Source organism: Narcine bancroftii, chromosome 12, assembly GCF_036971445.1.
Source record: "Narcine bancroftii isolate sNarBan1 chromosome 12, sNarBan1.hap1, whole genome shotgun sequence".
NCBI lineage: Eukaryota > Metazoa > Chordata > Chondrichthyes > Torpediniformes > Narcinidae > Narcine > Narcine bancroftii.
This window is the reverse complement of record NC_091480.1, coordinates 87,513,009-87,657,187: the sequence shown is the minus strand read 5'-3', so window position 1 is coordinate 87,657,187 and position 144,179 is coordinate 87,513,009. Positions and strand designations below refer to the sequence as shown.

Below are 144,179 nucleotides of genomic sequence, written 5' to 3'. Positions count from 1 at the left end.
TTGAAGGTTGCAGCTATGTTCCCAATGTCTACCTTTACAACAGGATGTGGAGGGTGTGGGGAATCTCTGTTCCCACAGGCACCGAACAACTGAAAAGGTGACATTCAAAACTAAGGGAATATTATAAATGGTCAGCAAGGATTTCAGAAAGGAATGACATGCTGGGCCTAATTTAATTCTTTGAAAAGTGTAGTATAAGAGCAGACAACGGCAACACAATAAATACACATTTGAATTTTCAAAAAGGTTTTTGTGAGGAATTGACTGAAATTGGTTCCTTAATGCTATTTGATTCCAGTTGATCTTCAAGTTTAGGCAGATGTGGACCTGGTCAGTATATGTAGTTTGCCTGCTCTCCATGGAGACTAAATACATTTTGCTTGGATGGTCCAGTTTCCCCCACACCAAAAGGCGAGCTGGTTTGAAGACGAGTTGGCTGCTTTGTGTTGCTGGGGTTGTAAGAGAAATCAGGGTGGAATTAGCATGCAAGAGAGGATATGTTACAGGGATGAGATTGATGGGATTGCTTGAAAGGTGGCTGAATGGTCACTGTGTCAATGTGAGATGATACCTTGTGTGGGAGGCGAACCTGAAGGGAAGGCATGTACCACAAGATCACCACCCAACAATGATTTATCACATGAAGATCATTGCAAAATTCAGCCAACTTTAAATTTCCAATGCCTTGGAATTGACCTTGACATGGGTCCCCACTAGAGCTCATAAGCAAGGACGAGCCGCAGAACAGATTGATATTCTCAGGACCCAGAGGTCGAGGTGCCACAATACTCGCACCACCAGGTTCAGGAACAGCTGCTCCCCCTCCACCATCAGACCCCTCAACAACAAACTCATTTAAGGACTCTTATTTTTCCGCTTCATTGTATATTTTCTCTCTGTATTCCACAGTCAGTTTGCTTACATTTCTTTATTTGTTTATATTTGCATTAGCAAATAAATGGTAATTCTGCACCACCTACAGGAAAAAGAATCTCAGGGTTTTATGTGATGTCATGAATGTACTCTGACATACATGCAACCTGAGTTCAACATTTGCATAAACATTAGGGCCCATATACAACGGTGTTATCTAAAGTTGTTGATAATGGATCAAAATCAAAAGGTGCTCAAATTTAAAATATTAATAATTTTTCAAGATGGATATCCAATTAGCGAACACTTTTCATACAGATACGTGATCATAGAATTAAAGAAAATTTGCAACCCAGTGGCAGTAGGGTTGGTGTAGTCTGGCGGACATATGTCAGTGGCACACAATGGCGCAACGGGTAGAGCTGCTACCTTATACGTCTGGTGACCTGGGTTCAGTCCTGATCACGGTGCTGAATGGGTAGAGTTTGTATGTTCTCCCCGTGGTTCTCTCCCGCATCCCAAAAATGTGTTGGGTCAGTGGGCCTAACAGGCCAGGTATAGTTAAGTGGTTGAATTGGGGGCAGTGGATAAGAATGTGGGGGAAAATAAAATGGATTTGTGTATTGTTGCTGAGGCCTTAACTAGAATTTCAAAGCCAAATCACTGTGGTAGATGCAGTTTTCAGGTGTGGAGTTGAACTAAACCAATGGTATAGGAATAAAACTATTACCTGTCAAGAAAGTTTGATGGGTAAATTAACTCTGTTGACTCTCCAGAGATAAAGCAAATACAGATCCTCAGTTTAACTCTTGCTCATTGATAAAGGATTGTTTACACACTACTGAAGATGGGTGCCTTCTCTTTAATCTTTACCACGCTAGGTCCTTTTCTCTGTCCTGACTATGGATTTTTTTGTTTTTGAATAGGTGAGGTTGGATATAATTTGGTTGAATTATACCGAGAAATGTATGGAATTGGTTTTCAGGAGGATGTGGTTGAAAATTAAATCAAACTTAGAGTTTTTCATGTTTGTGATCAGTTTCAGGTCAAATTCCAGGCAATTATGAAATTGTGATCTGCTTGGGTTGTACTATTTGAAGTATGGCGGACATCTATGGATATTGGAGTCTTGGGATAACTCTGGGAGAACAATGTCTTGGAATTGTCCAAATTCTTGGGCCATTCCCCACACAGCCAGTTACATCCCGATATCTTTTCCATTTGTAGACTAGGGCAGTTGAAGTGTGGCACAGTGGAACAGCTCACACAGTTGCTGCCACAGAGATACAGTGACCCAGGTCAGTCCTGATTCTGTGTGGAACTTGCATGATCCCTCTGTGATGACATCGGTTTCCTCCGGGTTTTTCATCATCAAACCCTCTCCGCCCAAAATTTCCCAAAAACATTCACGTTGTCCGATTAATTGATCACTGTGAATTGCTCCTATCTGTAGATGAGTGGTAGAGTGGATAGAAGATGATGGGAATGTGGAGAGAATAGGTAAAGGAAGGATCAGTGTAAATAGTTGGTTAATGGTTGGCATGGACTTGATGGGCCGAAGGATCAGTTTCCATACTGTATCTCTCTATGACTGTGTCCATGAAATCCCCTTTGTGCTGCCACTGCCTACCTGCACCCCTCCCCACTTCTGGATGCGGCCGGAGCATGTTGAGGTCAAAACAATGTTTCAAATGTTGAATTTTAAAAAATTCTGATGGAAGATCAGTCACCTGAAATGAAAACACAAGTGTAGCCTAATCTGTTGAATCATCCAGCATCTCCTATTTTTTTTTATATTACTAGCAGAAGTGTTTTTAAAAAGTAAGGCAGAGAAAAAGTTGTGTTTGGAGGTGTATTTAATGCCTTTGTATCCAAATTGAATATGTTGGCCTTTATTAAAATAGGATTGGAGTCTATGTGAATAAAGCTTAAGCAAGTATGCAGTATCAGGAGGAATATATACATAGAGCTTATTACCCAAGGAAGGATATGCTTGGTCCTGTTGTAGGGCCTCAACCCGAAATATCAGTTATTTCTTTCCCCGCACTCCGATTCCCTGAGTTTCTCCAACAGGTTTTTTTTTACTTCCGATTCCACCGTCTGCAGACTCTTGTGCCCCCAAAGGTATATGTGGCTTTGAGACAATGCAACAAGAATTCATTAGACTAATTATTATGATGAACACTGATCTTTCAAGAGAAGTTGAGTTCTCAAGGCCAGAGTTTAGATAGCCATAACCTGCAAAATTCAAAATCAACTTGACCGGGTAGATGAGGGAGAATTTTTCTCTGGATGTGGAGTCTGGAACAGTCTCAGAAATGAGTGTTGCCTATTTAGATTAAGATACCAATGGCATCATGAAGAAAGCCTCTACTTCCTCAGGAGTTTGCGGAGGAGCTAGTGGAGTTGTTCAAGTGACTTGAAGGGCCGACATGGCCTGTTTCCGTGCTGTAAATGGTTATATGGTTATATGATCTTCTCCTCACTTCAAGCTTGATATTTACCTCCGTACTTGCCCTACCCTCAGTGGTGCCATCAGTTTCCCTGATCTCGACACATCCACATCCTGTGCTTTGATACCCTCCCAATTTCCCTCTCTCCTCATCGACTCCTATCCCTAACTTCAATGCCAAATTTAGGCATATAGCACAGTAAACAGGCCATTTAAGACCACAAGCCTGTGCCACCCAATTACACACAATTGACCTACAACCTCTGTATTTTTTGAAGGGTGGGAGGAAATTAGAGCACCCAGAGTAAACCCATGGAATATCTGTCCTCGCTATCTTTGTGTGACCAGCAAATTTGCTGATCCAATTCACCAGGTCACTGATACATACAACAATGGTCCCAACACTGATCCCTGAGGCACACCACTAGTCATAGGCCTCCTGTCTGAGAAGCAACCATCCACTCCCACCTTCTGTCTTCTCCCACAGAGCCAATTTCAAATCTAGTTTACAACTTCTCCTTGAATACCCAGGTGTCTGAACCTTCTGAACTAACCTCCCATGTGGGACCTTATCAAAGGCCTTACTAAAGACCACATCCACAGCCGTTCCCTCATCCACCACCCTGGTGACCTCCTCGAAAAACTCTACAATATTCATTAAACACGACCGACCATGCACAAAGTCATGCTGGCTATCCTTAATCAGCCCACAACTGTCCAAATACCAATTTACCCACCACTGACTTCAGGCTCACCTGGTTTAGTTTTGGAGCCTTTTTACAACAATGGGGCATCAATCCTCTGGCATCTCACCTGTGGCCAAGGACATTTTGAATATATTAGCCAGCCCCCCTGAAATTTCTACACTAGTCTCCCTCAAGGCCTGAGGGAATATCATATCCAGCCCAGGTGATTTAACTACCTTTATTCACTGTAAGGCAGCAAGCACCTCCTTCTCCTTCATCTCCATCTGTTCCATGACTCTTCTGTTTGTTTCCCTTTCTTCCTCGTACAGTATGCCAATTTCCTGAATAAATATTGATGCAAAAAAACTCTTTAAGATCTCCCCAATTGCATAAGGCTCCACACATAGTTGACCACTCTGATCTTCTAGGGGAGCAATTTTGTCTCTTACTATCCCTTTACGCTTAATATACTTGTAGAAACCCTTCGGGTTTACCTTCACATTATCTGCCAGAGCAACCTCATGTCTTGGCCTCCTGATTTCTTTCTTAAGTATTTTCTTGCTTTTTCTGTACTCTTCAAATATCTCATTCGCTCCTTGTTGTCTATACTTGCTATATATCTCCCTCTTTTTCTCAACCAGATTGCCAATATCCCTTAAAAACCGCACATATGTTCCTGGTCCCATAATTATTCAGATAATGCAAGCAAGTCGGCAGCAATTTAGAAAATGTGATTGCTAGCTATAGGATATTGTATACTGTATACCCAAACTGATCCGACTGCCCCGTGCTCTTCCCACAGCCCTGTTTCAGTCCCAACTAATCCCACTGCCCCGTGTTGGTCCCCACTCTGATTCCACTGCCCCACTCTCTCCCCACTGCCCCACACTGATCCCTACTTACAAATAAAAAGTTTACAGGTACACTTACAGTATCCTATATAGCTTTGCTAAGTATATAATGTGGTATTCGCTCAACGTCGCATAATGCTCAATTTCTGAACGTATCTTTGGACATTAAGTGGTGCACACCTGTATATTTAAATATTTAATTTAGACATCCAGCAGGGCAACAGGCTACAAGCCCGTGCCACCCAAATACACCCATGTGACCTATTAATCTATTAACCCCATACGCCTTTGTAGGGTGGGAGGAAACCGAAGCATTGTGCTAACCTTCGCGCTAACTTGACTTTTTAACCCTGACCACGGAGAAGAGCAAACAACAGCACAATTCCCTGATGAAGGTTGTTCTGCCACCACATCTACAACATTCCTACATACCCTTTGGGGTTCACTCACAATGTTAGGCAGTAGTCCATCCTAAAAACCTGGCCCTGCCACTCTTGTGATTCAGTAACGATTGGTTTACTGTACCTCTGACCTCTTGGAGAGACTGAAGAGGGTCAAGGTTTATTCTTTTTAATGGAATGCCATTAATGTCATAATGATCATGTCAGTGAACAGAAATCTAGCTATTCTGGAAGTGGAGACACGAGACATAAACCTTTCAATGTACAAAATGCTTTTAAGTTTGATAATAGATTTTGCTTTGGTGTATTTTATTGTTTCTCACCATCAACCCTTTACGACTAATCATTTTACAATGTGATGTTGAAGAGGAAGCCTTTGAAGATGATTCATAAATAATACATCTTTCTCATGACAGTTTCACGTAATTTTATATTCTGCAATTATTGAATGTGCACAAGGTTTTACAAATATGAAGAGACATGATTTGATCACAAGAACTTGTGATTTATTTTGGTAAAGACCTGCTGCCAGCCACCGAATATTTCAAACTGGTGTGAGGCTGAATCAAGAGCCTGTTAACAGGTTGCAGTTTAGAAAACTCTGAAATGTGTTTCATGAATGGAAACACAGGGCAGCGGTTAGTTGATGCAATGCACTGAAAACGGTTAAAGCTGCTGCAAGGATTCAGAATGTGCTGATCCTATGAATCGGACCCACCATCTGGAATCATTCAGCAAGGTCACCACCCACACTTACCTGGGCAGGATGTGGAGAACGGATCTGGCTGACCCTCTGCACCCAACAGCTGGGCAGAGAGGCCTCAGCAGTGAGTAGGTGAGGCCCGCTCCTGAACTATGTTGATGTCCCTCGGCGAGAATCTAAGCAGTGGGCGGAACTTCTTAAAGGAACTTTTTAAAATTTCTCTGATACTGAGGGACATGTAAAATGACATCTAGATAGGGAAGAGGTATTGGAGCCAGCACCACCAGGTTGAGTAACAGCTTCTTTCCATGGCCAGTGAGAATGCTGATCGCCCAAAGGAACTGCTCACACTGACCACCCGAGACTCTCACATTCATGAAACCACATCTATTTATTTATTTGTATTTATGAAATACTTGTCCTGCATATGCATTGTTTGTCTGTTCATGAGTTATGTCCGGTTGTATGTCTGCGTGATTTACACCGAGGACTGGAGAACACTGACTCATCGAGTACTTGAACAATCAGATGAGAATAAATCTGACTTGACTAAATACTTCATAGAAAAGAAATGTTTTAAATAAAATACATACAATTAAATTAAATACCAGTTAAAGTAAAATTATTTAAAGAATCACTAACCCCATTCCCTTTGGCTTGGAACCATCAGTAGGTCTGGCTGGCATGTTGTTTGGGGATCTTTTGTTGTATTCCAGGTGGAGTCTCTCAATGACAGATTCAGTGACATCTGGTGATATGTCTGAGACTTGCTGGAGAACTACGTACATCCAGGACTTGCTTGAATGAGGAAGGACAAGAGGCAGTAGAGTTTGGCTCACCCTGTTACTTCCCTGAAAAATACTCTCACCCCATTGTTACCTGCTGAATAACAGCAGCTCTCATTTTCTGATAGCTTCAGGAGTTCCTCAGAAGTTTGCGGAGGTTCGTCGGTATGACATCAGGAATCTTGGCAAACTTATACAGATGAGCAGTGGAAAGTGTGCCGACAGGCTGCATCACGAACTGGTATGGGGGCGCCAATACCTCTGAGCGGAAAGACCTGCAAAAGGCAGTGAACACAGCTCAGTACATCACAGGCAAAACTCTCCCCACCATCGAGAAAATCTGTATGGAAATGCTGCTGTCAGAGAGCAGCAGCGATCATCAAGGATCCACACCACCCAGGACATGCTCTGTTCTCGCTTCTGCCACAAGACTCGTGCCACTAGGTTCAGGAACAGTTGCTACCCCTTCCAGCAGCAGCGATCATCAAGGATCCACACCACCCAGGACATGCTCTGTTCTCGCTGCTGCCACAAGACTCGTGCCACTAGGTTCAGGAACAGTTGCTACCCCTTCCAGCAGTAGTGATTATCAAGGATCCACACCACCCAGGACATGCTCTGTTCTTGCTGCTGCCACAAGACTTGTACCACTAGGTTCAGGAACAGTTGCTACCCCTTCCAGCAGCAGCGATTATCAAGGATCTACACCACCCAGGACATGCTCTGTTCTCGCTGCTGCCACCACAAGACTCGTGCCACTAGGTTCAGGAACAGTTGCTACCCCTTCCAGCAGCAGCGATCATCAAGGATCCACACCACCCAGGACATGCTCTGTTCTCGCTGCTGCCACAAGACTCGTGCCACTAGGTTCAGGAACAGTTGCTACCCCTTCCAGCAGTAGTGATTATCAAGGATCCACACCACCCAGGACATGCTCTGTTCTTGCTGCTGCCACAAGACTTGTACCACTAGGTTCAGGAACAGTTGCTACCCCTTCCAGCAGCAGTGATCATCAAGGATCCACACCACCCAGCACATGCTCTGTTCTCGCTGCTGTCACCACAAGACTCGTGCCACTAGGTTCAGGAACAGTTGCTACCCCTTCTAGCAGTAGCGATCATCAAGGATCCACACCACCCAAGACATACTCTGTTCTCGCTGCTGCCACAAGACTCGTACCACTAGGTTCAGGAACAGTTGCTACCCCTCCCACCATCAGACTGAAAGAACAGACTCAATCAGAGTCTCATTTCAGACTCTTATTTGCACATTATTTATTATTGGATATTTTTCTGTATTGCATATGCTTTCATGAGTACAGTTTTTTTGCACTAAGTTGACATTCTGTCTGGCCGGCAGAAAAACGTACTCTGATAACAAATGTGAACTTTGAACTAAGAATATCAACACTGCAATATGATTCATTCATTAAGCATCTGCACCAAAGTGACTAGTACCGTTCATAAAGGCTTCTGTTTCTTCGACTTCTACCATCTTCTTCTCACTCTCTGTGGAATCACATTTCAGCAAGAGAACAGGGAAAATAAATGGTGAAAAAAAAACATTTTTCCTTTTAGTATTCTACTTCAACAGAAATGAATAAAATCAAGTGGCATTTCAAAGAAAAGGGAACTTTATTTGCCTGAAGGTGATATTAAAAAGCAATTTGTAATTCTCATCAACACACACTTTCAATGAAACACGACAGGTCTTTATTTTAAAAATCTCTTCTTGTTTGCAGGAACACTTTTATCTCGTAAGCAATGAGCACAACTGAGCTAATTCCTCATTTCTTGATTGTCCATATACCACATAAAAATCAATTCATTTTTCTTTAAAATTTAAAAAAAATTTCCTACAACCAAAGTGAATTATGAGCAAAGAAACAAAAACTCTGAAGCCTAGTAACAGCGCTCAAAATAAATAAAATAGAAGACATTACTGATAAGAAAAACCTATTATAAACATATGGATTTGGATACAGTAGTAGCACAAAAAAAATCATCACACATTTTTTTTCCCTCAAAAGGTTTAGTTCCTGGCAAAAAAAAACCTGGGTATTATAATAGACAACTTCAAACCGAACACAAAGAAAACTTCAGATTTGCTGTATCACGTAGGAAGTTGGAGAAACATGAACTTTTATTGAATCCGCCACGTTTAATTGCACAACGATACTGATACATTGTGTCTGTTCAACGGACCTAAAAAATGTTTTGCTGCTGATTTTTGTTTGTACTCGGCATCTGATGCCTCTCATGTCAGTGTCCAACAATAGCCGGCCAGCGTTGATGGATTCCAGTTGCCCTGGTACCGCTTTTCCATGGTCGCAACATCCTTGGTGAAACCTTTCACCACATTCGTCAATGACGGCACCAAGATCAGCAGGGAAGAAGCCTCAAGGGCGAAGGCAGGAAATGAATTCTCAATGATCTGTTGCATTTCGTGGTTTTGGAGGCTTGAAGCATGTTGCCAATCAGCTGGATATGGTTTGGTGCTCGGTCGTTGCCAAAAAAAAATTCTAAACAACATCTTTAAATGCCTTCCAAGCATGCCCATGCCCAAGACAACTTCTGCATAGCACCTGCACTGATACTTGGCATACCAGGCATACTTGGACTGTGGGCAAAATACTGGGAGACTTAAATCATGACAGGAAATCAATAAATAAGTTATACAGTATGTGATAGGAAAATCTGAAGGTGATTTTCATGCCCAGCAGCCCAAAATCCATACAATACACCCAAAATCATCGTTCAGTGTATTCAGCCTTTCATTGCTACACAACAGAACTACACCAACAAATGTAACTCAAATGAAATACAGAATACAGGAAGCCACAGGCTGGTTATCTTAATACATCATAAGGAAAACATCAGAAAATATTATTGCTGAGCCAACTGAATACAAATGTCGGGAGCAGTGGTACGATCAATCTATAATAAATACATTGAATAACATTGGTTTTCCTTACTTGACGACAGATACTAATGCTTTAAAAGCAGTTCAGAGAAGATTTTGCAGAAAAATTACTGGGATAGGCTGTGCCATGAAAGGTTAGACAATCTAGGCTTGCATTAACTGAAATGTGGGAGAGTGAGAGTGGACATGGTTGCAATTAATAAGATCCTCAGTGGTCTTGACAGGATGGATAAGGAGACCTTTCCTCATGGGAATCTAGAACTTTGATTACTTTTTTGAAAAAACAGACAAAAAATAAAACCATTATTTGCCTTGAATGGGTGAAGTTTGCGGATCAGTATTTTGGTCAGTATGGTTCATAGTGAGAAAAATTTAAAAAAGAGTTTGAGGGTACAGTTAGTTGTTTACTTGCTATGCAAGGGGGGGTAAAGGGTTACAGGAATGCAGAGCAAAGGTTTCAATTGGACCTGCATGGTTTTATTGGATGATGGAGTACGTCTGAGAGGCCAAGTAGCCTATTCCCATTCCGACCTATTTCTCCTTACCCCATATCATTCCATGCCTAACAAAAACAAAGATATGAACTGAACCTAGAAGGCTGTGATGAAGTGACTATGGTATAACAAGTTAGCGATTTTTATATAGCATTAACATTTTTATTTTAAATCTAATCTTATGATTGCCTAATGCTAACTAGTTTGGGGAGACAATGGGAACATTTATAGTGAAGCCTTGATGTAATGTGCCTTGCTATACAGGGTCTTGGAGAAACAACTGGAAATTGAAAACTGAGTTGGTGGTGAGAGCCAGTAGCGGTTAGCGCAACAGTGGGTCAGTGACTGGGGCTAGGGTTGAAATTCTGTCCTACCTGTAAGGAGTTTGCAATTTCTCCCCATGTCTGTGTGGGTTTCCTCCCATCGTTCAAAACATACAGGGGGTGTAGGTCAATTGGGTGGCACGGAGTCTTGGGCCGAAAGAGCCTGTTACCGTACTGCATGTCTAAATTTAAAAACAAATAGAGCAGAAAGGACCACAGAGCAGCCTTTTTGGAGTGACCATTTGAGGGTGGCAGTGCTTGAGGTGACTGAAGGCAAGTGTTGATGCTTGGGAGAAGAAGGCTGAGCAGAGATGCAGGTAAGGACCCTTAATCATTAGATGGGGTGTTTAGGACAGCAGTCAGTGCAGAAGTATGCTCTTCCTTAGATGTGGGATGTCAGGGAGACAGTCAGTGCCCTTGGTGTCCCCTGCAGCTGCTAACTGCGTCAAAGAGCAGGAACTGGATAAACTCACGATCGTCCGAGAGGATCATAGGTAGGAGTTATTGTGATGAGGTTACATCCAAGGTGCAGACTGCAGCTAGTTGGGTGACCACCAGTAAGAGAGAGTAGGCAAAGACTGAAGTAAAAACACAATGCTGGAGAGACTAAGTACACTGTTTGACCTACTGAATTTCTTCAGCATTGAATTCTTACTTTAGGTAAAGAGACTTTTTCTCTTTGGCTTGGCTTCGCGGACGAAGATTTATGGAGGGGGTAAATGTCCACGTCAGCTGCAGGCTCGTTTGTGGCTGACAAGTCCGATGCGGGACAGGCAGACACAGTTGCAGCGGAAAATTGGTTGGTTGGGGTTGGGTGTTGGGTTTTTCCTCCTTTGCCTTTTGTCAGTGAGGTGGGCTCTGCGGTCTTCTTCAAAAGAGGTTGCTGCCCGCCAAACTGTGAGGCACCAAGATGCACAGTTTGAGGCGAGATCAGCCCACTGGCGGTGGTCAATGGGGCAGGCACCAAGAGATTTCTTTAGGCAGTCCTTGTACCTTTTCTTTGGTGCACCTCTGTCACGGTGGCCAGTGGAGAGCTCGCCATAGAACACGATCTTGGGAAGGCGATGGTCCTCCATTCTGGAGACGTGACCCTTGATTAACAGCCATACTGCCTTGAATACTGTTGGGGGTGGGGATGGAATGACTTTTCAGCAGTAAGCAGGAGCAGCCAAGTCAAGACACCATGACCAGCTCTGAGGCTCAGCAGGGAAGGGTGAGCTGTGCTGATAGGCAACTCCATAGTTGGGGTCCCGAGTGGCATTCCTGGGCTGCAGTGTCAAGGATGTCTCTGACCACATACAGGACATGCAAAGAGCATCTGGAAGTCATGGTTCATATTGATGCCAATGATTGCCAGAAAGGGAGATGGGTGGCAATGGTTAGCGCAATGCTGTTACAGCATCAAAGACCCGGGTTTGAACCTGGCGCCATCTGTAAGGAGCTTGTACATTCTCCCTGTATCTGTGTGGGTTCCCTCCCACCCTTCAAAACGTACGGAGGCTGTAGGTTAATTAGGGTATTTGGGCAGCACTGGCTCATGGGCTGTATGTCTAAATTTACATTAAAAATAAAATTATCAATTTTAAAAAGTGGTTTTCGGGAGTGAAACAGCAAGTTAAAGAGCAAGGCTTCCAGGGTTGTAACCTCAGGATGAATACCCATGCTATGTGATAGTGAGGCAAGAAGTAGGAAGATAGAGTAGTTCAATAGGAGGCTAACAAGCTGGTGCTGGAGAAAGGGCTTCAGATATATGGAACATTAGGCTCTCGTCCAAGACAGGTGGAACCTGTACAAGAGGGAGAGTTGCACTTAAATTGAACTGAAATTAAATATTCTTGCAGGGAGGTTTGCTTAGGCTACTCAGAAGGGTTTAAAATAGAGTGATAGGGTGTGGGAACCAGTGCAGCAGACAGAGGAGTTGAGACCCTGATAAGTGTTAAAGCAATTAAGTCTGGAAGGTACAGGTTAATGAACACAGTGAGACTGATGGCTGCTTGATTATTTCAATGCAAGGATGGGCAAGGCAGATAAGAACTTGGATCAATGCATGGAATTATAATGTTGTAGCCATCATAGATAAAGGACTGGAAGTTCAATATCCCTGGTTTTTGATGTTTTAGGTAGGATAGAGGGAGGTGAAAGAGTTGGAGGGATTGCATGTCACAGCTATGCTCAAAGAGGATCTACCGGAGAGCTTATTCAATTGGGCAATAATAGGGAAGGTGCAATAGCTCTGATCGTGTTGTACTGTTGGGCTCCCAAATGTCACTGGGAGAAAGAGGAACAAATACAGACAGATTATAGGAAGACAAAGACAACATTGACTGAGAATTCCTTAGTGCCAGAGGAGTAGATGGAGCAGAATTTGTCTGGAGCATCTCAGAGACTGTTGAAACAGCTCTTGATAGTTCAAACAGGGAAGTTTCGGTGAGAAAGCACTTTGGGAATAGTGATCACAAAATCTGAAGTTTTATGAATCTGGACAAGCTTGGACCTTGTGGGAAAGTACAAATTGAAGGAGGGCAAATTAGACAGGATCTAGGACAAAATAATTGGGAGCAGATGTTATCAGGCAATGTGGGAGCTGTTTTAAGGACTAGCTGATCAGATTCCAGGCCCAACAATCCGATATGTCCTCCTCATCTGTGAATACCAATGCAAATACCTAGTACCTCACACACTTCCTCGGACGCCAAGTACAGATTTCCTCCTTTGTCCATGAGTAGTCCTATTTTCTACCCATTTATCCTCTTGTTTTAATGTAAATATTAATTGCATTAAGAAGAGGTGCTGCTGAGTTTCTCCAGCATTGTCTTTTTACTAACACCAGAGGACATGTGTTTATGACCAGGGAGGGAAGGCTTAAAGGAGCTGAGCTTGCAAGTTTTCTTCAAGCAGTGTGGTCGGGGCATGGAACAGGTTGCTAGGATAGTGGTGGAAGCGAATACAAAAGTAGAGTTTAAGAGGCTTCTACGTAGATACAGGGTACGTGCAAATAATATGTAGATTTAGTTTAATTTGGCATCCTGTTCAGCACAGACATCATGCGCTGAAGGGCCTGTTCCTGAGCTGCACTCTTCTACATTCTAAATATGGGCAGAAAGGTCAGAAGAGCAGGGAAGTAGGAAGTGATTAGCAGATGATAGGAAGGTCAACAATACATTTTTAACAATGGAAGGGCTTCAAGAGTGACCAATATGTGAGTAAACTAAGTTGACACAGAATACATAATGGGAAGTAGTCAGATGGTTGCATCTCCAGCTATTTCCTTTGAATGACCTACTGAAAGGTTAGAGATGCAGAAGGCCAGACATCTGTATTGCATGTTCCTAAACGCGAGATGTCAATGCAAGGATTCCAAGCTCTAAACTGTTTCATTGGCTTTGATTCGGATTAACACTCAATACTAATGGGTTTTGAAAATTACAATTAATAATGCGTCAGGAGAAGGCAAGACTACTTTGCTTTAGTGTCACTGTTGTTTCTGAGGCGGTTGAATTAGAAAAATGGAATGGACCAGCCAGGGGATGATGGCAATCACCAGAATTGGAACAAATGCATTCTTTAGGTAACACAGAACATAAAACAAGACAGTGGAGTATTTTGGCAGTGGGACTTGATCCATAATCTCAATGATGAGCTCACAGAGCACAATGCAGACTGCTTTCATCCTCCATGTCATTTTCCATCCCAGTGATCTGGCATATAATGGTGAGGAGAGTCCAATGCCAAGTCCGAGGATTGCCCCTGCATCCCTGCTCAGTGAGGAAAATGGAGCAGTGTCCAGTCGGATCCATTCAGGCTTGGCACACCACTTGGTAGCAAGCAAAATTGTCCTAGAACATCCAATAATGAATTAGTTCAAAAGAACTTTAAATGCAGTAAATTCATATGTACTTTGACCAAAGTCTTGGCATTTTTTCCCCCCTCTGAGTTATCATGTGCATTCAAATGCTCCAGCCAGTCAATTGCCATTCTTCCCACTTCTAAACAAGCAATTTCAAAAGAAAGTAAACACATTTTAAAAATCCAATTACTGTATTACTACCAGGTTGCTTAGACCAACGTTCAGATTAATTGCTGCAAACTGTGGGAAAAGTCTGAAGGACTGATGTGTTGACTTCAATTACTGGATCTGCAACAATGCAATATTGTGCATTTGTGAAAAAGAACATCAAACTAACCGTTACTTCTCCCTGCCTGAAAGCTCTAATCAGATTGGCAGTCAACCACAAGATAAGAATTTCCAATTACTTTGCAAATATTTCTGCGTGAGATTATTCTGCACACTCCAGAGCACTTTCTTGGCTTCAAAACAGTGACTGTATCAACTGTCTCAAGAAAACATTTTCATCACAGGAAGAACAAAGTTTTTTTTTCCTGTTTGGCAAAGATGATAGATGCTGGTTCTTTAACAGCAAAACAATGTAGGAAGCAAAATCACTGAGAAAACGAGTGCTGGATGTATCAAATGTAGCATCTGCACGAAATAAAGGAATTCAAAGTGCTCTCAAATTCATGAAGGTTATATTCTCCTTTGAAAATCTAAAGAGCAAACTTTTTTTTGAAGTTTCTCTTTCTGTGGAGAAAGAATACAGGTTTACCCCCCATTTACAAATACGCGAATTACAAAAATTTGCTTTTACAAAGAAAGCCATGTTTGCTTTTATGAAAGGATTTGAAAGGGTTTTCGGTTTTATGAAAATAGCCTCCAATCGTAGTGAACATGTCTTCACTTTACACCATTTCAGCTTATGAGAGGTTTTATCGGAACACTCTAGTTTCATAAAACAGGGTATACCCGTACCTGGTATTTATCCTAACCAAAATAAAAAACTTAAATGTTAGAAGTTCATGGGTGATACAGATTGCACTCATTACTGTTGGTTCACATTCCAGGGAGTCACAGTCCAACCTGGATTTATGTGCTGAGATCCATGTTCTTTGCATGACTACGTTGGGTGCTCCAGTTTCTCAACAAAACAAAAATCTGCAGGTTGAATAACTGGCCACTGTATGTTATCCTGTACTGTAGGTTCATGTCAATTGATCGACTTCTGCGAAAGAAGGCATTAGCGGGATACAGGGAAATAATGGGGGGGCGGGGGGGGTGTTTGGATTACTAACGGGATTGCTCATCTTGGAGCCTGCATGGACCTAACAGGCTGAATTGGTCTCGTAGACTGGGAGATCGCTTTGTCAAGTACCTTGGCTCTGTCTGCTCCAATAGCCACCCATTTCAATTCCCCACTCCATTTCCGTGCTGACATGTCTGTCCATGGTCTCATGCACTGCCAGACTGAGACCATCCACAAATTGGAGGAACAGCACCTCTTCTTTTGACTCGGTTGCCTCCAACCAGATGGCATTAATATAGACCTCTCGCTTGTTAAAAACCTGACAATTCTGACAAAGTCCTAGTAAATCTTCCCTGCACTCTTTCAATTTTATTGTTATCTTTCCTGTAGTTAAGTGATCAAAACTGCACCCAATAGTCCCATATTTGGCCTCACCATTGTCTTGTACAACTTGACCATAACATCCCAACTCCTATACTCAAATCATTGATTTATGAAGGCTATAAGTTCTCTTTACAATCCTATCTACCAGTGAGGCCACTTTCAGGGAATTATGTATCTGTACTCCAAGATCCCCCTGTGCTACTGCTCTCCTCAATGCCCTTCCAATTACCTTGCATATCCTACCTTGGTTTGTCCTTCCAAAATGCAACACCTCACACTTGCTGGGATTAAATTCCACCTGCCGTTTTTCATCCCATTTTTCCATCTGGTCCAGATCCGTCTGCAAGCTTTGAAAACCTTCCTCACTGTCCACCACACCTCCAATCTTTGTGTCATCTGCAAAGTTACTGATCCAATTTACCACATTATCATCTGGATCATTAATATTGATGACAAACCATAATGGGTCCAGCACTGATCCTTGAGGCACACTGCTAGTCACAGGTCTTCAATCAGAGAGGAAATCATCCACTACCACTGTCTACTTCTCCTGAATAAGCCAATGTTGAATCAAGAATACTACCTCATCATGAATAATGAGCAACTGAACTTTCCTGACTAAACTCCTATGTGGGACCTTATCAAAGGCCTTTTCAAGTCCACGCAGACAACATCCACAGCCTTTCCTTCATCAACTTTCCTAGTAACCTCCTTGATTTGTTAAACACAACCAATCACAAACAGAATTCTTGACTCTACAAATATTTGTACATCAGATCTCTTAGAACATCTTTCAATAACTTATTGATGTCAGGCTCACCAGCCTAAAATTTCCTGTTCTATTTGGAGCCTTTCTTTAAAACTATCCTCCAATCCTCCCACACCTCACCCATGGCTAAGGTCATTTTAAGTATATCTGCCAGAGCCTCTGCAATTTCTACACTTTCGAGGGAATATCTTATCAGGCAGTGGGAATTTATCCACCCTTATTCGCTTTAAGACAGCAAGAACTTCCTCCTATTTAATCTCTAGAGGTTCCAATGACCTACATGTGTGTTTGCCTCTCTTCCGTAGATTCTGTGCAGTTTTATGAGCAAATATAGATGCAAAAAAAAAAACTATTTAAGATCTCCCTCATCTCTTCATGCTCCATACATACCACTCTGATCTTCACGAGGACCTGCTATCCTTTTGCTCCTAATATACCAGTAGAAGCCCTTAGGATTTTCCTTCACCTTGTCTGCCAAAGCCTTCTCTTAGCCCTCCTGATTTTCCTCTTCAATTTTTTCCTGCACTTCTTTTTTATACTCCTCATGTACCCCATTTGCTCCTTGTTGCATATCTGCTCTCCCCCTCTCTTGTTAACCAAATTCCCAATATTCCTTGAAATCAAGGTTCCTTATGCTTGCTATCCTCTTAGGAACATACAAACTTTGTACTCTCAAAAGTCCACCTTTCAAGTCCTCCCACCTACTGAGCACATCCTTGCCAAAAACAACCTATCCCATGCTCTCCAAATCCTTTTGCATTTCCTCAGAATTAACCTTTCTCCAATTTTGAATCTCAACCCAAAGATCAGACCTATCCTTCTCCATAATTATCTTGAATACCAATGGCATTATGATCACCGGACCCAAAATGTTCCCCTCCACATACTTCTGTCACCTGTCCTGTCTTGTTCCCTAATAGGATCCAGCATTGCAGCCTCTCTAGTTTGTATCTCAATATTTTGATTTGGAAAAACTTTCCTGAACACACCTGGCAAGCTCCAAGCCATTCAGCCCTTTTACAGTATGGGAGTCCCAGTTAATATGTGAAAGGTTAAAAATCACCTATGATCTCATCTTTGCATTTCCTGCAGTTGTCTGCTATCTCTCTGCAGATTTTCTCCTCTAATTCTCACTAATTATTGGGTGCTCTATAATACAACCCCATTAATGTGGTCATACCTTTTCCATTCCTCAATTCCACCTATATAACCTCAGTAGAAGAACCCTTTAGTCTGTCCTGTCTGAGCACAACTGTGATATATATCCTGATAAGCAATCCCACTCCTCCCCCTTTCATCCCCAACCCCCTTTCTATCTCATTTGAAACAACGGAACACTGGTACATTGAGCTGGTAGTCCTGCCCCTCCTGCAACTAAGTTTCACTAATGGCCGCAATGTCATAATTCCATGTGCCAATCCATGCTCTAAGTTCATCTGCCTCTCCTATAATACTCCTTGCATTGAAATAGAGGCACCGGAGAACATTTCCACCATGCACAACCCTTTGATTTCTGTCTTTCTATGCAGTTTTAACATCATTGTTTTCCTCCTCCACTCTGATTCCTATCCCTTTGCAAATCTAGTTTAAACCCACCTTCGGAGCAGCACTGGCAAACCTTTCCACAAGGGTAATGGTCCATCTCCAGTTTAGATGCAAACTGTCCTGCCGGTAATAGGTCCCACCTTCCCTGGAATTTTCATATTTTAAACTTAGGCATATAACTCGTGTACATCCCACCCAATTTACCAACACCCCCAGTGTGTTTTGAATGATGGTAGGAAAACAGAGCCCCCGGGGACACAGGGAGAATGTACCATCTCCTTACAGACAGCATGGGAGTCGAACTCCAGTTCTGATAGCTGGCGCTGTAAAGGCATTGTGCTAACCACCTCGTCAACTTTGGATGGACCCCAATAATTCAGAAATCAGAAACTCTCCCTCCTGTACCATCTCTTTAGCCACATGTTAAGCTGTTTTATCCTCCTGCTTCTAACCTCACTAGAATGTGGCACAGGTAGCAATCCCGAGATCACGGAGAGGTCTTGTCCTTCATCTCTGCAGCCAACTCCCTGGGACTCTCCTTGCAGGACCTCATCACCCCCTTCCTACCCAAGTCATTGGTCCCTACATGGACCATGACATCTGGCTGCTCACCTCCATCTTGAGAATGCTGTGCCCTCGATCTGAGATATCCCCGGACCCTGGCACCTGGGAGGCAACTTACATCTGGAATTCTCTATCTCTTCCATTGAACCTCTTATTTCTTCCCCTCATGATTGAATCCCCTATCACTACAGCTCACATTTTCTCCTCTCTCCCAGACTGTACCAGAAACCTGACATGCCCCTAATGAGCTGGCCCCTTCAACAGTATACAGGTAATTGGGAGGAATGGCCACAGCTCTCTGATAGTATCTCTGCACTAACTGCCTAGTCCCTTTTCCTCTCCTGGTGGCCACCTTTTCCTGCCTCCAAAGTGTGATTGCACCCCTGTTACTCCTGCCTATCACCCGCTCAGTCTCCAGAATAATCCGGAGTTCATTCAACTCCAGTTCCAATTGAATTGGATGCACTTCTCACAGATGAAGTGGTCAGGATTTACTGAAACTCCTCAGGGATCTAGAAAAGTACTTACTGCCGGTGGAAAAATCAAGACTTTTTCTGCATGTTTATGCGCAAAATGGAAAGAATTGCGTGTCAACCAATGTGGACACTATTTCCCAGCATCTGTCTCATTCTTTCTTTTTTTGGATAAAGTGCAATTCCTTGAATCAAAATACCAGTAAAGAATTTCTTGGAACAGAAATTTCTGTGAGGGCTGCTGAATTGTAGCATGTTATAATTTTATCAATTAAGTAGTTTTGCTTCGATTCACCTCTTGGCAGCCTGAAAATAAACAGCTTATTGAGCGATTATTTGACCTGCTGCATAAAAGAAAAATAAACTAGAAGTGTTGTTGGGCATATGCATTGGTTCATTAAATCCTTTTGGCTTTATTCCTTTATCAGTTGAATGCTTTTCAATAGTTTGTGTGCAATGAATTAAAATAAATCTGAAACCCTGCCCAAATGAAGGATGAAAACTAAATAATCACTGTGTCGCAATCACAAATCCATTCGTTAAATCTTCAAAGGTCACTTCACTTGTTGATCAGAAGGACTGCTTCAGATTAATTCCAAAATTACATTGTCTGTCTAAAATCACGCGAGTCTGCCATGAAAATATTTCACTGAAATTATTCTGACTGTACTGGTTGAAAGATTAATGCTGAAGCAGCAATAAGATGATCATGTTCTCAATTCACAGGACAAACCATTTTGTACATACTTTCTGGCCCACACTTTTACTTCTGTGCTGCTTCTCTCTCACCCCCCCCCCCCCCCCGCCCCCTCACACTTTTGTGTCAATTATCTCAATTAGAAACATTTGGCCTAGAAATTTGGACACAGTGGGGTAACAAAGACTCTTAAAATCACTTATTTCCAGAGTGAAATATGATTGCGATCTTATTGAAGGTCACCCAGGAATTTTGACCAGGTAGTTCCATGCATCTTGATGAATGGTTTGCAACAGTTCTGTGTATGAAGGTATTTTCCCGATAATATGTTCCTTTGGGATACTATCAAATGCAGTAGGACATGTTCTCAGGACTGCCTTTCAATTTAAAGGACATCCCCCTCAGCATCCATAGGCTTGCTGCAAGAATCAACTTGGGTAGATCTCCTTTAAATATATATATTTTTTTAATGTGTACTCACCTAATCTATTTGTTAACCAGGGAGTATCTATCAGTCTCCAATATTGACTGATGCACCATGCTTGGAAATTTAGCTACTCCTCCGGTCTCTAAATGCCTTCCCCTTACCCCCCCCCCCAAAGTTCTGATCTCCACCTACTCTTCACCCAAGGTCCTAAACGGCACACAACTACAGCTTGTGACTTGACATGCATCAAGTTAGCAGTGGAGGCCAAACTTTGGGCCACAGTTGCTATTAACTCTTGCAAAAAACAAGACCAAAGTATTTTTGGCATTCTATGCAATATTAACCGAATTAGCACCTGATCTTGGAAGCAAAAAAAAGGCTCAGAACTGGTCAGTACTTGGAGGGGAGACTGCCCAGGAATACCAGGTGCCGTAGGAATACCAGGTGCCGTAGGTTTCTGTGAGGGGCGCTAAACAAAGTGGCGACTCTCTGTCTGCCTTACGGTAGACAAAAGTTAAAGAACTTCATGAATGTTACGTTCTAAATAAAGTAATTATGTGACAATAATGGAATTTTTACCTTGATTCCTTTCCACGTTTTGAATTGCACAGATCAATTTATAAAATCGGTATAACAACACTTAACATAGGCAATCTCCCCAATAAACTGCCCCACCATCACATATTGCACAGAATTACCACTAAACTGAATATTTCCTAGCTGTACAAACTGCTTTTTCACTTGATATTAGAACATAGAATATTACAGCGGTTTATTCAATAGTGTCCAAGTTTTCTACAATCCCAAACTAAATTTCTAATTTTACAATACCATAATTAAAAGATTTTTTTGGAGCTTGTTTATCAATGTCTTTTAAAGAGACAAAAAGGTCTTAATTTCTAGTCAGACCTTTGAATTTGACATTTCTGTCTGAAGCCAACTGACTTGCAGTTTAAGCACCTGCTGTTTGCAGGATATTTAAGGCAGTCAAAAAAAAGGCATACGCTTAAAGACAACTAGACAGCTTGTGTTAAAATCATTCCAAGTAGCTTTTCAGAAAGTTTCTCCATGTTCAATTTATAATTTGTTTCTTTCTAAACCAATAAAACCAACTTAGTTAATGGTTTCCATTTCTTAAGGAACAGTGCAAATTGTTTCTTTCATCTTTTGGTGCAAATTCAGCTCCTCAATTCAATTCTGATCTCCTGTGCTCCATCTTTCTGGAGTTTGTGTGCATGAGCAGGTGGGTTTTCTCTGGGAACTCTGACTTCATCCCATTTTTTTTTCAAGCATGCATGGGTTGGTTGCATAATTGACCTGTTGTGTAAATGGTATACGCTGGAGGGACAGGGTTGGGGAGGGAAGTGGAGAAGAACGTGAGGAGAATGGGTAAGGGGAGAATTAGTGTAAAGAAATGTCTGTTTAATGGACTTTAAAATTTAGATAATGCAGCATAATAACAGGACCTTCCAGCCATGAGCCCATGCCACCCAAATACATTAATTAACCTTGGAAGGTGGGAGGAAACCTACGCAGACATGTGGAGAATGTACAAACTCCTGTCAGACAGTGGTGGATTCAAACGCTGTAATAATGTTGTGTTAGATGCTAGGCTCACTGTGCGTCCCTTGGTGAGCTGAAGGGCATATTCAAACTTTAAGTTTAGACATACAGCACAGTAACCAGACCACCCGGAGGAAACCCATGCATACAGGGGGAGCACATACAAACTCCTTATAGACAGAGCAAGATTCAAAACCTGGTCGCTGGCGCTGTATCAGCATTGCGCTAACTGCTACATTAACCGTGCTGATCTATGCTGGATCTCTCTGTGACTATCTCTCCACCTCTGACTGGAATCATAGGGCAGAAGTTGAAGAGAATAATTTTCCTCTACCTACACTCTGTTTTTCCCTTTCTCAATTGTTTGCAGCAATTACCAGTACTTTCTCAAAAAGAAGTTTACCACTTAAAACACACAGGAATTTTACAAAAACTCTGAACAAGCAATAGCTGGCAGGAAGGAAATGCGTGAAAACTGCTGCACTTACCAGGAAACATTGACACCAATGTAATGCAATCCCCAGTACAAACACACAGCGCTGAGCAGCAGTAAGATTGAGGTTGCAACATATTGAATAAATTTGATATTCTCAGGTACATGTTTGCCCAGCAGAAAGCCAAGTACAGCACCTAAAATGCAAAAGTGAATTGTAAATGACCATTTATTTCAGAATATTTACTAAGCCTTAACATTAAGAATGATTTATAAAGAGTTGGTCAAGCAATGAAACCACAATGGCATGTTGAAAATGCCAACTATATCAATCTGATAGGATACATGTTCTGAATATTTCATGGAGCGGTTACTTGGATGACTGAAGTATAGTACCACACCTGGGAACAAAGGCACACATGGATCACTCTCAAACACATTCCTTTCTGACTGGTATTGAAATGCACGATCACTGTCTCAGCCGCACACAATCATCAGCTGAGAAAATCTGGAAAGGATTGTATATAGAAATGGGGCCTGATGACTTAATGCAGCAGTGGCCAAACTATGGTCCCCAGGCCAACGGCGGTCCGCTGCCCATTTTTAAGTCGCCCAGGGTGAATTTTAAAAATATGGACCGTTTCCAACAATAAGTTGCACTGTATCTACAGTGCATTTGTCGGATTGGATATTTAACTGCAATATTGAAGCAGAATACCTTTTGCAATGATTGGAATACGGTAATACCCCTGGTATTCAGCACCAATGGGTATGCTGGATGAGGGTATTTTCCGGATGCCTGAGATTACACGTGGTATGTTTGCTGAAGTAACAGAGAGACGTGCCAATTTTAAACTTGAACATTTTTTACCTATTTATTTTCCTTTTTTTTTTGCTGGCTGCTTGATTTCCGGATAATAAGGGTTTTACTGTATTTGGTGCATCCACATTGTTACCTTGCATCTTGTTGAATCAACTTTTTGTTTTAATCCTAAAATGGTTTGTTGCCTCTGCAGTGATAGAATTTCTGCTGATAACCGGAAAATGTGTAGTGAAGACGTGCCCATATCTTTGTGCTGAGGACCAGCGCTGTTGCATTAATCACTCTTCCATAGCTGTTTGTGGCTGGCACTAAGCACCTCCCTGAGATTTGCTGGTTTGCATCACAAGAACAGTAAAGGCACACCTCGAGAGCGACAGGGAGGGAATTTCAAATCAAAATTAAACACAACTATCAGTCCAGCTTCTTCATGTAAATGATCTTATATTTGCCCATTGGTCCAATGTATACTTTTGATTATAAAGTTCTAACCTGTAATTATTCCAGCAAGTACTTGATGTGGAAAATGAGCCAAAATAAATATTCTGGAGATGCCAATTGCCAGCAGCAGAACAATGTACAATACGACGGGAATGTTCTTTGCCAGTGAGCTTAAAATAGATATAAAAAGTGTTATTATTAGACATTTTAATTGTTAATTATAGAAAATATAAATTTTGGTTAATTGATGTTAGAAAGGGACATTTCCACTTTTAACTCCCAGTGTCAAAATCAAGTCTAAAAATAGGGTGTCAGGTGAGAAATCACAGATGCTGAAATCTGGAACAAGGAAACAAAGTGCAGATTGACCAGCATCAGTGGGAGAAAAGAAATGATTGTCATTTCAGTTCAAAAAAACCCTTCCAAGATAAAAACAGGGTGGACCGAGTACATCAACAAGGAGCAGAAGGGCAAACTTCAGGATTTCACTAACATCGAAAAGCTAAAAGTGGTTTCTGCAATGGATGCTTGGTGTCCTCGTCGGAGATCCGAGTAGATTCACCAGCAGGCCTCAGTGTTTAATTGCTGAGCCAGATATTAAAACACTGCATCAGGGCAGAGTGAAAGTTCCAGGAAAGAGTCCTCCTGCTTGAATTTATTTCTTTAGAAGTAGCCATTCAAATGAACATTTGACTTATTTGAGGGAGACAAAGGGACCTAGAAGGTAACATTGCAAGAGCCTTACCCTTGCACTCATCCAACAGATATGGGTTCCTGTGTAAATAAGAGCTAAATTGTGGAAGTAATGCAGTGATAATGAGGGAAGTAGATAAAGTTTTCTGTGGCTGTGTGCACAAGTTGCAAATAATACGCAGGGGGTGTCTGGTTTGTAAAATACACATATTATGTGTGTGTTATATATGCTTAAAAATACGGTAATCACTCTAATACTACCCAAAATTAAACAAATAGAATATGTATTGTATCAAGTCATTAATGAATACCATTAAACAATTTGTGCACCAGTTTCCTCCCACTGCTCAAAATGTATCAGGGATGCAGGTCAATTAGGTGTATTTTGGCAGCATGGGCCTATGGGGAGAGGGGCTGTTACCGTGCTTTATATCTAAATTTAAATCACCAGGACACAATGATCTGAATGAAACAATAAACAAACACAATGAGTGCTTCAGAAAATTAGATAACTGTCAGTGATGGAAGCGAGTTATGCCTAAATATAATTACTTAACCATTTTGAATTTAAAAAGTTAAAGCACCACAAACCTTCTGGTGCGATTGTACACGAATGTCGACAGACTGGTCATCATGAGCCACCAAGCTGCGCCTGTGATCATCGCATGACCTGAAGGACTGCCTGAAGCATAAACAAATATTGCAGGAGAACTTACATGTGAGCTCCCATGTTAAGCCACAAAATTTGATGTAACACTCATTCTGAAGGCTGAATTTGATTTGTGAGAATATAGTGTCAATCATAACCTAATTTAGGTTTGAACATGTGTCCTGAGAATAACTCAAGAACACATTTAATTAAAAGCAAAAAGGAATTTAATGAATTAATTCCAGGAGGAATTATAATAAAAGCTGTGTGTCACTTGTTAGTTCAAATCTTCTGTGGAGACATCTAATTAAGAATTCTGAGTACACTTCTATAATTTTTGTCTTAACCAAAATAACTAGTTATACCTATACCACACCACAGTAATCAACTGCAGGTCCTTGCATTAAGTCCTGTGCAATAGCTGATTAAGTCCTTGAGTTAGCATTTTTTTTTCATTGAGGATTTGAACAGAACTTTTTAGTCAAAGTGAGAACCAATTGTCAAGATAAACCATTCATACAGCTCCAACGAGACAGACATTGTTCAATGATTAATAACTTGTAATTTCATAGGGACTTCACTGCAGTGAAACATTCAAATAAAATTTCCCAAAATGTTCACAAGTGCCAGGTAAAGGAGATACACAGGCAGATAACCAAAGGCTTGCATAATAAGTTGGTTTTTAAAAAATGACCTCAAGGAGGAAAAACAGAGTTTAGAGAAGGATTTCCAGGTTTTAAAGTGTGAAATCGGCTTGAGGATAAATGTCTGGATCTAGATATCTTAACATCTCATGAGAGGACAAAAAAAAACAAACAGATCTGTTGTGAAGAATTATAGATAACAAGGCTAAATTTATATTTTAAATTTAGACATACAGCACAGTAACTGGACCGTCTGGCCCACAAGCACACTCTGCCCAATCACCTACAACTCCCGTATATTTTGAAAGGTGGAAGGAAACCGAAGCATCCAGAGGAAACCCACGTAGACCTAGGGAGAACCTACAAACTCCTTACGGTCAGTGCCAGATTCCAGCCCCGGTCGCTGGCACTAACCACTAAGTTCATTGTGCCGCCCTAGACGATTGAAAAGTTGAAACATTGTTATAAGTGGCAAATCCAATTTATTTCCTGGGATGAGAACCCAGAAAGAAGTGAGGTATTGAAGGCAAAAGTGGGTGCAGATGGAGATTGGAGACTATTTCTTTAATTGGCACATAATAGTCAAGCATGTGAACACAGAGAGTAAATACAGATGGGATTTTTAAAATATAATACAAGGGGGGGGATTAATTGTAGGAAGAGTAGGAAGATAGGAAACTCAAGGGAGCACGGAGATAATGGTTTAAATCATTAAGAATAAAGTGAAATTGTACAGAAACGGAGAGAAAAACAGTGTCGATACTTTGTGAGAAACACAGCATGATTATAGACAACAGACTCGCCAAGGCAAATAGCGCCTTTGGAAGACTACACAAAAGAGTATGGAAAAACAACCAACTGAAAAACCTCACATAGATTAGCATATACAGAGCCGTTGTCATACCCACACTTCTGTTCGGCTCTGAATCATGGGTCCTCTACCGGCATCACCTACGGCTCCTAGAACGCTTCCACCAGCGTTGTCTCCGCTCCATCCTCAACATTCATTGGAGCGACTTCATCCCTAACATCAAAGTACTCGAGATGGCAGAGGCCGACAGCATCGAATCCATGCTGCTGAAGATCCAACTGCGCTGGGTAGGTCACGTCTCCAGAATGGAGGACCATCGCCTTCCCAAGATCGTGTTATATGGCGAGCTCTCCACTGGCCACCGTGACAGAGGTGCACCAAAGAAGAGGTACAAGGACTGCCTAAAGAAATCTCTTGGTGCCTGCCACATTGACCGCCAGTGGGCTGATATTGCCTCAAACCGTGCATCTTGGCGCCTCACAGTTCGGCGGGTAGCAACCTCCTTTGAAGAAGACCGCAGAACCCACCTCACTGACAAAAGAGGAAAAACCCAACACCCAACCCCAACCAACCAATTTTCCCCTGCAACCGTGTCTGCCTGTCCCGCATCGGACTTGTCAGCCACAAACGAGCTTGCAGCTGACGTGGACATTTACCCCTCCATAAATCTTCGTCCGCGAAGCCAAGCCAAAGAGAGAGAGAAGAAGAGAGAGTATAGGAATAATAAATAAAAGTTGAGAGGGAAGAACAAGATTAGATAATCAAAAACATGCCAGAAGAGTCAGGGAAAGTATTATTTGATGAATAGCCGCATTGTCACTGCAGCAGTATGAATAAGAGAAGCCATGGAAACCAAGTTAGGGAAGGAAGTCTCAGTGGAAAACCCGTCATCGACCCCCTGCCTGATTTCCACCAATTCAATCATCTACAGTTAATGCTGCAATGACAAGAATTGTTCACAAGGAAGGTCACATTCATAATGAAGAACAAAAGAGTAGCGATAATTGATTTTTTTTTGACAGAGTCCATATCAGTAATGGGAAGTACTGGGTTTACTGGATAGGATATTTGGGAAGAGCGGCAGCTTCTATTGCTGTTTGGATAAAAGGAAAGACGTGACAAAACTGTGACAAAAAATGTTAATCAGAGGTATGGAGGGAAGGTGCAAGCCACTCCGAGAGGGGAAAACTGAGGTTAGTGAAAGGAGATCAAAGTCAAGGAGAGCAAAAGGGTTGAAACACAGCAGAGTAGCTAAAAGAGAAGGACACATATAGCAAGAGCTGCTATGAGATAAAGAAAAAAAAAATAGAATGGACAATGGAATTCTGAGAACAGACCAGACAAGATACAAATTGAAAGGACAAGCACAGCAGATAAAATACATTTACTCCACAGATGATGGAGATAAAGAATTTAAGGATGGACAAGTCTGAAGGTAATTGAAGGACAAAGCACTCAAGGAGCTGCTTCCATTACCTACCAGATGGGGTCTAGAATTGATCAATATGAAAAAATAAATTCAGTTCTTGCAACCAAACTGGGTAAATCCTGGACTAGATGTGTGGAATCGGATCTCAACTCCATTATGTGAAAATGTTAATTTAAAAAAAAGCAATGAGGTGATCGCTATAAAGATAACCTTGCAATGGGTTGACACAAACCTCTATAATCTAGCTCTCCTGAGTATGCCATTATTCAATATTCTTCTGCAAGTCACAGCACATTTCAGTTTGATAAAGTGCAAATTATGTAGGTAATCATTTTGAATATTCTAACTGAGGGACAGAAATTACGAGGAATATCATGCAATTGGATAATGACCACTGGCGAATTTTCAATTCTATTGATATATTTTCACCTCTTATGGACGCTGCGAGATCTGCCGAGTTCCTCCAGCATTTCTGTGCTTTTAAGACTCAACAAATTGTGTTCTTCTACTGATGAATTTTCTTATGGAGATAAGGTTCTGGTCAATGTGTCTTTTACAATTCCCACTAGGATGGAAAATGATACTTAAACATAAAAAAAATTATTAAATAAATTTGAAACACAATTCCCATGAAATAGATTCACAATGTTAATTTGAGTCTGAATTGAGAGAAAATTAACAACTGACCAGTGTGGTCACAAGAGACCTTCATGTGCTGAAATTTGCAGCAAAACATTAACTGCTGGTAGAACTCAGCAGGCCAGGCAGCATCAATGGTGGGAAATCTACAGTTGCCTTCTGAACTAAAGGAGGAGAGGTGAGCAAGCCAGTATAAGAGTCAAGGAAGAGGTTTGAGCCTAAACAGTATATTCTTATTACACCCCTTTGAAACAAACCTGGACCAGTTTCACAGGAGCAGAAATATTGCTTTAACTTCGGCATCTGGTGCTCACTGTACACTCCGGATTCATGAATCCACCAAAATGGGCGCTCACCAAACAGCAACCTATTAGACAAATAAGAAACATTCAGTTTTCATCTGTGGAATTGATTTCTGATGGACCCAAAGCTCTAACTTCACTTTAGAGGACAAGTTATTTTGACTAATTTCAGGGTCCAGATAAAAATATTCCTTCCCGAGGCCACTGAATTTTTTTTTTTGTAATTTACCACCTCAGAGAGTTGTGAATTCTCAATCTTTGGATAGATTCAACGGCAGCACGGTTGGGTAGCAGTTAGCACACCTTTACAGCACCAGCTGTAAGGAATTTGTACGTTCTCTTTGTGTCTCCCTGTTTCTTCCCACCATTCAAAACATACCGGGGGTGTAGGTTAATTGGGTGTAAATTGATCGTCATGGAAATGTGGGCCAAAATGACCCGTTACTGTGCTGTATGTCTAAATTTAAATTTTACAAGATTAAAAATTGTAAAAAATAACTTTTTTTTAAATTAAAATTTAAAAAGGATTGACCTCCTCTTCTGTCCGTGGCAATGAATTCCATATTTTCACCACCCCCTGGGTAAAGAAATTCCTCCTCATCTCTGCTCCAAAGGGATGAATTTATATTCGGAGACTCTGCCCTCTGGTTCCAGATACCATCACCTCCACTCTACCCCCCCCCCTCCACTCTACCTAGCCTTTTCACTGTTTGCGAGATTTCAATGAAACCCCCCTCATTCTTCGAAACTCCAGTGAGTACAATCCCAGGCCCATCAAGTGCTCTTCATATGATAACCCTTTCAGTTCAGGGAGTCTCGTGAGCCTCCTCTGGACTTTCTCTCATATCACCACATCCTTCCTTACTCCAAATGCTCTGGACTTTCTCTCATATCACCACATCCTTCCTTACTCCAAATGCTCTGGACTTTCTCTCATATCACCACATCCTTCCTTACTCCAAATGCTCTGGACTTTCTCTCATATCAGCACGTCCTTCCTTACTCCAAATGCGGTCTGAACAATGGCTCGCAAAACTTGAAGATTACAGCTCTGCTTTTGTATTTTATCCCTCTCTTAATGAATGCGAGCATCCTCTTTGCCTTTCATGACCAGATTTAGGGAATCTGGCACAAGGCTTCTGCTCCACTGATCGATTAGATGCTGGAGGAACTAAATATGAGCAAAGTTAAAGCCTGAAACGAGTTCGTTATCTTTGCTGTACAAAATGATCCGAAATCCGGCATTACGAGCTTATTTCAACCACGGTGTCTGCAGACTTTCGATTAGCATTGTGTGTTTTTTTAAAACAAATGAAATAAAGTTATCTATGGAGGCAAATGTGGCAGCCTTTTCTGTAAAAGCAATAAAACTGTGAAGGACGAAGTGTTCCCAAGCAGCCAGCGATGACAGGACTTGACCCACTTACGGAATTTTACGCATTTTCGGAATTGCAGCAAATTGCCACTTTATATCTAAAAACATGGGTCTCCCTGAATAAGAGGGTTCGGCACCGAAAGGCAGGCGAATGATGCAATGCTCGGGGATGGACCTGGGTGCATGAGAAAGAGAGCAACTTACCATTTAAAGACTAAGTTTAACCATTCCGTCAGCACGGTGACCCACAAGACCGAAATGCCGATCCTCCTGTTGAAGAAGTATGTTACAGGGAAATAAATAAAAAAGGAGGCTCTGGGGTCACCGATCCAACTCATAAAGAGCAAGCTTCTCTCCAAGCCGCCCAGAGTCTGCTGCAGATGCTCGGCCACTCGGATCCCGTGGGCGTACAGCCACTCCATCGCCCCTGTCCCGGCGATCGCAGGACCCCAGCACGTCCCGAATGACTCCAGCCCTTGGGGCGGCTAGTGGGGGGCGGGAGGGGCGGTCCGCGTCCGACAGCAAAGCGATGGGGACAAACCTCGCCTTGCGGACGGCGATCACGGCAGGTCGAAATCCTCAGCCGCTTGTGGAGCCCGCAAGCCGAGTTGGTCGGGAGACGCGCACAGAGAGAAGCGGGAGGACCTCCGCCTGGTCTCGCAGCGTCCAGGGGAGGGGGAGGGGGAGGGGGGGGGGGTCAAGAGACTCTGGATTCCCGACATTTCCTTCTGCGACGAATAAGCAAAGAGCAGGTAGGTGTCAGAATAAAGACTGAGAAGTGCAGACCAACAAAAAGTGCTAATTGGATAGGATAAGAGGAGATGAGAATGGATTTTGCCTCTGTGAACTGAGGCAAGGGGAAAGGGGAGAGGGGGAAGAGAGAGAGGGGGAAAGGAGAGGGGGGGAAAGGAGAGGGGGAAAGGAGAGGGGGGAAAGGAGAGAGGGGAAGGGAGAGAGGGGGAGGGAGAGAGGGGAAAGGAGAGGGGGAGGGAGAGAGGGGAAAGGAGAGGGGGAGGGAGAGAGGGGAAAGGAGAGGGGGAAGGAGAGAGGGGGAGGGAGAGAGGGGAAAGGAGGGAGGGGGAAAGGAGGGAGGGGGAAAGGAGGGAGGGGGAAAGGAGGGAGGGGGAAAGGAGGGAGGGGGAAAGGAGGGAGGGGGAAAGGAGGGAGGGGGAAAGGAGGGAGGGGGAAAGGAGAGGGAGAGGATGGAGAGGGAGGGGGAAGGGGAGAGAGGAGGGAGGGGGAAGGGGAGAGAGGGGGAAGGGGAGAGGGGGGAAGGAGAGAGGGGAGGGGCAAGGAGAGAGGGGAGGGGCAAGGAGAGAGGGGAGGGGCAAGGAGAGAGGGGAGGGGCAAGGAGAGAGGGGGAGGGGCAAGGAGAGAGGGGGAGGGGCAAGGAGAGAGGGGAGGGGCAAGGAGAGAGGGGGAGGGGCAAGGAGAGAGGGGGGAAGGGGGGGTAACATCTCCATGCTAAAGTTGCTCTTAATATCATTTCTCTGATGAATGAAATCCTTTTGTGGAGAAAAAACACATCGCGGGTAACTTCTTTCCAGTGAAGCCTGAAGACAACGGGGACATAAGGAGTAAAACACGAAAGTCTGCAGACACCAAGATTGCAGCCAAACCACAATGCTGGAGAAACTCAGCAGGACCAACAGTGCAACGATATAAGATATATAACCAACTTTTCGACTTGAGCTCTTCATCAAGGTATGCCCAAATAAGTGGATGTAAAATGAGAATGTGGAGGAAATAGCCACAGAAAATGTTGAGATAGACGACAAGCAAGGCAGCTAGAGGAAGAAACGTTTTGGATCCATGATTTCTAAATCAAAAATAAATTGTTTTTTTTTTATATAGAAAGGATAAAGATACATAACCAATGTTTCAGGCCTGAGCCCTTTGTTGAGCTAGGATTATATTTTTGTTTATATCTTGATGAAGAGCTCAAGCCTGAAACTGGATATGTATCTTTATCATTCCAATATGAAGGACACTGTTTGACCTGCTGAGTTTCTCCAACATTGTGCATTGACTTCAACCATGGTGTCTGCAGACTTTAGCGTTTCACTTGTTTCTTGCTCCACAGATCAGGATCAGAATCTGAAATTCATGAAATGTGGTGTTTGCTGCAGCATCATAGAGCAAACATTCATATTATAACCATCTTACGATGTTACTATATTAAAAAAAAACAATAATAGTGTGCAAAAAGGCAGTGTCTTTGGGGCCTTAAAACGACTGTATAAATAGAGTCCAGGGTATCACACAACATCACCCCCCCCACCCCATCAATTCCATGTACAAGTCTCACTCCCTTGGAAAAGCAGTCAACATAATAAGGAACCCATCCATCTCAGCCATACTCTCTTCATCCCCACCCCTTCGTGTCGAGAAGATTAATTAGTGTGAGATTATGCACCACCAGATTCAAGGTCAGTTTTATTTCCTGCCGTTATCAGACCCCTTAATGAACCTCACAATAGTTGCCTTTACTCCATACTAACTGATCTCTCTTGGTAACTCTGCACACTTGTACTGGAACGTGTACCATGTATGCAGTACTGGGCACAAAATGTCTAGCTGGAATTCTCACAAACTATTATTGCATACACAGTACTTGTGACAATAAACTTTAAGTTGCCAACCATCAAGTACTAATCTATACTTATCCCTTTTTACCAGCACTTGGTCTGTTGCCTCTTCTGCTAGCATTTCATGTGCCTGATGCAAATTGAAGTAGAATTTTTTAATATACTTGAACATACAGCACAATAACAGACCCTTTTGGCCCATGAGCCTGGGCCACCAAATTACATCCAACTAACCTACAACCCCAGCACGTTTTGTATGGTGGGAGAAAACCGGAGTCCTCAGAGAAAACCCACGCAGACGTGGGGAGAACATACAAACTCCTTACGGACAGCGCGGGATTCAAACCCCAGTCCCCATCACTGGTGTTACAACAGTATTGCGCTAACTGCCTCACTAACCGTGCCACCCCAAGTAGAAATAAAGGCAAATATCTAATTGTACATCCAGCTGTTGAAAAACTGACAGTACATCATTACGTGGGGCACAGAAGAGCTGATGCCTCATAGCTCTGTGGGTTCAGATCTGACTTTGGCACTCTGTATGGAGTTTGCATCTTCTCCATATGAGAGTGAGTGTTTCTATGTCCTAAAAACAATTTGAATGTTAACCCAATCACTGTAAATTGTTCCTTGTGTGTAGATGAATAGGAGAATGTAGGGGAGGAGGAGTTTAATGATGTAAATGTGAGAATAAAATGAGTTAAAAGAGGAGGGTTCATGTAAAATGTCACCACATATACTCGATGGGATAAAGGGTTTTTTTTTCTGTCCCGTCCTTTCTCGATGCATCTTGGCACCTTATCATGAGAACTCTGAATCTTCTTCTCTTTAAACTCTATTTTTCCTGTCTAAATTTCTTACCAGAATTATTTTCTTTTATAAAAAATTGCCACTTAACACACACAGGAACCTTTCAACAAAAACAAACTCAGACTATTCCATTATAAATATAAAGCGCCTTGGTTATGAACCTAGAAGCAAATTATAAGTAAAGAAATGCAAAAAAGATCCTATAAATAATAAAGTTGGCAAAAAGGTGATGAATACATTAAAAATCAGGTAAATTAGTTTGGTTAAGACATAGGAGCAGAAATCGGGTCTGTCCCACCATTTAATAATTTCCCCACTCAGCCTCATTGCTCATTCTTCTCCCTATAACGTTTGATGCTCTGGCTAATCAAGAACCTATCAAATTTCTGCCTTAAGAACACCCAAATGACCTGGCCTCCACAACTGCCTATGGCGACAAATTCCACAAACTCACCACCCCTCTGGCTGAAAAGAATTTCTCCAGACCTCTGATCTAGAGGTCAGAACCCAACTGGTTGTGTTCCAAGAGCCTAAGGGAAATGATGCACTAGATTATCAAGATTTATTTGGATATGATATGTGCTGGAATGCTCGGAGAGTGAGATAAAGAGTGGCAGATGGGATGTATTGTTAAAATGTGTCAAGCAATATATTTTGATAAGAAACTGAAACAGTCATCTTAAGAGAGATAAACTCAGTGCTGTAGAAGAGGATAGAAAGCAGGAGTAAAAAAAAAACCAAGGCATCAATGACCAGGATCTCCCAGTGGCCAGCCATTTCAATTCTGCGCCCCACTCCCACACTGACACGTCTGTCCATGGCTTCATGTACTGTCAAACCAAGGCCACCTGTACATTGGAGGAGCAACATCTAATATTCCAACTGGGCACTCTCCAACTGGATGGCATTAACATTTATTTATTCAGTTTCTGCTAGTCCACTCCCTGTTCTCCCTCACTTCCCCAGCCCTGTCTTTCCTCCAGCTCTCCACCCTCTTCCCTCTCCATTCAGAGCCTTCCCCCTTTGCTAGCGTGCACGTCCTCCATTATCCACCTATTACCTCCTGCCTGTGGGACTGTGCTCCTCCCCATGCCCATCCCTCCCTCTACCATTTTGTTCGGGCATCTGCTTACATTTTGCTCACACCTTGATGAAGGCTTCAAACCCAAAATGTTGTTTATATTCTCTAACTTTGTTATATAAATTATAGAGTTTGACCTGTTGAGTTTCTCCAGCAATGTGTTTTTATTATGATAGAACGCACTTCAGCTTCTCCATACTCATGCTGTCAGGAGGCAGATATGGACACTTGACATAGATCAATAATTTGGAGCATTAAAGACCAGTAGTTTCTTTCATTGTTCCATAGTTTCAAATAGCTGAAGATATTTTTTGCTTCAATTATGTATTTGTAGGATAACAGATACTTGACTGTTGGAAGAGAGCCACGTGAGGATACCAGCCTTCATTCTCTGATCTCTCAGGAGCAAAAGATAACCGAGATACTGGGCTACTGCATTAATGTGGTAAAGGTAGGATGAGTCCACACTCAGATGTATGGGGTGGGTCGAGTCTAGAATGCAATGAATAGGGGGTGAGAGAAGTCAATGCTAGATCCTTATCTTCTTTGGTACCTCTCAGTATTCTAGTTTTGGGCAAAACCCCAATTTTCCCATGTGACCTTCATGTGGTCAGGACAAGTAACCATTCATGTCCACGTTCCCAAAATAAATTGATTTTGCCAGTTCGTCAGTTGGGAGCATGCTCAACTCTGAATTAAAAATACATATATTTAAGTCTCAAGCCGTTACACGAGAACAAACTCCAGGTATAGATATAATCTTTTGGATGATACATTAAATCAAGATTCCACCCATTCTCTCAAATCAATCTCATGCCATTGTATAGAACAAGAGTAAGGGATTTATCCCCAGTGTTCTCACTCAATATCATTTAAAGCACATTATCTAGCTTCCTACAACTGATTGGAGAAGGTTATGAGACTGCCATCAACCCAATAACCAGTTTTAAATGTACTTTATTGATTGTAAAGCACTTGGGGCAATTTGAAAACATTAAGAAAGACAATGCAAGTACAAATTCTTTTATCATAATGAAGAAATAGTGGAAGAAATCAAGGAAATGATTTCCAGATATGCTGTAGGAAACAGAGAGTGGCCTCACTTTGCTTATTGGCAGTGAATTGGGTAGTGAATGGAAAGCAAAAGCTACACCCTTTAGTTCATTCAAAAAGAGAAAACTTGCCACTGTGTTCAGGGCACCCCAAAGTCAATTAAAGTCAGAATTACCTGTTTGACCAAAATTGAACACAGATATGTAAGTCATTGTTGAAATGTAATAGCCTAGTATCAGAACCGTTTCATAAAATTATGAATTCTAAATTTGCACCATCTTTCAGGGAACCAATGGAAGATGAGTTATTGGGGTGTAAATTAATGATTCTAGATGGTAGAGGCATTTGCTGGTAGAATTAGTTAGCTCAATGCCAACAACTGGGTTTGAATCCAGCATTGTAAGTAAAGAGTTTGTCCGTTGTCCTCGTGACTTTCTTGTGTTTCCTCCCACCCTTCAAAACTGTACAGGGTTTAAGTTAATTGGGTGTAATTGGGCAGCATGGCCTTGTGGGCCTGAAGAGCCTGTTATCATGCTGTAGCTCAAATTCCAAAGAAAAATATCTGAGGAGAATAAGTCCATGACCATATATATGAAAAAAATTTGCAAATTGTGGCAGCTCACCACTCGGCAGGCGAACCGGCCCTGCTTGTAAACCACGCGGCGGGGCAGCCAGCCAAAATGGCGCCGTCGGGTTGTTTTCCCTTCCTCCCAGCATGGGGCTCAGAAGCCCCGCCCTGGGGGACCACATGATGCCCGGGTGACGTCAGCGCCCTCCAGTGTGGTTCTCAGCCTCGTCTGGGCTGGGAGTATAAGTGCAGCCCAGCAGCCTTCAATAAACTAGTCTGCTCACTGAGCTCAACCCGTCTGGTTGCGTGTGTTCTATCAGGAGCAGGGGAGCTGCCGCGACAAAATGTTGTTTTGAGGTCTGCTATGATGCTCAGCAAGAGCATCATACACGAGTAGCTAAACTGCAAGAACCATACAGTGGCTATTGCACTGAGATAAAGAACTGTGTTCACTGACAACAGTGCAGTTGAGACCCTCCACTTTGAGAGAAACTTTGATCTCTTCTATGCTTTTGTAGCATATTGAAGATTGTGATAGATCATTGTTTCCTGTCTCAAGGTGGCATGGTGGAATCTCACATTTCAAGTCAAATTGTATTTATTTGTCGTCCATACCATAAACCTTGCATGTACAGTGAAAAACGAGATAGCATTTCTCCGGACCACAGAGCTGGTTACTTACCTGGATAAATTACCTCGGAAACGTTTTTATAAATAACATGTCATAAATATCACATAAATATCCTGTGTCCCTGGAGTTCAGAAACCTCAAGGCTTGGGGAAAAAAACTGTCTCATAATCTGGTCTTCCTGGATGGCATGAGGGAGAACAGATTGTGGGAGGGGTGTGTGGAGTCCTTCCCAATGTTTATGGCTTTCTGCAAACAACAGCCATTTTAAATGTCCATCATGCAGGGAGAGGGAGAGGGAGAGGGAGAGGGAGAGGGAGAGGGAGAGTGAGTGAGAGAGAGAGAGAGAGAGAGAGAGAGAGAGAGAGATCCAATAATCCCCTCAGCAGTCTTTACTATCCGCTGTATGGACTTGAATTCTGAGATGGAACAGTTCCTGAACCAGGCAGTGTTCTGTGCTTTCTCCCTTGAACATCTGCTCAGGAGTTTACAGAGGAGCTAGTGGAGTTGTTCAAGTGAACCGGTACGGACTTGAAGGGCCGACATGGCCTGTTTCCATGCTGTAAACGGTTATATGGTTATATAAGATGCTCTCAAAGCATCCCCTGTAGAATGTAGTGAGGGTGGAAGCTGAATTTTCCTCAACCTCCGCAGGAAGTAAAGGCATTGTTGGGCCTTCTTGGCAATGGATCTGGTGTTGGGGGTTCAGGAGAGATCCTCCGCCAGGTGTACACCAAGGAATTTAGTGTGCTTGCCTACCTCAACTAGCCCTTACTATTGTTTTACCCAAACATGTGCTGCCACAGACCAGAAATTGATCAAATGGATAAATGATACAAATCTGCTGCACTCTCCTCAGGGCCAGTACCAGTGTGGGCTGTACCTTTCCATCAGCAGACTGTGCAAAGCATTCCAGATTTCTATCTTATGATTCAAGGCACAACCTGATTGAGAAATATATGACGTGTGTGGACCTGCAATAGGGTCCCTATTTGTCAACCTGGCATCTGTCTGTCTCTCCCCATCTTTCCATTTAAGTTCATGTGCGACAGAACAAGGAAGCAGCCAGAGAAGGGGCTTGTTTTGCCTTTGGGGCAAGTGAGAATCCAAAGGAGAAGCTTCCTACACTACTCACTCATTTTTCTTCTGGAAGTGGGGATGTTGCCTGTTAGTGGTGGGCTATTCTTGCCAACTGAAATGGAATTGTGCTGGGTCTTGATTATGAGATGAAGCAAAGGTGGACCTCATTCTTCCACTGGGACATCAAAGCTGAGTTTAAGTGTTAAAATTGAATTTCAGAATAAATGCTTTGGAAAAATCACTGTATGGTGTTCATTCGCATGCAGGATGTACAACTGCAAATTCAGCTGAATATAAAAGTTTATGAATCTTTTTGAGGCCTGAAAGGAACCTTTCAAATCTAGATGTAGTCCATTAATTGTCTCTTAACATCCAGAAAAGTCATCCATCCTCCCTCGATTATGTAAATTTTGCATGTAATGAACGCTCAGATTAAAGGAACAAGGCAGCAGTTACAGATCCAATGTGAGTCTTCTCCTTGATGTACCTTGAGTAATTCATTTGAAGGCAAACTCCAAATTATTGCAATGACAAAAGTCCTTGCAGAATGGAAACCTCTTTGGGTGATCAGATTTCAGAACGTACATGACATCACATACATCCCTGAGATTCTTTATTCTTTTGGCAAGGCTGAATTGTTCGTAGTGCAAAAAAAAACTATACACACCATATACATATAAACAAAGAACTGTAAACAGATAATGAATGTAAACAAGGTCACTGCGCAATACAGAGAGAATTTTAAAAATCAATAAAGTGCACAAGTAAAGGTCCTTATATGAGTCCCTGATTGAATTTGTTGTTGAGGAGTCTGATGGTGGAGGGGGAGCAGCCATTCCTGAACATGATGGTGCGAATCTTGCAGCACCTATACCTCTTTTCTGATGGCAGCAGCGAGAACAGAGCGTGTGCTGGGTGGTGTGGACCCTTGATGATCGCTGCTGCTCTCCGACAGCAATGTTCCCTGTAGATGTTCTCGATAGTGGGGAGGGTTTTGCCTGTGATGTCCTGGGCTGTGTCTACTATGTTTTCAAGGGCTTTATGCTCAGGGGCATTGGTGCCCCCAGCCAGTCAACACATTTTCCACCACACATCTGTAGAAATTTGCCAGGGTTTCTGGTGTCATACCAAACCTCCACAAACTCCTGTTTTCCTCCAGTTCAATATCTCCCTTTTTATTCTGGTCAAATGGTTGGAGATTCTCATAGAATATTGAGCTAAATGGCTAATTTCTGTGGTTTTTCATTAATTTCCATCAAAAATTAAATTTATATTTGTAAAATCAAATGCAGAATCGTTTTCTGTATCAGCAAAATATGAGAAATAGGGGGTTATGAGGTTGGAAAGGTTTCATTTTTTTTGGAGGAATAAATAGGTTGGCACAACTTCGAGGACTGAAAGGCCTATACTATGCTGCAGTATATTCTATAAACATAGCTTCAATTCAGTCTAGATCAGCAGATTGAAACCTATTTCAGTTATCTATCTTTCTGAAAGTCAGTAGACAATTGAAGAGATTCTGAAATCACATACAATTGCAAGTTTACATTTGAAAAATCTGATTGAACAATCTAGTTCAATTGATGTTTGGACATTGAGCCAACGGAGGTCGGTAAATAAAACCATAGGACCATAGAACACTACAGCACAGAAAACAGGCAATTGAGCCCCTCTAGTTTGTGCCAAACATCATCCCCCAGTCCTCTCACATTCATGTACCTATCCAATTTACTCTTAAAACACACGATCGAGTCTGCATTCATCACATCAGATAGCTCATTTCACACTACCACCACCCTTTGACTGAAATACTTCCCCCTAAACCTCTCCCCTTTCAGCTTAAAATCATGACCTCTCGTATTTATCTCCCCCCCCCAATCTAAGTAGAAAAAGCCTATTTCAAAAGATGAAGAAGTGTGTGCAATAGTCTAATGCTCTTAACTCACTCTTGGCAACATCATTTAGACTGAAAATTTGTTCCAAGTCCTGACTGTGTTTGACTGGTTACAAGTATTAAGAAAATTCTAGTTCATTTTCTTCACAAATGCTTTTATAATTATGCCATGGGTAACACAGATAGACATTGAGTCCACGCTGCTGAAGATCCAGCTGCGCTGGGTGGGTCACGTCTCCAGAATGGAGGACCATCGCCTTCCCAAGATCGTGTTATATGGCGAGCTCTCCACTGGCCACCGTGACAGAGGTGCACCAAAGAAAAGGTACAAGGACTGCCTAAAGAAATCTCTTGGTGCCTGCCACATTGATCACCGCCAGTGGGCTGATATCGCCTCAAACCGTGCATCTTGGCGCCTCACAGTTTGGCGGGCAGCAACCTCCTTTGAAGAAGACCGCAGAGCCCACCTCACTGACAAAAGGCAAAGGAGGAAAAACCCAACACCCAACCCCAACCCACCAATTTTCCCCTGCAGCCGCTGCAACCGTGTCTGCCTGTCCCGCATCGGACTTGTCAGCCACAAACGAGCCTGCAGCTGACGTGGACTTTTACCCCCTCCATAAATCTTCGTCCGCGAAGCCAAGCCAAAGAAAAAAAAGAAAACACAGATAGAGAAATATTATTGATGGTAAATGTATCAATTGAGATAATGCTGAATAGTTTATTTTTTAAAATTACATTCTTTAACTGCTTTAGCAATATGAATAATCCAATTTGTTTAACCCGTGAAGAGAGATGTTTACTGAAAAATGCAATATGCAAATATGTATGACTCAATAGCTACAAAAGTGTTCAGTTTAGAATGTGATAGAAATAAGATTTATCTTGTTTTAATTTCTTTGCTGTTCCTCAGAAAAAGAGTCTCAATGTTCTTGAAAGTAAGTTAAATATAGAATCATACAATACACAACAGGCCCACCTACACAACACCATTCCTACTCTACATCAGAGACTGGATGTAGTCTGGGAGATCGCTTTGCTGAGAACCTTCTCTCTGTCTGCTTTAGTGAGAGGGATATCCCAGAAGCCAACCACTTCAATTCCATGCCCCACTCTGGAGGAGCAACACTTAATTCTCCTCTTGGGTAATCTCCAACTAGATTGCATTAACACTGACTTCTCTGGTTTCTGCTAGCCTACTCTCCGTTCTCCCTCCCTTCCCTTTGTCTTCTTTCCTCCAGCTGTCCACCCCCTTCATTCACAGAGTCTTCCCTCCTATCTCTGCTTGCTGGTGTGCCCTCCCCTCCCTTATCCACCTATTACCTCTTGACTTTGGGACTGCGCTCCTCCCCCTGCCCCTCCCTCCCACCATCATTTTGTTCGGGCACCCGCCTACATTGTTTCATACCTTGAAGAGCTCAAACCCGTATCGTTGGTCATGTATCTTTGCTCTACATAAAGTACACTGTCTGACTTACTGAGTTTCTCCAACCTTGTGTTTTATTTCAACCACGGTGTCTTCAGACTTTTGTGTTTTACACCAATCCCATTTTATTGCCCTCAAATTCCAATAAACTCTCACAGATTTTACCACCCACCTACACACAAGGTGAAATTTATGACAGCTAATTAACATACCAGCACACCTTTGGGATGTAGGAAGAAACCAGATAACTTGTAGAAAACTCACAGGGTCATGAATATAGAGCATGCAAACTGTTTACTGACAGCACTGGAGGCCGGGATCAATTTTGTGTCTGTGGAGATGGAAGCCACAGCTCCCTCCACCAGCTGCATCATTGTGCTATTCTGATAAATGCATTTCCACCTGAAGTAGCATTTTTAATAATAAATATAAAAGAGAATGAATGGCAACATCACAAGAGGATGCTGTTTTGCATTTTAACTCTTGAATTCACAAGAAGTAGAACTTTCATGGCCCTCCAACTTTCACCGTATCCCTATTTAATCCAAATTATACTGGACAATGAAGATTTTGCTTCTTGGGTGTATTTTATGGATTTTGGTTGCTGATCATAAAAATCACTTTAAAATCTTCCTCACACGTACCTTTTTTTGAGCTATAACCTATTTTCATGATTTTAAGTCTACTTCAGTATTGAAGTTATTGTAAGTTAATTTTCTGCATTCGCACTTGGACTTCTTCCCTGCCGATTTTGGTGTGGTCAGTGACGAACATGGTGAAAAGTTTCACCAGGATATTGCGACCATGGAAAAGTGGCATCAGGGCCACTCGAATCGATCAATGCTGGCCAACTATTGTTTGACATTGACACAGAAGCATCAGTTATTGAGTACAAATGAAATCAGTGGCAAAACATTTTTAGGCCAGATGAACTAACACAATGTATTATGCGATGAAACATGCTCAATTCAATAAAAGTTAATTTAATGTTTCTCCAACTTCCTACGTGATAGAAAAAAAATCTGAAATTAACTTTGTGTTCAGCTTGAAGTTGTCTATCACAATCACAATTTTTTTCTGGAAGCAAACTTTTTGAAATAAAAGTCCAGTGTTATTGTTTGTTACCTAAAGTACATACAATTTCTTCATCAGAAATATGTTTGCCTTTTCAGCTATTTGATTGAATTGTCTACAGTTTATCTAAAACTATTCTAGAATGTAGTTCTATATATAGTGGTTGCTTTTCAAAATATGCATTGAAGATCTTCCAAGAAAATGTTCTAAATGTATTATGTATTATATTGTAGAGATTTTGAAAGGGCATACATTTCAACCAAGATAAATGAACAAACATGCCACATAAGTAGAGTGATTATAACAGCAAGGCAGATCCTAAGAATTCATTGGGAATGACATTTCTGGAACCTCAGCTTTTCCACCCTAGATAGGAATTAACTCAGGATTGAGATGAAAACATTCAATAATGTTCCAGCAATACTCAAGAAATGTAAAACTATTCAGGATAAAACACTCAGTTCCTACTACAGTAGTCCAAATGTGTATCCTCTTCAAGATGCACTGCAATTACACACCATGGCAGCATCTCCCAGAGTGCACAATCTCCACAGAAAGATGGCAACAATGCATAGGAACATAGGTATTCTAAATTTCCATTCTGTAAATGGAAAACGGTTAGTACAAAGCTGTTACAGTGCTAGTAATCAGGGTTTGAACCTGGCACTGTCTGTAAGGAGTTTGTACGTTCTCCCCATGTCTGCGTGGGTTTCCTCTGGGTGCTCCAGCTTCATCCCACTGTTCAAAAATGTATGGGGTTTGAGAGTCAATTGGGTGTAATTGGGCAGCCCAGCCTCATGGGCCAAAAGGGCTGTTACTGTGCTGTATGTCTAAATTTTAAAAAAGTTAAATTTAAAAACCACTTGTCTGTCTCTATCTATCCCCACTTGCTGCTGTCTCCTGAATCCATGTCCCGCCTGGCCTCATCAGCTCATTATTCCTCCTATCACCTGCCTCCTCCCTTATACCGACTATCTCCCCTCTTTCAATCTTGGTGAAGGATCTTGCCCCAAAGTATTCCGTTATCATCATGGTAAACAACCTGAGTTTGCATTCAATTGCGCTGTGTAAGTGCATTCAGTACATGCATTACATAAGTTCAAGAAAGAAGTACACCGTCTACTTCAGCTCCAGAAGTGATGTGCAATATTTGCTATTTTTGTGAAAAATTCAGATACTATGATTGAGTAAAATAACTAGATAGTTTAATTGTAGTTGTATGGCATGCAATGTGATACACATAAACTAACAGATTTTAAAAACGAGAACAGTGAATATCAGCTCAGACATTTTTCTCTGAATCTAAATATTGTTCAAATCCTTTTCCATTTCAAGCACGTTATCAAGTTTTATAGGTGGAGTATTGGCTTTTGGACAAGTCATTAGATGAATACTTGGAACAATCGCTGAATTTCCAGCCTCTGTATCTACCTCGACCCTCCCCTGCCCCCAAACGTTGGTCCATTCTGGACCCCTATTATCTCCTTTTCTGTCTCTATCTTCCCCACTTCTTGCTGCCTCCTGAATCCACATCTCCCCTGGCCTCATCTGCCCACTGCCCCCCCCCCTCCACCTCTGATTCCTCCTATCACCCGCCCTCCTCCCTTTCTACTGACCATCTCCTCTCCCTTCAATCTCGGCGCAGGGGCCTGACCCAAAACTTTTGTTCCCCAGTTTTTTTATCTCTCTCTCACATCGCTGCAGCCTCCGTCCAATTTACATGAGCAACAAATGACCTGCTATTCGATGCTGGCTGCAAATGGCTCGCTGTGTTTCCCACACTGCAGAAGTAATTCCACCTTAATAGCCCAGAATATCCCAAGATCATGCAAGACTAGATGATCAAAAGCCTTTCCCCTTAGCAGTACAGTTTCAAGTGTTGGGAGATTCAATCACCTCTTATCTGTGTGAAGTAAAGTGTGTAATTACAGAAAAATCTATTCTTATTTAGGCTGATTGTGTTGAGGTTGTATTTTCCCATGTGCTTGCCGCCCTTGCCTGGGTGGTGAAGGTCACTTGGTGACCTAGAAGCCAGAGTGAGCTGCACCTGTGTGTGGTCCAGATTCAGGTCTCAATCTTTTTGATGTGGTGTGGTTTAGAGGTGAATTCATGCCTAGACGCAGAATACCCCCATCGTACTCCTGATTTGGGTCTCCAAGTTACCTCTTCACTGACAGAACCGCCTTCACTCTCTCACTGCAGACCTTGGGGGCCCTTCGGCGTCGGCCGCCTTCTCCCTTGATTGACAGTTCCCCGCGCATGCTCAGTTCACTCCCCCCGCCGCCGCCGCCGCAGAGGCTGCTGGGTAAGCGCTGCTGGCCCGGCAGTAACAAGATGGCTGCTCCGGGAGAATACTTCAGTGTTGGGAGCCAGGTTTCCTGTCTGACGTGCCTGGGCCAGCAGCTGCACGGGGAGGTGGTCGCCTTCGATTACCAATCCAAGATGTTAACTTTAAGTATCCTTTGTGGTGAGAGCGCGGCGTTTTGGGCGAAGCGCGGGACCGGATGTGTCCATAAATCGGTCCAGGCCTAACTGGTGTCGGGATCACGCAGCCTTTCACCGGTGTCCTGCCAGATAGTGGGTTGGCGCATGCGCACACCCCCCCCCCCCCGATGGCCCTGCTGCCAAAAAGAGGTCTATTGTAGAAACCAGATTAATTTCTAAAAGCCTCTCGTTGCATTTAAACCCGATCAATATGCACTTGGAGTTAAAAGTTCTGTGATGGATCAATGTTTGAACCCGGGCAGAGTCCTTCATTGTGTGGTTTGTCTAGGACGGTATTTGGCACAAGGAGAGGTTGAATGAGCACTATTTGGCAGCTCGCTGGTTGCATCATGGCCCTGTTGACTGTTCATTGTATGAAAAATCCTCTTATGTGGCATTTTATCCCAGCAACTGTTACGCGAAAGCAGAACTGGATCAATAAAAATCCTTGCATTATAAAAGAAAATCTTATGACCACGAAATGCATATTGAGGGTAACGAGTTGCTAATGTGGTTACCATGGGTAGGGCATCAGCTTGAGAACGCCGCCTTGGTTTCTGTTTGCTTATGAAATTCCGCCAAATTGCTAGATCTGGCGCAGAATGAGCGAATCTGCTCTTGAAAGGTGCTGAATCTACTTAAAGATTGGCGGGTGGTTAAGGTGTATTTTGTTTTCATGTCGACTTAAGTTTTCTTGTTGATTTTAGTAAAGCTGTAACCTCATATCTGCAAAACTATTCACTAATATGCAGTTTTAAACAAAATTATGTTAGACTTAATATTCCCCCCCACTCCCATTTTTTTTGTTAACGTGCTGCTGGTACTGAGGTGTAGATGGATTAAATTGAGATGAAATTAAACGTGGGCAGTTGGGTAGTATTTTAAAAAAACGATTCAGTAATGTTTCTGTAGAATGAATAGGCAGGACTGAAGGTATGTCGTTGTTGGCTTAAAAAGCTTTATAAAATAGATATCAAGGAATATCTTGAAAGGTGAAATGCTTGTCATTTAAGTCGGAAATTATGGATCTTCAAATTTGTGGTGAAGTAATGATGAGCACATAAATTGTTGGATTGCAAGAACATGGAATTATTGGAGGAGTGAAGTTACTGGGATGGAGATGTCTAAGCCCATTATAGGGAATTGAACTCTTGAGTTAGGAATTTTAACATTGAGTTGCTGCTGTCCCAGGTCAATGACTAAGGGCTATAAAATCATCAGATTCAAATTTGGGGACAACAAGGCCGCTGAGAACTGGTTGGGAATAGGTGATGTCATAGAGAATGTAAGTAGCTTTTGGAGAAGATGTAGGGCAGAAATGATATGATATTATTAAGATTGTGAATAGTTCTGTTCAGTTTAAGATGCTGTTTGGGTAATGGCTTTGGTGCTTGTTATGAACTTAGGAATATTTCTCAACTTGTCTATTAAGACCTGTTTTATTTTCTTATGTAATTGTCAGGAAGATGAGACTAATTTGAGCCTATTCCATAATTTTCAACTATGCCTAATTTGTAGTCTTTTAGAAAGTATGAGGGCAGTCCATTTTGCAACATTGAGCTCAGTTTCACACAGTATAATGGACATTTTGGACTATAAAGGTGGTTGAAGGATGAATGGATCACAATTCTGAAAAATATCTTGTGGAATGCTTCGGGAGACTTTCTTGACACTGCAAAATTATGCCTTACAAATTCAAGTTTTTCATTTGTATTGCCTTTGCTCTTATCAGGTTGGGATGAGCTGATATGGCTATATAGGGTGAGCAGTATTCAATATGGAATACTTGAAGAAATTAATTGCTCCTGTGCAAAAATATAAAGGAAGGAAATGCAGCTTGATATAATTAGGTGATTCGGGGATCTCATTTTTACAAGTGTGAAAATCTAATTCATTCCCTATTCTCTTCCTCCAGATATTCTGGATACTATTACAATTGTCTTTGATACGTATTCATCACATAAGCGCTGAACTGAGAGGAAATGGGTCTGTAAATGCACAGAACAGCCATATTTTCATATGGCATTCATTCCCTTTTCTCAATTTCTCTTGTCATCTTGGGATGTGATTTTCCACACCAGATCATCAGAGATGAACTCCTTCAAACAATGTGGTTTTCCCTCTATCACCATCAACTTGGCCCTCCCTTGCATATTTTCCATTTGCCATCTGCCCTGGCCCCCTTTGCCCCCATACACAACAAGGACAGGATTCCCTTTGTCCTCACCTACCACCCCACCAACCTCTATGTCCAAGATATCCTCCTCCACCATTTCCACCACGCCAGATACTGCTGCCCTCTCCCATATTCTCCTCTCCTCCCCTCTGCCTTCTGCAAAGACTGCGCCCTCTGTGAGGCCCCTGTTCACTCCTCCCTCCCCATCAGTTGTCCATTTGGCACCTATTCCTGTGACTGCAGGAGATGCTCCACTTGTGTCCACATGTTCTCCCTCACTGCCATTCAGGGCCCCAAATAGTCCTTCCAAGTGAAGTAAAATTTCACTTGTAAATCTGCCGGGATCATCTACTGTATCCAATGGTCCCATTTTGGATTTCTGAACATCGAAAGATTGAGCGCAGACTGGGAAATTGCTTTGATGAGCATTTCGGCTCTGTCCGCCACAATAGTATGGATCTCCCACTGGCCACCATTTTAATTCCCCATTCCATTGGCGACGTGTCTGTCCATGGTCTTGTGTACTGCCAGACTGAGACCATCTGCAAATTGGAAAAACAACACCTCATCTATTACCTGGGCACCCTCCAACTAGATGGTATTAACTTCTCTGGTTACTATTTAAAATCACCCCCCACCCAGTCTTTTCACTTTTTCTCTTCCTCTTTTTTTCCTGCTCTTTCTTTTATCAGAGCCAAAATCAATTCTCACCTTTCCTCTTGTATCCAATACCACCTTTTGTTGGTCTGGACTCCTCACCCTGACATTCTTCAGTCTTTATTTTGACACTTTCCTGTTCTTTGCTTATACTGTACCTTGAAGAAGGGCTCAGGCCTGAAACATTGGTAATATATCTTTATTTCCTATGGACACTGCGAGACCAGCTGAGTTCCTCCAGCATTTTTGTGTTTTTACTAAAATCACAGCATCTGACGGCTTTTGTGTTTCACTTTCTAGCTGTATTTTAATGGCCAGGCAGAACAGATCTGGGTAGGATGGCCTATTTACTTTTATTATGACATTGGTAGCTATTTAACTTGACTGGAAAATTGGCATCTCAGATTTGTAGTTTGCAATTCAACTTGTTTAGAGCATTGGAGTTTGTATACATGTTGGATTAGTGATTGATTTAAAGCAACATGTTACATGTGAGCAAGATAGATATTTCAGGGCTGCCGAAAGTAATTGGATTAAAAAAAATCAACAGTTACATGTACTTTTTTTTTTTTGCAGGATCAGTTTGGAATCCGCTCCACTTTTCTTTATTCAGCTATCACTGGGAACTCATTTTGCTGTTACTGGGCAAAATATCAAGCTTTGTATCCAATTTAATTGGAAACAACTTTGCTTGGATTTATTCCACAATGACATCAAACCTTCAGATATTGGATATTAGTGAGAAGGGAAATAAGGGGAGTTAGAGATTGAGAGCATCACCATTTTCAAATGTTCTTCAAATATCTTCCTACAATACCATAACTTGTGAAAAATGCCTCTCCTACTATGTAAAAATCTAAGTGCTACCTAGCTAACCATTTATTATCACCACTTTGAGGCTAGTTAGGGGTTCTGGTCCTGTCAGCATCATCCACTATGAATGGACTAAAACTGTTTACCCATATGTCCAGGGGTCAGGAATTTCCTTGGCCTTTCTCTGACTATATCCCGAAAATTTTGCCTTGTCTACTGGATTTTGCTAAAATGTAGTTTTTAAGCAATATGAATGTTGAGTACCATATATAAAGTTGGAGGATGTGCTTTATCCCACTCAATCCTGGCAATATATTCAGCAGACTTCTAATCTCTAGTGAAGATAACAAAAGGATTAAAAATTGACTTTGGATGTCCCAGTACAAAGCCTCTTCTGACTTTGTGAGTGAATTAGCATAGCGGTTAGCGCAAACCTATTACAGTGATCTGGTTTTAAATCTGGCGCTGTCTGCAAGGAGTTTATTTGCTTTCCAAATGACGTCGTGGGTTTTCTCCAAGAGCACCAGTTTCATCCCACCCTTCAAAATATTCGGATGGGGGGGGGGTTATAGGTTAATTGGGTGTTTTTGGGTGGCATGGGCTCATGGGGGACTGGAAGGGCTGTTAATGTACTGCATTAATGCTGTACGTCTAAATTTAGATTATGGGCTATTGGAAGTTATTTTACTTCTGGGTACAAAATCATTGATATTTCATGAAGCTTTTTTCCAGAATCAGCAGGTTTACAGTATATCAACAATGTGAGAAGGCTGATATTTCAATTTATAAATATTGAATAATGCAACTACATTTTCTGTGCAGAATAAGTTGGATATTCAAATACATTTCACTGCTTTAAAAAAAACCTCAATTGCAACATACAGAGACACAAGAAACTGCAGATGCGGTAATCTTGAACAACCAATGAGAAGCTGGAGGGACTCTGTAAATCAGGCAACATCCATGGAGAAAAATGAGCAGTCTTAAAAGGGTCTTGACCTTTTATCTCTATGGATACTGCCTGACTCGAGTTCCTCTGGCTTCTCATAGGTTGTTCAATTGCAACACCTCTTTTTAATTTAAAAATAGGTTCAAATTTTTTGATTGTGTAACATGTAAACCATAACATTGCATTTTAGTTGTACAATTGCATAGGGTAATTCACAGTTGTGAAGTTCAGTTTCAATAATATGGAATGTGTTAGAGGTACCGCTGGTATCTGGAATCCAAGCAACCAGCAGCCTCAAGCAACTAGCAAGAAAGATCGCGGGGGGAAACAAAATCAAAGTAATTGTTTGAGTAAAGTTGTGTGAAACAGCAATGGTGTCGCCCAGGATGAAGAGCTATTGGGTTGACGCTGATGAAGTGTCTCCTTATCCCTGCTTAGAAAGAATCATCCCAATTAGAGGCTTTATCTGTAAATTTTGTGGGGGGGGGGGATTAATTATTATGTTATTGTTTGTGTTTTGGACGGCAGATGCAGCGGCGGTTAAATTTCAAAGAATGTCAAGGAAAATAAAGTAAAATGCTTTAAGATTTATATATTCATACAAATGAAGTTTGTTCAGTGTAAGTCTTTGGCTTGGCTTCGCGGACGAAGATTTATGGAGGGGTAATGTCCACGTCAGCTGCAGGCTCGTTTGTGGCTGACAAGTCTGATGCGGGACAGGCAGACACGGTTGCAGCGGTTGCAAGGGAAAATTGGTTGGTTGGGGTTGGGTGTTGAGTTTTTCCTCCTTTGTCTTTTGTCAGTGAGGTGGGCTCTGTGGTCTTCTTCAAAGGAGGTTGCTTCCCGCCGAACTGCAAGTACAGTGCAGTATTTTTGTCTTTTGAACTTTATTATTAATGCAGGTGTATTAGGCATTTTAAGATTAAGTCTCAGGCATCCGGAAAACACACTTATTTGGCATCTACCAGTCCCCATACATGCTGGATATTGGGGTTTTACTGTATTGAAAGTGTTAGTTTGAAAATAATACTTCATTTGTTTTACTGGTTTATTGAGATCTAGTGATGGGAATGGACAAAGGGTGGGAAAGTTGGTACTGCTGCCTCAGCTCCACAGATTGAGGTTTGACGCTGATCTTGGGTGCTGCTATTGGGAGTTTGTACATTCTCCTTATGATCCTGTGGGTTTCCAGAAGGTGCCCTTATGCCAAAACTGTTCATGTGGGTTAATAGGCTACTGTAATTTGTCTCATTATCAGAATCTGAATTTATTGTCATGAACAAGTCTCAAATCTCAAAATGTTTTGTGTCAGCATCAACATTGCAACCAATTCATATAAATTACCTTACAAAAAATAAATTTAAAAAGTGCATGAAAAGTCAAAGTTAGGCAGTGTCTTTGGTTCATTGATTTTGCTTGGTGAGTGGGGGAAAAAAATCCAAAGGGGAGTATGGGAGATAATGGATTGGGGCTGTTGAGATTATTCTGATCGGAGTTACCACGGATCCATTGGACTGAATGAATTCCTCAGATACAAATCGTACATTAAGAGGAATTACCATTCATTCATTGAAATCCTTAACCATTTTCTTCTCAGAATGTCCTTCTTCCAGTGGGAAGCCCAACCACAACGATGTTCTACTGATTAATTTAGCTTATGTTTCCGATGTTAAAACAATTAATGATCGCACAGAAACTCCTCCACCCCTAGCTTCACTGAATGTTAACAAGGTAAGAACCATAACTGAGGAAAAATTATGTTCTGAAATGTTTGAATGTATTTCATCTTGCTTTAGGATTCCAAAAAAGGAAGAATAATGATTTCACCTATGTCCATTGAAACTAATCTAGGCAACCATTTGAAATCCAAATAATTGTTAAATTGATACCATATTTTCCAATTGGGCATGCTTCATATCTGTTGGTAAAATTAACTCAAAGTATTTTTTTATCAAGAATTTGTAGTAAAGAGTAGAACAGCCTAATTCTCTTCCAGATCTGTGTTGAATCAATATTTCTTTATCAGTCAGTAAGGACACCTAGTCAAGATTTCAATTCTTTTAATATTATTGATACCAATAAAATGTACATTTCTGAATCATAACATAGTACAACTCCTATTTTTCTAAATGGTTGGGACTGGGCCTATTTTGGATAAAAGTTTTTTTTTCAGAGAACTGACTTTTTAAAAAAAACAACCCAGTAGCAACGGCAAATAACATGTAATGGTGCTTAACAACAACAAGGTAAGGCTTTTTAAGCATTAAAATGATGTTTAATTCTCACCAAAAAAATGCTGTCCACCGCTGATCACCGACACCTCCCCAACCGAGGCCCCCTCATGCCGTGAGCCCAAGGGTTCCACTTCCTTCTGCCCCGGGTCCTGAGGTCCGCCGGGAGCCTGACATACCTGGTTAGTTCGGCTACGGAAAAAAATTTGGATAAATAAGGACTTTGGAGAATCCAATTTCAAATTATCAGAGTTGTACTATAATTTATAGATGCTCTTTTTTTCCCCCCATATTATATCTAAAAGAATATACTTTTTTATGGATGGCTTCAAATTTAATGATCTTTGCAGTTCTCATATCTATAAGCTGATAACATTTGCAGTATTGCAAAATTGTCAGATTTCTTTTCACCCTATATATTGGTTCCATGAATGATGATTCGATTATGTGGATAATTCAGTAATGGATGTTTATTTGTAGCATTGGTAGTTACTAAATTGTAATCTTGACTTTGAGTCCCTGTGCTTCATTTACTAACATTCTAATTCAACATGGATCTATGTATGGATCACCCATATGCTAGATAAATGGAACTATTGGCAATTGGCCCTCTTAAGTCTTGTTGAATTTTATACAGGTGGTAATTTTAAATACTGTTAATTTTGTGTAAACCGATTCATGGGACATTTGGTTGGAGAATTTGGTATCAATTTAACATTTATTTTGGTATCTAATGAATGCCTAATTATTCATGAGACTTCATGGATTAAATGTTTGACATTTAATCTTTTATTACTGTGGTAATTTTCTTTTGGAAACAGGAAATGCTATGAGTTCCAGCCATTTTTTTTTACTATGTCATTAGTTTCAGGGTAATGTATTCTTTCAGTGTCAACGCAAATTATTCCTTCACCCCAAGGTGAGTTTGGTAATTTTTGTCTGACAAGTGACTTGAAATAACAATTTATAATTCTGGGCATTAAAACTCGCAAGCATCTTACAGAAATTTAAAATTAATTTTCTCCTGCCTACTCATGTTGAACTCTGTTGAAATGCTACCTCCCTTTAATTTGTTTGTCTACTCTGTCGAGTGATTGAAATTACTTATTCCAGTTAATACATAGAACATTTTAACGTTTTAGAAATGTTTTATTTTTGGTCTCTAAAATGCTTCCTTCATTTTACATGTTTGAAATTTCATCAATGTTTTTATAGAGTGAAAATGCAACTCAAGTAATCTGATTTAAATTTAGACCTACAGCACGGTAACAGGCCATTTTGGCCCATGAGTCTGTGCTTCCCAATTTACACCTCATTAACCTACACCCCCGGTACGTTTTGAATGGTGGGAGGAAACTTGTGCCCCCGGAGAAAACCCACGCAGACCCGGGGAGAGCGTACAAACTTCTGACAGTGTGGGATTTGAACCCCGTTCTGGCCCCTGATTGCTGGTGCTATAGAGGCTTTGCGCTAATTACTACTCCCTCTATTTTCGTGGCCACTCTTATTCATTTCATTGGAATGTCACCATTTGTGGTGTATCTTCATCTTCGTGTCCTTGCTGATATTTTCTCTCATGATGTATGGGGAGAAGGCAGAGGAGTGGGGCTGAGTGGGAGAATGGATCAGCTCATGATGGCACGGCAGAGCAGACTTGATGGACCAAATGGCCTACTTCTGATCCTATATATTATGGTCTTATCAGATTTGATGCATGATTTGCACATTTGTTATGTATCCTCTCTCCATTTTCATATTGTCTTTTATTGCTTCATTTCAGCCAAAGGTCGCAAAAGCAAGTTAGAGATTGCCTACACTTATCTCTCTTATGTGGCTCAGATCAGTTTATCATAGATTAGGAAGTAATTAAAAAAAAAATCAATGTTTTTTTTCTGTTGAAATAGAAATAATCCATTTAGGGACTCTAAAAAAAAACATTGAAATCTAGTTGCAAAACATTGTATTTAAAATTAGGCTCAATCAAATCAAATTTAAAAAAAAACAATATTGTGTAAATTCATGTTCCATGGCTGACTTTGGATGAAAGTTTGGGGATTTGGTGTGTAAACTCGCTTGATTTTTGTTTTCACCCAAATGTTAGTGTTACCATTACATGAATTATTTTTTTGTGAACAAAAAAATTGAGTTGAGTGTATTGTTAAATTTCAGAGGTCAAGAATTAGCCAATGAAGTTTATTCTTCCTTCAGACAGCCTCTTTTCCAGTGTTGGCTGACATGAGTTTTGGAATTCTCACCAGCTCTTTATGATTTGACAGATAAGTGACATTTGATCGTCACATTTCAGTTACTGAACATAATGTTCATACATCTTACATTATCATTACATTTATTTTGAGTGCTAACATTGATAGATACCTCAATATTTAAACCAGCAAGATATTCACTTAAAAATTGAGTAAAATTTCCAGTGTAGGAATTCCTGAGATGTCTTACTTGTACGGCACTGCAAACCATAGAGGTCCTATGAACATTTCTATTGTATTAACAGAAATGGGGTTCATTTCTCTAAATTAAGTGTTTTTTGCATGATGAGATGTCCTTTGGTTTGAAGGTACTTATCTGAAGATCTTAAAGAGAGTGTTGTCATGGGCATTTCTCCTACTTTCCATTGAATAGCAGTCTTGAAATGTATTTGAATTTTCCAAAATTGATTATTTTTCTTTGTGTTTATCAGTTCTTCAATATTTATAATCCTCAATATTGCTTTGATGAGCTTGCACTTTCTGTGGTTTGGTTTTCTGTAGACCCATATAAGAGCTTAACTTGTTTGAATCTATGTCAATGGTTTTCAAACTTTTTCTTTCCATTCACATAGCACCTTAAGTCATCCCGATGCTATAGGTGCTCTGTGATTAGTAAGGGATGACAAAGTGGAATGGAAACAGAAAGGAAAACGTTTGAAAACCGCTGATCTACGTTCATAATTCATTTGTGTTGAAGGAATTAGTGAAAAGGTTGCAGAAATAAAAAATTTATTGCTCTCCAGTGGCCTTCTGTTTTTTCCCTCACATGGAGCTGTTGTATATGTTGCTTCATATGTTGACCGTGGTGGAAACATATGTTTTTGAAAATTCATCTGACTATACGTTTTGTTGCATGCTGGGACTAATTTCTGGGTTCAGGCCTGAAATGTTAGTTATCCTTGACCTGCTGAGTTTCTCCAACACTTCTGTGCATTGCACTACAATCCCAGCATCTGTAGACTTTGCAGTGTAATTTTTTTTAAAAGATGGATTTGCTTGAAGGAGAAGCGGCAAGGGTGAAATGGGTAATCACATTCACATTATTTGATGGTTTTGTGTTCAGCTTATTTGAAATAATTGAAAGCTGTTATTTTTTTTCTCTGTCTCCTGGGAACAATCATATTCACACTATAATAATGATGGCCTGGCTCTTGGTTCTGTTTTTACATTTTTGATCATATAAATATTTTCTCTTTAAAACAGTAAATGGATGAATAGTTCACTTGACAGTCGACGTCATCAGACTCTGAATGACTTGTTTCTGAAAAGTCAAAAATCGTAGCACACAAGCGAGATAGTGATAATAACTAAATTCCAAAACTTTGGAAAATATAGGCAGTGGAAACAAGTTTAAGCCGAACCAGATTAACCTCTCCTACTTTTATGAAAGACTATGGTTATTATTGCATCAGGTCCTCTTTCTTGTTTGATCTTCCTAATGCCTCAATTCTCATTGATATCCAAAAGCCCTGTTGTCTAAGTTTTGAATAGTACACAAAAGTACGGCACATTACGCAGCATCCATAGGAAGTGAAAGGCAATCAGGCCCAAAGCATCATCTGCCAGTGAAATGTGTATTAGTAGGGAAACTGTGCTGAAGAAAATTGTGAGTCAAGACTGATGATCTGCATCCCAGAACATTTATTGAAGTGGCCACAGGAAGAAAGGGGATTCACTACTGCGGCATTCACAAACTTTTTAGCTCGTGGAATCCTTTTGGGGAGCACTTGGAAATCACGAAACCCCATTGTTACGAACCTGAAGTAGAATGATGTCAACTTCTGGTTCGAATGTGGTTGAGTCTAGTTTAAATTAGATTTTTTTTTAAACAGTAAGCAATCTGAGGCAGGGCTTGCAAAATCACACTTCTTCAGAATTTGATTATTTTGTTTCAACTGAATATTAACCAAATTGCAAATACAAATATCAGTGACCTCGCAGACTGCGAATGCCCACCATCACACACCTTCCAAAAGCAGGTTTCCAACCTGCCCACAGGCCAGATCTCCAATCCCTCTGATGTGGGTATCCACCTCAGCCCCGGGAGCCCGCAGGCGTGGGTTTGCATCCTGGCCCCGCTGCCCAAAGATACAAGCTTCCAACACCTCCACTGCTAACTCCCATCTCTGTCAACCAGGTTTTGGAGCCACTGTCGCCCCCACCGTTTGACCCTAACTGCAAACATACCAGAGCCCCCCGATGCCCCAAGCAACACATCCCAAACAACACCATTCCAGCACCCATGCCGACTCTATCACCAACTTTGGAGGGAGCGAGAGGGGGAAACACAAAAAGCTCCAGAGTCATCAAAAGCCATTCCCACTGGACTGTACATGTGGAATATTTTTCAGATTACATTTTTAAAATGTGGCCAGCCTCACGTCAAAAGAAATCTGAGTCTCATTGGTTGAAAATTGTGTCTTGAGGCCTGACGCCTACGCTTCTGATGCCTGGCCTCAAGATGCCACTTTGTTCGGGTCAAGGCAATTATTTGCTGCTGTCGCAGAGACACCGATTTAAAGGCACAGGTAAAAAGTAATTTAAAGAAAAACAGTTATTGGTAGTTGTAACTATTACTACCCATTTCTTCCACGAAACCCCAGACCACTTCATTCAAAATCAAAGTGGGAAAAATGCTGAAGTCCACTTAGTAGACCACTTAGAGAAGAGTGACAGGATTAGACAAACTTAATGTGGATTGCATCTGTGGATTGTTTTTTGAGGAAATAAGTAGCAGAATAGATTACCAGTGTATGTGAACTTTTAGAAAACTTTTGATCAAGTCCTGTTTGGATGTGGGCAAGGTGTCATGTGGATAGAGAACAATGGATAGAAAACATTAGAAAGACTGCAGCTTGACTATTGTGTGCAATTTTGAGATTATTTAAGGAAAGATGTTCTAGCTGTGGAGGAAATTTAGGGAAAGATCACCAGGCTGACACTTGGAATGAAAGAGCTGAAAAGAATGAGAAGGGATTTTGTGCAAACCTACAAATTTCTTATGGGTGTGGGCAAATTAGAGGCAGGAAAGATGTTTCACATGGAGGAGGTGCATAGGATCATAGGTTGTAGTCCAAGGATAAAAGATAAGCCATTTAAAACCAAGATGAAGAGAAATTTCTTCGAGAAAGCATTTCTCTGCCAGAAATCATTAAATATATTCGAGAAAGAATTGTGGGTAGAGGGATCAAGGGATTATGGGGAGAAAGCTGGTACAGGATACTGACTTTGTGGTGCAGGTTTGAAGGTTCAAAGGCCTCCTCTTTCCTGTTTCTATTCATGTTTCTGTCTTAATCATAACATGGGTTTGAATGCAATTAATGTAGCTTTAATAATGGAATCCACTATTTTCATAACAGCTGACTAGTACTGATGGAAGGCTGGCTTTTTAAATTCAGATTTATTTTCTCCCTCCTGAATAACTTGCCACATTAAATCTATTTTTGTTGGAAATGGTTTCTATTTCCCCTCCCTGTCACTCGTATTCCATGCACAAAACTCCAGGTCACAGGCATCATCTTTTCATTCATGGATTTTACTCCCTGACCGTTTGACCCCATATTAATTTGCATGTGGTTTAGCCATCAATCCATGCATAATTATCCTTCATTTTAAACTGACTCCTTCCAGACTTTTCAGAAGAACCTTATTCCTAAATCCATCCATATTATTCTTGCAGAATTTACAATTGAATTCTTGCCCCCACTGAAGTCTTATTTTTCCAACTGAAGAGGTATCTTTAATATCTTGAGAAATGGGGCAGGAAGGCAACAGCATTTCAAGGGTTGGTGGTTGTGACAGGAGTATATATTTTCTCCTGACTATTGTTACAACTGGCATTAGTTTCAGCTGTCTATTTTCCCAAAACTCTATTTTTGCAGGGAGCTGGTATCTTATGAACAAACTCAAAGGTTGAGGCTCCTTTATCAATATATACTTAATCCTGAATCTTTCCTAATTTTTAATCATGTCCTCTTACCTCTGACCACTGAATGCAGATCCCTCTTAGCCCATTGGATCAAGCTGCCTGGATAATTCTTCCTTTCCCCACCCCCCACCCCCGCCCCATCCACTTCATTGATACATTGCAATGTCTACAGTTCATATTCCGGCAACTCAAGGAAAATGTGGAAAAAGATGCATTTTTTAAACAACTTATTACTGAGTACAGTAGAACTTTAAAAATCCAGATGCCAGAAATCCAGACCGCCCAAGAACCCGGAGTTTACGAAAACTCTAACCTTTAAAATTTAGCAGGGCTTTTTTTGTGTGTGCATGCGTAAGCGCCACATATATGCAGCGCCATTTTTCTTTTTCTTTAAAACTCATTTTGATAAAGCATGTTGTATTTGCTGATTAATAAACCGTCAACATTTACCAGTTCATCTCTTTATTCTTCCTTGAATTTTATTTTAAAACTGCTTCCTGAGAATCCGAACCAACACAATCCTCAAGCAGTCTTGATTTTTGGACCTCTACTGTATCTTGTTATTTTCCAGTGGCTTCAGGTGCTGTAACTTAGCACTTGTATTACCATTTCAAACCTTTATTTGCATTTAGCTTGTTACTTTTTTATTAAGTAGTTTGCCCTCTTATTTAATATTGTAAATATGTTACAATTGCCATCCTTTGGTTTAAATTACTACCTTTTGCAAGAGACCAAAAAAAAACCATCAATCACCTGCTTCCAGACTTGAGGGTTTTATTTTTGAAATTCTTACATTTTTTTAAACCTCTATATCACTACCCCTATTTATTTCTAATTTATATGCTCTCGACAATCTTGTGTTGTCAGCATTTGCTTCAGATCTAATTTACCTTTGAAATGTTTATGTGAAATAAATGGTGTGATGGGATATATCAGCTGCTGGACCATTTTTGTTTTGGGAGGATGGGGGATGCTATTGGTTATTTCACCCCAATTTGAAAGAATTTTTGCCTGGCACGTCACCTAACCAAGTAAACCCCACCACTGACAGAATTAGGCACAATGGATATCACTTGCATTTATTATTTTTTGTTAAAACATCCTGTCAAACATAGTTGCTGTATGTGCTTTTTGATACAAATTTTTTTTTTCCCCCCCTCCTGAAGATGGTAGCGCTCTGAGACATCATTCAATGAATGGCTTAATAATTAGCCAATGCTTTTTCTCCAAGCTGCGTGTCAACATGTTTTGTTTCAGTGCTACTGGCATTGCATTTAAACTTGATCTTGATATGTATGCATATGATGTGTTACAAGGTAGAATTTTACAGGACAGAAACAGACCCTTTGGCATAACTTGTCGAGACTGTATAATAGGCTAAGAAACCAGAATCAAGGTTGACTATTTCATATTGAAGAGTCCCTGACATCTGCATTGTTCTATGTGCCCCAACAGCAATCTTAAATACTAGCTTTGAATTGGACCTGGCAGATGTGTATTTTCTCTTGGGTGGAAGTAGTAACATCCTATTCAATTCATTTAGTGTGTTTGTAAACTCAAGACCATTCCTTCACACACTGTTATGCCTGATCCCACTAATGCCTACTTTGCTCTTTTTTCAGAACTATCACATTTTGATAGTTTTCTGGTCTATTTAATTTTTAATAATTGTTTTTACTATTGTTACAGCTAACAGCCATCATTTTTGAAAAGAATACCCCAAAAATATACATCCTGTTTCTGGAGAAATGGTGAAAGGGCATTAATTTTCTTGCATAATTTTCACATTCCAAGTTGTATGTATCTTCTCCAGAATGTCTTGCGTAGAATACAAGAAACCTTTCTAATAAGCAAATAAACCAATTGCATATTAAAAATGTATTTAGTATGTGTGTCCCAAGCTGGATGTAGAACATATCTGTTATATAAACTGCATATTTTTGCCCCATCTCTTCAGTCTCCCATGTTGCTGGATGTATTCTGACATAAGTTGAAACCCTCCCCACAACAGCTCTTAGTGATACTTTCCATACATTTTCTGTATTAATTCAGACCTATTGGAAGATTTTGGGCTGATCATTTTTCAAAATCTAGCTCTCATTGTGATTATATATCTAGAGATGTACAAGATTTAGATGTAATATAATAAATGTAGTATAGGAAGGTGCAAAGGTTTGGTATGATATCAGAAACCCTGGCAATATTTTACAGGTGTGTGTAGATTGGCTGCATCATGGTCTGGGGACACCAATACCCTTGACCATAAAGCTTTGCTAAAGGTAGGGGACACAGCCCAGGACGTCACAGGCAAAATCCTCCTCCCCATCAAGAATACCTACAGGGAACACTGCCATTGGAGAAGAGCAGCAATCAAGGATTCACATCACCCATCTCACGCTATCATCAGAAAAGAGGTATAGGTGCCTGTAATGCGTGTCGAAAGAACCAAACACTTGTTGATTCCAACCAAGGGCTTTATTAACTAAAAGACTGGAGTGTATCACAAGTAGGTTGACCAGTCCAGAATGACCTGGTCTGGCTAGGAGCAATCCTTGAAGACCTGCCAGGAGGTGTGGCTACACTCTCAGCCAATCACAGTCATCCTACACTACATATGTACATATACACATTGGTGATAGAATCTATTAGATCACAGTGCCACAAGACTCTCATTACCAGGTTTAGTAACAGCTTCAATCCCTCCACTATCTGACTCCTCAACAATAAATTCCATCAGAGACTCATTTAAGGACTCTTAATTTTGCACTTTATTGATTTTTTTTTTAAATCCTTTTTTGCACAGTCAGTTGGTTTACATTTATTTGTTTACATGTGTACGTTGGGTAGGTTTTTTTTTGCACTACCAATAAGTGATAAGTCTGTCTTGCCTGCTAGAAAAAAGAATATTGGGGTTATATGTAATATCATGTATGTACTCTGACAATAAATCTGAAATTAGATTGTGTGGCACTGAATTTATGTGCCACACAGTTTTAAGTTGCAATAAAAGAAAAAAATTAAGTATCAAGAACTTGCCATTGAGATCAAAGTCTATGTTTTTCAGAAATCCGCTCCCCAACTTGTCTCAAATGTGTGGTCCACCATGAATTGTAGAACATTACAGTATAGTAAAGGCCCTTCAGCCCACAATGTTGTGATGACACCACATACCTACCAAAAAAAACAAAACCCTCCCCACCTCATAACCCTCTATTTTTCTTATATCCCTGTGCCTGTCTGATTCTCTTAAATGCCCCTATTGATTTAGCCATCACCAACACCCCTGGCAATACATTCTAGCCACTCTGTATATTTAAAGAAAAATACTTGCCTCTGATGTCTCCCCCCTAAACTTTCCTCTGTTCATTTTCTATTGATGTCCTCTGGTGTTTGCTACTCCTGCCCTCGGAAAAGGGTACTGTCTGTCTTATCAATGTCTCATAATCTTGGAGACCTCTAAGTTGCCTCTCATCCTTCAAAGAGAAAAGCTGTAGCTCTGCTAACCTTGTCTCACGACTCCTGAATTCAATCCCCTTATTAATGAACCCCAGCATACCATAGGCCTTCTTAACTGTCCTATCAACCTGTGCGTTGAGAGATTTGGACCCCAAGGTCCCCCTGTTCTTCAACATTTTAAGTATCCTGCCATTAACTGTGTACTGTGACTTCAAGTTTGACCTACCAAAATCATCACCTCGTACTTCTGCCACTTTTTTTCCATCTTTGCATCCTGCCTATATCCTGTTGTAACCTATGACACCCTTTTATAGTATCCACAACACCTCCAACCTTTGTATTATCTACAAACTTACTGACCCATCCCTATACTACTTTGTCCAGGTCATTTATAAAAATCACAAAGAGCAGGTGTAACTCCACTAGTCACTGACCTCCAGGCGGAATACTTTCAGTCTGCTACTTCTATGCTTTCTACAGGCAAGCCAATTCTGTATCCACACAGCCAAGGTTCCATGGATCACCTGTATTATGTCTTTCTGAATGAGTCTCCCATGTTGATCTTGTCAAATTCCTTACTAAAATTTATGTAGATCAACTGCCCTACCTTCATCAATTTATTTTGTTAATTCCTCAAAAAAACTCAGACTCGTACAACACAATCTTCTCACAAAGCCATGCTGACTATCCCTTAGAAGTCTATACTCCTCTAAGTGCTTGTAAATCCTGTCCTTAATCCTCTCTAATATTTTACCCTCCAATGATGTAAGGCTTACTGGTCCATAATTCCTTGGATTCTCCTATTAACTTTTTTAAGGGGACCAGATTTTCCATTTTCCATCCTCTGGCACCTCCCTTGTGGCCACGGAGGATGTAAAGGTAATCTCTAATGCCCCAGCAATCTCTTCCCTCCCTTCCCTTAGCAACCTGGGGTATATCTCATCAGGTCTCAGGAATTTATCAGTCCTACTGTTTTTGAGAAGATCCAGAAGATTAAGATCTCTTCATCTCAACATGGTCCAGCTCATAAGCTTGTTCGAATCTGAGATTGCCTTCACCAAGGTCCTTTCCTCTGGTGAATATTGAAGCAAAGTATTAATTTAGGCTACTCCCTTTCCCCCACCCTCCTCCACCTCCAGGAACACGTTGCCTCCTTTGTACTTAATAGGCATTTCCTTTACTCTCGTCATCCTTCTGTTCTTCTCTTAAGCAAAGAACGTTCATAACTGTGCTAAAGTTCAGGGAGTTCTGGTTACCATCATCGAAGTGTGTACCTGTCTCATGTACCTAGCACTAGATGCATCATAGCCTCTCCTCTGGTCGGCTGGTCCACATACTGCATCAGGAATTCATCTTGGACACACCAGACAATTCTGCCCCATCTATTCCTCTTGCATTAAGGAGGTGCCAGTTGAAACCTTTAATGTTAAACTATATTTCTTTTTATAAAAATGTCTTAGAAAAGTAAATTATAGAGTTAAAATATTGTATCTGTATTCTTAGTAAGTTAGCTGTGGGTTGGTACAGGATCACACACAGGCCACAGGGCCTTTTATAGAGAACCATTGTTTTCTGAGAAGAGTGTTAATTCTTGGAGATGACATGTCTTGGAGATGACATGTCTTGGTCAGACAGAGCTAATGGATTTCAAGAGGGTCTTAATTATTCAAGGACTGCTGAAGGAAGCCATTTGCTTTTAATCAAAGCCAATTAAGCTTCTTGAACAGAGACTAGATCAGAGGTTGTTATGAAATGGAATGGTTTGAAAAAGAAACAGAATTTTGGTAGAAATAAAACTGTTCATGTGGTTTCCAAGAATTGGGACCAATCTCGGAGATGCTGAAACAGTCACATGGTTTGGAGAAATATATTACAGAATTCAGAGATTTTGGCAAGAGTTCCATTTGGAGAGTACAGAAGTCAAAACCCCTGTGACGCAGAGGTTGAAACTTTGTGAAAGACAGGGTTGAGTTACAGTAGCCAGAATTGGTGCTGTTGTTTGTTACTCCTGGGAAAAGTGGACACAGAATCAGTGGCTGCAAAAATAACCAATAAAATAAAATGAGATATGAGACTGTAGTTTCTGTAATCCAGAGGAAAAGTAAAAATAAACTGAGAGGAACTCGTTTGTAGAGGGAAAGAAATTGTCAAGTTTCAGGTCAAGACCCTGCAGGACTGAAAGTAGGTAGAGGGGAAAAGTGGCCAGTTTGAAGAGAAGGGGAAGGGTGAGTTGGGGATGAGTAGGTGATGGGTGGACTGAGGAGGAGTGAAGATGATGTGGAGGTGGGGCCAATTGTGGGATAGGTGTTTGTGAGTTGAGATAAGAGGCAGATAGGTGATTGGTGGAGGGGAGAATGAAAATGGTGCTGGAGGGCGATGAGCAGGGATACAAATGCCACAATAAATGCATATTTGGATGCCCTTTTTGCATTTTCAGGTGCTTAACATTCACAGTGTTCTCTGTCCATTTGTGATTAATGTGCTGTGAATTCTGAAAGGTGCTGATCAAGTCCCAAGCTGGTACTGAAAATCTACTTAAGCTTGTTCTTCCTTTCAATTATTTATTTCCCTGTTTTTTTCTCTCTCAGGGTCATTTATCTCATCTTGCAGGTCCCAAATCATTCCCCATTCCTGACTGATTGCAGTGTCTGACTCCACTGCCCCTCATCCCAAACTATTATCGCCCTTGACACCTCTATCTTGCAGGCCCAATCAACAACTTGGTTCTATTTTCAGACATGCATTATTTCTTTTGTATGTTTTGTCCTGATGGATCAAGTGAATGTATGTGCAGAATTGAATTTCCTAACTGCAAGTTCACAGCAAAATGTTTGAACGAAAATTACATTTTAGGTTATGTTTTCCCACTCTTGCACAAGCTCAATCAAATGCTGTCCTGCTTTTAACTTGAGCTCCTTTCTTTGTCTTGGTACAATTCCTCATTCTCTTTTGTGTCTTTTAAGTCTTCTTCATCCAGGTTCATGACTAAATTTTACTATGTTTTGCACGTCTTTTGTCGAATATGGATCTTGAGAGGAAAAAAAAATTATGGGTATCAGTTCTGATGGAATTGAATAATTCCTTATCCCTTCTAGTTGTCAAGTGATATCAGCTCATTTACAGTTGGAAAGATTTGTTTCTTCCCTTGTCTGTTTGTACTCTTTCCTCTTGATACTTAAGAAGTAAGAGGTGCAAATTTAGATTCCATTTGACAGATTGGGATCCATTAAATCACTCAAGAGTAACCCTTGATAATTTAACTTGTATTCAAGAAATTGAAATGTTGTCTGGATGGTGGCAATTAATAAACCTGCAGATTCTAGGCTCATGAAGCATCCATAGAAAGGCAAAGTGGTCAAAATTTCCAGCCTGAGCTCTTCTTCAGATGGGCTGAGTTTCTCCAGTACTTTTGTGTGTGGCCTTCCTGAAGAAGGGCTCAGGCCAGAAATGTCACTGCCTTTCTCTTTCTGTAGACACTTTTGCACAGCCACTTCGTTCCAGGATATTTGTGGCTTTTTTTATGGTATGCCTGCTGTGTAGAAAGCATCAGTGTGTGTTGGGGGGGTGGGGGGGCATTCCAGTTCCAGCATGCTTCTGTCAACAGAGGAAATAACAGAACAGGAATACCGTTTATGTTAAAGGGCAATCCGGCATTCTGAGACCAGGTTGTGGATGTATACTGTATTTTATTTTAGTCTATTTACAGGTAAACATTGAAAACTTGGACAAAACTTGCAAGTAGGACAACAGGAAAAAATATTTTTAATAATTCCGCTGTCCTGCACTCTCCAGACGGCCTGCAATTATACAGCGAATGTAAAAGGCAGAGTCAATCTGGCTGACAGCGAGTAGTTCACTAGGGAAATACCTGACCGGCAGGCACTTGGGGCTTGGCCCATCTTGGATGTCTACACATGCTCCCATAACTGCCAAAGACTGAAATGAGCTGTAGATGAAATGAGCTGGTTTCGTTAGGTGGGTGAAGCACTGATGTGTGGCTGGTAGGAAAATGAGAGATGATTTAAATCATCAATACATAATTCATGGTTTTGACAGGACATGTGGGGTGGCTGTTGGCCTTTCAAAATAGGGATTGATCATTCATGAATAAGAAACCAAGTATGTATCAAAGGGTACTGAATCTGGAACTCTATAGAAGGATGGTGTCAGTGCTAGTTTACTGAATGTATTCAAGCCAAGGTAGGTGTTTTTTAATGGAGCAACGCTGTATTGAAGCTGACTCCATGGGGGGGGGGAAGGGACATAAAAGGAGGACGCCGTTTTATAGAGAAGGCCTATAAGGCTGCTACAGCATTGCTTTTATAGAGAATGACGTCAGGAGCTTTCCTTCAAAGCTGAGAGGTGGGGCGAGTGGTGCAGTAGCACCGCTCTTTGCCATGAGATTTAACATATGTGCCGAACAATGGCTGTCTTTGTTACCGAAAAATGGGAAGCAGAGTGGTTCCAGCTGCATGGGGGATTATGGGAATCAAAGACGGCCATTGATTCTTCTTCCAGCTCTTCTGTCCAGTGTTGCCCCTCCAGCACGTCGAGCCCGGCTCTTCACTCCCCTGTTTCATCTATTGGACTCCCCAGCATCTCTCCCTTCCAGGCCATGGAGCTTAGCAGCCGGGCCCTTTCACCCTCTGGTCCCGGCGGCTTGGTGGGCGCTGACTCTCTTTGCCCCCACTGGGCCTCCATGCTCTTCAGACCAGACTCCCTCCACTCTCCCTCACCTTGCACATCCATTTCCCCCTTTCTCCAGCTCCTCACTGCCCTCCTGCTCACTGGTCTTGGGGCAGAGGGGGAACGGGAAGAGGACATTTCCAGATGGCAGAAGGGAACCCTAAGACCAGCACCAATCACCATGGGATCCCTGGAGTGGCTCCTGGGTCGCAGGCTGATGGTGTCATCATGACATCATCAGCCTGCTCCTAAGCAGCAACCTTCAGCGGCATTGCCCTTATGGAGTGAGGTAGAGCGAATTGCTTCACCTGTGAGACTACCCCACCTGGACAGATTGGAGTCTGCATTCAGCAGCCCCCATTGGTGTTTTTATAAAGGTAGATGAATCAATGCAAAGGCGGAGAATATCCACCTTTATATTAGGTTTTTATTTCCTCTATAAAAAAAGCCCACAGTCATAGACAGCAGGATATTAAGGGAGAGGAGATTAGTGTTGTCAAGTAGCTTTGTGATAAAAGACCAGCCTCCTTACTGATCCCACCACCCCACTGTTCCCAGGTGTCTCTTGTCATCTTGTGCTGTGAGCAAAATGGTCTAGGTTTGTCCTCAATTTGAACCCCAGCGCCCCACTCCCTCCCCGATGGACCACCACTAGCCCCCAACGATAGATAGCAGTGATCAGTAAGGGATTACTTAAAAGAGGTATGTGAGTGGAAAGAAAATGTTTGAAAACCACTGCCATAGATCAATACTGGCAGTAGATTTTCCCACGTATGTTTTATTAAACTGTCTGCTTATTTCCCCATGCTCTTTTATAAATAGTGCGTTAATAAAAGTAATGTTTGATTGCAAACCCTTGTGTCCAGACTTCTTTCTCTCGAACCTGACACTTTCTTCACACAATGACCAGTGCGGTGACCAACAGCAGGCCGCAGGGTGTGTCCTGACGGCCACCGACCCCCAACGATAGTTGTGGTGCTAGTGAGCCACGCAGCTACAGCAATGTCGGCGTTACTCACCATTGCACTCTAAATTCAACTTCACAGTCAAGACTGGGGGAATATTTTGGAACCATTTTTTGGGGGGGGGTGGGGGGAAGAGAAGAAAAGTGCCATCAAATATGATATGTTACACAAGATGCTAGACGCTCTTGAGTTACACGTCCCACCTCTTTTGCTTCCAGAATGCTGGCTGGCTGTGCAAAATGACACACTGACTCGGCATTATGCCATCTTTGTTCAGTTCAGGGTAAACGACCAAAGCTGGCTGAGTGCTGGGTCTTCCTTTAGGCAATATTGTGAGAGAGAAAAAAATATCTCTACGTATGGTTGCTACTTGACTTGCTAAGGTTTTTTGGCACTTTTGTGCAATGCTGTCTGTATGATGTAATATTTTTAAAAATCCAGTAAAATTAATGTCCCAAACTAAGACTGAAGATATATTAACCTTATTGCCAGTTTTGTTTTCTAGACATGTAAAATTGCAAAAGCCACCTAAAGTTTTTAAATGAAATGAACAGTTTGATATTAATTGGAAGAACAATTGTTATTGTTAAAATGGCTGGATAAGATGTGTTAACTCGCTGTAAATCACCATTTTTCTGGGTAACCATGGAAGAGTTGAGCTTCCAACTGCTTGCATCATGTTGACAATCTGATATTTAAACTGTTCCTTTATTACTAGCTTGCCAACCGAGCACGGACAGAGAAGGAAGAGAAATTAAGCCAAGCATATGCAATTAGTGCTGGAGTCTCTCCAGAAGGCCAGCAGCTTTTTCAGACTATCCATAAGACGTAAGTTCAGTTTTTCATGGTTTATTTGATCAAATATAGAGGCTATTTTTCTTATTCAAAGGATAAAAGTATAAAATAGCATTTAATTTAATGTAAAAAATAGATTTCTGAATCTTTTCAAATAAAAATTGCCTAAATGTTTATCCCAATTAGTCATTGTGACTTCTCTGTGGTTGTCAGAACTCGTTTCCCTGCCTCATTATATTGAACCACATAATGAATTCTGGAAGCAGTGTACAATGCATCGACATTGCTGTAGAACAGATTTCAGGGTTCCAACCAGCTCTGAATTTCCAGGTACTGATTGTGTAAAAAGTTTAGATTTAAAAGCATTTCTGTGCGCTAATGTAAGATCTTCACACACATTGCTTATCTAATGTAGTTGGTAATATTTACAGATGAGGCAAAATGTAAAAGACAATAAACCTTTTGTTCATTTGCATTGTTAACTGATAGAATGTTGTATAAATAAGTGCAATTTTAAGAACAGTTCTTTTATATAATTCTGACTTGGATAATAAGAGTTAGGCTGGAAATGTTGAGCACTTTTATATCAATTGAATGAAGCTATTATCACATAATACAGTAAAATCCCTGGTATCGAGACTTTAAACAACCGGTAACCTCAAGCAATTGGCAAAAAAATTCGAAGAAATAAATTTAAAAAAATTAAAATAAATAAGAATAAAATAATAGGAAAAATACTTAAGTTTAAAATTGTAAGAAGTAACATAAACCTTCGGTGAAGATGGGAGCGAATATTCAGCCAGCAGAGGGCCTTGGTCGTGCTTTGTTCATAGCAACTGTTTGAATAAAGTTGTGTGAAACAGCAATGGCGTCGCCCAGGATGAAGAGTTGGTTGACTCCTCTCGCCATTGGGATGACTCTGTTAAAAGTGCTTCCTTATCCTTGCCTAGTAAGTCACTTTGGTCAGAAGCTTAATCTGTAAACTTGCCAGAGATATTATTGTTCGTCTTTTGAGTGGCTTCATGGAGATGGAGGAGGAGGAGCCTGTAGATGCAGCGACGGTTAATTGTTTTCAAAGAATGTTACTGAAAATAAAGTAAAATGATCTATATTAAATTGTTCATTGTAAGTACAATATTGTATTTTGTCTTTTAAAATGTTTATTCTTAATGCAGGTGTACCCCTGTATTAGTTAGGGAGTTGAAGAGTAAGTCTCAAGCAACCGGAAAATGCACTTATCTGGCATCTACCAACCCCTATAGATACACCAGGGGTTTTATTGTATTACTTGTGATGTTTTTTTAAAAATCTGGTCCTGAAGTTTAAAGTCAGGAGAATGCTTGATACAAGGATTGAGGAATATCACCCATACCTCTCCAGCAATTTTTCCTGAATATTCATTTTTAAAATAAAAGAACAATAATTTTATCCTTGCCGTTTTTGAGCTGGTTCCCCTCTCCAAGCCCCCTTTCCCTCCCCATTCCATTTCCCCTTTTCCCTCAAGCACCAAGCTTTTCTAGAATAGTACACTTTTGAACCACTGTTGCAGTTTAGGCATTTTGCCAAAGTAGCAAATTCATGGAGGGGACTTGGCAGCTGCTGGAAGCTTAATTTTGAAGATGCCCAAATCATGACAGGGTCTGCATGTCAGACAGACCCTGCTGGAGAGCAATAGTAACCTGAATTCTATCCATTCTTTTTCATCCTCTCCATCAAAACCTTGTTCTTCTGTTGTTATTTTGTAGCTCTTAAGCATTTTTCATAGTTTATCTTGCAGCAGCTCTTGTTGACCAAGTACAGTAACAAAGCTTTTCCTTTGAAAATTTTTGATTCGTTGATCACTGAATAATTTTACTTTTTTTAAAGCAAGAATATTCCATTGCTGTTATGTTCCATCTAGTTGGTCACAGGATAGCTGGGATTATAGGAATTTGCCATGCTTTGCCACCTGACCACAAAATTAATGTTAACAAAATATCAGCTTTAACCTGAAGGTCATTTAGAGGCATTCCAGTAAATTTAAAAACGGCCCATTTGAAAGATATTGGAGAGGGAAGAAAATCTTGGAGTGACTTGGTTTACCATATTTTAAAATGAGAAATGAGGTCATAATACCACAATTTTATTTAATAATTCTTTTGGTGAATTGGCTTTGGTTAAATTTTTTTCAATGCCTTCCATCTCAATGCATTGACTTTTTCTTGATAGGAACTTTTCAACTTTGGCAAGAGAACAGTATTGAAGTTCTAAATTAAAGCAGCAGTTTAATTTTTTTTACTTATGGAAGTATACCAAAGATTTTTAGTGTTCAAAATTTATACTGGGAATTTCACTGTGCTTGGGTAAAATAGCTAATTAGATCTGCATGAGAACATCATGTTTTCCCTGAGTGAGAATTAGCTTGATTTCACATTATCACAGTCACAGGCTCATTTGTTCCTGATAATTGAATCAGGCCCTGATTTTCCTTTTAGCCAACACTCTACTTCCCTGGTAAAATAGGGACAAGGAAGAATGAGACAAAAATGGAAAAGATCAGTGTAAAACTTTTCAAGATTACTGTTGCATTCTCCAGGAACATGAACATATAATCTTAAGTTGGCACCTCAGTGCAGCACCAAGTGAATGTTTCATTGTTCGTGTCTTGCAAGTAAGTGGATTTAAAAAACAAAAGGCGTTTTGCTTCCGAAGTTGGCTGTGCTCCTGGCATTGTAGCCAATTTTTATTCCTTAATCAACCCCTCGTGTTTTTATTTATGGATTCACAGCGTGCTAATTGCCTGTTGCATTTGCCTTGCCAACAATAATTATGTCTTAAATTTGAATTTTCTCCTTCCTCCAAAATACCTTTAACCTTTTGAAGCAGTGACGAATGTCTTGTGCACAGACAATGACCATTTGGGCAAGATTACACAGGGCTACTATATGTTAAATGGCCATGGAGGGGGGGGGGAGGAATGTTACGCTGATATAACTACTGACAATTTTCCAGACATTCGTCTTTATACTTTGCTCTCCTGAACCAGTGTCTCAATAGCTCAGTGGTTAGAACATTGGTCTTGTAAACCAGGGGTCGAATATTCGATCCTCGCTGGGGCCTCATTTCTGTGAGGGGCGCTTGACCAAAGTGGTGAGTCTCTGTCTTCCTTACAGTAGACATTACATTCTAAATGTAATATTACTTGACTTGACAATAATGGAAGATAGTTTGCACTCCCAGATGGTGCCTCAAGCTTGTCAATTTGGTTTGTGTGTGGATGTGAGCACAAAAGGCTGTTGTGCTTTACTTTGACATTGCAGCAGTTTTCAGTTGTCATCTGACAATTACTGGTTTCAAATAGATCAAAATCTATTTCATTTTCTCGTCACCCACCACACTTATGTCGTGCGTACTTTTTTTTTTAGTATCAAGGACTGTAAGTGGCAAGAGAAGAGCATAGTCGTCATGGAAGAAGTTGTAATTGTACCACCTTACCAGGTCGAGAACTGTAGAGGCAAGGAGGGAAGCGCATTAAGTCACGTACGCAAAATAGTAAGTACATGTACATTTTCTCCCTTTCTGTTTAGGATTTCTTTCATATGATTCTCCTGAAAGGAAGTACACCTTTTCTAGCTTAGTGAAGAATGCCATTTTTTGTTTGGAGGCCACTAAGTCACAATAGCCATTTAAGGTTAGGGATCTGCTGTGGGGCAAGAAGAAACTTTCTGTTTAAGCAAATAAACCCAGTCCTTGTATCTCAATGCATCACTAACCCTTTTCTTTAAGCAGATGTGTACATTTTAGCACAGATTTTACCACATCATGTCAAGATGTTAATTGGCACCATTATTTCTTGCCTTCAGGACCATCTTCACTGTTCTGCCGATAGCTGGAAAATAAAATTGAGTGGAAAGTAACTGTCATGTACTTGGCAATTTAAACAACCATTTATAGGCATGGGGGTGATGGGACAAAGGGAATGAGGGTGAACATCTGTTACCAATCGTTTTTTAATCCCAACTTCTTTGCATTCACCAAAACTCGTATTGCATATTATTAACTTTGAAATTTTAATTACATTCCTGAACCTATTTGATTGTTGTGTGCTTTCATTTTTGAGTTTGGGTTATTCTGATGTGCAGAGGTCCTGAAATATATCTATTGAAAGACATTATTATTTGATTAGTTTTAGAATAATTTGTGGAGTTGAGAGTTAGATGCTTCACTTCCTTATATTAAAGCAGCATGTATGTATGTTTAGGGATTGCCTTGGGAGAAAAGAAAAATTAGCTTTATATATATATATATTATATATAAAAAATCCTGCAATGAAATAATAATTATTACCCCTTTCCCAGACAAGTTCACCATGGACTAAAACACATGAATATCCTTTTGAATTTGATTTGTATCTTGGGCTTTGTAAATTGATAATCAAAGATATCCCAAAACATTTTAAATTTGTAAATGTGAATACATTTTTGACATTTTTTTCTAAGTTTAAATTAGGAATGGTGGATGTATTGTTTATTCAACAAAATGATGTGAAAGATGACTCTCAACCTTCCTGTAAAAACAGTAGATTCCATGAATAATGTTTTAACAAGAATGGTATTACATTTTGATGTTGTGTATCTGCAGTTGAATTTGTGACCATATACCCATGTTTCTCAATTTGGACTTCAACATTGCTTGTACCTTTTGCAAATTTATTTTTATTCTGTCAATTTATACCAAAGGAATGGAAAAAAAAAATCATATGTGTAACAGGCAAAGGTTAGTAAAATTACCTCATGAACATTGTACTCCTTCATCAGGGAGAAAAGTTCAGGGGAAACATCAGGGGTAAGTTTATTTTTACACAGATATGGGTGCCAGGGTTGGAGGCTGTAACATTAGGGGCATTTAAGAGACTCCTAGATGAAAGAAAAATAGAGGATTGAGGTAGCGAGGGATTTTTTTTTTGGGGTAGGTGTATATAGGTCAGCACAACATTATGGGCTGAAGGGCCTGTATTGTGTTGTACATTCTATGCTCTAAGTGTCGTGTTAGCCATAAAATTGTTCTTGAAAAATAGTATATAATCCTTCCTGGCCACCAATGAATCAAACAGAGCAGAGCAATAGTTTGTATTTGTTTTCAGTCTCCATGAAGTGTTCTGTATTTTAATGTTTATTTTAATTAATGTGGGGTTTAAGTTTGAATTAGTGCGTCATAGAATTACAAGGAGTAAATTCTGACTTTGAAAGCAATTTGTATTTGATCTGTCAGTTTGTACGGAAAGTACATTGAATATCAATTGACGCAATGGGTTCTATATAACAAAAGGGCTTTGTTATATTTGTTAGTAAATGTTAGTTTTCATAACAGTTGCAAGCATGGACTCAAAGATTTTGTCTTTTGTAGCGTTATCTTACTCAGAATTTAATACTTGGTGTCAGTTATAAAATGTTCAGTTCCATTGAGCAGAGTGGCCGTTTTGTCAGGTAATTAAATCTGGCAGGTGGTTAATTTTTAATTATCATTTGTTATGCTGTTCGATAAAGCAGATGCTAATTTGATTGGAATCCAAAAACAATCTTCATCTATCTCCTGATTTGTTCTGTTATTAGCTGACTCCAAAGTAATAGATGATTAAGATTTTTTGTTCCAGATGAAAGGGAATACTTTTAAGACTATCAATCACTTGTGATGAATCCAATTTTCATGCTGAATTTTTTTTTTCCCCCCAACCATTCCCGGTGTTGTGCAATGAAATACTTTCTAACCTGTAATGTTGGATGACAATATTAGGGAAAACTTGGCATGTTATATGATAGTTTAGTTGTTTCTTGTACCTTCATGAAACTAAATCGAAATTCTGATCTGGTACATACATATGTACCATTATTAGCATCTTGTTCAAGAACTTTGTGGGTTCAATTTCCACTGTACTGAGAGGAGCAAAATATACACAGGCACTCTTGGAGTACCACATCATGAGATGCTGTCTTCCATCAGAGATTGTTGTATAAATCTATTGTGCTATTTCTATGCAGAATTTTTTTAAAAATTTGGACATACAACATGGTAACAGGCCCTTTTGGCCCAAGATCCCTTGCCACTCAATTACATCCAATTGACATACAGCCCCCGGTGGATTTTTGAAGGGTGGGAGGAAACCAGAGCACCTAGAGGAAATCTACGCAGAAGCCGGGAGAACATACCCACTCCTTACAGACAGCATGGGATTTAAACTCCAAGGCCAATAGCTGGCGCTGTAACAGTGTTGCACTAACCACTATGCAGATCGAATTGGTCTTATTGGAAGTTTTGTCTAAACTTAAACTGTGTTGATCCGCTTTGTGTGAAATGCAATATTTTTTGAAGCTTCACTGATCCTCATGTTTTGGGAATGCCCAAATTTAAGAGAGTTTTTGGAAGGACATTTTCTAAACTTTATCCATGACTTTTAAAATTAAAATAGATCCTTGACCTTTAATTGCTCTGTATGATTTTTCATGTAAGCCAGATACAGCAGTGTCTGCAACTCAGGAAAAAGTTTTAGCTTTTACTATGCTGACGGCTGAAATAGAAGGATGATTCTTCATCTACCCATGCAGAATGGTTACATGATGTAATGTCTTACTTAAGCTTGGAAAAAATTAGATGCCATATTAAAGATAGAAAATTTTGTGGAGCCCATTCTTGAAATACTAATTATGATCAGAAGAATTAAGAACTCGAGAGTCTGGGAGTTTGCCGTCCGATACCTGGAGGTTGCTATCTGATTTCAAACTTCCTTTTTGTATCATTAACAGTAACCAGATTAGGGGGAGGGGTAGATTAGTTTTATTCTTTTACCCAAATAATTTGGTAAATGGGTTTAATTATGTACATTAACAATATGTTAATTGTTTTGTTCTTCATATGATTAGGCAACTGGCTAACACTGTTGTATTATTCTTTGTTTTTATTTACATGTATATGAGATGACTCGTTATATAATCTCGTTGAATTTTGTATACAAGTTTATATATTAAACTCAATAAAAATATTTTAAAAAGAAAAGGAAGTTTCCTGTTAAATCGTGATAGAAAAAAAATTCTGGATGTGGTGTATATGGATTTTAATAAGAGTTTGACAAGGTTTCCCATATCATGCTCATCCAAGAAGTCATAAGGCATAGGAATGATGGAAGCTTGGCTGTGTGAATGTGGAATTGGCTGGCCCACAGAAGGCAGAAGGTGGTAGTAAATGGAGCGCACTCTGATTGGAGAACAGCGACTTGTGGTGTTCACAAGGATCTGTTCCGGGTCCTCTTCTCTTTGTGAACATTCTAAATAACTTCAATGAGGAAGTGGGGGGGGGGGGGGTGAGTTAATAAATTTGCACGTCCCTAAGATTGGACATTCTGTGGATAGCGCAGAGGATTGTCGTAATAGAAACTGGATGTAGGGTTTGGTGGAGCAGTGGCAGATGGCGTTCAATCTTAAAGTGTGAAGTGATGCACTTTGGAAGATGGAAACTGAAGGCAGAGCACAAGGTTAATGACAACATTCTTATCATTGTGGGGAGCAGAGGAATTTGGAGGTCTGTCCATAGATCTGTCAAAGTTGCTGTGGAAGTTGAAAGAGTGGTAAGAAGGTACATAGTGGGTTGGCCTTTATTAGTCAAAATTCTCAAGAACCACAAGGTAATATCGCAGCTCTATAAAACTCTTAATTAGACTACATTTAGAGTACAGTATTAAGTTCAGTTATAGTTGCCTCAATAAAGAAAGGATGTGGAAGATGCAGATGAGTTTACCAGGATGCTGCCTGGATTAGCGGACATGCCTTGTGAAGAAAGGTTGAGCAAGTGAGAGTTTTTCTTGTCGTGACTGAGCACAGAGAGGCAACATAGAGATGAAGAAGATTGAGGGGCATAGAGTGGACAGCCACCATGTTTTTCCCAGCATTGGTCATAGCCAATACTAAAGGATATCAATACCAGTAATTGTCAAAGACATACTCTGATCTCACTGCTGCCATCAGGTGCCACAAGACTCATACCACCAGGTTCAGGAACAGCTGCTACCCCTCCACCATCAGACTCCTCAATGACAAACTCAATCAGGGACTCATTTAAGGACTCTAACTCGTGCACTTTATTGATTTTCTTTTGTTCTCTATATATTCCACGGTCAGCTTGTTTACATTCGTATTTGTTTACTGTTCTTTTATTTGTTTACATGTTTAGGCTGTGTACAGTTTATTTTTGCACTACCAATTAGTGGTAATTATGCCGTGCCTGCAGAAATAGGAATCTCCGGGTTGTGTGTAATAACATGTATGTACTCTGACAATAAATCTGAAAATTATTTAGGAAGTGGAGAAAGATTTAGGGGAGATGTCAGAGGTGGATTTTTCATTTCAACAAAAGTTTAGTGTACCAAGAATAGCTGGATAGCTGTTGAGGATGATACAATAGGGACTGGCAGAAGCATGAATCCAGCGCCCCAGTGGTTAACAAGACTGCCCTGCACTTTCATCACTCTGGGGCCATCACTGACATCTGTCTGCGGAGATTGAAGGGGGTGATGACATTAGGAAAGGTCAGTGAGGAGATCCCATTTACCTGATCACACTGGGATGTTTTCTTGGCTGTAATGATCCAGTGATCAAGATGGGTCGACCCAGTTCATTTTAGGAATTACAACATCAGGACCATGCTTGACAGCGTGCGGATCACACCATTTATTCATCAACTCTGCATGTGTGTGCATGTGTAGATAGCCACGTGGATGTAAGGAAAATTGGAGGGGGGTTATGGACGGAGGGAGGGAAGAGTTAGATCGTGGAGTGGGTTCATATCGGTCATCAATTAAATATTAATTTAAAGGGAAGCTGTGTATAGTTTCTGTCCAGTAAATCTAGCATTGTTTCGTGATTCCAAGCATTTTTCTGAAGCTATTGTTAATTTTCGTGTGGATGTTAATGTTGTTTGCGGAATAGTGTTATGACGTGCACAGTGGCTGAATCTATAACCTGATTCTTGTAAGCTGTTATAATACCTGATTAAATATCAGTCAATATCATGCTTCTAATTTCCAAAAATATCCCACGGACTCTGTAAAGTTCTACAAAATTAGATAGTGCCAAAGTTGCAGAGAGTAATTCATATACATTGGCCTTATTTATTTTCTGGTATTAAATAAAAGAACTTCTATGAGTTGGAAATTGCTTTTATTTGTTACATTAAATATTAACATTAATAATAGGAGGGAGAGCATTTTGATAAAGGTATTGAGGCATCAGAGAACTAAGGAACAACATTAGATGAAAAATGTTGGACCTCCCTAAAGTCATCCAGGTCGTAGTGATGCAGTGCAAGGATGTACAGCAATGGAAGTCAAGAAAGCATATAGCAGAGATGATAGCTTGGGGCATTTTAAACAATTATAGACTAATAAAAGCCAGTATTGAAAACGTGTAATGATTGGAGTGTTTTCGGAACAAGGTTTTTTTTTAAACACCTGAAACTCTCAGTGTGTATACAGAGTAGACTTAAAACTAGCATTAATGTTTGGACATGAAGGGAATTCTGAGGTTTGGCATTTGAGCAGCTAAGTGGACTTGAAGCCCAGAGGCTGCTATGATCTTTCAACAGTGGTGCAGGTGCTCTTAATATTAACAAGAGCTAACAACTCCGTAATAATACTCAATAGTATACTATTATTAATAATAACCCAGAATTAATAAAAATAAAAATCCATAAAATAATATTTTGATGACTGTAAAATTGCATTTGGTTCAACCAAAACAAATAGAAAAAAATTGTCCACAAGAAGCTGGGCTTAACTGTTCAAAAACTACAATTAATCAAGCGTACATTATGATATAAGACCACAATGTTCCCAATAAGGCAAAAATTCCATTTGATCGTATTGCTCACTATGAGTTCGTCTGATCTAATTGTAATTTTTTTTGAGGTAATTGTCCTTTTGATGGTGAGGGGCTAAACAAAAATATTTTTTTTGAAGTTTGTGACCTCCAGAAGACATTTGATATAAATATTAACTGAAAAAGCTCATGGAATTGGGGAGAGAAGTTAAGGAAGAGACAAACTTGAAACTTGTTACCTTCAAGATGAACAAGCTGATTTAAAAAAAAAAAAAAAAATTCCAAGACCTTGCTTTATCTTCAGGGTGCTGAAATTCAAAGGGGTAGACATTTGCTGATGCCAGCATGCTGATCAAACCAATGGAAAAGGGACAGCAAAAAGTTACCCATTTCTAGTTGAAGGTAGAACACTCCATCCCTGGGGATGAGTTGTGTTCAGTGGAAAGCAATTAGTGTCCCAGTTAAGGTGGCCCAGTGGAAATAGCACAAAGGGCTTCCATCCTGGGACACTACACAGCTAATAAACTGGGATGTCATTGGAAAAGGGGCTAAAGTAAGCTGTAGAATGACTTCACATTCCAAAAGGAGGTGGTTGTCTGGCATTCATCCTGTGAACACTTTAATATTTCAAGGAGGTACAGAAAGCAAAGCGAGTTTAATGTATGTTGAGAACATTGGAAGCAGAAGGGTGTTGTTAGGGCCAGTGATAAACATGATAGCACCATGTTATAAATGGGAAATGATCTACTGAGTCTAGACCAGTGGTTTTCAAACTTTCTTTCCATGCACATACCACCTTAAGTAATCCCTATGCCATAGGTGCTCTGTGATTAGTATGGGGTTACTTAAAATGGTATGTGCATGGAGGGGGGGGAGGTTGAGAATCACTGCTCTAGACCCAATTGTTACTGACATATTTGCTTGAGAAAAATTGTCATTGGCCCATTTCCTTTGGAGTTATGAAACTGTGCACATAACGAGTCAATTTGGAATGATTAAAACAGTGGTTTTCAACCTTTTTTTTCCACATACCACCTTAAGTAATCCCTTTCTAATCACAGAGCACCTATGGCATAGGGATTACTTAAAGTAGTATGTGAGTGGAAAGAAAAAGGTTGAAAACCACTGGTTTTGTGCCACAATTTTGTATTTGGTGAACCATACATTTTACTTGTTATCTATTTAATATTCCAAATGTATTATAATATTTTTTGTACCACTTAGTGTAACTTGACTGCTTGGCTCTGTGTCATGAATGTGTTGAATTAGAAATGTGACCATTCACATCCTTTAATGGGTCTCCTACCTATTGTAGCTATGACTACCATTTACTTTGTGAAGTCTTGGTCAAGTGTTTGACTCTGGCTTGGGTCCATAATATTTCTCAAAGTAATATTCTTACCTGTATTTCTATCTTGTGTCATTGAATAGGTTGAATTCAAAGCCTATTTTAAGATCATAGCATGTGGACTAAAGGGTCTGTGATCTAAATGAGATTTGGCAGCAGGGATCTGAGGGATAAATTTAAAATTCAATCTCTGCTTTATTCTTGGTTGCTCTTTCAGTTGTGCTTGTTAAGTTCTGTAAAAAGGGCTTTTAGAATGCCAGTCAAACTTTTGCAATTAGTCTTGAGCTGGTTGACCTAGGTCTAATTTCTACTTCATTTTTCTCCCACTGCCAGCTCCATTTCCCTCAATATCTTGCTGATTTTAAAAACGTTTGGGTGTTGAAAATCTTAGTTACTTTCTCCAGACAAGCTGTCGATATAATGATTGGTTTGGTGAAACTTTGGGATAACATGCTTCCACTGTTTTTCATGATTTCTCTCCTTAAGGGCCTGATGCTAATTTTGAAGTAGTGCCTACTTGTTCAGTATCCTTCCACACAAGAAAACAAATCTACAAATCTTGAAGAATCCTTTTGATAATTGTGAATAAATTATTCTCATTATCAACTCCATGGAATTCACTCTTAATCTAAGCAGACTGCCTTACTAATTTAATCCTTTAAACTCTGATTATACATCTAGTGAAATGTTGAACAAGAAACAAATCATTGCATGTATTTGACAATTAAATATAGTACTGATGGCTGCAGAGGTCATGAGAAATGGCCCAAAGAGGAAAAAGATTATGGAATTTGGATGATCACATTGAATGATCGAACATTTTTAAAGAATCAAATGGCCTCCTTACTCTGTTTCAGAGCTTCTATTCTTTATGAAATGTAGTGCCTAAAATTGAACATAATATACATTGTTGAGAAAAAAATATATGATATATGTTGTGTATAATAAATACAAACACAATGTTTTGTATTTATTTTCCTTCTGGGCACTTTCCAACCAGATGGCATTAACATCGTCTTCTCCAGTTTCTGCTAGCCCACTCTCCAGTCTCCCTCCCTTCCCTTTCCCTTTCGTCCAGCTCTCCACCCACTTCCCTCTACACTTACAAGAGCCACCCCTCCTACTCCTGCTTGCTGGTGTGCCCTCCCTCCCTTATCTACCTACCTCCTCCCACCCTGCCCCCACCATTTTGTTTGGGTGCCTGCCTACATTTTGGCATATCTTGATGAAGGATCCATGCCCAAAATGTTGGTTATGTATCTTTATCGTTAATTGTGTTTTTTACTTCAATCATGGTGTCTACAGATGTTCGTGTTTTACCACAATATACAAATTAGTGTTTATTGAAATGTCCTTTCAGCTAAAATTTTACATTTATATTTCTATAAAGTTTCATATAAAAGCCAATAGGCCATTAACAGTTCTTGATTCCTTTTGTACATTTACAGTTCTAATTACCTAGTTCTCCTGAATACCTTAATCCAGTTTACTTCCTATTCACTGCTTTTATAGGCGGATGATGGTATTTTAGTTGGTAAAGTGATCCGTGGTGTACTCCTCATAACAGTTTCATACAGTTATTTTATCAAAATGCCTTTGTCACTTCCTGTTTTAATCTGGACAGCTTAATGATCTTGCGAGCATTATCAATCACAGACATGGATATACAGTATACCAGTCCAACTGGTTATGCATGTGTTGAAATATTACAATTGCTTGTGGAATGTCACCTGCCTCACAATTGGCAATCAGAATACATTTTCCATATCACTACTGTATATGTGGCAAGTGATTGCAACTTCCAATTAATTCCTTGCACTCTTCTGTAGAAATCCTTTGGAACTTTTATTAGATCCTTTGTGAAGGTTTAAATCAGTGGTTTTCAATGTTTTCTCCCCACTCACATACCTCAAGTAGGATGCCATAGGTGCTCTGTGGTTAGTAAGGGATTGCTTAAAGGGAATATGTAAATAGAGAGAAAAAAGGTTGAGGGCCACTGGTTTAAATAGTCTACATATGAATCCTGTTCATGTTAAGTATAGCCTTGAATAACAAATCAACTTCAGATGAGGCTGCCCTTCAAGCAGTTGACTTTTGAATTGGATCTTAATTGTCATTTGACTGTTTTTGCAGAGACTTTGCTTGTTTGTCATACTGAGTGTTGGAGCTCACTCATTGAATTACTTCCTTGTTGCCTTTGAGAGCAAGATATTTCATGTGCATTAGCCTCTGCAATTGGCTGAGAGGCTTGTTCCTGGGGCAGAGGGCAATTCTCTGAAAATCCCCAGAATGGCACTGTATGAAGTGTGCATTGATATTCTCATTTTTAAGCAAAGTCAGATTTTCAGACTTTCATCAACTTTCTTGCTTTTTGAAAGAAATCTTGATCAAAAAAGCTTTTATTTTTGGTGTTTATTTTCAGGCTGCCAGACTGTTAAAAGAGGAAAATATATGGTATTTGCCTCACCTTTCTTCCTTTCTTTCAGGTCGAGAAACATTTTAGAGATTTGGAAAATCAGAAGTTAATGCAACAACGTTCACAAGCACAGCAAACACAGAAGGAAACTGCTTTGTCGTCCTGAGTGGCTTGGAGAGTTCTTTGCAGAGCCTGATGGGGGGGAGGGATGGGAATTTTTTTTTCCTGGGATGGGGAGGGAGTAGTCCACATGTTTTCCAGGGAGAATCTACAGTGAGCTGACATTTCCACTTTGAGAAGAGAATAGACTTTACAAAAAAAAAGCAGACAACACTTATTGTAACTTGACTAACTATAAATTACCTTTTTTCTTTGTTTGATTTTTTAAAAAAAATAAAGTCATATTTTGTTAATTTTATTTTTTACATGTTCATTTGCTTTATATATTGTCATTGCACTCATTTTGGGTAGATCCTAAATTGCTGTCTGTGACCTGCGGAAAAAAAAACACAACTTGACAAACATTTAAGGTAACGAACCAGGTGATCGTAGTAATGGTGGCACTAAAGAGGAGCAAACAAAAGCAAAGCAAGAAGGTAATTTAACATGTTAAGTGGTTGTCCCATGTAGGAGAGATTTACTTTTAAGTCCTTTTTTTTTCCAGAAACTTATTCCCAGAAGGAATAAGTCCAGTTTTTTTTTTAAAAAAAGTCACTGAAAAGTCTTCCAGTGAAGAATTGAGTATCTGACGATGGAAGATTTGGCTCATAAGCTTATATCCTCTGACTGTGTACAGAATTGGTTTGTCTTGCTAAGACAGTGCTTTTATTGGAGAGAGTGGCCATTTAAAAGGATATAACTGTTCATGCAGTTTTGCATGTGTCATGTACTGTACACTTCATTAAATTGGAAGAAAAAGGTGTTGCCTGGTCTTTGCGTAATAAAATTAGACAGTAACAGTCATTTAAAGTCCTTTTTATAGGCTGGTGAAGAATCTATGATAATGTATATTTTTATTCACAGTCCCTGTCAGCATAACACTATAATATAAATTGGAGAAATTTAAAACATTTTAAAGCTGAATCTGTTATTGTCTTATTTTGATTGAAAATATGAAATTAAAGAGAAAGAGGAAAAGTGTAATTGGTGTTCTTTATTTTATACTTTTTTTCCCTGCAGAGACTTTAACAGTAGGGAGCCCCTTTTTTTTGTCAAAATTTCCATGGCACCTTTCTGGGTTTATTTGCAATTTTTAACACACTTTATGCAATTTTCTTATACTCCGCCATTGCTCCTTGTGGATTCAAATCACAAACTGAGAGATGTCTAGTTCTGGGTAGTGGAGTGAATTTGTCACTTTGAACTGTTAATAACAATTTTCTTATACTTATTCTGAGAACAGGCTTCATGGTCAGATACTTAACAGCGTGGCGGGACAAAGAGACCCTGGGGTCCAGATCCATGCATCTCTCATGCTGTCGTGCAGGTTGATGGGATAGTTGAGAAGGCATGTGGGATGTTGGGCTTCATTAATCAGGGGATTGAGTTCAAGAGTTGAAGTCATGTTGCAACTCTACAAATCTCTGGTGAGTCCACACTTAGAATATTATGTTCTGTTCTGGTCACCTCATTAATGGAAGGATGTGGGAGTTCTGGAGAGGGTGCAGAGGAAATTTACCAGGATGTTGCATGAATTGGAAAATAAAGTCTTGTGAGGAATGCAGAAGGATGAGAGGAAACTAGAGATCTACAAGATTCTGAGAGGCACAGATGAGGTGGACAGTCAGCACCTTTTCCCAAGGCAGGAATAGTAAACACAAAGGGACACCTCTACAAAGTAAAGAAAGGAAGATTTAAGGGAGACATCCGGGGTGGGTGCATGGATGAAGAAAAATAGAGGGTTGCAAGGTAGGAAGAGTTTAGTACAATTTTTTTGGTAGAAATATATAGGTCGGCACAACATCGAGGGCCAAAGAGCCTGTACTGTGCTCTAGTGTTCTATTATCCTTATTTCCTTTGCTCTTCTCTTACCTGTAGTTACTGTTGGAGCTCAATTGGAAGGGTTGTCATTAACCTGGTCTACCATGCTCAATGTATCGATTTAAAGATAAATCTTAACAGTACCTGTATAAAACTAACACAGCAAATTCATTGTTGTTGTCCAGTACCTTTTGCCCAGGTTACTGATAAATATTTGGGATGCTGTGTGTCAAATGACTGTCTTGTGGCAGTGAGGTGTCATCTATTTTTGTTTTACCAGCTTGGAGAAGATTTTTTTTTTTTTTGCAATATTTTTCCAGTAATAATCCATTACCTGATGCTGGATTTTGTTTTCTTTGTTCACCCAGGGACTGCCAAATTGATTCTTCAATTAAATGAAACAAGTTGAGTTATAAATGTTTTCTTTGAGCAGTGTGAAGATAAATGAATATCATTGAATAAATATTCACCAAAGTAATAATTATATGCAATTTATGTTTGATCATATTTAAAAAGTTTTTAGTCAAATAATTTTGTACCTGTTTCATAAACACTCCAGTTGTATTTGAAAGAAGGCTGAAGTAGAAGTTTTAAGCTTGGATTAGAGGCTGTGAAGACTGATGGAAGTGGGAAAGATTTTGGTAGAGTTGTTGCTTACAAGGAAAATGATGGGCTAGTTTTGTAAGCAAGGATGATAATTCCTTACCTAAACTTCCTGACATCGGCCATTGGAATATTGAAAACATCAGATAGCAGTGTTCACAAAGATACAAGTGAACCCTTAAGGGAAAATAAATAATTGGGAATCAAGCTTTCAGCTATTGAAAAACCTGGAACTTAGTTATATACAGTGCCCTCCATAATGTTTGGGACAAAGACGCTCTTTTTTTCTCCCTTAATTTGGCCCTGTGCTCCACAATTTAAAAATTTGTAATCAAACAATTCACATGTGATTAAAGTGGACAATCCAGATTTTATTCAAGGGTATTTGTGTACATTTTGGTTTGACCATATAGAAATTACAGCACTTTTAATACATTGTTCTTCCATTTTAGGGCACCATAAAGCTTGGGATGTTTGGTTTCACAGGTGTCTAATTACTTAATTATGTTTAATTTATTCATAGATGCAGGTATAAGAGAGCTAGGCTTGCTTCTAAGCTTTTGAGCACCTTTGGAGTTTGTAGTTGCTATTTTTCAACATGAGGACCAGAGTTGTGTCAATGAAAGTCAAATGTCATTTTGAGGCTAATCATCAAGAATAAAACAGTGAGAGGCATCGCCCAACCCTTCAGGATTGGAACATTATTAAGAAGAAAGAGTGTACTGATGAGCTCAGTAATTGCAAAGGGATGGGGAGACCAAGGAAGATCTCCACTACTGATGACGAGAATTCTCATCGTTAATAAAAATCCCCAAATGGCTGTCCAACCGATCAAAAACACTCTTCAGGAGGCAGGTGTGGATGTGTCGATGACTACTGTCATGAACAGAAATACAAAGGCTACGCTGCAAAGATGCAAACCACTCGTTAGCCACAGTAATAGGATTTCCAGATTACAGTTTGCCAAGAAGTATTTAAAAGAGCCTGCAGAATTCTGGAAAAAGGTCTTGTGGACAGATGAGATCAGATTGATGGCAAGAGCAAAGTGTAAAGGAACTGCCCATGATACAAAGCATACCACCTCATCTGTGAAATGTAGGTGTGATATGGCCTGGACATGTATGGCTCCTATTGGTACTGATGCACTTATCTTCATTGATGATGTAACTGCTGATGGTCGTAGCAAAATTAATTCATAAGGTGTATAGAAACATCTCCAGTTGGATGGAGCTTCATTCTACAGCAAAACAATGATCCCAAGCGTACTGCTAAAGCAACAAACCACTTTTTTTGTAGCTTAAAAACTGGTAAATTCTTGAATGGCCAAGTCAGTCTCCTAAATCCAATTGAGCATGGTTTCCGTATACTGAAGAAAAAAATACTTTGAGGACAAAAGCCCCCAAACCAGCAAGAGCTGAAGATGGTTGCAGTAGAGGTCTGGCAGGGCATCACCAGAGAAGATACTCAGCACTTGATGTGTATGAATTGCATACTTCAAGCAGTCATTGCATTGCAAGGGATTTGCAACAAAGTACTAAACATAATATACATTCTATTGCGATGTCCCTGAAATGGGGACTGTGTATAAAAAGTGCTGTAATTTCCATGTGGTCAAACAAAAATACCCTTTTTATAAAATCTTGAACGTGCACGTTAATCATTTGTGAATTGTTTGAATGTGTCCTTGTCCCAAACATTATGGAGGGCACTGTATCTTTGCCTCCCATGGAAGCTGCGGGACCTGCTGAGTTTCTCCAGCACTTTTATGTATTTCCTTCCAGCTATTGCTCATAATGAGAAGCCTGCTAAGTTTTCACATTCATAAATGTTGGGAGAAATTTCCTGGAGACTTCACCCAAAAGTGGCCTGAATTTCTTGTTCTTGGCAATTTGTGAGAAAGGGTGCTGTTGATAACCCAAAACTGACTGAATAGTCCTGACCTAATGAAGCAATTATTTCACTCTCTTTTCTCATGTTCGTACTTCCCAGATTCAAATTTGGAGATGTCCAATGTAGAAGATGAAATTGTGTGCAGTACACTTGATCATCTTTTTAATGCAACTTAGTCTGGATTTATATTCTGTAAATTAAATTAAAATCTAACTTTTTATACTTTTAAGTTGGATTTATTTTTGGATATATAAAAATTGATCCCGGGTATGAAAAATGGTTAATTGCCTCTTAAGCAGCATGTTAGAATCTGTCCTTTTAATAACTATTTGTACCCTTTCAGTGTGATGAGTTTAATTATTCTGAATAGTTTACATTCTCAGAAATTAATGTACAATGTTTTGAATTTAAGCTGCAGTCTTCATGACTGATAATTTGGCACAAAGGTGAAAAAGGTAACTGAAGATAAAATGGAAAATGTTTTAAAGCTTATCCTTGTGAAATGTAGAACAACTATATAAAATTCCAGAGTTGCAAATTCCTTAAATCTTAGATCATAATATTTGGAGATACTAACTTTTTCAGCCCATTTTCAACGTGGTTGAAAGCACTGACAGCTCCCTGCAGCCCTGTCTTACCCAGCCAAAATTCCTCATGAACAATCCCAGAGGCTAATTGCTGGCAGACTATTCAGACAGGCTTAGCCAAGAATAGAGGTCCTGACACCTTTATTATTCAGATCCTTTGCCATTGAGTGCCCAAACTATGTCATAGTGCCCTGGGCTACAATTGACTAACTGCACAGTATGAATCCTGGTTTGGATTATTAATACACTGGATGCTATCTTTACCTATAAATAAATGGAGAACTGACAGTGATACATTTCTCCTGTGTTCTCTGTGTAAGTTATGCCCAGAAATTTCATTCTTACTAGGATTTTTCAATTTCAGGCAAGCAACTGCTTCAGGAATTTGGAATATCAAACAAGGCTGGCCTTCAACTGAATGGGCACTTGAGCTCAAAGAAAAAGTCTTCCTCAAAATAAACTTGGGCAAAACAAAAAGAGTATAAATCTTTCAGGTAATAACCAATATTTCATGTAATGAGACATTTTTTAATGTATTCCGTTCCCTCTGTCCTCTTGATGTACAAGTCACTTTTTAAAAACTGATTGTTAACAGTCTCATTCTGCTTAAACAGCTGCTGTGAAAAATATTGCTCACTTGCTGGTGATGACAGGAACTTGCTGCTTAAGACTCTTCGGAAAGAGTTTTTAAATCTAATGGTCATTTATTTTGTTATGAGAATTTATTGTCATATAACATACAGATGTAACAAAATCCTTGCAGCTTTACCAATGACAGAGCATTATAATAATTTGTACTAAGGGAAAAATATGAATAGTACAGTTAATGGAGAAAAATGTTTCAATAGTGCAGACAGATATTTTGCTGGTCTCAGAATAGTTTATGGTAGCATAGTTCAAGAAGTTGATGAACACGAGTGCTGTTGGGGGAAATGAGCTGTTCTGGAGCCTGGGAGCATTGGACTTGACTTCTGTCTGAAATTAGGAATGTATAGCGATCCATTTTCAAAGGTAGTAATCATACCGTAATTAGATGATCAAGGATTCAACCTACAGCCCAGAATAGCATTTCCATGTAACAATGAATAACTTTTCTATCATACTGTCAGAGATGGAGCCTTTCAGATAAAAGTTTAAAAAAACAAGGCATCCGCTGTTCAAGAACATGAAAAGATTTTTTAAAAATGTTTTGAAGAATTCGATAAATTAGACTTGGTGCTTGTGTGAAAAGAGAAAAGGCAACTGAGAATATTTGCAGATTAGAGGATTAAATGCTATTTTGGATGGAGTAAATTACAAATTCAGAGCAAGTGACTTAGTTTTGAAGTGCTCAGCAGTAATTTCAAGGAGATGTGTATTTACTCTAGGGAGAAATATATTTGTTTTTCCTGAGAAGAGTGTCAAAGATTCCTGTCAATTCTTGATTGCAGTATTGTTCCTTGAGATAAATGTACAAAAAGATGTGAATCAATTTCATTAGTATCTTCCTTGGAACAGATTGAATAGTTAAACTTTTGGTCACGGGTCTTGAAATAAAATGTTCTCTTTTACACTGAACTGAATATATTTTCATGTGATATTTCAAAATGCTGTTAAAGCTCCCGCAAAGCTAAAAAGCAACTTGATAAAGCTGGTGGCTAATGACATTTTAGAATGCACTGAATTTAATATAACCATATAACCGTTTACAGCACGGAAACAGGCCATGTCGGCCCTTCAAGTCCGTACCGGTTCACTTGAACAACTCCACTAGCTCCTCCGCAAACTCCTGAGGAATTAGAGGCTTTCTTCATGATGTAGAAACTTCTTCACTTTTTTTTTCTCGGCTACCTTCATTTCTAAGTTGATTTATCAATTTTTTAGTTAAAAAAACACTTAATTTTAAAGTTTTAATCCTCTTTTTAATACTTTTCATGGAGAGCTCAATCATATCTGTCTAGATCCTTCGCATGGCCACGCCCTCACCCCTCACCCCCACCCTCCGGTTACTGATTCCTCTACTCTGGGCAAAAGGTTCAGTGCGTTCACCCAATCTATACCCCTCATGAATGTGAGAATGTTAAAATTTTTTCTAAAGAGGCTTTAAGCACATTCCTGAGACTTTCCTTGCATGCACTTGGTAATCTCTTCTCGCAATGGAATAGGGTGCCTGTTTCAGGAGTCTGGTACGTCCATTAACCTTTTACGTGGCAAATAGCCTGTCGTGATCTGCTGTCATGTCATTGTGGTCACTAGCATATTCATTAGGTTCAGTGATTCAACACCAAGACATCATAGTAGCCCAGCTAGTAGAGTCACTGCCTCACAGAAGGGTTCAATTCCCCCCTTGGGTGCTCTGGGTTCTACCCGTGACTGTGCTGTTTACATCACGCCCTAGAGGCATGGGCATTGACCAATTAATTGCCCCAAGTGTGTAGGTGAAGGATAGAATCTGAGGGGTGGTGGGGAGCAGATGAGAATATGAGAATTTAAAAAGTGGGATTAATGCAGGATTGGTGTCGGAGGGTAGCTGATAGCTGGGTCGAAGGGCTTCTTTCTGTGCTGTGCCTCTCTGACTCCAGAGAACTGGTGGCTGGATAACCTCACCTCCATGGGGGTCAGCTTCTCCAGCCCTTCTTCCATCACCCTCCTGATCCACATCAACCCATTCATTGTCAACCTTCCAACCTGCCCCACTTGAGGAAAGTTACCTTAATTCCACTCAGAATATCATTCATTAATTTCATCCGCCGATCTTTGTGTTTCATGTTCTTCACCTGTTGGAACATAAAGTCAACTTTGCAATAAATCAACACCAGCTTGTACAATGGCTGACAAGAGTCATAGTACAAGTACAAAATGCCAGAGGAACTCAGCCAGTCTCGCAGTGTCCAAGGCTGGTAAATGTATATAACCGACGATTTTGGCCTGAGCCCTTCTTCAAGGTGTATATCTTTACCTCCTTTGAGCACTATAAGACCTGCTGAGATCCTCCAGCATTTTTGTGTTTCTACTACAATCACAGCATCTGCAGGTTTTCGTGCTTCATATCAAGAGTCATACAACATGGAAACAGGTCCTGCGGCCTAACTAATCCATGCCGACCAAACTACCAACCTGAGCCAGCCCCATGTGCCTGCACTGAGATCTGCTGAGATCCTCCAGCATTTTTGTGTTTCTACTACAATCACAGCATCTGCAGGTTTTCGTGCTTCATATCAAGAGTCATACAACATGGAAACAGGTCCTGCGGCCTAACTAATCCATGCCGACCAAACTACCAACCTGAGCCAGCCCCATGTGCCTGCACTGAGATCTGCTGAGATCCTCCAGCATTTTTGTGTTTCTACTACAATCACAGCATCTGCAGGTTTTCGTGCTTCATATCAAGAGTCATACAACATGGAAACAGGTCCTGTGGCCTAACTAATCCATGCCGACCAAACTACCAACCTGGAGCCAGCCCCATGTGCCTGCATTTAGCCCGTTTGGTTCATTGTGTAGCTTTGGTATTCCACCATTGCAATTGACTTTTGAGTTCCATTGTAAAAAAGCAAGTCCTCAATGGTCAACCATCACTGGTGTCTTGATTATTTAGCAATTGGCAACAAATGTCTGCCTCATCTGCAATGCGACCTTTCAAGATTACTTTTGTCAAGTAATAAAAAACCCAATATTACACAAAATTGCCTTCAGTCTGCTGTATGGCAAGGATTCACCATTAGTAGAATTTGCTCAGCTCCAGTGCCCCCACAGCCACACAGACTTCAGTCCAAACCATCGGCAACCTTAGCTCCAGATCCAAACCTCCGACACGATCAAGACGAGCCAGTATCCAGCAGTACGTAGCCTAAGGTGTCCTTTGCAGTTGCCCACGGCCTGTGTAGGTTCGTTGCCTTGAGTCACGAGCAGACCCGCCGCCTCACTGGTCTGTTTTGCTCACCGTCCCATAAGGTAATCTTGAGAATATATTGAAAAATAATGCTCCAAATATGTCTTTGGCACCTGTGAAAAAGAGACAACAATGTTAGATGCTAAGTATGGATTAGCTATAGCATTGGTTTTTGGTAACTGGCCTAGAGAAATAATTTCCTCTGTATCGGGTATATTTATTACTATATTTGCTCAATGCAGCATTCTTCTCTATTACTTAATACCAATGAATGGGTCCAAGATATTAAACCAGTTATGGTTGGATGAGACTTTTTGGTTTTGTGTTCTTTCTGATGCAAGAAATATTTTCCAAGTTACTTTCAATCTGAAATGCTATGCCTGTAAGAAGAATTAACAAATTACAAGGGCAGCTTGTAGCATAGTTAATCTTTGTTTAATGTATTTCATCAATATCCATAACTTGATATTATTCGGTACTGAACATCTGCTCAGTCACTAATCCTTTGCTGGCGTCTTACGAATTTCGATCTCTGAATATCCTGATTTTGCGTGCAGCTTGACTGTGGCTTCAATTTTTGACAAGCCACTAATTACACTAGACAATTTTTTTCCAAAATATTTGCTTCCTGAAAGAAAATGGGGGATTATGATGGATAACTTTGAAATGAAGACAAAGATCATTTCAGATTTGCTGTATCACATGGGAAGTTGGAGAAACATTAAATTCTTTTATTGAACTTAGCATGTTTAATCACTTAATTTAACTCTGAGCAAAGCTCTTAGGTTGACTGAACATGCTCCACTACAAACGTGAGGAGCCCAGGATTTGGCTTGGTCGCCAATATAGAGCTCAAAGGCTTTCTTTACAAGTGCAGCCATGCTGAGTGTTTGAGCCTTAAGTGTACACTCGCCATAAATGTAACAGAATGTCTCACAGCTGTTGTGACATCAATGAGACATTTCTTCTGCATTGAGTCTTCCTGAAGACAATAAATGCTATTGCCTGAAGAACATGTGCAGCAACATGCATTCAATCCATATCAATCGATATGTGAACTGCTTTAATGGCCTGTTTTCATCCATCCTCACAAAACATGCCTAGGTATGGCAACCTTTGCATAGCACCAGCACTAAGTGCAGCCCAGGCATCTTTGGACTGACTGAAACAGCTCGCTTTGTGTGCATTATACTGGTAGACTTAAAACATAACAGCAAATCACGAAAATAGACTGCATCTTTTTTTTTAAAAAGTAAAATCCCTAAAATACACGCAAAAGTGTTCAGGGAGAAAAAAATCTGCATCATCCAATGTTATTACTTCAAGACTGTGTAACAAATCTCACTACTCATTCTTCACAGTCAACCTTGAACCCTACTTATGCTCTTGTCACTTTTCATTAGTCTGAGGGCAAGCCATTCTAAAATATCTTAAGCCAGACCACAAAAATTGATATATAGAAGTTGTACTGTTTTCTTTTGGCCTGGAAAACAAACATAGGTGTGCATGAAATTTTGTGATGTGTATCTTTCGCTTAACTATATTTCACTGTGAGGAATACTGTGCCACTGGCACCGGAATACCAATTTTGTATTTAGTCAGTAGCAGAATGCCCAGCACCATCACGCCTCCTGTTCAGGCAACCGAACCATGACTGCAAAGCCAGCTCCAGCTCCAACACTGATCAAATTTGCAGATGACACGACAGTTATCAGCCTCATCAGCCGCTTGAGTCGCATTAGAGAAGAAGTGGAAAATCTCATGCTGTGGTGCGAGAATAACATGTATAAGGTAAAGGGGATGATTGTGGACTTCGGCAGGACTAGGAGCCATCACCCTCTGCTGCGCATCAGCAACTCTGCAGTGGAGAGCACCAGGTTCCTTGGATTTCATCTAACTAGTGGCCTATAGTGGATACGTAGCATCTCACTTGTTAGGAAGGTGCAATAGCAACGGCACTGCCTGAGAAGGCTGAGGCGGACAAGGCTACCGGCCGCCATTCTGTCAACTTTCTACAGCAACTCTATTGAGAGTGTCATGTCTGACTGCATTTCAGTGTGGTACAGTTGCTGCAGATCATTGGATCGGAGGTCAATCCACAGGACCATAAGAGCAGCAGAGGGGATCACTAGGCCCTCTCTGCCCCCCACCCCCCACCAATCAATGTGATCTACGGGGATCGTTGTCTGAAGAGGGCATTCAAAATCATTAAGGACACCTATCCTGCACACAGCATCTTTGACCTAATCCCGTCGGGAAAGTGATACAGGAGTATCAGAGCCAGAACCACCAGTGTGAGGAACAGCTTCTTTCCACAGTCAGTGAGACTGTTGAATGATGGATGAACTGCTCATACAATCCCTCCGAGCATCCACTATTATTTCACAACATTTATTTAATTTTATGTATTTACTGCTTGTAAATATGTGCTATATATATCTATATATGTTGCATGTGTTTACACCGAAGAAGATTGTTTTGTTCTGTTGTATGATTAAAATAAACTTGAACTTGAATTTTGTTCAGTCTTCAATTTGAGATTTTGTTCAATGAGACATTGGAATTCCCCAATTCTCACCACCTTTAATTAACAGTATAGCCTTTGCCCTCCTAAATGCTTTTGAGACTTTGCTTACTTACAGCAGGCATCTCAATGCATTGAAAATGTCTTCACAAGCTCCTCCAACTTCCCATTAAAGATCAGTGAACCAATGCTGATGTAATTTCACAGGCAAATATCTCCAGCATTGAGCCACAAGTTCTCAGTTGACGACGTTAAGCACCCCACATCCTTTGCATACGACATTAGATTCTGAAAACTATTCCAAGCTCTGTTTTGGGAAGTAATGACCAAGTGGACAGAGAAAAAGGATAAAGAATATGCACAATTGTTTGATATCCACTCTGATTCTTGGGAACCTCAGGTCCATGACCACTCAAAGAGGAGGATTGTCCTGGGACAGTCTTGAGATTCTTGCGGCCATGCATACAGAAAAATGGAATAAGTGTCAGATAGTGCACATCTCCTCAAAAACTACCTACTCTGTCAGGTCTCTCTGCTCCATCAATTCAATAAACTATAATTCTGATGTTGAACTACTCATCACCTTTGAACCCACAAAACTACCAGCTGAGAATTTATAACTGGAATCAATGAGGTTTGTCTTAAAATAAGAATAGGAAGAAAATTCTTCACTCAAAGTAACTTTCTATCCTAGAGGGTTGTAGAGGCGGCACGGTTAGTGTAGCAATTAGTGAACACAGTTACTGGACCAACATCCTAGGTTCAAATCTGGCACTCTGTAAGGAGTTTGTACATTTTCCCTGTGTCTGTGTGGGTTTCCTCTGGGTACTCCGGATTCATCCCACTGTTGAAAACATATCAGGGCTGACAGTCAATTGGATGTAATTGGGCAGCAAGGACTTGTGGACCGGAAGAGGCTGTTACCGTGCTGTATGTCTAAATTAAAAAGGCCAGCCATTGATTGCATTCAAGATGTCAATATTTGGATGATGAAGCAAAGAATATCAACATAGGATAAGAAAGTGTTGAAGTGTCAAGTTAAGTTTATTGTCATCTGATTGTCCAAGTGCAACCTGACGAAACAGAGTTCTCCAGTCCTCGGTGCAAATCACGCAGCCCCACAACCAGACATAACACGCGTACAATACAGGACAAGTATTTCATCTATACAAATAAATATTGTTTCATGAATATGAAAGTCTCACAAGATCAGCCATGACTTTAGATGATAGAATAAGTTACAGGAGTCAAATTGACAAACACTTCTTGTATTCAGTTAAGCGTCACGTTGGAAATAATGAAATTCAGTTCTGTCTTGTAATTATCTAATATAGTTCTGTTGTGTATGGCGATTAATTTTACAGGTTTTTAATCAAACAATGTGGCCCGGGTCTTGTGAACTCTTATCAATAAACCATCACACATTAGAGCATTTTGTGAAGTGGTAGGGAGTTTCTTCTCTCAAGCACAATCATTCTGCTTCTTTGCAACTCAAGTTACAGTTTCCACAGAACTATATGGATCATATTGCTTTCTGTGTTTTGCTTTTAAATAAACATCACATTGAGTCTTTGCTACTAGCCTAGAGAAGTTGTGTGACTTTTTAAAAAGAGTTCCAGTTGAAAATATTTCACTTATCTTCTGAAATGTACGTGCTATTTGAGTGAGTGACATTCTTCACGTTGCACTTGTGTTATTCTTTTAAAACGTAAGGATTTTTAAATGAAATTAATTTTATTTTCAAATGGAAATTTCGAGCATTTGGGTTAAAGTTTTGAAATTAAGTGAGATGTTACAGTTGTTGAAAAGGGAGCAGACCAAACTGACACAGTATCCTCAAAATTATTTATAGTTATCTAATCATTGCAAAAGATTAACTTTCTAAATTTGTTCATTCTTTCTGCATCACTTCCTCCCAGACAAGTTCACAATTTATTACTGGCAGCTCGTTTAAATTTCACATCCCTCGATCTCAGGGAATTTGTGCAATTAAGTCATACACTTCCGACAGAGTCTGTCCTACAGTACAGAAACGTGTCTTTCAACCCACCACGCCAGGTCAATGATCAAGCTCTATCTACACTTCAAGGTCTTCAGCCTTGCAACTGAATCTTCTGTAAATGTTTTTGATGGAGATCCATTTTGCAGAGACCCTAAGATAGCTCTTGTACCTTCTGCTACAAAACTTCATTCATTTAGAATAGTGGTTTTTAAACTGTCCCCCTGAACTCTCATTCCACCTTAAGCAATCCCTATGCCATAAGTGCTCTGTGATTAAGGTGGTCGGTGAGTGGAAAGCAAAAGTTTTGAAAACCATTATTTTTATCGTACCTAATTGACTCATTATGTGCACGGTTTCATAACTCCAAAGGAAATGGGCCAATAACAATTTTTCTCAAGTAAAATATTTCAGTAACAATTGGGTTTAGAGCAGTGGTTTTGAATCCCACACACATATCATCTTAAGCAATCCCTTACCAATCACCAAGCACTTATGGCATAGAGATTGCTTAAGGTGGAATGTGAGTTTAGAGGGGCAGTTTGAAAACCATTGAAAATGGAAAATGAAGGAGGGGATCTCATTGAAACCTATTAAATACTAGAAAAGCCTCGATAGATTATCAGTGAAGAGATAGTTTCCTATGGTGGGGGAATCTGGGCCCAACTTCAATACACAAACCTCCCTTTAGGACAGAGAGGAGGAGGAGGGTAGTGAATGTATAGAATTTATTGCTGCAGATGACTGGAAAGGCAGTCATTGGGTATATTTAAGTTGGAATTAAATTGGTCTCACTTCCTTTCTTAATGGTTACAGGGAGAAGGCAGGAGAATAGGGTTGAAAAAGATAGTACATGGTGGGCAGACTTGAAGGGACAAATGGCCTAATTCTTCTCCTATGTCTTATAATGTCCCTGGGTTACAAACAAGATCCGTTACTAAGTCTGTCTTTAAGTTGAATTGGTAGGAAAGTCAGAACAGGTTCTAATTTAGTGTAAGTTAGTCTTAATATATAGTATCTATTTTACCTTTCTATGCATATAAAATTACTGGAGTCAATTTTTTGAAGTAGGCTCACTCAACACAGTGTTAACAGCAATGTGATCCAATTTAAAATGGCGGACAGCATTCTCCTTGAGCTGGTGAAACACTAAAGCCATGGGTAGTTCATTTGTAAGTACGAGTTGTTTGTAAGATGGATGTTCTTAACCCACGGACTTGCTGTACAAAACATGATATGAATGAGAAAGAAGACATAAATTCAAAATTAAAAAAAAAAGTCGAAAATACCATTTGAAAGATCCTGACTTTCCAAAGGAACATGTTGATTGGATGGATCTGAATGAGTTGTAGTTAAGCCTTCTATTTATCCACCTGACGACTTTAGTTACTTGAGTTTACCAAGCTCTTTAGTAACAAAAGAACTCGGTACTAAGCTGGAAAAGGCGGAATGCATTTCTAAGCTATTGTTAGCTACGTGCTCTTGTTGGTTGGTCTTGGCGTGTAATATTTTAAGTTCCCATGTGGGAATATTCTATGACACTTTCAAAATAATTTGCATATAAACATTATTAATGTTTCCAATATTTCTGACCATGAATTGTACCTTAAGGAGTCAATTAAAGAAGTTTCTAGTTCAGGATTTTTCACCAATGGAAACACCAGCTGTTACTGGCCATCATTAATTACCTTGAGCAAGTGGTGATGAGCCAACTTCATGAGCTGCTTCAGTCCTGGTGAAGCTTTTCCTTTCAGGCTGTGGAGAAAGGAATCCCAAGACGTAGAAACATATTGCTCTTCCTTTATTGTTAAAGGATCTAAGTCAAGATGTTATGTGACTTGGAACAGAAGATCTGGTGAAACACGAAAGTTTGCTGATGCTATGATTGTGGTAGAAATGTTGGAGGAACTCAGTCAAGACAAGAAATGAGAGTCCACTCAGAGACATCGAGTGTCTATGGCCTCCTGTATCTCCTGCAAGACCGGCTGAGTTCCACCAGCATTAGTCCATTGTTATTCACTCTGCTGACTTGTGACTGTCCAGCAATACACAGCTCGAACTACATCATCAAGTTCGCTGATGATACAACCATGGTGAAACTTATCTTCCTAATTCAATGGTCTTCAGGGTAATTCTTATTAGCTCTCAGTCCATTCAACGCAGAACTGAGTTCCCACACAGGATCATTCGAGTATGCCCATCCCAATTGTTTCCTCCTTCATTTACCTGAGAAATTAAAAGCTCTATCAATCTCAAATAGGTTAAAAGTATTCTTTCTTTGATGTGCTACATTTACTGATAGTAATCTGTCTTTTTTTTATTAATCCCTGAAATTGGAAATTGAACCATAGAGCACGACAATACATAAAACAGGCTATTTAGTCCTTCTAATCTTTGCCGAAACATCATCCCACTGACCTGCACCCATAGAACACTACAGCATAGAAAACAGGTCATTCAGCCCTTCTACTCTCTGCCGAAACGTCATTCCGCTTGTCCCACTGGCCTGCACCCATAGAACACTACAGCATAGAAAACAGGTCATTCAGCCCTTCTACTCTCTGCCGAAACGTCATTCCACTTGTCCCACTGGCCTGCACCCATAGAACACTACAGCATAGAAAACAGGTCATTCGGCCCTTCTACTCTCTGCTGAAACGTCATTCCACTTGTCCCACTGGCCTGCACCCATAGAACACTACAGCATAGAAAACAGGTCATTCAGCCCTTCTACTCTCTGCCGAAACGTCATTCCGCTTGTCCCACTGGCCTGCACCCATAGAACACTACAGCATAGAAAACAGGTCATTCGGCCCTTCTACTCTCTGCCGAAACATCATTCCACTAGTTCCACTGGCCTGCACCCATCGAACTATAGAACACTACAGCATAGAAAACAGGTCATTCGGCCAATATAGAAGTGCTGCCATTTGTGAGGTGGCGCAGGCTCAAGTACAATCCCTCTCCTTACTAACACAGAATGGATTCCAGCAAGAAAGATTGGCAGCTTGCAGGATTAATACCCCATTCTGCTGGGTTTTTTTTCCAGAAAAGCCTGGGGTAATCCAGTGGGATTACTAACACCCTCAAATATCCTACAATATCCTTTCCTGGCAAATTCAAAACATATTTTAAGAGTTGATTTACGCCTCATCCACTCTTGGAAAGGAAATGTTTTAATTCCAAAATTACAGTTTCATAATACTCATAAATAACTCCTTATTGCTCATTTATGCGGGTAAATTGGCCTCCACCTCGAAACTGAAAAATGTGCATGCAATAAGAATACAAAATAAACAGAGCCTAAATAAATCATTCATTGAGTCACACAGAGAAGTAAATAGTTGGCCGTCCATTTGGGCCTCCGATTTAGCTCATGCTTTTCTGATGTTTATAAATTGCCCAAACCTCATCTCAATTTATGAGGTAGTGATTTGAATTTGTGCCAACATTCTCGACTATTCATTATCCTGTGATAGATGTTACTTTGATCCTTTATAGATGATACAACGTAGCATATTGAGAGTGTTCCTGATCCCACTGGATTATCTACTTAAATTTGAGAAATATCTGGCCAAAATCTTCAGATAATGATGATACAAAATAAGATTTTGCTCTGTAAATCGTTGATGAATGATTTGATTTATTGATGAAAGTAAGCTTGCTCTTTTGATGAAATGAGTGAGGTTATCGTGAATTATAATTTTAATTTGAACATGCAGCACAGCCTTTCTGGCCCATGACCCCGTGCCGCTCAATTGACCTACAACCCTCGTGTGTTTGTTTACAAAAATCCGGCACTTCTCCCCAACTCATCGGTAGCATCGATGAGTCACACTATAGAGAAGAGGTGGAAAATCTCATGAAATGGTGCGAGAGTAATAACCTGAGTCTCAAAGTGGACAAGATGAAGGAGATAATTGTGGACTTCTGGAGAAACAGGAACAACCACCCTCCACTACACATCAACTCTGTAGCAGAGAGAGAAGAGAGCACCAAGTTCCTTGGAGTTCACTTAACTAGTGATGTATTTTGGACACTGAACATCTCACTTCTCGAAGTGCAACAGCAACTGAAATTCCTGAGAAGACTTGAGTGGGCAAGGCTGCCAGCCACCATTATATCAGTCTTCTATAGGAGCTCCATCAAGAGTATTCTGGTTTGCTTCATCACAATGTGGTACAGTTGCTGCAGAGAAATGGATTGGAGGACAATCCACAGGGCAGAGAGGATCATCCTCGGCAAGATCTACCAAGATTGTTGTCTGAAGAGGGCGTGCAAAATCATTGAGGATCTCTTCCACCAAGCAAACAGCATCTTTCAGCTGCTCCCATAGAAGCATAAAAGCTATACTGTAGGGAACAGATACAGGAGGATCAGAGCCAGCACCCACTAGGCTGAAGAAATGCTTCTTCCCATGGGCGGTGAGAATGCTGAACCAAAGGAACTGCTCACACTGAGCACCCGAGATTCTCATATGGACAAAACAATATTTACTTGTATTGATGAAATACTTGTCCTACGTATGTATTGATTGTCTGTATGTGTGTTATGTCTGGTTGTGTGTCTGCGTGTTTGCCCTGAGGACCGGAGAACACAGTTTTGTCTGGTTACATGTGCAAATAGATGACAATAACTTGTTTTTTCATTACAACAGATCACTTGATACAGACTTGATGACATAAAAAATTGAAAGCTTTGCCTAGAGTAATAAGTTGTGAACAATGGATGAAATGAGTTACAATTATATAATGTTTCATTTGTCATACCAACAGTTTACTGTAATTCTGAGCTCGAATTGTCATTGTGCTTCTATGTTTAATGTAACGAGACTGAAGATTGGCAGAGTAATTCATCAACAGCCTGGATAGTTAATGCTCTCCAATTAATGCAGGCCAACAATTCTCAACCAGAGAGGAAGGGAGCAACTGTTAGAAACGGCATGTTTTACATCCTGCCTGATAGTGAGAGGCATTGACTTTGGTTAATGAATATTATGAGACAGGTGATAAGATTCCTCAGAAGTAAATGCTTTTTGTTAACAGTTCCTCTCACTCATCTGCCATTTGGACAAGTAACATTCAATTGCCTTTGCAGTTTGGTACGTATGTGCAATAACACTGTGCATTCCTAAACATGCAAGCTTCTGTGAGGACGTTTTATCGTTATGTTAAAATATTCTTTCTTGCAAATCTCAGGAGATTATCTTCTTGCATCCGGAAAAGCATCTGGTATCCTGGGCTTATAATGACTTGCTTGGTGATGAACAATTTTGTAATTTTTGGTGACGTGCCGGATAACTTTAGCAACATGCACAAAGCTGTCTTTCAGATTGCAATTGCACAACAAAAAGAACTTACAGGAGCAGAACAAAACGTGTACAATTTCCATCTGTCAGCTCATGACTCACTTCTTTCTGGAACTTTTGGATGTGAAGAGAGAGATAATGAATTACCTACAAGTGCAATGAAACTATCTGCTTCAACCAACTTTATTTTGCAAAAGGCGGCATGGTTAGTGCAATACTGTTATAGTGCCAACCTCCAGGTGCTGTCTGTATGGAGTTTTTACGTTTTCCCTGTGTCTGCGTGGGTTTCTTCCGGGTGCTCTGGTTTCATCCCATCATTCAAAAACCTACCAGGGTTGTAGGTCAATTGGATGTAATTGACTTGTACCATGCTGTATGTCTAAATGTAAAAATAATATTTCTAGGGCAGAATAGACTTCAGGATATTCAGGATATATGTATTGAACAAATTTACATGAAAAATAGTTTCTATTTTAAAATTGCTTTAATAATGATTATTCTGTTTTTACTTTAGTAATGGTTCAGAGTTGCAGTTGTGCCCGCAGCTTAAGAGCTAATTCTCAAACATTTTTTTTTGCAATTATTATATAAAATGTTTAATTCTTGAGCTTGTCTCAATTGAAATTTAGACTGTTCCCCGTTTCAAGACCATGATCCTTACAATGTCTTCATACAATTTGTTCAACTCATTTCATCACTCATCTGTGGAGGCTCATAAACTGTCAGGTGGAAATTTAAAATTTGCAAACCAGATTTTATTAAAGGTCTCCTTTGTTGTCAGAATCTTGAAGAATGCTATTAACTCAATGATTTACTTTGGCATTACAAGATTAAATATTCCAAATTCACTTAAACATCTGTTTGGCTCATTTGCTCCTTATGGACTAATAAGACCTTTCTGGGATAAGTATTTTCATCTCTATTCTAATAAACAGAGGAGTGATTACTCAGTTGTATCTCTTGGCCATGAATAATGGATCATTAAATGAATGTTGCACAGGTTTTGATTGATCGTGATGAATGAATGCAATTGGTACTTAGACAACATTAAGTAATGTTAATAATGGACAATTCTCTGGTTCAAATATATTAAAAAACTGAAAATTGCTCAATCCATTATTGTCTCAAGTATTATGAGGTTTTTATTCCTGTTTGCAGATGTCTGCAGTGCTGTGGCAGTCAATTTTCAGGAATGCAAAGAAGATTTGGCCCACGAGCCAGTACCATCCAATTACACCCAGTTGACCTATAACTCTGGTAGGTTTTGAATGGAGAAAACGCCGGAAACCCACGCAGGCATGGGGAGAATGTACAAACTCTTTGCAGACAGTTCCGGATTCGAACCCCATAGGCTGGCGCTGCGCTAACCCTGACGCAAGAACTGACAGTTTCTGAGATAAGGAATATTCTCAAATTCTTGGGTGCTCTGATCCACAGAATCCTTTTGCTGACAGACTTGGTAGATGAATTTCAATCTGGAAGCTTTTACAATTGTCCCCAACACCATCCAAGCATTGAGTCAATCCATTCATCTAAATCTTTAGCGTGGCCTTGATGCCCTACAAATTTGATTTTTCTGACTGTGTACAGGAAGATTTTTTTTGGTAACCTATTGGGTACAATGTCACTCCAGTCAGAGTGGTCTAGAAAATGATCAGTCACTTCTTTGGTACTTTAGGAATTTTATGAACTTCAAAAGGTAGAAGATTTACAAGAAATCCTCAAATAAGATTTTAAAACAATATTATGTCAAAATAACTTGCTGATATTGCTTGATAAGATTAATCAGCTTTACCAAAATCCCAGTGGAAAACTAACTTTAACTTTGGAAAGAATATCTTCCAGCTTTTAGATCATTTATATTGTTAAATATCTTTACTAAAATCAAAAACATATTTTTAAGTTTACTGTAATTCCCGCAATGGTGGGGAAAAAATGGTCATTTTAATTTAACTCTTTTTTAGGTATACAGCACAGGCCCTTCCAGCCCCCGAGCCAGTGCTGCCCAAATACTCTACAACCCCTGTACATCTTGAAAGGTGGGAGAAAACTGAACACCCGGAGGAAACCCATACAGATGTGGGGAGAATGTGCAAACTCCTCACAGACAGCACTGATTTGAACCCGGGTCACTGCTGCCGTAACAGCATTGCGCTAACTGCTACACTCACCATGCTGCCTGTCTGGAGTTTTACATGACTCATCTATATTTATCAATATATTTCCTGAGAAGTTCGAAGCAGCCTGGTTTCTACAGGAGCTCTGTGAGAGTGTTCAGGCCACAGTGAGTGGTTCGCCTGCTGCAGACTTCACTCCTTCGAGGACATCTACATGAGCCAGTGTCTTAAAAAGCAGCTTCTATCCTCAAAGAACCCCACCACCCAGGCCAAGCCCACTTCACTCTGCTACCATCGGGGAAAAAGGAGCTTAAAGACGAGCTCTCAACAGCAGCACAAAGACAGCTTCTTCCCTGCTGCCATCAGATTCCTGAATAATGAACCAAAGACACTGCCTTACTTTTCGTGCCCTATTAATACTATTAACATTTTATTTTTTATAGTAATGTCATAAGATGTGAACGTTTCCACTATGACGTTGCCGTAAAACACCAAATTTCATGACTCGTTCATGACAATAAATCTTGATTCTAAATCATTTCTCTCACTTGTCAGCTGTTGATTGCCCTCAAGCATCTGCTCCTAATCAACTTCTGCCTCTCTTACATCATTCAAACGAGCCTTTACCTCATTCAAAACCAAATCTCTTTCTGTAACTACTTTGAAACTTAAGCTGAGTGTTTCCTACCAAACCTGTAAATACTAGGCCAAGAAAAGGTCAAGGTCTGCCCTGTCTCCAGGAGGGCTCTCTACATATTGGATGCATTCAACCAATTCTGCTCATCAGAGCTCCTTGCACCAAAACAATCCTAGTAAATATTCAAAATGTCTCAAATCCCAACAATGACCTACTGAATGGGTTCCATCACCCCTGATTCTGATTAGATGGATTGTTTGTGGGCAAGGGTCGAGCTTGTTTGGACTTTGTAGTAATCTCCCTTACTGGGTCATTGACAATGGTCACAGTAGCCTGTAGGCTTATAAAACATCCAGATGCATGTGAGATCATTTACTTTGCATAATGTGACAGCTCACAACTTATTATGCAAAAGTTCAGCAAGTTGAGAGAGATATGTTCCATTTCTGCACATATTGCTGAACAGTCTGCTTCGTACTGTATTAGTCTTGATAAAACATGTCTGTAACTACCACCGCATTCCAGCTGGAATTAATTTTGTATTGTGAAAATTGTGGACTGTACATCTTCAGGACTTAATCTATTATCTGCTCTTAAGGGGTGGTAATACATGTTGCAAGGAGTCCACTATTGAAATTATTTATGTCTCGGACTTAAAACAAATGATTCTCTGGAATCTCATTCAAGCAGATTGTGATTGTTATATAGTACTTCCAAGGTGCTTTATATTCACCTTGGTAATTTCTTTTTTTTGTCACTCTTGCCTTCCACTTTTGTTTTTGTTTTGGTACTAAGAAATGAAATGATGATGGAGATCTTTCAGAAAATAACTCTCCAATATAAGGTACCAGTTTGTTTGTCTTGTTAATTGTTTACATGTGTGCGTTGAGTTCAGTTTTTTGCACCACCAACAAGTGGTCATTCTGCCTCACCTGCAAGAAAGAAGAATCTCAGGGTTGCATGTGATATCATGTATGTACCCTGATGATAAATAAATCTGAAATGCTTGAATAGCAGTTAAATTTTCAGGGACCAACATAACGATTCTACACTACACTTGGGTTACCACATATTCATTATTTTGTGCCTTTCCTTTCTCGCCATCTCATTGCTCTTGCCTTAGTTAATTTAACTCCAATCCATGTATTCCCATCTCCGGCATTTGTTTTGTTTCTTTGATAAATGGGTGTAAAAGAAAGGCCATTGGGTCCCCGATGTCATGCTGACATTGTGCTACAATGGTAACTTGCATTCCTTTCAATTTGCAGCACGCGAGATTTTTAAACGATGTTGGACGGGTGGGGGGGAGGGGAGGTGCGGGGCAGCATTGGGGAGAGGGGAGGTGCGGGGCAGCATTGGGGAGAGGGGAGGTGCGGGGCAGCATTGGGGAGAGGGGAGGTGCGGGGCAGCATTGGGGAGAGGGGAGGTGCGGGGCAGCATTGGGGAGAGGGGAGGTGCGGGGCACCATTGGGGGTGGGGTGGGGAAGTATCAGCTCCACCTGAACAGCCAGTTTTACTATATAATCTGTGATAGCTAAAATGTTAATTGTAGTTTGTTGGGTCATAATCAACCACAAATTCTCTAAATTTAATTAAGTAGAAATTTCAAAGCAATTTCGGTACACAGCATAGGATAAAAGTTGTTGGTTAGATTGTTCAAATTAGTATTTGAAGGGAAGCAATGATCTTTTTAAATACATTATTATCACTTAAAATTGCCAAATGAAACTTGATAAATCATGAAATGTTCTTAATGTAATATTAACGTATAATTTTGACCGGTTCACCAAAAATGCTTGAAATATCTTGAGTGGAAAATTCAGCATAATGTCATTGCATGTGTATGTTTAATTAATACAATTTAAGTTCAGAATCTAATTTCAGGTGTCATTTGAGAAGGTACTCTCCACGCACAATGCAAGAAAGTGCACCTTACTTGTTCCATATTGAGACCTGGAGGATGAACACATTAGTTGGTATTAGCAGGGATGTATCAAGATTACGTTTCAATTTGATGGAAGTAAGAAAGCAATCTGTTTATAGCTGACTGGGGAAACCTTGGGGTCATGCAGAAAAGTTGAATCAAATTTCCTGCTGTGGCCTGGTTCATTTGGTGTTTAGTTTCTTACTCTTTTGAACATAAAAATAGATCAGTAAGACTGGAATTTCACATTTATCTTGTTATTGACTGAGAATCAAGGTTACAAATCTTATCAAGCTTACATGCAATAAAAATATTGATGCTTTACAGGGGATTCAAATTATAGTCACTTATTTATTGTCCTTTCCAAGCAGTTCTTTCTTTTCCATCTTCTGCTCTATATCTTTTGCTCCAATATTTTAAATGAGCTACTTGACTCTGCAATTTTAATTTTTTTTAAATATTACAGATTAAAGGACAATTTCTTCTGACTGTTAGCAGACTATTGAATAGATTTCCAATAAGTAAAATGATGCTGTCTTTGCACTGTTTTAAATTAACTTTTTCTCTGTAACATTAAACTCTGCACTTTAAAAAAAAATTGCACTACATATGCTCAAAGATGCCTGGTCAACATGCAAAACAGTTTTTCCACTGTAACTTGGTACACATTACAATATTTCATATTTTCTTATTTTTGGGCTGCAGGGAAGGCCAGAAGTTATTTCCAGGTATGGATCAGCCACGTCTTATTATGGAGTGCAGGTCTCCAAGAGCTGGGATGCTGTCTGGACCTATCGTGTTTAACGTTCAAGTACTCTCATCCAATTCCCCACAACACGTTCAGTGAATTGAATTGGCTGACGACTGGCTTCCATGACGGTGGGGATCTCGGGAGGAAGCTGAATCGGATCATCCGCTCACTCACAGAATGTGGTGGCGGATACTTTTAACCTTGTCTTTAGCATCATCTTGAGGATGGAGACTTTCTCAAAGCCTCCCCTGCTGTTCGTGAAGCTGCTGTTAGCCAGCTAACAGTCCATCACAATTCACAACTTTGATTTGTCCTGTGAGGATGCACGACTCTTTTCATTTCATGCTCATGTTCATGTTGCATACTGCCCCCTGTTGATAATGTTTCGTCAGGGTGGCACCTCATTTGTGCCCATTGAGCATCATTATAATGTCACACGACATTAATGGAGGGTGTCCTCAGTGTGAAGGTGGAACATTGTGCTGACAAGAATTGTGTGGTTAACACTTTTACAAATGACATTAGGGATTGCCAAGGCATAAGGACAAATAGGAGGGAGGAGTCACGTGATGGAGTAATGGCGGGTCGAGAAGAACCAGCCCTCTCCAGAGAAAAGAAAAAAAAATGTTTGAAAAAACAGAGCTCAATAAACATAAAATACAGGAAGAGAAAGATAAAGTTACAGAGAAGAGACAGAAGATGGCACCCAAAAGAGAGAAAGTAAGAATAAGAGAGAAAAGGGAAGAAGGAAAATCACTGGAGAAGAAAGGAATTTATAAAAGGATGGATCCAGAAGGTGTTGGGAACGACAGATTCACATGAAGAAATAGAAATCAAAAGGGTGCATAGGGCTGTAGTACTGAAACCGCCACCATGTCAAAAACTGAGATCCATATTGGTAAAACTTCTAAGATATACGACAAGAGAGAACAAACTGGAGCAGGCAAGAAAGGTTAGAGAAGACAATAAGCCGCTGGAATATAAGGGACAAAAAATATTTTTTTACCCAGACATAAGCTTCGAACTTTTAAAGAAGAGGAAGGAATTTAACACGGCAAAAACAATCTTATGGAAGAAAAGTTATAACTTTATATTAAGACATCCAGCAGTACTCAAAAGTATTTATTCCTGGGGAACGGAATAGACTGTTCTTGGACCCAAAGAAAGCCCAAGAATTTGCTGAACATTTGCAGGACAGGAGAAGAGAGGAGGAGGAGTGTCAAGAAGGATGACCGGCAAGAAAATATTTTAAAAATATGTAAAAATATAAAGTAAATATAATGTATATATAAAGACTTAAAGATGGATAAGAGAAGGGGAAGAAGGGGGAAAAAAAAGAGAGCTTTGTTATATGTATAGGAAAATAATGTTCTCTGGGGGGGCTGGGGGGGAGAATAATGGTCACTTGCGAAATCAGTTGACGCTTGCGAGTAAGTTCGCAACGAATGGAAAGGGGAGTTATGGTTCATTTGAGGATAAAGGGTTATTGCTTGTGGGGATTGTTGGGGTGTTTCATGTCTTAAGTGTGTTGTCATATATTGAGATTAAAAAGGAAAACTTAAAAAAAACAGTAATGAAAAAAAGAGGATGGAGGAGGTGAAGAGGCAGAAAAGAAGTGAAAATAAAGATATAGGATGGCCACGTTGGACTATATGACTATAAACATTAACGGAATATATAACCAAGTTTAAGTGTATCCCATTGGAAAAAAAATCACATATAATTTTAAAAGACAAAGTTACAATGTTTGAAAAAACCTGGGAACCATATATGGAACATAACAGAAAGAGCAGGCCTCGGACCACCACCACCTAAAATGATAAGAAGATAAACACGATCAGATTTAATGTGTATAAGTAGATGACACGTATTTTTTGTTTGTATTCTTTTTGTATAAAGATATTGTTTTATTGTATTATATGTTCAATATTTTTGGAGGGGGAGGGAGGGATGGAGGAAAAAAGAGAAAATGTCACTATGTATATTTAAAGAGATGCATCTGTAAATATATCGGTTGATATGATTCATAGTGCAATAAATAAAGAATTACCAAAAAAAAGAACAAATAAGAGCAGGAGTAGGCCATCCTGCCCATCGAGCCTACTCCGCCATTCAATGAGATCATGGATGATCTGATGATAAACTCATCTCCACTTACCTACATTTTCATCTTATCCCTTAATTCCTCTGCTATGCAAAATCTATCCACCCTTGTCTTAAATATATTTACTGAGGTAGCTTCCACTGCTTCAATGGGCAGTGAATTCCACAGATTTACCATCCTCTGGGAAAAGCAGTTCATCCTCATCTCCGTCCTGAATTTGCTACCCTGAATCTTAAGCCCAGAACTCTGCCACCAATAGAAACAACTGACCTATCTGTATCTTATCTCTGCCTTTCATAATTTTATATGTTTCTATAGGAACCCCTCTCATTCTTCTAAATTCCAGTGAGTACAGTCTCAATCTCTTCTCATGGGCTAACCATCTCATGTCTTAAAGGCAGATTGGTGTTTATCCTTGTATTGGAGTCAATCTGGCAGCTATGTTTGGCCGGGCTTGGCCAGCTTGAACTATTTCACTCATGCTGATGGATATTGAAGACACCACACTGCTTCCCCCACCCCACCACCCCTACTAACCCAGAGTATTCGATTTTATACTTTCAGTGCTTTCTTTCAAATGTTGTTTACCATAATCTTTGATCAGCTGATGGACAATAATTGGAAGGAGGTTTCCTTGCCCATGTTTGACTGATGCCATGCGACTTCTAAGGCCTGGAATCAATGTTGAAGATGCTAATGGTTTCACCTGGTCTATACAACATGGTACTGCCTCCTATGGTTGTCAGGCCTGGTGGAAGTAGAGGCACCCAAGAACTTCATTAGGGGCATGTTATCTTTTAGATATGATTATGTACGAACAACTAGGTCAGTTTTTGACAACTATCCCAATTTTAATACCGTTACTTTGATGCTTGTGAGACACCCTTTGTCTGAATTCAGTACCTTGGTCAATGCCAAGTGGTGTATTTTATTTTATTATTTGGTTTCAACCTGTTACCACAAAGTGGTAATTTGAGTGTAAACTACATTGGTGGTTCTGAAGTCATATCTCCTGCACTCTAATGTAGAGTAGGGAGGGAGGATGAGAGGAAGATAGTTAATGAGGAATAAAGCATTCCATTCAGTTAATTATTATTATCGGGCATTGTATCATTCAGCCTAAGTAATTATAATCAGTAATTGGAAATCATGTTTCAATTTGTGGTAATTAAACCTGTTTCTTTAAGATGATGTTGATGTAATATTTGGAAGCGGCCTACTAGTCCATGCCGTAACAAATCCCCACCCTCCTAGTCCCACTGTCCACCACCCGGTCCGTACCCCTCCAGTCCTCTCCTCTCCATGTAACGATCCAATCTTTCCTTAAATGTAACCAATGATCCCGCCTCGACCACGTCTGCCGGAAGCTCATTCCACATCCCCACCACCCTCTGCATAAAGAAATTTCCCCTCATGTTCCCCTTATAATTTTCCCCCTTCAATCTTAAACCATGCCCTCTAGTTTGAATCTCCCCCACTCTTAATTGAAAAAGCCTATCCACATTTACTCTGTCTGTCCCTTTTAAAATCTTAAACACCTCTATCAAGTCCCCCCTCAATCTTCTACGCTCCAGAGAAAAAAGCCCCAGTCTGCACAACCTTTCCCTGTAACTCAAACTTTGAAATCCTGTCAACATTCTCGTGAACCTTCTCTGCACTCTCTCTATTTAGTTTATATCCAAAACTGTACACAGTACTCCAAATTTGGCCTCACCAATGATGTTGCAGTTGATCTCTAACCTCACATTCAGCCCAGCTCCACTCTTGTCATGGAGATGCATCTGATCTTTTATCGTTTCATTCAGAATGTGGCCCATCAATTTTCAAACATCCTACTCTGGGTAGCTGCACTGCATTTTCCATCATTGCATTTCTATTAAATGAATCGCAAGACTTTCTCAGTCATGAATAGCCTATATTTGTGGTGGATCTTACCAAAACAATTTCCTAATTACACTGGAAACCCCTGATATCTGGCACCTATGTGGATTGGAAGATGCTGGATAAGTGAATTTTCCGGTTACTTAAGATTATATTTACAATACCTCACTAATACACCTGCATTAAGAATGAACAGTTTAAAAGACAAAAGATAAAAAATACTACACTGAACAAACTTCCCTTGCATGAATATATAAATCTTAAAGCATTTTACTTTATTTTCAGTCACATTCTTTGAAGACATTTAACTCTCGCTGCATCTGCAGCTTCCTCCCCCTCCTCAGAGCCACTGAAAGGCAAACAATAACATTATACATAATTTACAGTTAAAGCTTCTAACAAGAGCAACTCTTAACAAGCAGTGATAAGGAGTCACTTTAAGAGAGCCACACCAACGGCGAGTGACATGAACCAGTTCTTTATCCTAGGCAACACCATTTTCCTCAAACACAACTTTATTCAAACAGCAGCTCTGAGGAAAGCACGACCAAGGCACTCCTCTGGTTAAATATTTGCTCCCATCTTCACCAAAGGTAATGTGTTATTTCAGAAAACATTTGCTTTTATAATTTTAAACTTACATTTTTTTTGCCTTATTTTATTCTCATTTATTTTAATTTTGCTTGATTTCATTTTGCCAGTTGCTCAAAGCTGCCAAATGCTTGAATTCCAGAGACCAGGGATTTTACCGTATTGATTTTTGTGGATTCTAACTAAGTAACCCATGTCCTATTGAAGTATATAAGGAGGCGCCAAGTATACAAAACTCTGCTTTTAACAAACAAATTGTGTAGAAAGGGATAGTTGACTATAGCCTATTCTACCTTTTCAGTGACATTGTTGACTAAAGAACTTAACCCTGCTCCTCTCTGCCTTATTAAGTGTGATAAATAAGTAAGCTGTCACCCACTGCTAGACCAGTGGGAGATTTTAAGAACAAACAGGTTGATGTAGTACTTTGATCTCCAATAGAAGTGGGGGATAAAGGGAATTGGATATGGGGAAAGAGAAGGCATTTCCAGTTACCATTAACCTCTTGGAGAATTTTACTGAAGAAATTAGCATGTAAATGACATTATTACTTGGTTATTTATTTAACTGTGACGACAACCTTTAATCTTTATTAAAGGTAACTGTAAAACAATTGGTTTTTAAATAATTAATCAGAGTTGATGAGAGTAATCTTAAAATCTGCGCTATCGGTGTGGGAAGATCGAAGCTTCTAATTATAACATCTGTGGTTACTGCAGAAGGACATGTCAGAAAAAAAAATTGATTGGAAGGAGTTTCACATGTGACAGTCTCCACTCTATAAAGCAATCAGTTCGGAACGAGACCTTCAGACAGAAGGTACCTTCCACACTGCACAGAGGGGTAAGTGATCTCATGCATACTGAGATATCTTGTTACCAACATGTTATCAATCTAATCAATTGCTGTACTGATAAGAACAAAAGAGAGAAAAATACATGATGTATTGTAAATCTTAAACATGGTAAAACACTGAAAAAACATAATTGAATTAGCGGGCAACCTTTTTAGATTACAAGTGCAGAGCCTGACAAGTTAGAGCTGCAGTAATATTCTGAGGCATGGAAAGAAAGGGTCGTTGTATAATGATTGATCTCCTGTGTGTTTCCGGTGTTTTAATGGGTTGGCTGATGGCTTGGAAAAATATTGAAATGGATACAGTAATTTCTTAGTTGGGGTGGGTATTACATTATGTATAATGTATGTTTAAGACCATAAGACAAAGCAGCGGAAATAGGATATTCAGTCCATCGAGTCTGCCCCACTGTTTAATCATGAGCTGATCCATTTTCCCTGTCAGTCCCAACGCCTGCTCTTCTCCTCATAACCTTTGATACCCTGGCCAATATAAGTAGATGCAGCAAACACATAGAAAATAAAAATTGCAACGATCTTCATAACTCCCAGAAATGTTTCTCGTTCCATGATTGTCTGCACTGAACAGGTGCTTGGAGTAGTTTTCAAGTATTTATAAAAGAAAAATTATGCCATCATTTATGGCATGCAGGCTGAGCATTGAGATCTGGAGCTCAGTTTTAAAAAAAAAAAATATATATATATATTATTAATGCTGGCTGATGGCAATGCCATCGAGAAAAGTCAGATTTTTGCTGCAAATTATTTAAAAAAAATAATTGACCATATTCTAACTAATGTGGTTTAAACACAAGTTATTCATGGCAGTGCAGTGAATTAAATTTATTTTTCTTATTAAATTCTGAAATACTGAGAAATGAAAAATAATACTCAGACTTGATTCAAAGCATATGACACGACTGAGTCTAATATCACCACTCTGATCTTTGGATGGAGTTCATTTCTTCAACCCATTCACCTTCCCACCGGGAGTGAGAACGCTGAACAACCAAAAGGATCGCTCACACGAACAATCTGAGACTCTCATATTTATGAAACAATATTTATTTTTTGGTGTATATATGAATACGTGTCCTGCACACATATTGTTTCTATGTGTGTTATGTCTGTGTATCTGCGTGTTTTTGGCCCGAGGACCGGAGAACACTGTTTCATCGGATTGTATTTGTGCAAGCAGATGACCATAAGCTTGGCTTGACCTCTGCTGTTCCCAACCCTATTTGAATTGTTCTTTCTCAAATAGGTGCCAAACAAGTATTCAGCGTGGCCCTCTGCTACATAAAGTAAATCTATGAGCCACCTTTCCTCTTTATCAGCGGATCATTGATTTCTTCCTTCGAATTATAGACGGTGATGAATGGAAATGGATTTCCTTCAATTTACGAAATTGGCTTTTCCCGGGGCGCTTGCGTTTCCTCCCACCCTTCAAAACGTATCAGGGTTGTAGGTCATTTGGGTGCCATGGGCTCATAGGCCAGAAGTGCCTGTTACTGTGCAGTATGTCTAAATTTAAAGAAAAAAGATTTGAACATCTTGTTCAGATCTCATAAATGGTCTGCGATTGATCGAAAGGAGCCTGGGTTCTTGGATTGTTTCTCATTCCAGGTCTCAGCTTGTGAAACAAGAACAGAAGAACTAGAAGCCGTTGTATAGTAACTCTGACATGCACCAAGTTAATCTTTTGTTTCAGCTCAGCATTCCCCTGCTAATTGGATGTTTCTCCTTTCTCTTGGTATCCAAAAATCTACAGTTCTCAGTCATGAATGAACTCCAGCGACACAGCTTCGGTAGGACTCGGATTCAGAAATGAAAATATTCACTACTGTTCAGGTGAAGACCTTTTCTCATCTCAGTTCAGTTAAGAATTGTACATTTAAATATAGAGATACAGCAGGGTAACAGGGCTTTCCGGCCCACGGGACCCCCCCCCCCCCCCGCCCATATACCAATTAACCTTCAATGCCCGTAGGATTTTTAAAGAGTGGGAGCAAACCAGAACACCCGGAGAAAACCCACACGGACACGGGGAGAACGTGTCTTGCAGACGAGAATCCTTTGCGCCGGATTCGAACCCGCGTCGCCACCGCTGTCAAGACTTTGCGCTAAACGCTGCACTAACGGAATGACTAACCCTTAATCTCTGGACTGCGACCCCTTGTGTTTCATCCTCTTGATCGAAGAAGCATGCCAGATTGGACAGGGAGATATAATGATCTAAATATCTGAAAAGAGTCATAATTGTCGAACATGCAATCTCGCGATAAATATTTTGCAGAAATGTATCAATTTAACACACAAAAGCAAGTCAAATGGTACGAGGATTAGCACAGACGTTCTCAACCTTTTTTCCCCACCCACCTACCACTTTAAGTTATCCCTTACTAACCACAGAGCATTTATGGGCACAGGATGGCATCAGTGCTCTGTGGTTAGTAAGGGATTACTTAAAGTGGTAGGTGGGTGGGGAAAAGGGTGAGAACTACTGGATTCGTATGATGACAGCCTTCTGTAGCCTGGAGAAATATTCGACATTAAGTCAAGTGTGTTTTGTTTAAAACTCTTACAGAGACACGGAGGCAATTGTAGATTTGGACGCTGATGGCAATGAATCAACCAAAACGATCAACCCACAAGGGGTAGCGACAAAATAAATGAATCGAAAGTTCAAAGCAAAGAGTTTTAGAAAGAGAAACGAGGGAACAATCGGTTAAAAAAGGGAAATGCCACAAATCCGACGTTCGCGATTTCAACAGTCATTTAATAAAATAAACTGTTAAAGCATTTTGTCTGAGGAGTTCGCCAAATACTTTTTTGTAAAAAGAAATTTGCTTTTTTCTGTCTTTCGAAAGCCTCAACGTTGATGAAAATTGAAAGCAGGATGAACCCAGTCATTCCCATTTGCCTCGGTGCCTTGGTGACCACCCTGAACATCGACGCGTTCAAAATGTGCCCTCGCCGTTGTTCATGCTACGACTTCTCTCATTTCGTGGATTGTAAAAGGCGTTCCCTGACCTCCGTCCCCAGGAGCATCCCACACGGCACTTGGATGCTGGATATTGGACTCAACAACCTGAGCGAGATCCCCGGCGGTTCCTTCAGAGGCCTTTGGTCCGCGCGGATCGTCGTCCTGTCTGGGAATCGAATCCATCTCATCCATTCAGGAGCCTTTGAGTCCTTGATTTTTCTGGAAAACCTGGACCTGGATCAAAATCGCATCGCGTACTTGCCCGGGGATTTCTCTGATGGTCTGCAGCGCCTCTTAGAACTGAGACTGGCCAATAACCACATTGAATCCATCCGCGGTGACAGCTTGCTGAATCTGGAAAGTTTGCAGAAACTAGACTTGAGCGGCAACTGGATCTCGTCCATGGACAGAGGGGTCTTCAGAGGTCTGTCCAAACTCCGCACCCTGTTGCTGAAGAACAACAGGCTGGTTGTCCTCGAGGATGGGCATTTTCACAGGCTGCAAAGCCTGGAAGCTCTCCATCTGGAGAATAACAACATTTCAGACATTCAGGAGGAAGCCCTGGGCTCCCTGCGGAGCTTGAGCCTTCTGGGGTTGAGCGGGAATCACTTGAGTCACGTCAAGTTCAAAACGTTTTTGAACATTCAGACCCAAGGGACTCACCTGCATCTCGCTCACAATCCTTGGAAGTGCGACTGCGACCTCCAGAGAGAGTTTGGGAAGATACTGAGTGTTCGACACCTTCACGTGGACGACTACGGGAACATCACTTGTTCAGCTCCTGGACAGCTCCTCGGGTACTCGCTGGTGGCCGTGGATTCGCAGCTGTGCGTGGCCGAGACTGCCACCGTCCTGGTGATAACTGGCACCGTCCTGGTTACAGTCATCGCTGCCATCGTTATGGCCGAAAGGAACCGAAAGAAAACCAAGAACAAGAGCTGGAATGACAGCGACGGGCCCTTCGACCCCCAGGAGAAATGATCATCGAGGACAAAGGCTCGGCTTGCATTGAGATCCCCCGCCGTTACACGACCGGTTCAGAGCATCCCATCCTAAAACATCATCTTCCTGACAAATTATAATCACCTTTCTCTGAGAAGCGAACATACCCACTTTGTTTGTATACCCCCCTCCTTTAGTGTCAGGATTTGGTCAAAAGACTGAGACTCAAGGACAAACGCTTTCCAGGACCCTGAGAACACCTTCCCGATTTCCAGACTCCCCACTGAGTGCTTAGGGGACGAACAGAAGCTGAGACGAGAACAGTGAATCCGAAGATAGATGTAATACGAAAGTATTGAATAAGCAGTGAAAATCGACCTCTGCGTCTGTGGGATAGACGCAGGATTCTGCGATCCAGATGGTGTCGGATTCCCTCGAGAAATTCACATGAGCTGACTTGTTCAAGCGAGTTAAACAACCAACTTGAAAAAAAAAGTTTTAAGCGAAGTTCAGGTTTCAAATTCTGGGCTTTTTTAAAAAAAAGGTTTTGTAGTTACAGCAAGCCCCGAGATTATTTCTTGCGTGGGGTGTCGCTGATAATGGGAATCCGCCACCTCCCGAAGGGTGGCTCGGAATAACCACGCCAAACTGAATTGGACTCTACTGCTACTCTGTGGGGCAATGAGTTAAACTCAAATGGCGCAGATTTGAATTAATCCCAACCATCAACTTCAATTTTAACCCTCACCGGGAGTTTCTTTTAAACCGGAAAGTTTGGCAAATTGAACCTTGGACAAATCAGGATGCACTGCAAAAGCAGTTTAGTAGATTGAATCAAAGGATGGAGAAATGATTAATGTCAACAGATTTCGCTCTGATTGAAACCGTGTTTGCAACAATTCATAGTTCTCACTCTTGATTTTAAAACAAATTCATAATGTGACATTTACCGTAAAAGAACTCTCACCCTCGTCCTACTGCAGATGATTTATCGCAATGCTAAAAAGAGCGGTGGGCGAATCTGCAAGGTTGTGTTCATATTTACAGGCAACGACGGTGTCATGACTTGATTAAATTCACGTGCAAATACCAACATCAAAGTCTGCAATCGTGATATTTTAAATATTCATCTTAAACAGACGCTTTTGCTCATTTACCCCAAATATTTTTTTTATTGTACAAGAGACATTGGATTAACTGGGCCAGTACATCATTTTGGGCTGAAGGGCCTGTTGTTTTGAAGGATTTGGTTATCGTATTTACACGATAAATTCCTACACTCCTCAGCAGCTATAGGCTTTGGGAGTTTATTACATTGGGGCTAGTCACCAGTGTCTTCACTAGGGGTTGGTGTCACCCAGTGGGTAACTCATGGTATCAACCCCCCCCCCCCCCCCCCCACAATGAACTTCCTCCCATACCAGACCATACAGAATCCTTAGTACTAAATGATTCTCATAAATCATAATTCCTGTCGATCACTGATTGTAATGGCAATAGGACTGAGATAAACAACCAACAAAATTAAAATTGCAATATCATATGCACAGCCTAACTGAGCGGAAGCCCTTTATTGATTTTTATCCTTTTCCTTTAATTACTACAAATTTCTCCAAAAAAAGTTGCTGATACTAATCCCCACAATATTGTAGCTAAAACACCAAACATTTGAAAAAAGCAGCGACTATATATAAAAAAAAACACCAGCGCCTGCTTGTAGTGCGTGCAGACGAAAAGTGCGTGCAATTTGAAAAGTTATTGTAATTGGGTTATTAAAAACAGCTCTTAGAAGGTTCAAAAAGTAAATTAACATCGAGGCAGAGAAACATGTCAGCTGGGCTTACAAAAAAAATGTTTTTTGTTATAACTAACTACAGGGATATTTTTATTAAAAAATATAAATTTCTGCTGAAACACTGCACAAAAGTTTTATAGACAGTCATTCTGGTGTCACTCCCAATGATGGTGTCGTGCGCAAACCCCCCCCGCACACCCCTAGTGATGCCAGTGCTGGACACTCGTATGTCCATTGTAGGAGGTTCCTTCCCCACAAACTGACGTTTCAGAGCAGATAAGCCTGCAACTTTGAATGTAGCAGACTGCTAGATTCTGTTCTGAGCGATCCCTTCTGCTACAATATGAGTAAAATTTATCTACGCTAAGATGACATTCTAGCAACAGTTGATAATTGTTTCAGTGTGCATCTTCTGGAATCCCTTGTGTCCATGGCCAGTCGAACTTTAAAAAAAAATGGATAGATCTTAAAAAAAAAAACCCAGTAAAAACACACTGAAATGCTAAAGGAACTCAGCCGGTCTTTTCAGCATCCATAGAAAGCAAAGATATGTCGCTAACGTTTTGGGCCTGAGGCCTTCTTCAAAGGATAAGCAGAATGTACCCGAAGCAGGAAATCTCAGAATTCAGACCATGGTGGCGGGGAATGAGAGCTCCATGTAATTTCTCTGATTTCACATCTTCATAAACATTAAATAGTTTTTTAATGTATATAACAATCTATGTTTAATGAAAATGTATCTTTAAACGTACATTCTATCAAAATAGACATGAATGTACAATGACTACGTAATGAATTTACACCTTTACCTACATTATATCTACATGAACAACCCTCTTACTGAAGTAATGTCTTCCCATCTCTGTTCCAAAGGGACATCCTTTTATTCTGAGGCTGTGCCCCCTGGTCGTGGACTCTTCCACTATGGGACGTATCTTCTCCACATCCACTCAGTTGAGCCCTTTCAATATTCAAAATGTTTCAATGAGATTCTCCCTCATCCTTCTAAAGTGCAGTGAGTACATACCCAGAGCCATCAAATATTCCTCGTATGTCACAAAATTCGGTGTTTTGTGGCAGCATCAATAGTGCAAACGTTCATATTATGAACCATCTTACTCCAATAATATAAAAAAATAATAGTGCAATGTCTTTGATGCAATGATTATTCAGGAATCTGATGGCAGCGGCGAAGAAGCTGACCTTGTGCCGCTGAGTGCTCGTCCAGGCTCCTGTACCTTTTCCCCAATGGCAGCAGAGTGAAGAGGGAATGGCCTGGGTGGTGGGGGTCTTTGAGGATAGAGGCTGCTTTTTTAAGACACAACCTGGGGTGGATGTCCTCAGTGAAGGGAAGTCTGATGCCTGTGATGTCGCAGGCCAAGTGAACAACACTCTGGTTTTTTTTCTTGGCCTGAGATTTGGCATCTCCGTACCAGACGGTGATCCAACCAGCCAAAATGTTCTCCACGTTATAAGTTTTCAAGAGTCTTCAGTGACATACCAAATCTCCTCAGACACTTCACAAATTATAGCTGCTGGCAAGCGTTCTTCATGATTGCATCAATACAGAGGTTCCAGGACAGATCCTCAGAGATGTTGACACTCAGGAATTTGAAATTTTTGACCCTCTCCACTATTGAGCTCTCAGTGAGGACTGGGTTGTGTTCCCTTGACTTCTTCCTGAAGTTGACAATCATCTCTTTGGTTTTGAAAACATTGAGCACAAGGTTGTTGGTGTGACACCACTTAAAGAGCTGTTAACCTTGAACTCATTTTTATAAAGTTCTTCTGAACCCACTCCCAGGCCAGATCAATTGATCTGACAAACAACCCTGCTCCAAAGGCCCTCTTCTCTTCAACTGATCATCTTGAGGTCCAAGCCACTGTGACTAATGTCACCATTTCCTGAGAAAACAATCTAAGTTGGTCCAATCTCAAGCTAATACTCTCTAATCCAGGTAATATCCTGATGAAGAGGTGCTCAGAGAAAATTTTCTTGTCAAAAAAATTGAACAGTGTGACAATTTGTTTCCAATTTTATTTGGGAATCACAAGTGCCCATTTTCACACTCTGAAACTTTCATTTCAGCAGGAGGCAGATTAGGCTATTCATAAGCAGCAAATATGCCAAACTAAACTGTAATTATTCATCAAATTCATCCATTATTCATCTGTTCGTCATACTAGAGATATCCGGAGCCTAAGAAGATGAAGAAGCACCTCCTTAACCACCATAATGATTGAAGCCTGAGGGATTTCTTGTCATCGAATCAGAGCTCAGTGTATTTTGGAGAACGGCAGCTATGGCATGGAATGCAAAGGAGATTTTCTGTCACTTATCCAGTGAGTGTGATGGCTGGGACTGAGCTTGAATATATTTTCCCATCGACATTAGTCATCATTAACGGTGACGTTAATAACTGTGGCTTAGTCCTCGAGTAGAGGAGAAGGAAGCTTTTGGAACAGGATTGCCTATCGGAAGTAGGAGGCATTGGTTCTAGCCAAGAGAGGTTATCTAACAAGTGGTCAGACAGCAGTTGCTTGGATGTGGATGTTACAAGGGCATAGCTCCAAGGCGGGGGTTGCTGCAGCCACTGGTACAATTACAGGAGAATGCATGGACTGCTCCAGCTATGCTTTTATTTACATTTTTAATTTAAATTTAGATATGCTGCCCTTTCAGCCCACGAGCCCGTGCTACCTAATTGACCTACAACCCTGGTATGTTTTGAACAGTGGAAGGAAACCGGAACACCCTGAGGAAACTGTTAGGTCTGCTTTGTTCATGAATGAGTGAGACAAACACCAGACTGAGTCGAAATCAGGGTTCTTTGTTCTTTATTACCGGATTGTAACACTTGCGACTAAACATGTTAGTCGGAGAATGCATTCTGCCGTTATCAGCAAAATGGTGATTTTTTATACCCTTGGATACGTGCTTAGAACATCATCATATCATTACTTGTCCAATGACTAAAACTGTTTCTATCCTTTCCCTGCTAGCTTCCTGCCTCTCAATCCATCAATGTCTCTCTTATCTTGTAAGTACAAGGATGCATTCACATCTTGTTACAGCCCTGTACATTCCCATCTCATGATGTTTTACCTAACAGGAGTACAAGGACACCTCCCCTTCTTGTTACTGCCCTGTACAGGGTAACTCCCTACACATTCCCATCTCATGATGTTTTACCTTACAGAAACCCACTCAAATACAGAGAGAACATTCAAACAGACAGGGCTAACTTCAACCTGGGTCGCTGGTGCTGTAACAGGATTGCACTAAGCGCTACGCTAATCATGCCCGTATTCTCCTGTCTTGTTGACTCCAGTCACATCAGCATCGTGTAACTTGCTGCTGAATCGGAAAGGCTCTTTTTTGAAAAACAATATCTATCTGCTTCTCTTCGGTTACAGAGCAGAAGTGAAGTCAACACTGGTAGAGATCTGGGAAGGGGTGGAGACAGTATCATAGGGACAGTAGGATTCACCATATGGCAGCCTTCCTGAGGTTCAAAGGGTAATTAGTGTGTCCACATCACCTTGAGGGTTTTCACCTTATGTTATTAACACAAATTAGTTAACAGTGGGTGGCTTGGTATCGCGATTCGCACAACACTGTTACAATGCCAGCGATCGGGACCGGGGTTCGAATCCCGCGCTGTCTATAAGGAGTTTGTATGGAATCCCCCGTGTCCGTGTGACTTTTCTTCCCACCGTCAAAACATACCAGGTATTGTAGCTTAATTGGCTGGAATGGACCTGAAATGGCCTTAAATTCAAAAATTTAATTTTAAAACTACCAAGGATTTTAATTCTTAAGTATTCAGCTGATATGTAGCCATTTCCCAAAAACTTGATAGTCCTTGCAAGCCATTGAGGGAAATCAAACAATTCATTTATATTATGCTGACAACCCCCATCCCAGACTGTTTCCTTGATGACTACCAGCTGTTTGCTTGAATCCACATGTAAGAATCGTGCACCATTCGCAATACCCATCAGACTTACAATCTGGTGTTTTGGAACAATGATTTCACAGCGTGGAGTGTTTGGGATGGTACTTCAGGAAGGGCCCCTCAATCTGTGGTGGCTTCCTTCATCCTTTATTGTACAACCTTAACCTGTGTTCAGACCTTGCCCGCAGCTGAGAAATAAGGAGGAGGAAGATGAGGAATAAAAAGATGAAGGACAAGAGTGGAGGTAATTTGCAAACATCATCTGTGTTTGGTATCCATGATGGTGTCCTGGGAGGGTCATGTGACCTCCAGCAGGCAAGAGATCGGAACTGACCTCACCTGTCGATCAAGGGTTTGATCTGCCCAGCTGTGAGACTGATGTGTGATTTGCCCTTGCAGCTGACATGTGATCAGTCCTCCAAGTGGCAATCAATGTTTAGATCTGGTGCCAGGTAAGGTTGACTCGCGATTGGTCCCCGCAGGTCATGTGGATGGCACCTGCATTGGAAAAGGCCACCATGTGGAGCAGCTGGGCTTCTCTCTTTTCTGCTTCCTTAACATCATCGCTGAGCTCCAGGCTGAGGGCTGCGGGTAGCACCAGGGTGCTGACTGCAATGCGCCTGCCCAGGATCTTGAGCCATGGGTGACACTGGAGACCAGTTTCATCTGTTTATATACTCATTAGTTGTGATTAGGTTACTGTTTATTCAGTATACCAGGCCTGCGGGTGGTAGATACTGTAGATTTAACCTTTGTTTAGTTACTTGGTATACTGTGGGAGGTGGTTACTGTAGGTTTAAAGCTCTTTTAGCTACTCAGTATGCCATGCCTGTGGGTGGTGGGTACTGTTGGTTTAACCCTTGTTTAGTTACTTGGCCATGTCTGTGGGTAGTGGGTACTGTTGGTTTAACCCTCATTTCACAATCGGGTGATGAGATTATATAGCGGTGGCTTACTTGCACCTGAAGTGTTGTTATTTGTGTTTTATTGCTGCGTATTTGAATGTGTGTCCTTATATGAATTCTCCTGTGCATAAATAAAGACTGCAATTGAATATCAACACGTGTTCAGCCTTGATTCTCTTTGAACTTGTTCGAACCTATTCTGTTCATAACCGATGGGTTTTCTTTTATTGTTTTACAAGGACCAGTTGCCTTGTTATTTGAGTGAAGAGTTAAAATCAAGTTGTGTTGAGATAAAATAATTTATGCTCACATAAAGCAAGAACTGGACCTCTCAAAACTGGATAGGCAAGTGGCAATTAACATACACGCCATTCGAGAGCCAGTCAGTGTCCCTCACTTTAACATTCCATCTCATTTTCATTACTTAAACTGAATGTCCCATCATCATCTTTTTAGACCAGCAACTTACCTGAGCCAGACATATGATTATCGTATCTGTTAGATATTATTGCATAATCTATGGTATGGAACTCACCTTTTAGTTCCTCCAAGCCATCCTGATATTTATGTATCATTATTATTTTGCTTTGAATATTTTGTTTTTGATTTACAAAGACATACAAATCCCAACAAACAACACAATCTCTTTCAACAATAGTATATAACATATGGAGTCTACTTTTCCCCTACCCCTGTCCCCTCATTCCAACACCCTAAAACAACAAAAACAAGATTATACAACTCAAATGAATACAAAGAACCAAACATCAGTAAAGTCACAAACCCTTAAGGGAACTTAAAAAAAAACACAAAGAAACCTAAGATTAAAAAAAGAGACAAGGAACAAAATACAAGAGCACATCATCTGCGCCATGACCCATTTCATTAATCTCAATAATTTCTCCACTGGCACGGATTGTTGTATTCCCTTCATTCAGAAGAGGTATAATTATAATTATATCTGCATTCCAATATGTTGCAGATAGGGTTGTCATTATTATTAAACAATACTGTGACAGCGTCAGCTATTGGGACCAGGGTTCGAATCCTGTGCTTGCTGTCTGTAGGGAGTTTTTATGTTCTCCTCATGTCTGTCTGGGTTCCTCCAGGGTCTTCGGTTTCTTTCCACGTTTCAAAATGTATGGGGGAGTTGTAGGTCTATTGGGTGTAATTGGGTGTCACGAGCTCGTTGCCCATAAAGGGTCTAAATTTAATAAAAAATAAGATTGGATTGGAATGAATTTCACTGGTCCAAATTTTCTCTGCTGTTACAACACACAAGAATGGATGGACAACACCTTGGCAATTTCCAACTACATGGGATTATTTCCGTTCACCCCCCCCCCTTCTTTCCCCATCCCTGTCTCCTTTATTCCAGCTCCCCATCCCCTTCCCTTCCCTCAGCTATCCTTCTTTCCCCTCTCAGCTTCATTCTCTTCTACCCTCCCACCTGTATCCATCTATCACCTCTTTCTTCCCCCTTCTTCTGTCGTCTCCTCCACGCCCCTCCCCCACCACCCACCTTTTTAATTCAGGTGTCTACATGCTTTTCCAAATTCTGGATGAAGGGCTCAGACTGCCTTTTACTTCCTATGACTACTGTGAGACCTGCTGAGTACCTCCAACAATTTTACGTATTGCACAAATCTTCAGGAATTAAAATCCTGCTCCCACGTTATTTTAATTTTATCCAATGAAGCTCCCCTTGATTGTCACAGCTTTTCCTTTTAAGATTGCTAAAAGCCAAAATACATATCTTGGTGTAACAATTACTAAGAATCACAACATTTGTTTGAGGAATTTTTTTTTTTGCTCTGTTAAATCAGGTGAAGAAATCTTTATCTGAGTAATCTCTTTCGATGTCCTTAATCAGACAAATTTATGTTAATAAGATGAATATTTTACCCAAATTTTTATATATTTTTCAAGCTATTCTAAGTTTTGTCCTAAATCACTTGATTCTATTATATCATCATATATTTGGAAATATAAATGTTTTAATTTAAATAAAGTTTATCTCCAAAATCTCAAAAAGAATGGAGGTTTGGCTCTACCTAATCTTTGATTATATAATTGGGCTGTTAATATTCATTGTTATATTTTGGTTACATTATGACAATAAAATGGGTGACCCAGTTTGGGTTCATTTGGATTGAATTCGACTCAGAAATGTTCTATTCTTTCAATACTTGGAGCATTTTTGACTTTTCCTATTGGTAAAAAGACTGATAATCCAGTGGCGAAATACACAATTAGGATTTGGTTCCAGTTTAGAAAACATTTTGGACTTCAAAGGATTCTTCTTTTTAGTCCTATTCTATCAGATTACTTTTTTCAACCTTCTTTGATGGACTTTTCCTTTCAGGAATGGTTCAGATTAGGTATTAAATGTTTTTATGATTTATTTATTGATAATGATCTTGCTACATTTGAGCATCTCTCCACTGAATTTAATTTACCAAATTCTCTTTTTTTTTAGGTACTTGCAGATTAGGAACTTTCTCCATTTTCAACTATCAATCCTTTTTCAAGCTCCTGTTAAGAATTTGATAGAAACTATTGACAATCCACAACCATCTCAGAAAAGGTGAAAATCTTTTGGATATGGCCACTCTCTGGAAGGCCAACAACAGTGTCAATAATGGTGACTGTACGTGCAGGAGCACATTGATGCACAAAGACAGAAGTACTCGAGTAGAGCTCGTCGAAAGAATCAAAGACTTGTTGATCCAAACCAAGGCTTTTATTAGCAAAAAACAGGAGCTCTTCACAGGTGGCCGACCAATCCGGAATGATCCGACCTGGCTAGGGACACAACCCTTTAAGGCCCAGAGAATAGGCGTGGCTTAGCTCTCAGCCAATTAGATACAATAACTATATACACTATATACATTGGTGATAAATCTGGACTATCACAGCTCGGAACTGGAGGCTTTTATTATCAAGCATCCCTTGTGTTGCTCGCTCACACAGACCCGGACTCGAACTGGGGGCAGGCTTGTGGCATGACAGCCTTTTTGGGGGAGAAAGGGGAAGAGTCACGAGCTGGCCAGTGAGAGCAGGGTCAACAAGAAAAGGTCATGTCAATCAGTACAGCAGTGGTTTCACCACACACATGAAGCAGTTAAGGTGGATGCTGTTGCACTAACTCCCTGTTTGCAGAGCTTAGAGCGCATTATTCTCGTTGGGGAGCGACTGTGCTTGCCTTGTGCTCCATGATGCCATGTATACCCTGACCCTACCGTCGTCACCTGGGGTCTGTGATGGGATTTGGGCCTAGTGTGGTACTGTCTCTTTGCTTGCTTGTGGCCTTGTGAAAATCATACTTGGATTTCTTGTACAAAGCCTGGCCTCTTGGCTTGAATGCCGCTGTAAGGGATACTGGAATGTGAGAAGTCAAGCAAGTGCTAATTAAGGATGAAGTATTATGGGTTAACTTAGGGTGAAGGGATGCTGGAATGGGAGGAAGGGTTATAAAAGTATAATAAAATAAGGATCTTCAAAACAGGATAGCAAGTAAATAGCTTTAGCTATTACCCTAACCCTAATGAGTAAAGAACAAAGACATGATATTTCCTGGCTAACAAGTTTGCAGGAAGGCACATAAACTGATAAGAAGTTAGAATCCACGTGGGCGGAATTACCTAATGCTAAACCAATCCAGGAGGCAGAAGAATGTTAGGGGGAAGGTATCTCTGTACTGAAATGAAATGTATAAAAGTTGGGTCTGCCTCAGTATCTGTGTGTATTCCCAGGGTCAGGGGAAGCACCCAACTTTGCATTGTTGTAATAGTATAATAAAGGTTCTTTGTTCTCAATTTTTGTCTCGAGCAAATTCTGTGAAGGTACTTCTGTTTCTCACACCGCTAATCTGTGATTCCATTCCCACACTGGCCCCATCGGTCTTCTCGGAATATCCACGACTGGGGTTGATGTAAGTCGTCCTCAGTCCTGAAAAACTGCCACGGTGATCTGATGTGAACCAGTCCTTCCAATCGACATATGGTCGTGCGTGCAATTGCTATTTGTTGACGTGTAATTACTGCCTCTTATTTCCCTCCCCCCCCCCCCCCCTTTAGCTCAAAGTGTCTGTAAAGTATATTTGTAAAAGGAGGGAATTAAATCCAAATTTGATGAAAAAAAATAAGAATTCTAAAGTATCTTTTGTTCTCTATCAAACCTCCACTGGCCTGTGGTGCATGTTTCCATTCAATGATTATTTTGGTATAACAGATCAGTAAAAATGTTTTAAAAAAGGGAAACTTTAAACAAGTTTGTTCTCTGCAAATACTTTTGCCACATGTGGAAGGCAAGAGTGAACAGATCTTGAGGGAGCCCTGATGTTGGCGGAAGGGGAACCTTTGCACGTGACCCCGTTTCCGGCCGGACCCGGGCGGCGGGCGGACGGCCGGGCTGTCATGGCGCTGGATTCTCGCAGGCGCTTCTTTAAACTCCTCATGCGCTTCGGCGCGATCATCCTCACTCGGTTCCCTTTCTGGAACTGCTTCAGCATGTTGATGCTTTTCGCAGAAAGGGCCGATCAGCGCCGGTGAGTCAGACCCAGCGGGGCTGGGGCTCGGGGAAGAGGGTGGAGGGACAGGGGAGGGAGGGAGGAGGGGTAGAGGGGAGTGGGGGAGGAGGGGTAGAGGGGAGTGGGGAGGAGAGGTAGAGGGGAGTGGGGGTGGGAGGAGGGGTAGAGGGGAGTGGGGGAGGAGGGGTAGAGGGGAGTGGGGAGGAGAGGTAGAGGGGAGTGGGGAGGAGGGGTAGAGGGGAGTGGGGGAGGAGGGGTAGAGGGGAGGAGGGGTAGAGGGGAGTGGGGGAGGAGGGGTAGAGGGGAGTGGGGGAGGAGGGGTAGAGGGGAGTGGGGGTGGGAGGAGGGGTAGAGGGGAGTGGGGGTGGGAGGAGGGGTAGAGGGGAGTGGGGAAGGAGGGGTAGAGGGGAGTGGGGGAGGAGGGGTAGAGGGGAGTGGGGGAGGAGGGGTAGAGGGGAGTGGGGGAGGAGGGGTAGAGGGGAGTGGGGAGGAGAGGTAGAGGGGAGTGGGGGTGGGAGGAGGGGTAGAGGGGAGTGGGGGAGGAGGGGTAGAGGGGAGTGGGGGAGGAGGGGTAGAGGGGAGTGGGGGAGGAGGGGTAGAGGGGAGTGGGGAGGAGGGGTAGAGGGGAGTGGGGGAGGAGGGGTAGAGGGGAGTGGGGGAGGAGGGGTAGAGGGGAGTGGGGAGGAGGGGTAGAGGGGAGTGGGGGAGGAGGGGTAGAGGGGAGTGGGGGAGGAGGGGTAGAGGGGAGTGGGGGAGGAGGGGTAGAGGGGAGTGGGGGAGGAGGGGTAGAGGGGAGTGGGGGAGGAGGGGTAGAGGGGAGTGGGGGAGGAGGGGTAGAGGGGAGTGGGGGTGGGAGGAGGGGTAGAGGGGAGTGGGGGTGGGAGGAGGGGTAGAGGGGAGTGGGGAAGGAGGGGTAGAGGGGAGTGGGGGAGGAGGGGTAGAGGGGAGTGGGGGAGGAGGGGTAGAGGGGAGTGGGGGAGGAGGGGTAGAGGGGAGTGGGGGAGGAGGGGTAGAGGGGAGTGGGGGAGGAGGGGTAGAGGGGAGTGGGGGAGGAGGGGTAGAGGGGAGTGGGGGGGGAGGAGGGGGAGTGGGGGTGGGAGGAGGGGTAGAGGGGAGTGGGGGAGGGAGGGATGGGGACGGGAGGGTGGAGGGGAGTGGAGGAGAGGGATGGGGACAGGGGAGGGAGGAGGGGTAGGGTGGGGACAAGGGAGGGTGGAGGGGTAGAGGGGAGTGGAGGAGAGGATAGGGGAGTGAGGAGGGGTAGGGTGGGGACAAGGGAGGGAGGGGAGGGGTGGGGGCAGGGGAGGGAGGAGGGGTAGGGTGGGGACAAGGGAGGGTGGAGGGCTAGAGGGGAGTGGAGGAGAGGATAGGGGAGGGAGGAGGGGTCAGTGGGGACAAGGGAGGGAGGGGAGGGGTGGGGACAGGGGAGGGAGGAGGGGTAGGGTGGGGACAAGGGAGGGTGGAGGGGTAGAGGGGAGTGGAGGAGAGGATAGGGAGGGAGGAGGGGTCGGTGGGGACAAGGGAGGGAGGGGAGGGGTGGGGACAGGGTAGGAGTAGAGGGGAATGGAGGAGAGGGGAGGGATGGGGACAGGGGAGGGGGAGGGTTGGGGACAGGGGAGGGAGGAGGGGCAGAGGGGAGGGGAGGGCAGGGGTGGAGGAGAGGGGAGGGACGGGGAGGGGTAGGGTGGGGTCGGGTGGGAGGAGAGGTAGAGGGGAAGGATGTGGGCGAGGAGGGGTAGGGTGGGGACAGGGAGGGAGGAGATGTAGGGGAGGGCAGGGGTGGAGGATAGGGTAGGGTAGGGTGGGGAAGGGAGGAGTAGGGTGGAGGGGTTGGGAAAAATGGCATGGGGGTTGGGGAAAATAGTAAGGGGGTTGGGGGAAAATGGCATGGGGGTTGGGGGAAGATGGCGTGGGTGGTGGGGTGAGGGAGAGGGGAGGGAGGGAGGCTTTAGTGGGGGAGATGGAAGGGAGCTGGATAGGGGACAGGGTGTGGTGGGGAGAAGAGAGGGAAATGGGGTAGGGTAAATGGTATGGTGGAGGATAGTTGGAGAGTGGTAGAAGGGGTGGATGTTTGAGGGTATAGCAGTGGTGGAGGGTGGGAGGAGAGTGAAGGAGAAGGATGTGGGATTGTATGCATTGTGTGATGGAAGGTTGAAGGGGCGTCTGGTAAATGTGGTGGGGAGGGTGAAGAGTAGGTGATTGTAGGATGGATGTGTGTCTTATTGAGGGATGAGGATGCAGAGCGAAGGGTAGGGCTGCTGAGTGGGGTACAGGGTGTGGTTTGGATAGAGGTGTCTGGTTGGTGTGGGGAGGGAGAGGGGTGTACGATTCTCAGATGAGGGTGTCATGGTAGAGGAGGGGTGTATTAGGATAATGGGTGTTTGGTGGAGGGATGAGTTGATAGTGAAGTCGTGTAATGTGGTGGATGGTGGTCAGGGAGGGAAGAGGGGTAGCTGATCGTAGGGGAGGATGGTTTGGAAGGGAGGGACAAGGTGGAGAGTACAGCAAATAAATCCTCTATATTTTTGCAGTTCATTATTTTGTTTTCTGATTACCTAAACTTCATTTATGTTTCATTGTTTGTGGATAGAAAGATATTTTGAAAATTTGGTAATGCTGTTGGGGAAGTACAATCAAACTCAAAGTACGTCTTGCTGCTGATGTTTGAGTGGGATACTTCATCATTGACTCTGACCTGTAACCTTCTCCAGCCTTACTGACCTCTGATGTGTTTTTTTCAGTTCTGCTTTTTTTCTCCATGCCTCTCATTTCCAGCTGTGCATAGACTGCCCATGTTCCAAGCTCCAGGGCAACCTTGATTTTTCTTGCCTCACTTTTTTCCTCTGTTCAAGAACTCCTGCAGCCATGACAAAAAATTTTTATTAACGTCTTGTGTATTCTTTCATATCCTATTTTGCAGTTGTCTCTTGAGGGTTGTGTTCTGCACTCTACATCAGTACAGTTAGTTATTTTTGAAAGGAATTGCCTTTCATTCAGATACTGTCTGGCTAGAATCATTCCAAGTGCTATTAACTACTAGATTTGAGGAATTAATTCACATTTCTAACTAACCAATTTCTGCACCTGATTGCTATTTACTGTCTTCTGCTTTTGCTTTATGCCAAGTCAAGTATGTTCATTTGATTTTACAACTACAACCCAATGTTCTCCGGTCCTCGGTACAAAACACGCAGACATACAACTAGACATTACTCGCGTACAAGCAAACAATGCTTATGCAGGACAAATATTTCATCTATACAAATAAATATATATTGTTTCATGAATATGTCTAGGATGGTTATTTTTATTTTTATTTAGACAGCAGTAATAGGCCATTTCAGCCCACGAGTCCATGCCCTGCAATTTACCTACACCCCCCGTATGTTTTTGAAGGGTGGGAGGAAACCGGAGCCCCTGGAGAAAACCCACACAAAGACGGGGAGAACGTACAAGCTCCTTACAAACAGTGCAGGACTCAAACCCTGGTCCGGTCCCAATCACTAGCGTTGTAAAGGCATTGCCCTAACTGCTATGCCAACCGTGCTACTCATAGTGGGACAGTTCCTTCGGTTGTTCAGCATTCTCACTGACAGTGGGAAGAAACTGTTCCTCAGCTTTGTGGTGCTGGCTGTGATATTCCTGTATCTCTTCTCCGACGGGAAAGGTGCAAGGTGAAAGGGTTGTGCAGCCTCTTCAGACAACGACCCCAGTAGATCACGTCAATTGTGGGTGGCGGGGGGGGAGGAGGCAGGACGGCACAGGGAGACTCCAGTGATTCGCTCTGCCACTCTTATGGTCCTGAGCATTGACCTTCAATCCATTTCTCTGCAGCAATCGTACACACTGTGATGAGGCTGGCAAGGTCACTCTTGATAAAACTCCTAGAGAAGGTTGACATAATGGTGGCTGGTAGCCTTATCCGCTTCATTCTTCTCAGCAAGTGCAGTCACTGTTGCGCCTTCCTGACAAGTGAAGAGATGTTGAGTGTCCACAATAGGTCACAGTTAAGTGAACTCCAAGGAACTTGGTGCTCTCCACTCTCTCTACTACAGAATTGTTGATGTGTAGTGGAAGGTGGTCATTCCTGGTCCTCCTGAGGTCCCTGATCATCTCCTTCATCTTGTGCACATTGAGACTCAGTTTGTTACTCTCATACCATCTCACGAGATTTTCCGCCTCTTCTCTGTGATGCGAATCATTGTTGGGGATGAGGCCAACAACTGTGGTGTCATCTGCAAGCTTGTTGACACTGTTAGATCTGGATCTGGCAATGTAGTTGTTGGACAGTAAGGTGAACAGGAGCAGGTTCAGCACAGAGTCCTGAGGTGCGCCACTGCTTAGTGTGATGGTGTTCTGCCACTGACCCAGTCAGACTGTGGCCTTTCCAATAGGAAGACCAGGATCCAGTTACAGAGAGGGGTGTGAGTCCCAGCGAGGACAGCTTCTCCACCTGCCTCCGGGGGATGATGCTGTTAAACGCTGAGTTAAAGTCAACGAACAGCAACCTGGCACATGAGGCGTTGTTCTGCAGGTGGGTAAAGACAGAGTGAAGGGACAAGGCTGTAGCATTATCTGTAGCTCTGAATGAATTGGAACTAAAAATAGTTATAGGATGATATCTTCAATTGAATTTCGGAGTTGTATATTGCCTTAATGCAATTACTGTCAATATTGTTATCACATTCAACAATGCACTACCAAGAAGAAAAGAGACATGAACATTTTTACATTGTAAAGGTTGCTAAGATTTGCTGCAGTTTAAAATTTGAATGGAGGATGCTGTTGCTTTAATGTTCCCCCTGGTTTATGGACAACTCGATTGTTGTTTCCTGCACTCATGCAAAACTCCAATTGCAGGTATTTTTGCAGCTTGTTTTTAGTCTCTTTCCATTTTCTCATGACCCATCTCTGATTCTTTTCCATTGCAGCATTTGTCTGCATCTTGGGGGTGGGGAGAGATAGGTTAGTGACCAATATCCATTAGAAGCCCACATCCTATCACAGCTACCTCTTTCTTTTGAGTTCAACATATAAACACGTACAAAATTTAAGGAAAGTGCATAACAACTGTAAGGTAAAACATCATGAGATGGGAATGTGTAGGGAGTTACCCTGTACAGGGCAGTAACAAGAAGGGGAGGTGTCCTTGTACTCCTGTTAGGTAAAACATCATGAGATGGGAATGTACAGGGCTGTAACAAGATGTGAATGCATCCTTGTACTTACAAGATAAGAGAGACATTGATGGATTGAGAGGCAGGAAGCTAGCAGGGAAAGGATAGCAACAGTTTTAGTCATTGGACAAGTAATGATATGATGATGTTCTAAGAACATATCCAAGGGTATAAAAAATCACCATTTTGCTGATAACGGCAGAATGCATTCTCCGACTAACATGGTTAGTCGCAAGTGTTACAATCCGGTAATAAAGAACAAAGAACCCTGATTTCGACTCAGCCTGGTGTTTGTCTCACTCATTCATGAACAAAGCAGACCTAACACAACTCATCTCATATACATACAGGCCCAAAAGAAAAGGATGATAGGACTACATCAGCATCCTCAATGCACATGATAAGCAAGTTATTGAATTAATCTTTGATAACCATGCTCTCTCACCTTGTTTCCCTAGAGGATTCAATCCTGTATATACTGATTCTGAGATGTCAACTTCCTTTAGATGACAGAGCCCTGCTTTCCATCTTCCATCTGTTTTCAGTTGGCCAGAGCAATAACATGGCTCCCCTTCTCCTCGCCTTCGAGCCTAATAACATTCAATGAATCATTCTTCACAATTTCTGTCATTTTTGAGAAGATTCCACTGTAAGACTCACTCCTTTCAGCATCTTAAAGGGACCAGATCCACCCTTCCATCTACACCAACCACTCTCCTTTCACATGTAACATTGACCTTCATTTCTCTGCTTCAATTTTTATTCCTTATTGAATATAATATTTGTAGAAAGTTCACAAATATCAGGGATCTGAAAATTTGAATGCACCTTTGCAGGCATTGATGAATTTCTTGGGCATGCTTGCACTCAAGTCCAGGATATACTATTTTAAATAAATAACAGTAAATAATTTCAAAATTTTCTGATCCGAGGCTATCACAACTGATGATGTATTTTCCTGGAACAGAATGATAATTTTATTTAATGGAGACAGTCTGACTGCTTTGACTGAAGAAGTTTAGTCATCTTCAATTGGACTTGCATTCTTGGACTGCTGTGCTATCTATTGGAACCAGAGAGGTTCAGTATTCTGATTAGTTTGTAAAGCTGCAATGTAATGTGGCTTCTAAAGCTGCTACCTTACAACTCTCGTCAGTTAGGTCTCATCCTGACTTCTGTTGTCTGTGTAAACTTAGCATGTGGTCCCTGGGACTGTGTTCATTTTCCCCTGAGCACCATGGTTTCTTTCTGCACTCCCACCCCCACCCCCCCAAAAAGAGTCTGTAAAGCTTGTTTAATGAGCCACTGTAATTTCCCCTGATGTGTCTAGAATCTGGGGAAGTGCAGAGGTACAAGAGAATTGATGGGAATGTGGGGTGACGAGGTTACAGGGAAAATGAGCCAGGAATGGGATTAATCTGTGAACCAGGGTGGACGCAATAGGTAAATGGATTACTTCCATGTCATAAGGAAATAGTGGATCACAAATTTTGTGAATTTGAATCTGAAATATCTTATTACGGTAAAACCCTTGGTGTCCGCCACCTATGGAATTGATGTATATTTTTCTGGTTACTTGAGGCTTATTCTTCTTACATCGTCTAACTAAAACCTATCTGTTGCCTCGTGATCTGCTGATTTCTGCTCACCAGACGTGTCTAATATATGGATACCAGGACGAATCCTGAATCTGCTAAGCCAGCTATTTGAAAAAACACTGCCTCAATATTCATCCTGCAATATTCAATTGCAGGTGTTGCCTGGTGTGTGAGTGGTGGATTGGTGAACTAACGGCGAGGCATGCCAATTTTAATATTTTGTAATTTTTGCCTATTATTTTATTATTTATTTTAATTTTTATTTATTTTCCTTGATTTTTTTTTTGCTGGTTACTTGAAGCTGTCGGATACAAACTCTGGATACCAAAGATGTCAGGGATGGTTTGTATTGGTAGTTTAATTGCTGTTCAAATGCACAACTAGATTGTTTGGCTTTCCATTGAAAGTGATTGGTTTCATCGTCTCTCATAGAAAGCCGGATATTCCAGTGCCGTACCTCTATTTTGATATGGGTGCTGCAGTTATCTGTGCCAGTTTCATGTCCTTTGGTGTGAAAAGGAGATGGTTTGCTTTGGGAGCTGCCCTTCAATTGGCTATCAGTACGTATGCATCATACATCGGAGAACAGGTGCACTATGGCGATTGGCTTAAGGTAAGGAAACCAGATTGCTGGTCTTCAGCATGGGGATTGTGAAAATCTAAAAATCCACTGCAAGGCTAGTTTCACTATAAATGGAGATTTTTCTATTCCAAAAATAGGCTTTATTCACAACAATTTACAAAAAAGAAAGTTGTTCAAAGTCTTTTCACATCCATCATGTCAATCATGTCTATACATTCCTATTGATGTATATTGTTACATTTGTTCTCTAAATACACCATTATCACCCCCGTGGCACCTTGTTGCTTCTTCCCCACCCAATTTTGAGGGATTTCCCCTCGGTTTCAGCTCCTCAATGCCCAGTAATGGGAGGACTCTAGACTGCGGCCCAGCATTGGCTACACCAAACCTCAGTATATACTCCTGCAGCCTGGAATGTGCCATTCGGCAGCATTCCCACTCTGACCTTTCCATGTGGTGGTGAGAAGAGCCCGTCTAGTCACATTTTTCCTGAATGACCAGAATATCACCGACCATGCATGTTGTCCTCAAGATGAGTGGCGTGGAGACAGGCACCCACCTCTTTGCCGGAGAAGAATGCAAGCATCCTTGTCACGGTTCATCCCCAGCAACAGCGTGATATATGGGCTGTTCTTGGAGATGCACACAGAGTCAGACATCCAGAACTGCTGGAAGATCATCAACTCAATAAAAGATGCTATGAGTATCAAATTTGCATCTTCAGGTCATGATTTAAATTTTTTTTACAATGCTTTGAGCTGTGCTCTCGTTTTACTATTAGATAATTATTCAAACATAAAATGCTAAATTACATGCATCAAAGACATGACAAAATTGATGCAGTAAACAAACTATAGATGATGTGTTTAAATAAGCTATTTGAATTTCACAGGTAAGAATGTATTCAAGAACAATAGCTGTAATCGGAGGATTTCTGATTTTAGCGAGTGGAGCTGGTGAGGCATATCGGCAGAAACCTCGTACAAGGTCATTACAGTCCACTGGTCAAGTGTTTCTTGGCATCTACCTTATTTGTGTGGTGAGTAATTGGCATTTTTACATTACAAGTTGTAATATTTACAATTGTACATTTTGTACAGTAAAACCTCCTGGTGTTTGGCACCTATGGGGATTGGTAGATGCCAGATAAATATATTTTCTGTTTTTAAAAGACTTGCTCTATAATGCCTACTAAAACTTATCCTGCTACCTCACAATCCGCTGATTTCTGTTCACCAGACAAGTCTGTGCACGAGTGGTGGATCGACAAATTAACGACGAGACATGCCAATTTTAAACTTGCGTATATTTTAACTTGTAGCGGCGGCTCCACTGCTAACTGAAGGATCGCACAACCAGATGGATTGAGTTCAGTGAGCAAAAACTGATTTATTGCAGGCTGCCTGGCTGGTCTTATACTTCCAGCCCGGACATGGCTGAAAACCGTGCTGGGGGGCCCCGACGTCACCGGGGCGTCATGTGGGTCCCCAAGTGCAGGCTTCTGAGCCTGGTGCCGAGGTTGGGAGGAAACCCCTGATGGCGCCATTTTGGCCAGCTTATTTTAATTTTTATTTATTTTCCTTTTTTTTTGCTGGTTGTTTGAATTCGGATACCAGGCGCTTTACTGTATATTCGTAGCAATGTGATTTTTTTTGGGGGGGGGGGGGTAAAATAAGTTTGGTTCAGTCCTACTGTAATTGATTTCTGTCTCTAATTCCACCAACTTCTCCCCATTTAGCAATGTAGAGAGGTTTTGATCTGAGGTAGCAAAGATTGTTGAAATTGTATTGCTACAAGATCAAACCAGCAATCACAAAGAAGGCATATCACACAGGGGTAAAGATGAACAGTTACTTTATTAACAAAAACTTCACCTTCAAACTTTAATTCAAAATCCCCCCTTTTATAACAATGCCCACTGGTTACTATGCAAATCTCTATAATAGTGTAAAACTAAGAAATCCTCCAGCTTAAATATAAAAAATGTAATTAAAGTCTAAGTTATATTTCCAACCAGCCCACAGAAAAATTTAGACACAAAACAGACAAGACTCACAAAACTTTGATCTCAACTGAAGCAAAGATCATAAACAAAATTCAGTTTGTTTGGTAAACTAAAGCCAAAAGATCTTGGAGAGAGAGAGCACAAACTTTGATTCGAAGTTGTCTTGTGTTGGCTGCAGAGAGAGGAACAAATCCTCCTGGTCCGGATCCTTCTGGCTGCCTTCGGAATGTTAATCCCTTTTAAAATGCCCAACATTCTAAACTGTCCTCCAGACCATGACTCATGCTCTGGGCCGCCTTCCACTCCACAGCACCACCCAGTGGTGTTTTATCGTCCAGGTCCAGAAATTTTTAGATCATTTTCTGCACATGTTCAGTCTGTCTCCCACTCTCTCAGCAGTCCACCTTCGCCTTGGCTCTCTAAGGCAAACTGTCACTTTTTAACATTAAACCACACAACACATAGGCCAATACACAACACAGAACTCTGTAACAGTGTTTATTGGATCATGCTAAAATTGTATTGTTTTAGTTCTATTGTCTTTAATCTTTAGGCTTACTCCATGCAGCACAGTAAGGAGGATCGTCTGGCCTATCTCAATAACATCATTGGAGGTGAAATCACACTGCAGTTATTGTTTGTGCTTTATGCTGTGCTGGCTTTGTCCTTCCTCTCCGGATACTGTATACGGAATGCAGCCCAGATGCTTTCTATTCTTATGCCCATTGTCGTTCTATTTATTGATGGAAATGTAGGCTATTGGCACTATTCCCGCAGGGTTGAGTTCTGGAATCAAATGAAACTGCTTGGGCAAAATGTGGGCATTTTTGGTGCTGCCATAATTTTGGCAACAGATTGCTAATGTTTTGTTAAGAGAATTTCCTCGTTGCATGGCACTAATGAAACCATTGCTTTGTACCTCTATTTATTTGATGTTTTTTTAAAAAAAAAATGTATAGGTTTTGTGAATATATTTTCAATATAGATCATATCGTTACACATTTCTAAAGAAAAAGTGAATTGGGTGAACATTTGCTTAGATTCTAGTGAACCTGCAAACTAACTGAGGGACAACGTTCTGAAGTTTCACTCCTGGCACGGTATCTCACTCTTCCAGAGTTTACATTGAGATGTTGGTGCTTGCCTTTAGTAGATGAACCTTCGCACCAGGAACATGTGTCTGGAAAAGTGCCTTGCCTTGTATTGATTGATCAATGTATCCTCTCACCAAACTCCATTTGTTGCATCATGAATAATAAGTAAAGCCTGTAGCTTGTTACCACACGATGTCCACTTGATTTAGATTAATTGTTACCACATGATGTCCACATCATTTGGATAACTTGTGTTTCTATTGTTCTTGGTATTATAATGCAAAACATTATTATTATGCATGAATAAATTTCCAGCCTTAAAACAATATTTTCCCAACTTCTATTCCCTTATCTACTTCCTGTGTGCCAGCAAGATGAACAACACCTCAACTAATGTATTGGTTTACCTAGCTAGCACTGTTTAGGTCTTCAATGCTTGAGGCATGGATTTGCTGCAATCCACGTGTGTGACATATAATCTATTTGAATGATATTTTAGTTTTGACTCCATTGCCTTCTCTTTCCTCTAGTTGCCCTTGTTAACACCATGGTCTGTGCATCCGTCAGTAGTCTGTGCAGTAGTTTAAGCATCAGATCCTGAAGAGTTACTCTTTTATAACTTTACACCAAGCTCTGTTGCAGGGTGGGTAGATAAATTTGAAGGCAACTTAGCCAAAAGATGTTATGAACTAGCACTACAGTCCAAATGGACACTGTTGAACCAACAGCTTCAATCCATCTGAGTCAAGAGATCTTTGTTTTGAATATGTTGATTTTTAAAATAATTAATTAAGCAACCTTGTAACCTACTTCTGTGAATTTGTTTAATCTCCATCACACATTTCTGTATAATTTTTTTTACTTTGGAGGGCTGTGATTGTTGGTGGTGAACCTCTCTTGACAAATCACAAGCTACAATTAGTTGCATTTGTATAGATTCAAACCCACAGTTAAACAGATTTTTTAATAGCCTAAAAGGTGTCTTTCAATATGCATTAACGAAGCCCTGTTTCCAAAGAGTGAAACAGAGTGAGAGTTTTCAGAAATTTCCTTGGAGTGCATCCATTGTTTCAGGTTTATTGTGAGGTTTCCTTTTCTCTTTATTCAGCCCATAATCACTGATTAAAAATGTATGAAAACTTTACAGTCCTTAAACATTGTTCTTGTTCTGAAAACTGAATTATTAATTGAAGTCAGGATTTCAAAAATATATTACCCTATGAATAAATAGACAACCTCTAGTGTCCGGCCATGTTATAAATTATTCAGCGAGCGTACCCTAGCTGAGTGATGAAGGCATCAATTGTGATGAGTACATGGATTTCATGTCACAATTTTAAAGAAAAGCTTCCTTTTTCTTTTTCCAACTTAAACGCAAAGTATTTCTGTGCACAATTATCCAGAAATGCGGTTCAATTTTAAACCAATGAATGTTTCTTTAAAGAAAGGAGATTGAATGATTTACCATGTTTAATATTTGCAAGCATTAAATTTAACTATACTCTGGGGGGAAAAAAATAGGTTAGTGTTGTACGTGGTGAAACTACAGGAGCTTTGTAACTCATTTCAGAAATCTGACCACATTTCAATGGGATTTGAAGCCTCGGGAGTTTCTATAATCTGTGCTGAATACAAATCGGCATTTAATATACCCTTGTTCCATATTATTATTACTTTCCTTCTCTGAATATAATGTTTAGATTAAGCAAATAGTGGGAATTTGGACCATCTGGATCCTGCCCATTTGTTTCTGTTTATTTTATTTATATAGCACTTTTAAAACAATTCACATTGACCAAAGTGCTGAACAGATCGTAAATTGTATCTTAACTTAAGCAGCTATTTAAAGTGTAGTATTAAACGGGTACTCGAGGTTCAGAATTGTACATTCAACAATCACCTCAAAACACTTGCGAGTGGAAAATATAAACCTGTTTCTTGCTGATTGATCTGTATCATTTAAGGCTTCAGTTGTGTTTGTCTCATGAAGATTAGTACGGTTTCAAATTGTGATACTGTATATGCAGCATCTAGATTGGGAGTGAAACTTTCATTAAAAAGTTGTATGAATGATAAAATTGCTGTCATTGACTGTATGCAACTGTTCAAATGCTGTTTTCTGCAGAAAGATTTGATTTGTCCTTTTAATTGCCAAGGGGTTGGACATTTTCCTCAAATATCCTATTTTCAATCTTTTATATAGTTTTAAAAATGAATAGATTGCCAGTAAACCAAAATGAGACCCAAGCTGTAATTAATTCAAGTATTCATTCGGGAGCTTGTAATTTTAAAGTATTTATTAAAATAAAATACAATCATTCTCCATAGTTACTCTCCATGATTGACAAGAATGACTTGCTTTCTCGGAAGTGAAGATTGGAAGATGCCTCTGTGATTTCTTTTACTCTGGGTTAAATGCGGCATGCCAATTACCTTGAGGTCTTGGCAGGGTGATGTCTTGATCCAAGATGATTGGAGAGCAAGTTCTGCTGAATAGACTTAACAAGAACACGAATGTGCACATGTGGCTATAATTCATTGTGCCCATGTGCTGCTGGTAGATACAGCCACAATCACAGGTGCTGTTGTCCACACTCTTCCTCACCCCATCTGCAGCCCAGTCTATTCCTCCATCAGGCCCTCTTACCATACATAATTAGCGGAATTCACTCTAAATATTAAAGAATCCAGTGCAATGGCAATATGCTTTCACATGAGAGCTCTAATTCAAACAATTTTACAATATAATTACAGGCTGGTTAATATTCCAAATGATTTCTGTACTTTTTTAAGTATATTGAAGATCGATGTTGCTAATTTCATCACTTAAAGGAAACCCTTTTGAAATCAAATTATTTCGGCTTATTTATACCACACTGATCCATCTTTTGTAATTATCTCTTGGGGAAATGATTATTGTTGTAGATTTTTGAATTTTTTTTTTCCAGTTACATCATTCTTTACAGGTTCCTGATGTAAGAACAAATGAAAGAAAAGACTCAGCTATTTCAACCAAATACATTTCTCTTTTGGAGAATATTTCAAGTTGAAATACTCAGCAACTCTTCAGTGACATGGACACACAACTTGTCAATTCCAATCACTTTTGTTCATTTTCAAGTTGGTCAAAGTGAAAAAACAAATGTTCCAAATTCACGATCAGTAGAAATTAAACTTCGTATTTTACTCCTAAAAACTCAGGCTTGCCCAAATGTTTGCATTCATAGATTCTTGGAGTTAAGCAATAAGTCATTTGGCCCAACACTCCAATGCAGATTAAGATTCCATTGTCGATCCTATTGAATGTATTTGGATTCTATCCCTCTAAACCTTTCTTATCCGGTTATTTCTTTCTGTGTTCTTTAAGCATTGCAAGTACCTGCATCCACCACGCGCTTTGGCAGCTTGTTCCATATTCCGACCATGCCCTGTACGGAAAAGCTTCCCCCTCAGCCTCCCCTTTAAATCTTTCCCTATTACCTTTACACTTGCCACTTTTAGATACTATGCCAGGAAGATGTCTGTAACTATCGATGCCCCTCATAATTTTGCATACATAGTCCAAGCAATCAAATGTCTCTTTGAAATTCAACCACTCCAGACCTGGCAACATACTGCACCCTTTAGCTCAGGGTGTGTGTGCCAGAAGTATAGCAGTGGATAATTAGTAAGTCTTCCCCACAGCCCTGTATCAGTCCCAACTAATCTCACTACCCTGCTCTCTCCCTTCTACCCTGTGTCGGTTCCCACACTGATCTCACTGATCTGCTCTCTTCCTACACTCCCATGTTGGTCCCCTCACTGATCCCACTGCCCTGCTTTCTTCCCACAGGCCTGTGTCAATCCCTCCACTGATCCCACTACCCCGCTCTCTGCCCACAGCCCCGTGTCTGTCCCCACACGATCCCTACTAACAAATAAAAAGTTTACAGGTACACTACAGAATTTCATTTAGCTTTGGTAAGTATATAATGGTGTTTGTGCAACGTCCACATCGCACAACACCCAGTTTCACAGAACATATCATGGACATTAAAGCGGCGCAAACCTGTAATTTAACTCCAAACATTAAAAGCTTGGCGGGAATCAAAACACTCAAAAGTCTCATGAAGGTAAGTAACATTTATCTTGTTTTTATACTAAATCATGTAAAAATTCTAAATATGTTTATATTAACATTTTTACAAGAATTGAATGGGGCTACAAGAGTTGAACGGCACATCTGAACTCGTATGTGAAAAAATTGAACCATGGAATGTAAAAGGTTGGCCACCCCTGCTCTAGCTTAATCATGTCCTTCCTATAGGATTCTCTTGATAAATGTATTTCGTTTATATATTTGCTAATTGGAAGTTGCACAAGTAACCATGAATTCCCTTCTGTATCCACTTGCATAAATTGTTTACATAACCTTGGCATGCAGCAATGCTGACGTCAAAGAGTTTTGTAATTAGATGGGAGGATTTTTTTCCTGCCAACTATCGTTCTCTTACCCCAATTGTTTATCAAGGACTTTCTCCCAATACATTGATTTTTTTTTAGACTCTGTAAGCACTGGATTTTCAGCCATGGAAATTTTTTGGTTCATGAAGATGCTTATAAAAATGTGCTGTTGATAAACAGTTCATATACACTGCAAAATTTGATACTTGATTATGTTAAACTAAGATGCACTTCCCTCTATAACATCATCCAAACATTAAGGAGTTGTGCTGTGGTTTACAAGATGCCAGGAGCAGTGATTGTTCACCACCTCTAGGAGTGCAGGATCACAGTCCTAGAATCGTGAAAGCTTTATGTCTATGCTCACAACTAAAGCAGCTGAATCTGTAGGGCCTTCTTTCGGTGCAAGAAGTTTGCTATCTAACGAAATCACTAAAAGTGGAAAATTAGTAACAATTAATTCAGTTCAATGTTAATTAACCACACTGACCTGAATAAGGTTACAAGACCTCTGCTGTATCATACCTCCAGAGGCCAGGTTTGATCCTGACCTTTATGTAAAGTTGCAGTGTGGGTTTACGCAAGTGTTCCAGTTTCCTTTATGGGCCTTTTGCATGAGAATTGGGGCGGTGTGGTAGCTCCAGTGGTTATGGTCGTAAGTAAAAGTAGGATTTATCCATTTGAAGATTGGAAACACGGGTAGGATGTTTCTATGCAGTACGATTGAAATATTGTTTCCTCGCATTTAAAATGCATCCAAAAAATTAAATAAATATGATCTGAAATAGGGGAAACATTTTAAGAAGTGATTCAGATTTAAAAGCTAATGTAATGTTTTGCCACACTTGTCTGTCTCTTTGCAGCCAATTGGGCGAGAAAAGAAATTGAAAAAGAAATTTATAAAAGATTCAAAATAACTTTCTCATCGGGTAACAAAGTACAGATTCCAACCTTTTGGGTCATGTTATGTTTCAAATTAACAATTCTTTCTCGTGCTTTGGTGGATGGAAATGCAAATTGAATTTGAAGGTAAACTTCAAGAATAAAATTGATTTCATGATTATGTGCACAAGTGAGAGTCCTTAAATGAGTCCCTGGTTGAGTTTGTTGTGGAGGAATCTGATGGCGGAGGGGTAGCAGCTGTTCCTGAACCTGGTGGCGCGAGTCTTGTGGCACCTCTTCCCTGATGGCAGCAGTGAGAACAGAGCGTGTGCCTGGTGGTGTGGATCCTTGATGATGGCTGCTACTGTCCAACGGCAGCATTCCTTGTAGATGTTCTCGATAGTGGGGTTTGCCTGTGATGACCTGCGTCTACTACCTTTTGCAGGGCTTTAAGCTTGTCTGTGTTAGTGTCCCTGCGCCAGATCATGATGCAGCCGGTCAGCAGTTCCCTCCACATATAGGATGCCATAGTTGCTCTGTGATTAGTAGGTATGTGAGTGGAAAATAAAAAGGTTGAGAACCACTGGTTTAAATTATTTCAGTTCTTGTGGGAATCTGCTTGTATCAAAACAACCGAGTTTTTCCTTCTGCTTTGTTCAATTTCAAGTTTATTTATCATCCAATTGTACCAGTACAACCTGACAACAGTATTCTCCAGTCCACGGGGAAAACATACATACAAATGATACGTAGTAAAATAAATATTATGAATAAACAAGTCATGGGGAGTTGTTTCAGCAGTTTTTCATTTACCATTCTCACTTCCTGCGGAAAGCTGTTCCTCAGCCTGGTGGTGCTGGCTCAGATACCCCTGTATCTCTTTCCTGACAGGAGGAGCTGAAAGATGCTGTGTGCAGGTTGCTAGGGGTCCTTTAACGAATTTGCAATCAAATGATCCCAGTAGATCATGTCGATGGTGAAGTGGGGAGAGACTCCAGTGATCCTCTGCTACTCTATGGTCCTGTCGATTGACCTCCAGTCTGATGCTCTACAGCAGTGGTTTTCAAACTGCCCTCCCTAAATGCACATACCTCTTTAAGCAACCCCTTTCTAATCACAGAGCAATTAAGGTGGGGTGTGAGGGGGAAGGTTGAGAACCACTGCTCTAGACCCAATGGTTACTGAAATATTTTGCTTGAGAAAAACTGTCATTGACCCATTTCCTTTGGAGTTATGAAACTGTGCACATAACAAATCGCTTGTGTGTGTGTGTTTGGGCCTAAAAGTGAAAGGACTAGAAAAGTATGAAGTTTTGAAAAAAATATATAAAAATTAAAACAAAAGGTGAAATCAGAGCCATTCTAGGTTCATATTTTGTGATATCTATCTATAATCTCTACCTATATATACACACACGTAAAATATACACGTATGTATATATCACACACACATGTATGAGTTTATGTATATAGAGATGAGATCTATTCAGTTCTAGTAAAGATAATGCAGGATCAAAGACAGCGCCAAGTCAGAACCAAAGAAACAAACCGATTCCAAGTGCTCCTTACACAATGAGGAAAATGCATCAGAAGGGAAAACGATTGATAAAACCATTTATTTTCTTCTGATTTGTACAACAACCTTTGTACAATTCTAAAAAAATGTTAATTTTTTTTTTACCTTGAATATGTGTTCTTGCAAGTTATACACATGGCTGCAGGAACAGGAGAGGCTCAGGCTTGGGTGCTAATTTGAATTTGGAAAATATGACAGCCATCAGATGCAGAACGTCTATGGAAATGAACTGCAGGAATGGTTATGGCATCATCAGATCTTTTAAAGTGCGAACGAGCACTTAAAAAGTTTTTTTAATAGCCTGAAGATGCAAAAACTGAATTTAAGCCTCTCCTGTTCCTGCAGCCATGTGTATAACTTGCAAGAACACATATTCAAGGTAAAAAAAAAATTAACATTTTGCAAGAACACTTCCATGAGGCTGAAATTTGAAGGCTCAGATAAATCCCAAAAGGCAGTGGTTCTTGTTCACTGGTGGCAGGATCATTCGTTAGACATGACAGTTTCTCAGGGAGATGGATTGACCAGTTAATGCAATTTCTATTGGAAACAGATCCATAAGAAGATTTGATTTTGTTTAAAGACATCAAAGAAGATGCCAAAGCTACAAAATGCCCAGTGTCAATGAAGAGACCAATCCAAGG

The 144,179-nt window shown here is 40.7% G+C and overlaps 4 protein-coding genes and 3 long non-coding RNA genes across 10 annotated transcripts; 5 read left to right on the top strand and 2 right to left on the bottom strand.

Annotated features, from left to right (window-relative positions):
* Positions 1-8,366: 8,366 nt before the first annotated feature.
* g6pc3 (glucose-6-phosphatase catalytic subunit 3) lies at positions 8,367-31,089 on the bottom strand. Its single transcript, XM_069904633.1, has 6 exons — positions 30,431-31,089; positions 28,807-28,916; positions 24,969-25,059; positions 23,736-23,854; positions 22,479-22,620; positions 8,367-14,326 (listed from the first exon to the last, which is right to left on the bottom strand). The coding sequence occupies exons 1-6, from the start codon at positions 30,646-30,648 to the stop codon at positions 13,963-13,965; spliced, it is 1,044 nt and encodes a 347-aa protein (XP_069760734.1). The 5' UTR covers positions 30,649-31,089; the 3' UTR covers positions 8,367-13,962.
* LOC138746454 (uncharacterized) lies at positions 30,932-35,127 on the top strand. The gene is made up of 3 exons (XR_011346964.1): positions 30,932-30,978; positions 31,743-31,930; positions 35,040-35,127. It is a non-coding gene; the product is annotated as an uncharacterized lncRNA (long non-coding RNA).
* On the bottom strand, positions 34,851-36,494 carry LOC138746453 (uncharacterized). The gene is made up of 2 exons (XR_011346963.1): positions 36,382-36,494; positions 34,851-35,197 (listed from the first exon to the last, which is right to left on the bottom strand). It is a non-coding gene; the product is annotated as an uncharacterized lncRNA (long non-coding RNA).
* An 8,233-nt stretch (positions 36,495-44,727) lies between these two features.
* Positions 44,728-81,856, top strand: lsm12b (LSM12 homolog b). Its single transcript, XM_069904634.1, has 5 exons — positions 44,728-44,883; positions 51,105-51,238; positions 67,756-67,865; positions 71,237-71,363; positions 81,509-81,856. The coding sequence occupies exons 1-5, from the start codon at positions 44,763-44,765 to the stop codon at positions 81,602-81,604; spliced, it is 588 nt and encodes a 195-aa protein (XP_069760735.1). The 5' UTR covers positions 44,728-44,762; the 3' UTR covers positions 81,605-81,856.
* A 1,956-nt stretch (positions 81,857-83,812) lies between these two features.
* On the top strand, positions 83,813-104,226 carry LOC138746452 (uncharacterized). Of its 2 annotated transcripts, XR_011346961.1 has the most exons (5): positions 83,813-83,892; positions 86,863-86,992; positions 100,091-100,405; positions 101,359-101,457; positions 102,165-104,226. It is a non-coding gene; the product is annotated as an uncharacterized lncRNA (long non-coding RNA). The 2 variants fall into 2 exon arrangements; XR_011346962.1 differs by lacking the exons at positions 83,813-83,892; positions 86,863-86,992 and adding an exon at positions 94,597-99,993.
* A 247-nt stretch (positions 104,227-104,473) lies between these two features.
* LOC138746448 (leucine-rich repeat-containing protein 4-like) lies at positions 104,474-121,802 on the top strand. 3 transcript variants are annotated; one of them, XM_069904628.1, is made up of 4 exons: positions 104,475-104,974; positions 110,925-111,048; positions 112,832-112,911; positions 113,931-121,802. In XM_069904628.1, exons 3-4 carry the CDS (start codon positions 112,845-112,847, stop codon positions 115,025-115,027), a joined length of 1,164 nt encoding a protein of 387 aa, XP_069760729.1. In that variant the 5' UTR covers positions 104,475-104,974; positions 110,925-111,048; positions 112,832-112,844; the 3' UTR covers positions 115,028-121,802. The 3 variants fall into 3 exon arrangements, with proteins under 3 accessions (XP_069760731.1, XP_069760729.1, XP_069760730.1); XM_069904630.1 differs by lacking the exon at positions 112,832-112,911 and having other exon boundaries at positions 104,474-104,974; XM_069904629.1 differs by lacking the exon at positions 104,475-104,974 and having other exon boundaries at positions 110,334-111,048.
* A 4,212-nt stretch (positions 121,803-126,014) lies between these two features.
* On the top strand, positions 126,015-138,713 carry tmem101 (transmembrane protein 101). Its single transcript, XM_069904627.1, has 4 exons — positions 126,015-126,196; positions 133,386-133,566; positions 134,429-134,575; positions 136,095-138,713. Exons 1-4 carry the CDS (start codon positions 126,066-126,068, stop codon positions 136,401-136,403), a joined length of 768 nt encoding a protein of 255 aa, XP_069760728.1. The 5' UTR covers positions 126,015-126,065; the 3' UTR covers positions 136,404-138,713.
* Positions 138,714-144,179: the final 5,466 nt, after the last annotated feature.

Coding starts and splice junctions, on each gene's coding strand:
- g6pc3 (XM_069904633.1), bottom strand. CDS start 30,648: ATGGAGTGGCTGTACGCCCACGGGATCCGAGTGGCCGAGCATCTGCAG. Junction 28,917..30,430: donor TTAAACTTAGTCTTTAAATG/GTAAGTTGCTCT, acceptor TTTGTCTAATAG/GTTGCTGTTTGGTGAGCGCC. Junction 23,855..24,968: donor GTGTACAATCGCACCAGAAG/GTTTGTGGTGCT, acceptor ATCTATTTTAAG/CTCACTGGCAAAGAACATTC.
- lsm12b (XM_069904634.1), top strand. CDS start 44,763: ATGGCTGCTCCGGGAGAATACTTCAGTGTTGGGAGCCAGGTTTCCTGT. Junction 51,239..67,755: donor CTTCACTGAATGTTAACAAG/GTAAGAACCATA, acceptor CTTTATTACTAG/CTTGCCAACCGAGCACGGAC. Junction 67,866..71,236: donor TTTCAGACTATCCATAAGAC/GTAAGTTCAGTT, acceptor TTTTTTTTTTAG/TATCAAGGACTGTAAGTGGC.
- LOC138746448 (XM_069904628.1), top strand. CDS start 112,845: ATGAACTCCAGCGACACAGCTTCGGTAGGACTCGGATTCAGAAATGAA. Junction 112,912..113,930: donor AAATATTCACTACTGTTCAG/GTGAAGACCTTT, acceptor GTCTTTCGAAAG/CCTCAACGTTGATGAAAATT.
- tmem101 (XM_069904627.1), top strand. CDS start 126,066: ATGGCGCTGGATTCTCGCAGGCGCTTCTTTAAACTCCTCATGCGCTTC. Junction 126,197..133,385: donor GAAAGGGCCGATCAGCGCCG/GTGAGTCAGACC, acceptor CGTCTCTCATAG/AAAGCCGGATATTCCAGTGC. Junction 134,576..136,094: donor GCATCTACCTTATTTGTGTG/GTGAGTAATTGG, acceptor TTTAATCTTTAG/GCTTACTCCATGCAGCACAG.